Source organism: Mytilus galloprovincialis, chromosome 3 (genome assembly GCF_965363235.1).
Source record: "Mytilus galloprovincialis chromosome 3, xbMytGall1.hap1.1, whole genome shotgun sequence".
Classification (NCBI taxonomy): Eukaryota; Metazoa; Mollusca; class Bivalvia; order Mytilida; family Mytilidae; genus Mytilus; species Mytilus galloprovincialis.
Window position 1 is genome coordinate 103,889,424 of NC_134840.1, and position 142,360 is coordinate 104,031,783.

A 142,360-nucleotide genomic window follows, 5' to 3' on the forward strand; every position below is an offset into this window, starting at 1 on the left:
GACCCTTTGGTCCCCTTATTCCTAAACTGTTAGGACCAAAACTCCCAAAATCAATCCCAATCTTCCTTTTGTTGTCATAAACCTTGTTTGTAAATTTCGTAGATTTCTATTTACTTATACTAAAGTTATAGTGCGAAAACCAAATGTCTTCGGACGATTTACATAATACCAATATACGACCAAACAAGAATGTGTCCAAAGTACACGGATGCCCCACTCGCACTATCATTTTCCATGTTCAATGGACCGTGAAAATGGGTAAAAAATATAATTAGGCATTAAAATTAAAAAGATCATATCATAGGGAACATTTGTACTAAGTTTCAAGTTGATTGGACTTTAACTTCATCAAAAACTACCTTGACCAAAAACTTTAACCTGAAACTCGCACTTTCATTTTCTATGTTCAGTGGACCGTGAAATAGGGGTCAAAAGTTTAATTTGTCTTTAAAATTAGAAAGATCATATCATAAGGAACATATGTACTAAGTTTCAAGTTGATTGGACTTCAGCTTCATCAAAAACTACCTTGACCAAAAACTTAAACCTAAAACTCGCACTTTCATTTTCTATGTTCAGTGGACCGTGAAATAGGGGTCAAAAGTTTAATTTGTCTTTAAAATTAGAAAGATCATATCATAAGGAACATATGTACTAAGTTTCAAGTTGATTGGACTTCAGCTTCATCAAAAACTACCTTGACCAAAAACTTAAACCTAAAACTCGCACTTTCATTTTCTATGTTCAGTGGACCGTGAAATAGGGGTCAAAAGTTTAATTTGTCTTTAAAATTAGAAAGATCATATCATAAGGAACATATGTACTAAGTTTCAAGTTGATTGGACTTCAGCTTCATCAAAAACTACCTTGACCAAAAACTTTAACCTGAAGCGGGACAGACGGACGGACAGACGGACGAACGAACGGACGCACAGACCAGAAAACATAATGCCCCTCTACTATCGTAGGTGGGGCATAAAAATATTCAATTTTTGCGGCCATATAAAAAGTAGGTAACGGTCATCACCATGTGCTGTTATATATGTGTTTTGGCATTACCCACTTTTTTTCCATTACTTTTTCCCACTGATTCACATAATTTATATGGCTTTGTAAACTAAATCTCCAAGGGGGCTTTCATGTTTAGAGACTTCTGAGAGTTGTAGTTATTACCTGATATTAAAATCTCTTCAAACCACACTTGAAGTTGGCATAAAGGAAATTTTGAACGACTACAAATTTACAGTAAGAAGACACAAAGAACACGTCCTCGTTCCTTTTGCCAGGACTTAAGTATATTGATACTTGTTTTTCCGAGATACCATCAGAATCTGGAATGTACTGTCATACACTTAGTAAGCTGTACAACCCTTGAAGGTGTGCAAGTTGTCCAGCTACAATAAATGTCAAACCTTGTTTTAATAATATTTTAAAGAAGCAGTTTCACTGTAGATAATTCGCAACTACCCGTACATTTGTTATTCTCACATCAAACATGTAAAACATCAGAGACCTGTACTATAAAGGAAGAAGAAGAAGATTCTTTTATATTTTATATCAAGAACTGTAATGTACAATCACAATTGACTAACAGCCAATATTCAGTATAAACAATTTGTTGACTAAAAAAATCTCTATACAGACATTCTTTTAAAAACTGTGTTTGCACAACTTTAACAATACCATTCAAAGAAACATTAAATGTCCTTAGTTTTAGGAAAATTGTTAACAATCTAGTTGATGGTTTATGATTATACACAAACTTAAGGAGTATAAAATGTCCAATTGTCGTAAAATTAATTATATTTTTACATTTACAGTTGGTATAAAATATTATTTTTTCTTTAAAAAATATATCATGTTTTCACGTGAATAAAATGAATATTCCAGTTTTCCACTTAAATAAAGATGTTTTTATTATTCCTGCACATATAATTCATAAATTCATTTAACATTCAATAAACTGTTTTGATTTCATTACATGAAATAACATCACATTTTTAACCTCTCCACCAAAGAAAATATTCATTCAAAATCCAAAGAAAATGTTAACTTTCTTCAATTCCTGTTTGAGTGCTTGTTTCATTACGCTACTTCATATCAAATGAATATATCTGTTCATCTGCCAGTTATTCGTACCATTGCTAAATTCTGATTTTGACCTTGCTGTGATGATTGTGTCTGTGACTTCGATGAACGTGGCGTACTTGTGCCACGAGGTACGTTTGATGAAGCACCACGTTGATTAATCATTTGCTGCTGTTGTTGATATCCCTGTTGACCTCCTGCAGTGTTGTACGGACTTGGAACTGATGATGTGGGAGGATATTGACCTGGGTACTGTTGTTGCCCCTGCTGGTACTGCTGATAGTTGGCACCTTGTGGATAAACCTGCTGTTGACCAGGAACCTGTTGTGTTGTAGGATATGCTTGTTGTGGATATCCAGGATATTGGCCCTGGGCAGAATACTGTTGTTGAGCTGCCTGTGCATAATTTGCCTGTTGGTAGCCAGGAGGATATTGAGAGTAGTGGGCCATGCCCTGAGGTGTTTGTTGCCCTGGTGGATAATTCTCAGCAGAGCTTCCACCACCCCCACCCCCACCACTCATTAAATTCTGTATTGATTTACTACCCTCTCCTGACAAGAATGATGAACTGTACATGCTACGTGACATATAAGGATTATAGGATGAGAACTCTGTAGTTTGTGCAGCACCTACTGTCTGTATAGTTTGTATATTTGTGTCATCTGAGGAATGTGATTTAGATGCAGCGTTTACCATGGCAGTTTGTCTGAGATCAGAACTAGAATTAGATTCTTTTACTTTTGGTGTTGTTGTTCGACTATCTACTCTTGCTAATTTACTATCTGGTGCGCCATCTGCTGGAGTGGTCTGTAATTACAAAATTAAAAATACATTTATTTCGTTTTATAAATAGTGGAGATTCCGAGAAGGAAACTAATATTTCAATTATGCCTGAACCCCAGCTTAATTTTCAGTTAAAATCAGTTTATCAGTAGAAGTCAGTTTAACACATAATATACTATATAAAAGTCTGTAAAATTCAGTAAAATTCAGTTTTGTTACTTAAAAAAAAATCCTGTTTATACTTTTCTTCTACTCAAAAGTAGGTTTCCCAACATGAATAAAAGGAAATGAGAGGTACATGTAAATGTAAATGAGACAGAAACATAACCACCACCAAAGAACATCTAGACTTTAACACTGCCACATACTGAATGTTCCCAAGTGAAAAGCATTGTTTTTTGTTGCTGTATATAGTATTTGTGTTTTGTTCATTATTTTGTGAATAAATCATGCGGTTAGTTTTCTTGTTTGAATGGTATTACATTTGACATTTCAGGGCCTTTTACAGCTGACTATACAGTATAGGTTTTGCTCATTGTTGAAAGCTGTACAGTGATCTGTAGTTGTAAACTTTTATGTCATTATATCTTTAGTTGAGAGTTGTCTCATTGACATTGGCAATCATACCACATATTCTTATTTTTATATTTAACCATAGACAGGTGCACATACAATGTGTCTGTCATTTTTATACGCCCGCTAAAATTTTGACAGGACGTATTATGTTATACAAATGTCCTCTGTCCGTCTGTTTGTCCGGTGTAAACATGTCGCACCATAACTTGAGAACGACTTATTCAAATTTCATGAAACTTATTAAAGTTGTTTCCTATGATGGTCAAATGATCTGTATACTTTTTGGTGAAAATAAGATTAAAACTTTTTGAGTTACAGCACTTTATAACTAAAACAGGGGTGTGTTTTTTTCACATGTCGCACTGTATATCAAAAACGATTTTTGATTATTGCTTAAAACTTTACACACTTCTTTGTTATATTAATCTTAAGACCTGTATACTTTTTGGTGATGATTCAAAATTTTACTTTTGAATTATTGAGTATTTTGTAAAAAAGGGGGAAGGTTTTTTTACATGTCGCGCCATATCTCAAAAAGAGGGGAGGTAACTCTGAAATAGTGCATTTTCTGAAGAATCTACTTGGAATTTTTCTATTTTTTTTATTTTAGCTCGTAAAAAACGCAGGGTGACCCTATCTTTTCTTTTGATATTCTCAAAACATTTGCTAAAAGCTATCTTCTTGTATTTTATTTTACAATTCTATCATTTAGGTTAGCTTCTAATCACATAATGATGTTTTTTCCTGTATAATCCATACAAAATTTGTCATTTTGTCACAACCTGTAGCTTGAGAAAATGTGCTGTGACTTATCATTTTTATTATATTTTTGATCATATGGCAAAGTATGAACAAATTCTATCATTTTTAATTTAGACTCCCATACCACCTTAAATCAGGTTGGGTATGTATAATTTTCCACAGGGTCTGCATACCATACTTACACTACGTTTCTGTGGAGGTGGTGGTGGGGGTGTTTGTCTGTGTGATTTACTAGGTGTGACTGGAGGAGAATCTTCATGTTGCTGGGGATTTTTACTGTACAGATCTAACACCTTATGACATATATCTGAAAACAGAAGGTTAAGGTTTAATTAACATGGATAATATATATATATTTTCTAATTTTACAAATCTTTAAAATACAATTGATTTTTTTACCAAATTTTTTACCATAAATCTATTTTATTTTCAAGCAGAGTCATCTATATATACATTCATATAAGTTGGGTGGTTGTCTCTGTGGTGTATTCCTAATTTCCAATTTCATTTTTTAAGAATAAAAGAATGTGTGGGGTTTACATCAATCTGATGAGATTAATAACCAAAAGACATCAAGAGGACTCATGTATTTCATTACATGTACTTTTATTATGAGAGTATTCCAATAGCAATTAACCCTTTCCTCCATGGAATTTTTTTTTACATACTTGATTCGCATAGGATTTTTTCAGTGAAAAATAATCATCAGGTTTAAAGTATTAATGCATTGCGAAAACAAATTTTTCATCAATGAAATTCCAGTTAGATGTTCTCATGAATATCCTTTTTATATTAGATACATTTTTTTAAAGTCTGAAGAAGTTTTTTCCTAGTTAATACGTTTCAACTGAGGCACTGCACAGGCGTCGAAAGGCGTTATTATGGAGTAAAGGGGGTGGCATCAAAAGGCGTCATTATGGAGGAAAGGGTTAAACCAAAATTAAAATGATTCCATTTTTAAGACTCATAATGCTTAATTCTTCCAAGATTCCACAAATATTTATCTAGTTGATTTTGGTACAGTGAAAATACTTACTTTTCTGGACCTCTTCTATCATGTCTATAAATGATTTGTTTCTATAATTGTAAATCTAGCTATATCTTACCCTCCATTAATTCGACTGTGATATCTTCCACGATCCCTTCCCACCATTTTAATTTGCTTCCTGGTGGCTTGCCTTGCCAGTCAGATATCTCAAACTTTGCCAATCGTGTTGCCAGGTACATCAGTGATATCCCTATTACCTCTGGTTCCCATTGTAAACATAAGGTTGTGCATAAACTGAAATATATAATGTTTAATGTAAACACACAAGAGCGGGGAGCAATAAGGTTTGTATTAACCCAAAATTGGTACAAAATTAAAGTTACAATACATTACAATACATTACATGATCCTAATATAGCCTCAATTTAGGTACATGGTTTTCAGAAAATAAAATCAACAAAGTTTGACAAAGTTCATTTTGTAAAAAAAGGTATATTCTTGTCTTGTTCCAACCTTTGAATGCTCTGAATGGGTTTTATTCTCTATGACAATTATGTTGTCTCTTTTGTTGTAAACAATGTTTCAATAAATTAATTAGGATAAAAAAAATTCTGAACTCTTGTTTACAATTTACAAATGTGATAAATTATGGTGTCGTAACTTTGAAAATCTGGTCTTATTCATTAATATTTCTTAATTTTATGCATTTCTATATATTTTGTTCAAATATGAAGTAATCCTTAATGTGCTTACCCTTTAGTTAAGCGACTATAAATTCAAAGTATGGTGAATACTGTTGGATTATGTGATAATAGCTGTCTATAGAGACAAAAATAACATATCCCTTTAGGTTTTAACATCTTTTATTGTCCTAAAGAAATATATGTTTGGTAAATTTACCAACCTGTCATTTATAAACGTCCAAGCCATCTGTACAAGTTTCTGTGATTTCTCCTTTTCAACTGTAAAATAAAGTGATAATACAAATAAAACCAAGTAACAAAGTATAAATAGTTTCAGAAAAACAAGTGTGTGCATGTTCACAAGTGCTTACTTGAAAGCTTCAGAAATTTTCATTCACACCATTCATCTTATATCTTATGCACTTCTGAAATGTTTGCTTAAAGGTAATAACGTAGAAAATAAAACTTAAAATTCAATAATGTTTGAAAAGAATGCATGCTTTTCATATTCCGTCTCTGTTCTGAACTTCACTGCTGTCAAGTCAACGTATGGTATTAGAAAACAATTATTATTAAAAACGTTAGATTTTCTTATAAATGTATTTTTGCATCAATAAAAAGCATCATGTCGAGAATTTCAGACCGTTGATACACACTTCAAATGTAGTTACATGTATCTGTTTTCATATCAGCCTTTTTTTTATTACCTTTTGTTTCATAGCTAAAAAGATTTTAAAAAAATAAATTTTGGAAGTCTTGTGTAGAACAACTTACTTTTAACTTGTTTGGCAAACTTTAACAGGCAAGCATAAGGATGGTCAACTTGTAAATCAAATTTGATTGTCTGTAGAAGTATTCTTTCTAGTGTCATTATTTCTTCCTGAAATATAAAATATGAATATTGATAATAACTCCCAGCAATTATCATGATTATTCTGTTATATTTATAAAAGCAATGAAAACTATCCCAATGTTTTTTTTACATTTACAATATTGTTTGCAGGATTAGTCTTAATTTTAATTAACACAGTCTATTTAACTGTTTATAGTTATTGTGTCTACTTCGAAACAAATCATTAAAGGTTTTACTATAAAAATTGATTTCTGGCTTCTTTTTGTTTTAAACGTTTTCACAGAAAATGAAAAAAAAAATTAAACCAATCCTTTCTCCGCCAAAATTGTTAGAAATGGTAAGAGAACAATTGAGAAATTTTACGAAACATTGCAAATGGAAAAGTATAATGAGTCAACAACACCACCAACGAACAAACTAGATGCTCTGCAGGGTGCAGCTTTATACGACTGCAGAGGTTGAACCCTGAACAGTTGGGGCAAGTATGGACACAACATTCAAGCTGGATTCAGCTCTAAATTTGGATTGTGATTAAATAGTTGACACAGCATAGGTTTCTGACACAGAATGAATGTGGTCTATTCAACTTAAAATTTGTTTTTTGCCTTTGAGCAATTCACTATGATGTATTTAAATGAGTAGTTATTGTTGCAAACTCCATTAGTAATTTGAATTGAGATCAGCTTTGGAATAAGGGAAAGGGGGATGTGAAGAAAAAAAATTGGGGGGCAGCTGTTGAATATTAATCCTCTCAAAAAAATGTTTGAAGAAATTTTCTTTTTATTTATGAAATCTGAAATGAGAAAAATTGCCCCCCCCCCAATTTTTTTTTCTTCACATCCCCCTTTCCCTTATTCCAAAGCTGATCTCAATTCAAATTACTAATGGAGTTTGCAACAATAACTACTCATTTAAATACATCATAAACAAGAAGTAATTGTAACAGGATGCTGTTACGAAGTCTCCCAAACAAAGCTCCCATAACTCGCCATTCATATGTTCATTTGATTTGATTTTTTGTCCCATACAAGAATATATATGGCTTACGAGTAGGGATCTCCACCATTTACAAGTATTCAAATTGAATGGGGTGGGGCGACCCCCAGGAACTTCCCTTTAATTTCATTTCATTTGTTTTATTGTCCCCTACAAGAATATATATGGTTTAGGGGTAGGGATGTTGACCGTTCACAAGTTTTCAAACAAGAGGGGGTGGGGTGACCCCCTCCAGACTTCCCTTTTATTTCATTTCATTTGTTTTATTGTCCCCTACAAGAATATATATGGTTTAGGGGTAGGGATCTGGACCGCTTAAAAGATAATAGTACATTCTCAAATTGAACGGGCTGGGGGTGACCCCCAGGAACTTTCATTTAATTTCATGTGATTTATTGTATTGTCCCATACAAGAATATGTATGGTTTAGGGGTGGGGATGTTGACCGTTTACAAGTTTTCAAACAAGAGGGGGTGGGGTGACCCCCTAGGGACTTCCCTCTTATTTCATTTCATTTGTTTTATTGTCCCCTACAAGAATATATATGGTTTAGGGGTGGGGACGTTGACCGTTCACAAGTTTTCAAACAAGAGGGGGTGGGGTAACTCCTCCAGACTTCCCTTTTATTTCATTTCATTTGTTTTATTGTCCTCTACAAGAATATATATGGTTTAGGGGTGGGGATCTGGACCGCTTAAAACATAATAGTACATTCTCAAATTGAACGGGGTGGGGGTGACCCCAGGAACTTCCATTTAATTTCATGTGATTTGTTTTATTGTCCCATACAAGAATATATATGGTTTAGGGGTGGGGATGTTGACCGTTTACAAGTTTTAAACAAGAGGGGGTGGGGTGACCCCTATTGTGAAGGAAACAAAAGTTGTAAGCTGTATAATTGTATTGCAGTAGCCACATTCAGGTATAAAGTAACAACAACAAAAGAATGACGTTACAATGAAAGTTCCTTACCGACGTCCGCAGGACGTCACGTTAAAGTTCGTGGGTTTCTCAACATTCTCGGGGCCGCAGAAAGTGGCTCAAATATACTGAATAAATTAAATAAATTGTCCTAGAACTGAATGAAATTTTACAAATAAATGAAATGAAATATTTCTTTTAAAATTAATGTCTCATATAAATTAAAATAATTTAAATTCACTGTCACTTCACCTCAATATAATTGAAAAATGTCACTTTAAACACTTTCTGATTTTCTCTACGGCATCTGTCTTGGCTCTTCGCTGATATCTTTGCGTCTTGGTAATAATTGAATCGGATTCACAAATCTCCAAAGGATATAACTTTACAATTGGTCTGTTAAGTTTAGAGTTAGATGTTCGGACCGTCGCAGATCGCACAAGGTTATCGTTTCCATAGGTAAGTTCTTCAATAACACCAAGTTACCATGTCGTACGTGGAAAATTATCATCATATATCTGAACTACATCTCCTAGTTTTACACTTTGATTGTTATTTCCAGACACTCGGTGAAATTCTCGTAATGAAGTCAAATATTCATGTTTCCATCTTGTTAAAAATTGTTCAATAAGACGGAATCTCCTTTTTGCTTGATCATTCATAGTTTCATGATTGTTTGTTAAATCGGCACTATAACAGTCTGTTTCATCTGATTTAATTTGTCTTCCATACAATAGATGCGACGGGGTAAGCGGCTCTGGATCAGCAATGTTCGACGATATATAGGTAAGCGGTCTATTGTTAAGGTTAGCTTCAATTTCCACAACTAATGTCTGTAACACAGCTAAATCTATACATGCGCGTCCAAGAATCTTTTTAAGACAATTTTTAGTAAGTCCAACCAGTCTTTCCCAAAATCCGCCGTACCATGGGGCACGCTTTGGAATGAATTTCCATGTGGTTCCAAATTTGCTTAATTTGTCATGTAAAGATTTAGAGTCCGTTAACTTACGTATTTCCTCCGCGGCGGCAACAAATGTTGTAGCATTGTCGGATATCATAACTCTGGGTATCGATTTCCTGCCTATGAATCTACGAAAAGCTAGCATGAACGATTTTTCAGTCATATCTGGAACTATTTCAAGATGAATAGCTCGAGTATTGGCACATGTAAACAAACATATGTACATTTTACGAAATAGTCCATTGTCTCCTTTGATGTTAAGCGCACCACTGAAATCGACGCCTGATATAGTAAATGGTTCTTCGGACGATAATCTATCTTTTGGTAGAGGTGGAGGATCTGGTGCTTTGTATGCAACTCCTGTTACTTTTCGACAACTTACGCATTTTCGAATTACGCATCCAACTTCTTGTCGTGCTGAAGGTATCCAATATTTCTGCCTCAAATAAGTTACGGTAGCTCCTATGCCGGAATGTAAATTTTCAATGTGAATATCATATATAAGTAATTTTGTTAGTCTATGCTTTGTTGGTATTAAATACGGGAATTTTGCATTCTCTGGAAGTGGTGCGTTATTAATGCGTCCACCACATCGTATTAATCCGTCTTTGTCCAGATACAAACGTAATTGACGTATCAAACTATGTGTTGACTTTGAACATAAGCTTTCAAAAACATCACTGTATCTTTGGTGTTGCACAGCTTCAATTAACTTCATTGTTGCATTATGTATATCATTTGGTGTTAGATATGTTGTGGTCAGTCTACTAGTATTAGGAACTGTATTACAGCAGTTATTTAGAAATTTCTGTACGTAACCTAAGATACGCACAGTTTTGTTGAATGAATGGTATCTATCAACGTTGATTACGTTCAATACGTTGTTTTTTGTCCGTATAAAGTCATCTTGCGTTTCTGGAGTTTCATTGTCCCTACTAGTTGTGGTCATCACTTTATTGTCGATTTGAAATTCATTCGGCCATTGTTTCTCGTCTGTTAACCAGTCTGGACCATGCATCCATAGTTTGCTATTTTTCAATTGTTCATACGATAAGCCACGTGATAATAAATCAGCAGGGTTTTGTTCTGTAGGGCAATATTTCCAGCTATGTTCACATGTTAGCTCTTTGATTTCGATAACTCTGTTTGCTATAAAGGTTTTGAGTTGCTTCCTCGAAGATATCCAGTGTAAAATAATTTGACTGTCGCTCCATAGTACACACTTTTTAACGTTTCGTAAACTTGACATTATATGTGACGTTAACCGTCCTCCGACTAATGCTGCCATAAGTTCAAGTTGTGGTATAGTCAACTTTTTCAAAGGTGCCACTCTATTTTTAGCCATGACAAAGTTAGACTCTTCTCCTTTTACTAAGTACGCACAAGCGCCGTACGCTACTGCGCTTGCATCGGTGAATACATGTAAGGTAGATTCATCGGTAGTGTCCATATTTTCAAAATAACGTCTCGAAAATTCAATCTCTGTACATTTTTTCAAGTCTTGATCGATAGAATGCCACTGAGGTCTAATTTCATCAGGTATTTGTTCGTCCCACCCTAGTTTCTGTGTCCATAAATCTTGCAATAGTATCTTGCTACGCACTGTAACTGGGCTTAGAATTCCAAGTGGGTCGTAGATTTTTGACGATCTTCTTAGTATTTCTCGTTTCGTGATTTGATTATCTGGTAGCATAGACAATGGTTTGAATCCAAAACTAACACGGTCATCTTTGGTGTTCCATCGTAATCCTAAAACTTTAATACAGTTATCTCCATCGTTAACGTTTTGAGATGTAGCTAAATCGTTAAGTGCTGTACAATTCGATGCCCATGAGCGTAAGTTGAATCCACCTTTGGTCATCAGTGCTCTTGACTCTTCATAAAACTTCAATAGTTCAGTTGTGTGCGGCTTCCGTCTTCCGTGAGTACAAATATGTCAGCGGTTTTCAAATGGCGTACTGATTCGTTACCTCCTCCAAATCCAGAAATGGATATGGCTTCTGTTCCTTTTGGTTTTAATTCTAGTTGCTCCGCTAGACTATCTGTAATAAACGAGCGCTGAGCGCCTTCATCGAACAGTATGTTTGCGTCCATACTCACTTGCGTGTTCGAGTGTACCGTAGCTATCGCGGTCTTGAGAAGTACTTGTGAATATGTAGTACAATGCATTGCTGATGCGGTTTTGGCTATATCTTGCTGATCGGACGAAGCGGGTGTATTATCATTATTGTTATAATTCGGATTATTGTTGCTAGAAAACGAAGACTGACTCTTATTTAAACAAATACTGGTATGATGTTTTCGACCACATTGTTTACAAGTTCCTTTAGACTTACAATCTGTAACTCGGTGGTTGCCAAGACAATTAAAACAAGCTTTCTTTTGTTTAAGGATTTCTAGACGGGCTTTTTGGTCAACAATGTTCATACATGTATTAGGGCTATGAGACTCACCGCAATAAATACATGGTTTCCGCGTGTGGACGGCTAACTCACTTCTCTGTGGCTTTCTGTTATTGTTATTGTTGTATTTTTTGGTGTCAGTTTTAGCAAGGTATACTGTGCTATGCCATGTTTCATCTGATTCTAGATTAACTCTTTGTCCGGCTTCTAATATACTTATCTCATTAAATAAGTGTTGTCTGAGTTCATCAAGCGACCACTGTTTTAAACCATGTTCACGGGTAATATTCTCCTTAATTCTACTTGGTAATTTGTTGAGCATAATAGGTATAAGTAATGCACCATATGATTCCTGACTTTGACCTAGTGATTCTAGTCCTCTTATGAGCGTTTCTGACTTGTCATAAAATCTACAGCATGACTGTACTGTACTATCGGGTGCGGGTAGAGCTAACAAAGTCTGCATGTACGTGTGCGTGATTTTTTGAGTCTGTCCAAATCGCTGGTGTAATAAATCTATTGCTTTACTGTAGTTTAAATTTGTAAGTGTAAAACCCGAAACTGTAGTCAAAGCCTCGTTTTGAAGTAGTGTTTTCAAATAGTTGAATTTCTGGGCGTCTGTTAATGAGGGATTACTATGAATTGCTGTGTCGTAAGATTCCCTGTTCGTGGGTTTCTCAACAACCCCCTAGGGACTTCCCTTTAATTTCATTTCATTTGTTTTATTGTCCCCTACAAGAATATATATGGTTTAAGGGTGGGGATCTGGACCATTTACAAGATAATAGCACATTATGAAATGGAACAGGGTGGGGATGACCCCCGGGGACCTCCCTTTAATTGCATTTGATTTGTTTTATTGTCCCAATCAGGAATATATATGGTTTAGGGGTGGGGATCTGGATCGGTTACAAGATATAAGCATATTCTCAAATTGAAGGGGGTGGGGATGAACTCCCAGGGACTCCCCCTATATTTCATGTGATTTGTTTTATTGTCCTATAATCATTTCTGAAGACTGCATGTATCTATCACTTACAGTTTTCAAGTTATATTCATTTCAAAATTTTAGAAAATAAAATCCCATAGGGTTCTATAGTAAACCCCTCCCTTCTTTCTACCCCCCAAAATACCCCTTAATAGACACCAATGCACAAACGAAAGATTGATGGCTCACCTAGACATATTAGTCTACCATTTTATGAAATCCTAAGTCAATCTGACAAGCGGTTTTGAGAGAAACGCTGCAGACAAGTTCATTTTTTAAAGTGGCGGAAGAAGAAGAAGAAGAAGAATAATAAAAATAATAAGAACTGACCAAAAACAATAAGTCTCCAAACTTTGTTTGGGAGACTTAATAATAAAAATAATAAGAACTGACCAAAAACAATAAGTCTCCAAACTTTGTTTGGGAGACTTAATAAATCAAAAATTCAAAATTGATACTTTAAGCTGGAAGAATATGAGTAAAGGATCAAAATAAGCTAAAAATATTGATAGGTCATGGAGCTCCTTTTCGAGATATTTGACTTATAAAATAAGGCGGGAAAAGGCTGACTCTGTCTTTTACCTTATATTTGCATTGGTATTATTTGAGTCTCAAATTTAAAGAAAGAAAATCAAGAATCTGCCTTAATTTTGTCAAATGACCTTTTATTAGCTATAAAGTCTTATGATAAAAGATAAATAGGTGTTATGGGGCAATATATTTAACCTTGTCTTGTATGAAAAACACCAAGGAGTCCGAACATTTGACACTCATTCCAAAACCTCACCTAAGTACATCCTTAAGCAGCTAAATAAGTGTATATAGATTATGTGTTTTAAATTTAAATAATTTACAATCTCACCTTAGGGTCTTCTGAAAACACTGAAAATAATTGTGGAGACAGGATACTCTGTGTAATCTTAACAATGTCTTTACATTTCTTTGGTGTTTCCTCTACTTTACCAGCCAGAAATAAACAACCAGCAGCTGTTATCTGTAACAAAAATATAAAAAACTATAAGTCAGGATATTTTTTCGATGTTTGTAACTAGTAACAATAAAGATGATCTAGAGCAAGTCATCATTGCTTAAACTAGTGAAGAGATGTTTGTATTATGAAATTCACAAATAATTGCTAAGTAGTCTGACAATATCACATTCAATTTTGATAATATATTTTGACAAAAGCACAGTCTGCACTGTTAGCCACAAGTCTGATGCCCCAAACTATAGGCATATAGGGACCAATTCTAATATTTAGTTTTTTCAGATTATTAGATGAAAAAAGATTTTGGCATAGACTGAAAGCATAGAAGGTGGTGTCCAAAAAAAAAGAAAATCAAATACTTACATATCTGTGGAAATCTTTGAATGAATGGAAAAGATAAAATCTGTGAAAATATACTACACCAGTGGCACATGTATCATATCTCCTGAGGCTATGTTAAGGAAATAAGGATTTTTGTTTCCGATTTATACTGTATTCCTGTCAAGTAATGGTGTCATTTCAGTGTTATATTTAACATTGCCATAAAAGTGTGTGGTTTGGCTAGCCACAAAACCAGATTCAACTTACAATGTTTTCTTAAAAGAACCTGTACCATGTATCATAAAATTGAGAAAGGAAATGGGGAATGTGTCAAAGCGACAACAACCCGACCATAGAGCAGATATCCACCACATCAACCTAGAAAACAAAATGTTGTGTTTTGATTTTTTATAGTTCTAGTCTGCAGAAAATCTTACACTAATTTATTGCAAGATGCACTAGAACCTAGAACTACATGTACCAGTATGTTATAGAGACGAAAATTTTGTAGTCCTAATCACAAAGAAAACAAACAAACATAAAATTGTATGACTAAATTAAAATGTTTATATTTTATACAAGGATACAGTCCCATCTTTGTTCCTGCATCAATGATAAATCTTGCCCCTTCTCTTCTGTACCTGGCTTCTGTTGTTGGGTCAATCCCATCTCTGTGTGTTGGTGTGTTTCTTATCTCTTTCTTATCAAAGTACCAGCAAGGCATATCTATAATTATAATAATACAAGTTATGCTGAAATTAACTTTATATATCCTAATTAACATATAACTGCATCTTAATTTAGAAAAACGACATGAATGAATTGCTACTTAGTTTAATATCACATCTGATTTTGTCATATCAACAATGTACATGTATCATAATTTACATAAAGAAGAATTGAAAAAGAAAAAGAATAACTTTATTCTGTCCCTTTACCCAAAGGCTGACCTACGGACTTGGACTTAATACCAGTTTTTCCCTTAGCAACAAGATAAGTGTAACATGGTCTTAGGAGTTATTTAAGATCTGCTTCCCCTTCTGAAGCACATCAGATCACCCCCTGTTTTTAGATTTTAGTTTAGGCAGCTGGGCTTATGTTTCCGAGTCTTTGTTTTCCTATGTTGTGTTTTGTGAACTATAATTTGTCTGTTGGTCTTTTTATGTCACTTTGGTGTCAGTTTATTTTTGACCTATGACTTAGAATTCTTTTCCTCTGGTATATTTTCACACTAAAAAAATATTGTGTCTTTTTGGATAATTAGTTTTATGACTTGCTTACATCCAAAAATCTGTGTCGCTATTCGACCCAAATCTGTAAAAATCTGATAATGTACTTTACATACTGTTAGGTTTCAATGTATCATACCTGTTTGAAACGTAAATAATCTGTTTTTACTGAAATATATCTTGTTTCTAAAAAAATACCAAACGTAACGGCTTAGACTAGTCTTCGGAATGTCGTAAATATTTGTAATATTTCATGGCCCATATTTCATAGCAGTAATTTCAAATGATTTATAGATTTTGTTTTAATACTTTTTTTATCTTAAATAAAGTGCATTAGATTTTATTTGAATATAAAATGATCGGGAGATTTTCACGACATACGAAATGTGGTGACGTAGAACACAGCGGAAGTTGGAATTAGTGAGATACTGCTGAAATTTAATATCACATTGTCAGCTTGTGTTAAAACCGACTAGATCCTTTGCCAAAAACGGGTTGCATTTCAGTTGTCCAATTACAGCTATCATTCATTATTGCTTTACTGGTAGGTAAATTGTATGTGAAGTCTCTTTTTTTTTACCAAACACAGGAAAGGTATAAAATTGCCCATTTATGGTAAATTTTAAGATCATTTACTTTGACTACAATACACCTTATCACTATTTGTCCGCCATTACTGGATATCACACAGGTTCCAGTAAAATTTTTACATCATAAAACAAAATATCTGACGCCAGAATGGAAAAGTGATTGCTGTTTGCGTCAAAAGTTCAAGCGGCCAGGTCAGTCTGGAATAGCACTTAGGGGTATAACAGTACCAATGCTATTAAAAGAGATTTTGTCATTAAAAAGAATAAGCCTTAACACAAAATATGTTCTATTCATGTTAAATTGATACCTGTAAAAAATAACGAATTGAGGAATTTATTTTCAAGCAAAGCAATTTCACAGCAGGGGAAATGTAACACTTCAAGGTAAATTAAATGTACCATTTTGCCAAAATCTGTTTATTAAGGGTATACTTTAAACAAATGAACAATTGCATGATCCTAAGCAAAGATTTATTTCATGCATTTGTGACCACACCCTGCACACTCTGCTGCTCTGGGCATCAAATAATTGTTAATTTATCATCCACATCTTAGGGTTTTTTTTCTCGTTGAGCCTCAGTGTATGTGATGCGACAGCTAACAAATCTATAGAACAAATTATCTTCTTCCACAAGCTTATATCTAAAAAATTATTTACAGTGTCTGAAAAAAATATTTACAAACAATTAATGAAGAATCAAAATTACAGATAAACAACATTTTTTATTGTACATGTACATGTTACATAATCTGAACAAAATAAATCAACTAATAAATGGACATATAAATAAATAAAATGAGAATGGAAAAAGGGACAACAACCTGAACAAAAAGCAGCCCAAGACCACCTATGGGACCAATGAAGGAAAGAGTTTTATTATTCTGACAAAAAAAACAAAATAAAATCTAATGCAATTTATCACAGGCTTTAAAAAGGTCTTGCCCATTTATGGTAAATTTTAAGATCATTTACTTTGACTACAATAACAGTCAGGGGACTTACTGAAATAAGTGATTTTTAAATCACTTATTTGAGTAGCAAATTCGAGGCTTTGTCACAAATTGGAATTTTGTAGTTTTTTCAAAATTTTAAACACATAGGTTTAAATAATATCTTTTAATTAGTAAAATTTAAAAAAAATGAACTTTTTGCTTCTTTTAAGTAGCAAGGTTTATGCCTTTGATGCTAAAATTTAGCTGAAAATTCTATTTTAGTTGAAGAAATGCTATAATAATGGCTTTACATAATGAACTGATACTTTCTTAAAAGATTTTTCCCAGCAGTGGGAGTATTTTTCCTGTGAAGTTCAAGTTTCATCTTTCAGATTATGTAATAAAATTCTACTGTTCACGATAAAAATTTCGCTGTTCAGGGGTGTTGAAATTAGTGGGGGTTATTAAAAGAATGATACTTAAAGAAGTGATTTTTGGGAAGGAAATTGAGGTCTGATATTTAAACAAGTGATTTTTATGTCATTATCCTAGATTCAGTACAAGGTCATCACCTGAAATGACCTGGTCATCCTAGACAACACAGATGTTGGTTCTGATAAGTTTAGAACATAATTAGTCCCTGGATTATTAGTATTCTATATTTAAAGCTACAATAAAATTAAATAACTTCTTCTTGTGATTAATTTGTACTACTTAAATAGGTGATTATTAGAGAAAGACAACTCTAAATTCCAACCTTTATGGAAATAATGTTACTTAAATCAGTGATTTAGAAAATCACTTATTTAAGTAAGTCCCCCGACTGAATAACAGTACCTTGAAGTGTTACATTTCCCCTGCTGTGAAGTTGCTTTGCTTGAAAATAAATTCCTCAATTCATTATTTTTTACAGGCAATTATTTTAACATGAATAGAACATATTTTAACTCTGTTGAAAATTATTGACACATTATTGATCTAATCAAAATGTTCCCATGAAATTGTGTGTATAGCCTCTCCCAAAACACACCTAGATCTACAAATCTTACATTCTATTTTAGTAAATATCCCTTCAAGATTAAATTCCAGGGAGATCTCTGCTTTTAGTATCTTATGAAGTTACTCTGAGTTCTGAATCCCTCAAACTGATTTAGTCAAGATGAAACTTTATAGTTGGTAAACAGTGGCTGATCTGGAAGGGGGGGTCCTAGGGTTGGAACATCCTTTCTTTGGAGGATCAATGCATTTGAATGGGGACATGTGGTTGATTTTATGGATCAACCTTAAATGCCATAAATGATTATGCGAAATGGAAATAAATGTCCTTGTATGTATATATGTAATTGAATTTATTTGATTAAACTAAGTTTATATTTAGTTATATATATTGAACATATATCTATAGGTTTTAGAGAGACGTGAATAATAAACAATGGGAAAGAAAAGTAAAAAGAATAAAGAAAAGCCAGCTGCAGCTTCTGAGCATAAGGAATTATCAAAAGGTGGAAAGAAAGAAGTCTTGGATACAGTCAATCAACTGTTAGAAGGTAAATATCCTGTAACATCATGTCCAACATAATTTTATATATATATATATATATATATATATATAGGAAGATATGGTGTGAGTGCCAATGAGACAACTCTCCATATATATTCATATTCATATAAAGAGGTGATATGGTTGGGAGGTCTAGAGAACTGAACATGAGGCTAAAATGAGTGGTCCAAAGAGTTAGACATGAAGATAAGCAATAGGTGTTGTGGTGTATCAAAGGTGTGAGTTCAAATTCCATTTAGGAAAAAAAAAATTGTCAGCATAAAAATATAATTCTAATATTTTGGGTTTAATTTTCAGACTTATCTATATAAAATAGGGCAATTGTTTTTGGCCAGATTGATTGATGTCTAAAGCCATTTTCAGCACTGTTGGTTATTTCCTGATGGCAAGTTTTTATGAGAATGCAAGAGAGAACCACAACCTTTGGTAGAAAACTGACAATCCTAATCAATGAATATTGGATCAAAAAGCACCTGCAACCAAGTCACAACCTCAGTTTTTACAGGCTAGTGATACTAATTTGACTTCTTAGACCCCTTGGCCATCTTGACCTCTCAAATCAATGAAATCTGTTTACAAAAAAACAGAATTAATGTACATACATGTAAATCGACTAACTACTGACAAACGTGAAACTCAGGGATGATAGCAGGTTCTCAAGAAAGGTTGTATGACAAAGAATTCAAATTTGTCATCCATTTTGAAACTGAATTGATCAAATATTTGTATATAATCAGCAAGTTTTTCGCAACTATAACATGCATTTCAGTTTGTTCTAATCCTGTGAATGCAGCTGGTCCAAAAGAGTTGGAGGAGTATATGAAGATCAAGGCTCTAGTTGAAAAAGTTATAGATTTACAATCAGGTTTGTTTAAATCTCTTCTCTCATTGGTTATAAATTAATATTGGTCCCAAAATTAGTTTCCTTTCTCTAACTTCAGTTTGCCTGAACTAAATGTTTTGAAACTAATACACAATGCTTATAACAACAAAAAAAAGATCAAGTTTGAATTTAATAGGTTGCGTCATTTTTACCATTTTGAGTTATACCCTTTATAAATGAAAAAAAAATGCTTAAATTTTTCGTTTCCGTTCTTTGACTTTAATTTGCCTCAACCAAATGTTTCGAAACTCATACACAATTTTTATTACAAATGTACCACAAAACTCAGATCAAATTCAAAAAATGGAAAAATTGATTCTTTAATAGTGTCCTCTATAATGTTTTATGCAAGGTTTGGCATAATCTGTGTCCTATGGACACATTCTCCTTTTATGTTAATAGAGTTGTCTTTCATTTCTAGGTCTATGTACTCCTGCAGTAGACAGAGAGAAGAATTTCCCAGGATTTATAGAATGGTTACATAGTAATGGTGTAGAAACAAGTGTGGTAGATATAAAGAACTTTCCTGGTTGTGGATATGGCTTACAAGCCACCAAAGATCTCAAAGTAAGTAGTAAATTAATGAACATATAATAAAATTAAATTGATAGTTTTTAGAACTTTAATTTACACAATGGCAATATTTTAGCAATTGATGATAAATTTAATAAAATAATAAACAATTCATTATGAAAATGTAAAAGAGAGAGCAGTAGTCATGGTTGTAGCCATGGCAAATTGTGCTTTTCAGGTAAAAAAAAAAACTAACATGGAACTGAAATGGATCATGGTGTCCATGAAATATTGAATAGATTTTCTCAGCTATATTTTGCTTACAATCCTTTTTAAGTTTTGTGTGGATCTTTCTTTAATTTTTTGTGCTATTTTCACATTTCCTAACCCTTGTGAGAAAAATATTTCTCCTCACTACTGAAAAATCTGTTCTCGTCAAATGATTGGTTGAAATTTTATTGTGACGTTAAATTTTCTTGTTTTATTCTGAATTTTCTTATTGTGACGTCATGAAAAAAGGCGACCATGCTTGATAACGTCACATCAAAAGTACACAACTTTAAATCAAATCTTTAAAAGGAAGGATAAAAAATCATAAGAGAAACAGATTACACCACTATAACTCGTGTATAACGATATTTCTCCGCTCTCAACAGTTAAATTTTAATTATTTAAAACGCTCTGCAAGCCTCACGCTTTCAATATTAAAATTTAAATGTCTTGAGTGGAGAAATATTGTAATACGCTTGTTGAAGTTGTGGAATCTATATATAAATGTGTACATATTAGAAGATTTACAAACTTTATTTCTTTTTCCAGGAAGCTGATCCATTTTTAACCATACCTAGAAAAGTCATGATGACAACACAAACAGCCAGAGATTCAGTATTGGGTAATATATATATATATAGAGATTAGAGACTGTTCCATTTAAACAACATACCAGGAAGGCATAGAGGCTGTTCCATTTAAACATGGTACCCAGGAAGGCACTTTGAAAATGGAGTTACCTTCTGTAGATGCAAATTTAGAAGGTCTCTTACACTTTCACTGTACAAAACTTTGATTTATGATACATGTAGATCTGCCTCGCATTTTATGATAGAAATTTGATAACTAAAACATTCAATGGTTAAAAAAATGTTGTTAACAGTGCATATAAAAAAGAAGATGTGGTATGATTGCCAATGAGACAACTGTCCACAAGTGACAAAAATGACACAGAAATTAGCAAAGGCCATACCGCATAGTCAGCTATAAAAGGCTCTGAAATGACAATGTAAAACAGTGCATGTCAGCTTATTTTTGAGGAAATAAAATTGTTCTGATTTTAAATGAATGAATAGAAAGAGAAATATTAATGATGACACAATAAGCATAAACTTTTCTGATATTAACAATTATATTTTATATTTGTATTGATTAGTGTTTAATGTATTCAAATGATTTATTAATTAAAGAACAAAATACGATAAAAAAAAGTACATGTCTATATTTTTTTAATAGGACCATTAATTGGGCAAGATAAAATGTTACAAGCCATGCCAAGTATACTACTAGCCCTCCACCTACTCTGTGAGAAGAAGATGCTTGAATCATTCTGGAAACCTTACATTGATATCCTTTTACATATTTTTCACTCAGCTGAAACTTTCTTACTCATGGTAAATTATTCTTATAAGGCCAAAAAAAAATATATGTCTGTTTCCTGTTTCCCGACCAACCCTGACTCAAACCCCCCCGACCCTAGATCTTTTTATTCAAATCCGGAAAAAAATCGTTTCTGGTCCGGAAAAATTCATTTCCGGTCCGATCCAGATCCGTATTTTACTATGCCCAAACAATCAAAATGTCTGCTCCCAGCACAAATGTGCTACAATTAAGGTTTAAAAAATGTCAGCACTGGGAGGATTATTCAATTAAAGTTTCTTTAAAGGGATTAAATCATTTTGGGGTACAGGACCCTAACCAAACATAACATGTAACCGACAACCGACTGCAAATCTGACAGGGAGTGCAATAATAAAAAAAAAAATAAAAAAAAAAAAAATCCCGACCTACCGACCCTGATTTATTTGCCTTGGAAGCAGGAAACAGACATATATTTTATTTTGGCCTAAAGCATTATATCATGAACATACTCTTATTATATCGGGTAATATTTTGGAAGCTACATAATAAACAAAGCCTGTTTTTACTTTTATTTGACTTCTTTGATATAAAAACAATGACTTATCTCCCCTTTTCCATGCTAGGAAAATGTAAGATATAATTTATACAAAAAATGTCAGGTAATATTTCGGAAGCTACATAATAAACAAAGCCTGTTTTTACTTTTATTTGACTTTTTCGATATAAAAACAATGACTTATCTCCCCTTTTCCATGCTAGGAAAATGTAAGATATAATTTATATTACAAAAAATGTCAGGTAATATTTCGGAAGCTACATAATAAACAAAGCCTGTTTTTACTTTTATTTGATTTTTTCGATATAAAAACAATGACTAATCTCCCCTTTTCCATGCTAGGAAAATGTAAGATATAATTTATATTACAAAAAATATGTTGTATAGCATTTATCAAGGTTAACAATTCACATCAGTGACAGAATTACACTGCTTTGGCGTTAAAATTCAAGTTTTTCACCTTATATGCTTGCATATATTGTTTTGATTTTTGAGTACATTGTTGTTCAATTGAAAGTGTATCTCCCTCATGCAAAGCTCTGATTCCTTTCACGGATTTGGCTATACTTTTTGGACCTTTTGAATTATAGCTCTTCATCGTTTATATAAGCTTTGGATTTCAAATATTTTGGCCACGAGCATCACTGAAGAGACATGTATTGTTGAAATGCGCATCTGGTGCAGGAAAATTGGTACCGTTAATGTTATTATAGTAAAACCAAGAAATTTTAAGGTGAAATCATAGTAAACTTCAATCTCAAAAATTAAAAAAAAACTTTGGTCCTTACTTTCCATAGCTCTCGCCACAATATTACGATAAGGCAAACAACTGTCAATCCAGTGTCCCAATACAAGTTGTTTCCTCAAATATAAAAAACATGTACTTATAACCTTAACATATGATAAATGTATTACCAGATTCATATTGCACACCACTCTACTTTACAGAGGATGAAATTAAACTTCTAAAAGGCTCTCCTGTACAAAGTAAGTTATTATCTCCCTTTGCACAGGTAGGGTTATCTCTCATTAGTGCCAAGGTTCAGTTATCAGTAGCCAAGTTTTGTTTTTAGAATCGTGCTAACATTTTGTTAAGAGGTTATTCTAAAATATTTCTTACAGCCTTGATGTAACGTAGTCGTCTTTAAGACAACAATACATTGCTGTGTTCTGCTCTCATCGTCAGGTTGTGGAAAAAGATTTGTAAAAATTCTGATATGATTTTTAAAGAAACGCCCTGTGTCTTTTTAATAAACATGCTAAATATGCAATAACTCTTTGCACTACTTTGTATGCATGTTGACCAATTTAAGTGTCTATGTTCTGTGAATCCACACCTGCATACTGGATCATCATAAATAACTACCGGTATTTATATTTCAGGTCAGGTTGTCATTGTAAATATTTTGAAATATACAGACACTTGTTTTCATGCATGAAACAATAATGTTTCAGTGTTATGATGTTTTATTTTAGAAATAATTCATGGAAGCCATAGATTGTTGGAAATTTACACATGTCCTGGGTCATGATATTTGAATTTTGTCCTGAGCATGGGATAAAATTAACGAATATCACGGCTCAGGCCATGTGTGAATTTACAACAATCTATGACTTTCATGTATTATTTCGATTCTTATAGGACAATCCGACAAATATGGTCATTAAAATACTAAAGCGAGAGTTGGTTTGGTTTGTGTGTGGCTGATCTTTTTTACTCCCTGTTAGATAAAGCTCAAATATCTTAATGAATCCGTAGCTTGCATGGGTAATTTCGTGAATAACCGCTAGAAAAAAAAATCTGTTTAATTCTGCTAATTCTTAAACCCAACATTTGCCATTTTTAATTTACATGATTTTCTCGTAAGCTTCCGTCAAATCCAAAGTTGACATTTCGAAACTAAGGAGCCTTGCTGAAATCAGTAAATATGCAAATAATGCAATAGAATAGAAAATAAAACAAAACCTACATCAAAAATCATTTAAAGTTTTAATCATACTAATTTCGATGGTTCACGTAACAGAAAACTTTCAACTTTAGCAGTTTCATTTGTATGCATATATGACGTCATGTTTTGAAATCAGACTTAACTATGATGTGCCGAAAAAAAATAATTGACTTTCATGGAATTTTATTTTATTTTTATTTGATTATGCATACGAATAAGAGTAACAGTTATTTTGTCTTTTTTTAAATCAATAAAATCGGCAAAGGGTCTGCAAATAGGTTCCAATACATGTAGATTTACGTGGGAAGTATATTGTAAAAGCCATTATTATATATATATATCTCTGAGCCTGCGCTAAGTATAGATTATCGAGAATTTTATCACAGTGTTGTTTACAAAGCGAAAGAAGCACGTCATATTAGAATATACATTTATTTTCTAGGTGATTGTTATAATCAGTTGAAAAACATAGCCAGACAGTATGCCTACTTTTACAGATTATTTCAGGTAAGTAAATCCAGCACCTTTGAAAATGTTATTGTTTGTGGGGAAATCCTCTTTACAGGTACTCATTCTAACTCATATCTTGAAGTTTGATTCTCAGCTGTGTTTTGTATTGGTTTGTTAGTGAAGGGTGTACAACTACTACTTATAGTCAAATATTTGCCTCCTACTGGCTTGATATTGGGAATTTCAGTAGAAATTTTTAGGTTAAAAACTTAATGCGTTGAATTAATTATTTTAATTTCTTATTGAATTTGCATACATCAACTTGTCACAACAAAATTAAAAAGAACACATAGATATCACCAGTATTATCATAATTATGTTATATGGAGCTTCACTGAAAACAAGTTGAAAGTTTATAGATACAGTGTTATTCAAGTAAAGGAGAACTATTCCATAGAAGTTTTGAAAATGAATGTCTAGGCGAGTTACACTACCGTTATTTGTTGCACTTTTTATCATTCTTTCTTTTTGTATTGATTTATTGTAGAATTTGCCAGCAACATCAAAGCTGCCAATTAAAGATTGTTTTACCTTTGAAGATTACAGGTGAGACCCTTTTTTGTAGGTCAATTTTTTATGAACTTTTGAAAATTAAGTGTTATCAACTCAAGTTAATAGCTATTAGTATTTTATTTGTAAAAAAGTAAATCTTTGATGTTTACATAGGGGAGACAACTGGTCTGTTACAATAAATAAGATTGTGAGTTTGTCACAATAGAGAGGCAAAGATACCAGAGGGACAGTCAATAAAACCAGGTTCAAACCACCATTTTCTACATTTGAAAATGACTGTACCAAGTCAGGAATATGACAGTTCTTGTCCATTCGTTTTTGATGCGTTTTGTTATTTGATTTTGCCATGTGATTATGGACTTTCTGAATTGATTTTCCTCTGAGTTCAGTATTTTTGTGATTTTACTTTTTTCAAACTCCTATGTCAAAAATAAGTTGACAATGCAACAGCTAAAAAAGAAAAGGACATACAGACAAATAATAGTACACAAGACACAACATAAAAAACTAAATCTAAGCAAAATAAACCCCATCAAAGACTGGAGGTGATCTCAGGAGTTTCAGGAGCGTAAGCAGATCCTGCTTCACATGTGGCACCCATTGTGTTGCTTATGTTTTTAAAAAGTCTCATTCTGAACACAATGTGTTCATGGAGTTAAAAAAATATTAATTATGACAAGTTTCCAATGTGATTTATTTATGATTTCAACCGATGTTTTTTGCAGATGGGCAGTTTCTACAGTTATGACTAGACAAAATCAGATTCCAACACCAGATGGCAGTAAGATCACATTTGGTCTGATACCAATGTGGGATATGTGCAATCATTGTAATGGAACAGTAAGTTTGACTGAAAACTCTTATTTAAATAGCTGAACTTTTACACATCACAATTAAGTAATAACTAAGGCCTGAGCTCTTGAAAATCTCTTTGGACTCATCTTTTTCAAAACTGGTAACTTCAAAAATACAGTCGAACCTCGTTGTGTCGAAGTCGAAGGGACCAGACGAAAGTATTCGACTCATCCGAGGTCGAGTGTGACGTCATATGTTTGAAATGTTTAAAATACCGATATGTGATTTCTGTAAACTAGATACGTATTTATTGATCATTGTGCTTTTTTCGATATGATAATATATGATTGTGTATTTATTCCGTATTTTTTCTTTCTATTAATAAAAATGTAAACACAGTTAACGTAGTTTATTCTTTACTGAGAAAATAAAATCAATACACACATATTTACAAAGGTCAAACACTATAAATTATGGAATCACTCGCGAAACAAAGTAAAAATATTTTCATAACTTATCTTTAAAGAACGTGAACAGTGTTCATAGATTAAAAAGACCGACTCATAATAATAAATAAACTATTTTAATCCTTTTAATTATTGTTCTTATTCTAACGGTTAATTTAATCTCAGCTTGGGTCATTAAAATTTGTTTCGTTTTTACAGTGGCGTAGCTGGGTCATTTTAACGTGTACGCCCGAGCTTTGGCGAGGGTCTAAGGGGGTGCCAACCGCTCAGTGTCAAAGCACCTGCTGGTAGTGGTTTCGAGGGGACGAAGTCCCCGAAAGCTATCGAGTTATCGAGAATGAGATCTACCATTCCTGTCAGTAAAACTTGATTCATTAATAGCAACATACTTTTGAATCTAATTGGTTTATTTTTATGTTTAATTTTGAAATATGTTTAACTTATTCATCGTGTTAAACTGGAAGCTAGTGGTCATTGGTTTTAGAGAAAACGTCCAAACCAATATTACTTTCAAATATGTTTAAAGAGAGCCGTGAGTGAGCATACAATCGACAAAAGCACCCTTTAATGAACATGCAAATTTAATTCTAACAGGTGCAATATAAAAATTCCCTGGAACACCTTCCCACAAAAGGTGAATCAATTTATCAGTCCCTTAAATTGTTTTAAAAAAAAACTAAAATTCTCTTTTTATATTTTTTCTTGATCTAGAATATTAAAGTGTGCCAATATTTCATGACAATCTATGATGTTTTATAAATTGATCATGAAAAAACAATTAATTGCGTAAAGAAAGTCCGGCTATGCGTAAAGATCAGAAAATAAACGTAAAGAAATGCTTTCGAAATTTTAAAAACCTCTTTCAAACTTTTATCAAATTCGATAAAGGTTTGACAAAGTAGTAAAATGTTTAATTAAGAATAAACAAACTTTAAGCCCAAACTGTGACCACTTATTAATTGCAGAAAGAATACCTTTTATCCGTTAAATGCGGGAAAATTAAAGCATTATTATATTGCTCTGGATACTCTTTTGATCATAAACATTTTTCTTCCAACTTTCGTAAAATTTCACGGAGAGCCATTCAAAACACTTTATCAATTCGAAATCTTAATATTGACGCCGCCGACGACGCTTTGACTCGCTTTTTAGACATAAATCACAGGCTCGACAAAAAATGCAAACCGCATATCGAATCTCAGCAGATAATGAATTGTATAAATATAAGAAAAGTACGCAGAATTCAAAGTAGATTCAGACTTTTACAGAAAATTGGAAGAAATCTATAATAGGATCTAGTTGATTAAAGTAAATTCATTCCTTTTTTATTCACAATTACAATCCACTGCTAAAAGAATCACACGGCTGATGTGCTTTTAACCAGATTTTCTTATTTTATTTATTTTTTTTTCATTTTCAAAATTCAAGTGTACGCCCGGGCGTTTTGACGTAAACGTAGCTACGCGCATGTTTTATACCAAGTGAAATTGGTTCAGCACATTCAAGTTCTGCTTGGACGATCAACAAAGGTGTTGATTGGCGGTCATCATAAACATGTCATTTTAACTGTTATACAAACAAGTATGTTTACACAGCTTTAATCACTTATAGAAATGAATAGGTTAAACAAGAAAAACATCCGTAAATTAATTTTCAAAGTTTTTATTTCTTTCGATATTTTTTTTACTTTTGAACTTCGAGACATCGGGGTTAATTTACATCAATTTTACATTGACGGACTTAAGAATTACCTCGACTTAACCGAGAATTTGAATCATCCGAGTTCGACTCATCAGAGGTTAAAATGCATTGATCAAACAGGAATTATGCCGGGACCAAGAATTTACTTCCACTCATCTGAGTTTTCGACACAACCGAGTTCGACACAACGAGGTTCGACTGTATACATAAAGATTGTAAGATGTTGCACATTGTATCAACTGAGCATAAATATAAGCATTTTATGACTAAACATTATTTAACTAGATGTCATTGCTTTGCTCTATTTTGTCATGGGGACTGAAATAAGTAATGATATAGCAATAAAATTTCATTCTCTCACTGCAGGACTCACCATGATGAAAAATTATGAGTCCTTGAAATTGCAATAAAAAAATCCTTATTAAATGAGAATCCTGGCTTGATTAGGGATCAAACAATTTTATCAAGATTACAACTTTCTATGTTCTTTTAATGGGACAGCCCATACATATTGGTAAGATTAAATCAGCTCAAATTGAAAATAAAAAAGTCCTTGTTAGGGATAGGGTTTGGCAGGCCACCTTATAATTTTCAGTTTGTTTTGGATTACAATATTTCTACCCGGTAGTTGAATTTTGTTATTATTGTATACAATTGACCAAAGAAATCATTGTTTTCTGACAATCTATTTTTAGATAACAACAGATTATAACATGGAATCAGACTGCAGTGACTGTTTTGCCTTGAAGGAATTTAAACAAGGTGAACAGGTAAGTAAACTAATAATTTGGTAAGAAAAGATATAGGATGTCAGAACTGATATCATCTCTAAATGTTTTTCTGATAGGATGCATTGAAACATCTTTACAATTTTAAGGCTTTCTAGTTGCTTAGTCTTTATTGTTATGTTGTTTTTGTAGACTGTCGTTTGTCTTTTACTTCTAATTTTGCCATAGCATTATCAGTTTGTCTTCAACTTCTAAGTTTTTATACCCTTTTGTATCTTCAGCCTCCTTATTTATCATTTATAATGACATTGTGTACTTATTGATGACATGGTGTACTTATTCATGACATGGTGTACTTATTGATGACATGGTGTACTTATTCATGACATGGTGTACTTATTGATGACATAATGTACATTTTGATGACATAGTGTTCTTATTGATGTCAATAAACAAAAAATAGTATTATGAAATTCTGCCAAGGTTATGTTCAATGAAGCAAATTTTCAAATGAACAGAATCTGGTATTTTTAAGAACTATATTCCTCTTATGGCTTTTCAGATCAGTATATTTTACGGGGCCAGATCTAATGCAGAGTTATTGGTACATAATGGATTTGTTTACCCAGAGAATGATATGGATAGAACAGCTATTAAATTAGGTACAATTCATGGAATAACAAAGTTAAAAACTTCTACAATATTTTCTGCTTAGATAATACCTTACATTTTAGTTTCCTTTTCACAGAATGGATAACAAATTCTTAAGTTGACATAAACATTGAGGAGTAAAATAAACAATTTGTTTTAACTATTTTATATAGTCAATGATGCAGTTTGGATTATAAACCAGTCAGGGTAATAGTTTTAAATTTAACAATGAAATCTTCCAAAGTTTTCAACAACAAAAAATGTCCTTCTATCAATGAAAATTGGTATGCTCGAAAATAACTGAATACACAGTATTTGTTTTATCAAACGGTTTGATATTCATTTCTTCTTAATCATTTCTTACGAAAAATCATAAGACATCTTTTTCCGTGCCTAAAATGCTAATTTTTCCAATGCTTACACTTATTATTTACTTACCATAATTTTGAAGATGTAGACATTACATATTGAGAAATACTTAATTTTTGAAAATATTATTATTGTGAATTCAGCAGGTTACATCTTTAACATGTATGATCTTAATTAAATAAGGATTTTTTTCAGGGATTAGTAAAAGTGATAACCTTATTGACAAAAAGACCAAATTATTAACAGCTCTTGGTTTAGCTCCGTAAGTAAAGATTTATTTTTATAGATATAAAAAAAAATGACGAATATACTTTACACTATTAAACAGATTAAAACAACAGGAAAACAGGATCATCAATTTAGAAGGTTCATTTGTTCAATTGCCTAGGAAGGAGTAAACATAAAGAAAGTACCCCTGCAAAGAACTTTTCAAATCTACTATTTTTTGTACTTACAAAAAAAACGTCCTAGTTTATCAAGGCTTAACAGTTGCTTTTATGCTCTATTATAACTCCTCTTAAAACAAGACATGGTTTAAGTCAATCATGAAAAAATGATATAGTTTAGACATTTGTGACACAATATCAAAATTCCAAAAAACTCTTTATACTAACTATGTATACTGTTACAGAAATGACATTGTTATATGTATTGCAGGTCCAGAATGTTCTTTATTTACTCAGGGGAAATCCCTGTGGATCCACACCTTGTGTCTTTTCTTAGAGTATTTAATATGACAGAAGGTAAGTGCTTTTACAATCCATTAAATATGATTTGAAAATTGTTCTTTAATTGTAATATTATCAAATTAACAAATACAGCATCTTAAAAATACAAGCATTGTATTTTAGGCATCAAAAATACTGCATTAGATTTTGAGCATACTATCATGCATACAGACATCAGATTTTATGAAAGATATTTGTCCTGAAAACTTCAATATATATTTTTGTTTTCAATAATGCAGACTTTTTCAATACTTTTAAAACCACTATGGAATTTAATATATTTTTTTCCTAAAATAAAATGTTTAAAACATTAAACTGATACATTGTGTTTGACTAAATTTTAGATGAAATCTCCTGTTATGACTGTGAGAACATGTCAGAAGAGGATTTAGAAAAGATGGGAGATGTCAACACACCAATTAATGGGGAGAATGAGGAAAAATTGTGGAAATTCTTAGAGACAAGATTGGCATTGCTACTGAGGGCTTATGATACCACAGCAGAGGTATGATAGTTTTATTTTTCCCCCATCTTTTATTATTATAGAACAGAAGTATATATCAAGGAACTTCCTGTCTTCATTGACCAAATGTTTCTTAGATATTAGGATGTTGGTAAACATTTGATTATCTTCTAGTTTCATCTGAAAACTTTAGTGAAGAAATTATTTAATAATAATTTAATTGAAATATGATTTGTTATTGATGTCCAGCATTAAAGATTTTTTTTTATTATCAAATTTTTATTTTCTTTTGACCTTTTTTATATCTATATCAATCTCCTTGAGTAATATTTGAGTTTTTCTGACAACTGAGAGAACTTAAGGAAAATTGGACCCAATTTCCTGGAATGAGGATTAAACAAACAAAAAATGACAACCTGTGAAAGTTATCTGTACTGCTTTAGGAAGAGACTGATTTCATTGAGCCACATCTGGCCTTGCGGTCATAAAGCTTTCGAGCACGATTTCTGTACTCAGACTCAAGAATCAACCAATCAAAATGCTGGATTTAATGTTTCGAGCATGATTTTTGTGCTCCGAGCACTGAGCAAAGTTTTATGACTTCAACCCCTCTGAAACCAAACAAAGTTGGAAATATTTGTGATATGACCTATAAATGTAGTGTTTTATACACTTCTTTAATTTGTCTTTAAAACATTCTTAATAACCCAATTAGGTGACCATTATCCATTCGTGTCTTACCCGCTTGTAAACTTTCTCAGTTGACTAATGCCCACACAATTTAAAAAGTCTTTGTTTCAACACTTGATGCGATTTCATTGGCATCTTCTTGTAAATGTTTATGTTATCATATTGTTTCTTACACATTTTTAGCTCACCTGGCCCGAAGGGCCAAGTGAGCTTTTCTCATCACTTGGCGTCCGTCGTCCGTCGTCGTCCGTCGTCGTTAACTTTTACAAAAATCTTCTCCTCTGAAACTACTGGGCCAAATCAAACCAAACTTGGCCACAATCATCATTGGGGTATCTAGTTTAAAAAATGTGTGGCGTGACCCGGTCAACCAACCAAGATGGCCGCCACGGCTAAAATAGAACATAGGGGTAAAATGCAGTTTTTGGCTTATAACTCAAAAACCAAAGCATTTAGAGCAAATCTGACATGGGGTAAAAATGTTTATCAGGTCAAGATCTATCTGCCCTGAAATTTTCAGATGAATCGGTCAATCGGTTGTTGGGTTGCTGCCCCTGAATTGGTAATTTTGAGGAAATTTTGCTGTTTTTGGTTATTATCTTGAATATTATTATAGATAGAGATAAACTGTAAACAGCAATAATGTTCAGCAAAGTAAGATCTACAAATAAGTCAACATGACCAAAATGGTCAGTTGACCCGTTTAGGAGTTATTGCCCTTTATAGTCAATTTTTAACCATTTTTCGTTAATTAAAGTAATCTTTTACAAAAATCTTCTCCTCTGAAACTACTGGGCCAAATTAATCCAAACTTGGCCACAATCATCTTTGGGGTATCTAGTTTAAATAATGTGTAGTGTGACCTGGTCAACCAACCAAGATGGCCGCCACGGCTAAAAATAGAACAAAGGGGTAAAATGCAGTTTTTGGCTTATAACTCAAAAACCAAAGCATTTTGAGGAAATCTGACGGGATAAAAATGTTTATCAGGTCAAGATCTATCTGCCCTGAAATTTTCAGATGAATCAGTCAATCGGTTGTTGGGTTGCTGCCCCTGAATTGGTAATTTTGAGGAAATTTTGCTGTTTTTGGTTATTATCTTGAATATTATTATAGATAGAGATAAACTGTAAACAGCAATAATGTTCAGCAAAGAAAGATCTACAAATAAGTCAACATGACCAAAATGGTCAGTTGACCCGTTTAGGAGTTATTGCCCTTTATAGTCAATTTTAACCATTTTTCATAAATTAAATTAATCTTTTACAAAAATCTTCTCCTCTGAAACTACTGGGCCAAATTAATCCAAACTTGGCCACAATCATCTTTGGGGTATCTAGTTTAAAAAATGTGTGGCGTGACCTGGTCAACCAACCAAGATGGCCGCCACCGCTAAAAATAGAACATAGGGGTAAAATGCAGTTTTTGGCTTATAACTCAAAAACCAAAGCATTTTGAGGAAATCTGACATGGGATAAAAATGTTTATCAGGTCAAGATCTATCTGCCCTGAAATTTTCAGATGAATCGGTCAATCGGTTGTTGGGTTGCTGCCCCTGAATTGGTAATTTTGAGGAAATTTTGCTGTTTTTGGTTATTATCTTGAATATTATTATAGATAGAGATAAATTGTAAACAGCAATAATGTTCAGCAAAGTAAGATCTACAAATAAGTCAACATGACCAAAATGGTCAGTTGACCCCTTTAGGAGTTATTGCCCTTTATAGTCAATCTTTAACCATTTTTCATAAATCTAAGTAATCTTTTACAAAATCTCCACTGAAACTACTAGGCCACAATCATCTTTGGGGTATCTAGTTTGAAAAATGTGTCCGATGACCTGGCCATTCAACCAAGATGGCCGCCACGGCTAAAAATAGAACATAGGGGTAAAATGCAGTTTTTGGCTTATAACTATGAATTCAAAGCATCTAGAGCAAATCTGACAAGAAGTTAAATTGTTAATCAAGTCAATATCTATCTGCCCTGAATTTTTCAGATGAATTGGACAACTGGTTGTTGGGTTGCTGCCCTCCAGTTGGTAATTTTTAAAGAAATTTTGCCGTTTTTGGTTATCTTGAATACTATTATAGATAGCGATAAACTGTAAACAGCAATAATGTTCAGCAAAGTAAGATCTACAAATAAGTCAACATGACCTAAATGGTCAATTGACCCCTTAAGGAGTTATTGCCCTTTATAGTCAATTTTTAACAATTTTCATTAATTTGGTAAATATATGTAAATTTTTACCAAATATAGTTCTCTGTTACTAATGGGCAAAGTTCATTATAGATATAATTGTAAGAAGCAAAATCGTTCAGTAAAGTAAGAACTTCAAACACATCACCATCACCAAAATACAATTTTGTCATGAATCCATTTGTGTCCTTTGTTTAATATGCACACAGACCAAGGTGAGCGACACAGGCTCTTTAGAGCCTCTAGTTCTTTCTACTGTTTATGATATATTCTTTGTCAATTGCAGGAGGATGAAAATTTGTTAAAGGAAGCTGGTATAACAGACAATAAACTATTTATAATACAGTTAAGGAGATGTGAGAAACTTATTCTGCAACATGCTGTTCAATTTGCTACAGAGAAAAAAAGTGACAGTGTTCAAAATTCAAAGGACAACAAACAGACTGAATCTAAAGAAAAAGATGTGGAATCTTAAGATATTTTTTTTTAAAATGTACTGCATTTTAAAACATATCTAATATGGAAAGATTGGAAGATACAAATACTTTCAAAGTTCTTTAATTTGTTGATTCCAATTTCTCAATGAAAATAACTTGATTTCGAGAATTTTGAAAATTCATTTTTTCATATTTTGCAAATGCAAAAAATAAATTTAAAGGATAATATGCATTTTGATTGGAAACAAAATCTCTAATAAGATTTGTATCCCAAAAATTAAACCACTTACAGTGAAACCATTTACATGTATTAATTACTTAAAGGAACAAAATTACTTGAACAAAAACAAATTAATTTAAAACAGGTTTCTCCATATTTTGGTTATTTTTTTGTTGTTTTTTTTTTCATTTCGCATTAGGAGATGATGATTGTGTATATCTCCGTAAAAATGCTCTTTTTTAGTTGGCATTATAATCATGATAAAAAAAAATTATGTACAAATAGTGGGTTCTTTAGGATAAGAAATGTTGTATCCCAGAATATGAATAAAAAAGTATGTACTAGAAGATATGTTAAACAATATGTCCTCTTAAATATCTCATCCAATATCTTTGTCTTATTATTTTTTATTCAGGTTTGACCTTTTTGTCTGTTTATTCAAAATATTTCAATTAACCTAATTTTTTCCAATGTCCACAACTGTAAAATTAAACTTAAATTCAGTTAATTTTATACATAAACAAATGTCACTTTATATGCATTTAATAAAACTATACTGTATTTGAAGTTTAGGGAGGACTTCAAAATAAGGCATCTTTTGATCACACAAATTCTTTTGCATTCAAAAAAATCTGCAATATTTTATATCCAACAATGAGTAAATTTTCCATTTATTATTTTCAGGAAGAATTTGAAATAAGGGCTTTTTTCTCAAGTCATGAATTGCAACCATGAATAAAAGTATTTTAGAGTATTTTGATATTTGTGTCAAAGTGGATTGTTATAATGATTGTGCAATAATTTTAATGAAGGAATTGTATAATAAAATATTTGCTTCAATATCTGTGTTTAAAATTTGTTTTTCTTAACATTTACGTGAAGATACAACGAACTGACTTTGTGAAAGCACTTTTTTAAAAAGTTTTGATTGACAACATATTTGTTATGCCTGATGAACTTAAAACAATCCATCAATATACATCTAGTAATCAACTGTTCTCTTCTGATCATAACGGCCTCGGTGGCCAAGTGGTCTAAGTTGTTTTACTACTGTAATCACTAGCCAGTCAAAACTGAGATTTTGAGTTAGAACACCGCCCTTGCAGGTGCTGCGCATTCTACTCCAATCTGAATTGACTAGGATTGTTAGTTTTCCTATTTAAGGTCAGTGGTTTTCCCCAGCATCTCATGCTTCCTCCACCAATAAGAAATGTCCGCCACAAAATAGTTCAAAAATGGTGCATACAAGTGGCATTTAAAACATCAACAATCATTCATTCTTATGGTCATAACTTTAGACTTCATTCAGATGGACCAGTCTTTCCTCTTATGCTGTATGCTACTCCACTGCAACAAACCTACATGGGAATTTTGCTCTTAGACGTTTATATTGTATTTCAATTTATAATTTATAGAATATTTCGAAAACTTTAGCTGCAAACACAATGAATCATGACAGAGTAAGAAAAGGGATACCAAATTTTATGATTCTCCTTTGACTTACCATTGGTGTTTTTTCTTGAATTGACAATCACATAATGAAAGAGCTATGAAAAAAACATGACTCTTTCAACCACTTATTTTGGAGGAGGTTCATGCTAAAAGTAATCAAAAATAAAAATGAAGTAAATGACAAATTGCTTGTGCCTGATTGAAACCTCTGAGGGAACATGATACTCTCTAACACATCAATGTTTATTGGCTACAACTACAATCCAAATATCAAGCTTGTAATCCCAATGTCATTCTTAGAGGAAACAGCAAGCAAAACTCCCTATTGGTACCCCATACCCTGATATTTATATATCTTAATTCAGGTATACTGTAAATACAGATTTTGACTAGATCTTGCTGACAGCTATTTCAACCTTATTTACAACCCTCTCTCCTCTATTGCGATTGGTTTAGATATTATCAAGCACCACCATCAATATCATTGAAGGCATTAAAAATTCCAACTTGACTTTGTATGTATGAATGTTAGGATGTACAGTTCGATTAATTGTGTGATTGTGACCTTGCAGACAGACCTTCTACCCTTGATCGTGACAAAACCTCCGGTGGTGGTCAACTCTTATATCACATTTATCATATTAATTATAATATTTTATGGAATTCAACAGACTTGAGTTAGACATGACATTGATTGCATGGAAACCATTTATAACCTAGACATTGTAAACAGAAATTCTGACTTTTTTCACAACGTGCATCTTTGGAACTTTATTATTGTAATTTCAAACATATATAAAATTCAATATAAAAATAAGAAAATCAATTTTGTTTGCAACATGGGGTCGTCCAGCTATTCAGACATTCTTTTGGTCCAACACTGACCCAGAAGTCCGATACATAGTCTTACAGTGGTCGTACTTTTAAATCTACTTATAGAATCCGTAGACGTGGTATTTGAACTGCTATTAAAAATTGATTGCTAACGATCGCTCAGCTTTGCAAGGGTTTTACAAACAAACGGGACAAACCAAAAGTAAGCAAATGTCCATGACCCCACCATCAAATATACCAACATTTGTCAGGAGCATTCCCCTCTTTCTGGTCGACTAATATTACAGGATTTACCTTATGTATTTATACTAATTAGTTCTCCTCTTTAACATTCATGAAATATTTGCCGCTGGAATTATTTAAGTTCTTTCTTTAACTTCTCTACCTAGCTTCATATATTTTAAGAGTATTCGCAAGTTCCTGTGACATATTCAGCTATCAGAGTTATTAAAATTTGATTGTTGGTTAGGTTATGACGAATTTGTTTAAATCCAATAAACATACTGATTTTATACAAAACTCCAATAAACATTAAATACATTCTCATCGTTTGTCATTTCGAAAAAAATGAAATTATTTACAAGCATATGAATCGCCTGTTCCCACGAAGGACTCAGATTATGAGTTATCGGTGTTGCTTGTTTTCAAAAATGGTACATTAACATATAGTTTCTTATAATGAAGTTATTTGGACTAGGGTGATATGTATTAAATCTCACTGGCAATCACTACCACTTGGACTAGGGTGATATGTATTAAATCTCACTGGCAATCACTACCACTTGGACTAGGGTGATATGTATTAAATTTCACTGGCAATCAATACCACTTGGACTAGGGTGATATGTATTAAATCTCACTGGCAATCACTACCACTTGGACTAGGGTGATATGTATTAAATTTCACTGGCAATCACTACCACTTGGACTAGGGTGATATGTATTAAATCTCACTGGCAATCACTACCACTTGGACTAGGGTGATATGTATTAAATCTCACTGGCAATCACTACCACTTGGACTAGGGTGATATGTATTAAATCTCACTGGCAATCAATACCACTTGGACTAGGCTGATATGTATTAAATCTCGCTGGCAATCACTACCGCTTGGACTAGGGTGATATGTATTAAATCTCACTGGCAATCAATACCGCTTGGACTAGGGTGATATGTATTAAATCTCACTGGCAATCACTACCACTTGGACTAGGGTGATATGTATTAAATTTCACTGGCAATCACTACCACTTGGACTAGGGTGATATGTATTAAATCTCACTGGCAATCACTACCACTTGGACTAGGGTGATATGTATTAAATTTCACTGGCAATCACTACCACTTGGACTAGGGTGATATGTATTAAATTTCACTGGCAATCAATACCACTTGGACTAGGGTGATATGTATTAAATCTCACTGGCAATCACTACCACTTGGACTAGGGTGATATGTATTAAATCTCACTGGCAATCACTACCACTTGGACTAGGGTGATATGTATTAAATCTCACTGGCAATCACTACCGCTTGGACTAGGGTGATATGTATTAAATTTCACTGGCAATCAATACCGCTTGGACTAGGGTGATATGTATTAAATCTCACTGGCAATCACTACCACTTGGACTAGGGTGATATGTATTAAATTTCACTGGCAATCACTACCACTTGGACTAGGGTGATATGTATTAAATTTCACTGGCAATCAATACCACTTGGACTAGGGTGATATGTATTAAATTTCACTGGCAATTACTACCACTTGGACTAGGGTGATATGTATTAAATTTCACTGGCAATCACTACCACAGCCGTTTTGTGAATGGAGAACCTTTATTTTCTAAATTTTTTTTTTTTTTTAATATAAACCATCTTTATTTATTTTTTTTTACCTATTTTCACTAATTTTATGTTTTCTTGCTCCTATCCTTATGCTAATAAAATAACAGTACACACATGTAGTTTATTTATGATGCCTCTCTATTCCACTCTTATTTTCCATGGCCGAGAACACATTAAATAAGTGAACACATGTTAAAGTATCAAAGAAAGGTTACTTATGAAAAATAAAAACACAAACAAATATTTAGAAAAAAAAAAAAGGGGGGGTGATGTGGGTCTATTCCATATATATACCTCGAAAAGAAGCACATAGACTATTGTCTCTGCTGTTTCAGTTCCTTTATTTATGTACTATAAATTCATAACAGTGCTTTAAAAAAACTTTTTATTTTGAAACAGAGTAGAGAACTTTGTATTGTCCTTCAATGGAAAGTTTCGCGAATTAAAGCAATTTTGTATACCATGCCATGCATGTTGTTAACGGAATAAAAGATAGAGAAAACGCTGTGACTTGACATTCAGTCAAGTTTTAGGATATATTAAGAGAATTTACATGACAGATGGTTTCAGAAATTGTGAAGTATCAGGGTTTAATAAAAGACATTTACGAATCTGCTATTGCGTGATATCTATTCATTGCATGGATGTTACTCCTCGACGTGTTTTAACAGCACTTATACGAAGGATATCGCTATTGGAAGAGAGATTATTGACCCTTTCAATTGTTTGTCTTTTCGTTGTCTTTCTGTTTGGTTATAGTGCTGGTATTTTCGACTTTGAGTCCTTCAATAAGCGTCCGTCACATTGCTCCACTCAGCTCGAAAGCGTCCGTCACATTGCTTCTCTCAGTTCGGACGCGTCCGTCACATTTTTTCAATCAGTTTGGAAGCGTCACTAAAATTGCTGAACTCAGTTCGGAAACGTCACTCAAATTGCTGCACTCAGTTCTGAAGCGTCCGTCTCATTGCTACACTCAGTTCAGAAGCGTCCGTCATATTGCTTCACTCAAGTCGGAAGCGTCCGTCACTTTGCTTCAATTGGTTTGGAAACGTCACTCAAATTGCTGCACTCAGTTCGGAAGCGTCCGTCACATTGCTTCACTCAGTTTGAAAGCGTCACTCAAATTACTGCACTCAGTTCGGAAGCATCGGTCACATTGCTACCCTCAATTCAAAAGCGTCCGTCACATTGCTTCACTCAATTCGGACGCGTCCACCACATTGCTCCAGTCTGTTCGAAAGCGTCCGTCACATTGCTTCTCTCAGTTCGGACGCCTCCGTCTCATTGCTTCACTCAGTTCGGAAACGTCTGTCACATTGCTTCAATCAGTTTCGAAGCGTCACTCAAATTGCTGCACTGAGTTCGGAAGTGTCCGTCACATTGCTCCATTCAGTTTGAAAGTGTCCGTCACATTGCTTCACTCAGTTAGGACGCGTCAACCCAATGGTTCACTCAGTTCGGAAGCGTCCGTCACATTGCTACAATCAGTTTGGAAGCGTCACTCTAATTGCTGCACTCAGTTCGGAAGCTCCCGTCACATTGATCCACTCAGTTCGAAAGCGTCCGTCACATTGCTTCATTCAGTTCGAAAGCGTCCGTCACATTGCTTCATTCAGTTAGGACGCGTCCGTCATATTGTTTCACTCAGTTCGGAATCGTCCGTCATATTGTTTCAATTAGTTTGGAATCGTCATTTAAATTGCTGCACTCAGTTCGGAAGCGTCCGTCACATTGCTCCACTCAGTTCGAAAGCGTCCGTCACATTGCTTCACTCAGTTCGAAAGCGTCCGTCACATTGCTTCACTTAGTTCGGACGCGTCTGTCACATTGCTTCACTCAGTTAGGAAGTGTCCGTAACATTGCTTCAATCAGGTTGGAAGCGTCACTCAAATTGCTGCACATAGTTTTGAAGCGTCGGTCACATTTATACACTCATTTTGGAAGCGTAAAACACATTGCTCCACTCAGTTCGGAAAACGATGGCCGGCTTTGGAAACTGACCAAATGTCTGTTTTGAGTCGGTACTATCGAGCAGGGATCTATCTAATTCTTGACAGAATTGTATGCAAGATTTACAATGAGGTTATAAGCAGAATATAATGTGGTCTAAAACCGATATCTAGTTTGTTTAAGAGGTCTCTTTAGGAGTTTTTGCTTTCGTATTTTAACATTCTAGATGCGATAAAACTTTAAAATGTGGTGGCGTTTGGATTATTATTTAATTTTTTGGGGCATATTTACACTTTATTTCTTTTTCTCATTTGACACTTACAGTGATTGAAAATTTTACATAATCATTAAGAGACACAAAATCTACCATTATTTATAAATATTTCAAATCAATTTTTAGTCCAAATTAGGATTGCGTAATCAATTTCAGATCATCACATAGTGCTCTCATTATCTATGGTAACTTTATATATAGTCGTCACATGATTTTTCTGAAGTGTATATTTTTTCATTTTTTTTTCTCTCAATGATTTGAACAAGAAATATATAAATGTAAATACTATTAAAGAAGTATTGAAATTTAAATGCTTAAGTGGAACATGCAACTTCCGTGTTCTGCATGACCTGATTTTAATGGTAGTTTTATAGATTTCCAATCAAATTAAGTATTACGCATAAGGCCTTAAAATTAATGGAATATTTTCAAATGTGCAGATTCCATTATAATTTAAAAACTTGTAGGAAAAGTTAAATAGGACATGAATGTGTTCATCCAATGATACTCGTTGGTAGAACTAAAACACTGAAAATGATATCTCATAGAAATTATAAAAAGAAGATGTAGTCTGATTGCCAATGAGACTGTAGGTCACCGTCCACCGTCACCGTACGGCCTTCAACAGTTAGTAAAGCCCACACCGCACAGTCAGCTATAAAAGGCGCCGAAATCACAAATGTAAAACGAGAAAACTACATTTACCAAAAATCGGAACGGAAACAAAATATGTAACACAGCAACAAACGATAAACAATGAATTACAGGCTCCTCACTTGGGATAGGCACATACACGCAGAATGTGGCGGGTTTAAACATGTTAGCGAGATCCCGGTCCTTCCCCTAACCTGGGACATTTGTGTAACAGTAAAACGTTACATAAGAACGAATTATAACCGATCAGTTGCAAAAATACAAGTTATAACATGTACAAAAGTACCTCGTACATGTTATAACCTGTACAAAATATTGCTTAAAAATGGTTTTAACTTGTACAAAATCGAAAAATAAGGATATGTTTCTATCATTGCAACAGATGTTATTGATCTCAATACTATTTTCATAACGTTTTTATTATTCCTTCATGATAGTGTGTTTTGTCCTTTTTTTATACAGTTAATGTCCAGGGGTCGGCATTACGAAGCATTCCTAAGACTTGTCATAAGATGTATCTTAGGACATGTCTTATGATCCTCTTATGACTATCAATGGACATATCTTTATTTGATGAATTATAATTGTGAGTGTCCACTTTGAGGGCAATAGTAAAATACTTTCATTCTAGTTCACACTAAAAGACATAAGAGGATAGCCAGGACAGATGTGTCTACAAATAAAACTGGGAATGGAAATGGGGTATGTGTCTAAAAGACAACAACCAGACCATGGAGCAGACGACATCCAAAGGACACAAATACATGCTTTCAAAGTAGAGAATATATATTTAAAACATCAAAATGACATCCGCCTCATTCAATGATCTGATAGTTTATATAAAAAAATAATTATAAATTTACATTAGTCATGCTGAATGCCAAAAATGTTGACGAGTAGATCCAAAGATATTGATAATGAAGCGTGGTCAAATGAAAACTATTTCAGCTCTCTCTTGCTTTTACAGAGTAAGCATAGAAGACATTGTTTTAGTCTTTGCATGCTATAAAACGAGAGGGAGGAGTATTACCCAAAATTTTAAGGCACCGTTCTTAAAATTTTTGGAAGAATAAAATTACTAGTATCTAATGTAATTGTCATTGAGGAAATGCAAGCTTTTAGTAAATAGTGTCATACTTATTTAAGCCATGATGGACTACATAAAACATACAATTACATGAAAACACATTTGCCAACATAAGTCATAAAACATATATTTCTGAAACTTTGTGATCATTGTCCTCTACAGAAAAAGACACGTTCTGGCCTATTTATTGTTGTTCTTTATGCATTGGTGAATTCAAATGTATATTTTACTTCATTAAGATTTATCTTAAATTTTGTACAAGTTAAAGCCATTTTTAAGCAATATTTTGTACAGGTTATAACATGTATGAGGTACTTTTGTACAAGTTAAAGCCATTTTTAAGCAATATTTTGTACAGGTTATAACATGTATGACGTACTTTTGTACATGTTATAACTTGTATTTTTGCATTATACAATTTATAACATGTACAATATTTTTGTACATGTTATAACCTGTACAAAATCGCAACTTGTACACGACATGTATACCAGACTTTAAATAAATCGTTTATGCTTTATTTTTTATACTTAACTCTTAAATAGGTTTTAAAAAGTATTCCTGTCATGAATTTGTTTGTACCTTAACCTAATGAGCAAATATAGACTAGTTTCAGTCTTTTTTACAATTTAATAACAGTGAGTTTGATTTTAAATAGCTAACTAAAAAACAGCATGGCTATTGCTCGTTGTTAAAGTTCGATGACCTGTATTTTTTTAGTCCCTGGTCCGTTTGTCTTAGGTGGATTGCACTAATACCAAATCTTCTTTTTTAAAAAATTGTTTCTATAAAATATTTTCTTTTCATAAAAAAAAACAAAAAACGATGACATTTTGTCCATTTAAGCTTCTCGACACACCTTTAACTGAAGAAGACAAAATCTTATAAAGTAAAACTAGAAAGTGCAAACCTCTTACAAGTTGTTTTTTCCTGTAACCAGTTTAAAGACTATCTTGATGTACGACAACATATTTTAACTTTTTTTAACCCGTAATTGATCGGTCTACGAATAGTTGTAAAATTATTCATTTCTTCAAATACGTTACAAATCGTATTATCTTTCGTCAGAGAACATCATTACAAGTTCGACTGTGGGGAAATTGATATTTTCACAAATCACAGATTTTCATCATACTTATCATAACTTGATTTCGAAACTTCGGTTTGTTTTTCTCTCTGTCATTTGCATTCAATTTTAAGAGAGTATTGCTTGAATGATCTTTGCTGACATAAAGCAGAGCTTGTTCACTCAGTTGGCAATATTTCTATAATTTCTACAAATAAACTGTTATACAGCTTAATTGACAATACAAAAATGGTAATTGAAATATTCTGACTAGTCCTGCTGCGTTTTAGGGTTCTGTTGACTTTTAACATTCTGTCCCAGTTAAGATTGTTTTGTTTCAGTTTTTAATGTGTCCCGCTTTGGTTTCCATTCATGCAAATGATCAGAATTATTAAGAAAAAAAAATCTTTTGAATTTAACATGTTTAACCTCTGCATTTGGAATTCGCATGTTTATGCCTTTAAGTAGAAATTGTATTGCAATTTTATTCAAAATAACTTAAACGACAAATGCAAGAATGTGTCAAAAGAAGAGGTTATATCATTAAAGGAAATGTGACGTCAACTTTATGAGACAGCAACCCTACAGCACAGTTAAGCTTTTGAAAAATCAGGCCAGCATACAAATAAGGCAACTATACATATACGTCTACAACTATACATATTATACTTATTCCCACAATTTCAAATATACTTTTTTTCCATTCACCCTTGGACGATCTCTGTTGGTATAACGGATTGTAGAATTGTTTTGTTTCAAATTGTTGAACATAAACTTAAATAAAATTTATTTTACTGTAATTGTAAATTTTTTCTACATTTTCATAATTTAAAATTGTTTTAATTGTTCTTTTATTAAATAATTACAAAAATCATTGTTTTCATAGAAGACCATATGGGTGTTGTAGTTTTATCGGTATATGTGTCTTTGATCATTGTTAAATTAATTAAAGTGTTAAAGGTCAAATGTATACTACATACACCTTATGATAACACTGACCACGCTTACCAAATTTTGTGACAGATTGCTCCTTCTCAAACTTGAACGATTAAAAACAACAAATATAAAGAGATACAAAATTACAAAATTTTGCTTGAAAATTTTAAGGATGACCCTAACTTCTATTTTTGACCATTAAAGAAAGGATTGTCCCCTTAAGGTCATGGCATCGCTTTCATTAGACCCTCATCGAGGCTAATTACTCTGTAGTTACCTAATTGATAGTTGTGAAAGCTCATTACGTCCACTTCCCGGGGGCACAAGAGTGACCAGAGATATCTATGCAACTTTCTTCACTGCCATCTGGTCTCTTATTTTGTATAACATTTTTATTCTTGCTGTTTTGTTTAAAGAACAGATTTTAGGTTATATATTGTTACTAGTAAAAATATTGTAACTTGTAAGGTTGCTTTAAGCAATACCATAAAACTTATCATTATAAGTAGAAAAACCTAAGCAAAGAGAGAGAGAAAGGGAGCTTTCTGTATCACCACGAAACTTATAATTATATGTAGAAAGAAAGAAAGAAAGGGAGAGAGAGAGATTTATGGTATATTCAAAACGTAAAAGGCGAATTTAAAAAAATCGTCTTGGTAAACGCAAAATTATATATAGATTATGCGAAGAAGAAGCACAATGAATATGTCTAAACGAAATAAAATAAATTTAGCATCTTAATGAAATGCTGACTTTTCTATTCATTTTACTTCACTTATAGGACTAAGTATATTCAAGCAACATAATCCATAGGATAAAAAAAAGTGATGCATTTTATTTTGCAATACAAGACACATATACAACCATGGCTCTGGCAGTACCATCAGATACATTAATTATTACTGAGTACGTCATTGATTCTTAGCAGTGAAATCATGGTAGATTTCAATATTAAGCAACAGACAAATCTCGAAACAACATTATAAAGAACCCGTAAACTATTATTTTTATTAACATTGTAACTGTTTCTCTATCGATATGCAGCAGTTCTTTGGTTAAACGCGGCATGATTGATCTTTTTGACCAATCAGCGAACGTCTTGGCACGCGACTACATATGGTAGAAATAACTTAAGATAATACCAATCAAAAACACTTTTGATTGGTTAAGAAAATTCCGAAAACTTCTTTTGGCTTTGATATAAATGTAAACGAAAAGTAAATCTCATTATAGAGTTTTAATTTTTCTTAGAATCGGGCATATCTTTTTCCTTTTATTCCGATAAAAAATGGCTGATGAAAATAGGATTTCAGTTAGCGAAGAAAGAGTTGAAAAAAGAAAAGTGGATGATTTTGCAGCTTTATACAATCTCGACAGCAGCGCTAGAAACTTAACGGAAACTACCGGTAGGTCTCTAATTCACAAAATTCAATTTATTACGACGAATAATTCATTTTATTAATTAATCTCATTTCCAATTACCCAATAATTGAAGAATTGGAATAAAATTTATTAATTTATCAAGGTAGGGGAATGTAAAGGGATCGGAAATGTTATTACATACGGACAATAATTCTATTTTGTTTACAATGGTCGTAAATAACTAAATATATTATTCCTATTTATCTTCGACACGTATGGAATATGAAATAATGTTACCAACGCTAAATACAATTGTACTAATTTACTATTGATAATGATTCTATCAACTCCAGGTAATTTACACCAAGCGTAATTTTGTTTTCTGGTAACGAAATTTTGTACTCCGGGAAAATTTCATTTGTTATGTCTGCGGCAATAAAGTTAATATATATGATTAAAGGATGTTTCTATTAAATTACTCCAGTCTTAAACCTAATATAAAGGGAGAACGTTTTTATTTTATGCAACGCAGAGGCAATCATATAGAAGTGATCATAAACAATACGGGATTACATATATGGTAAGAATTATTAGTCAAAAAGTTCTAATGATATTTGTTTTCAGTTTACATCCGTACGATTACCAAAACATGTATGATGATATTCGAAGATGTTAACTAATTAGCAAAGATACAATTTCGTAAACTTTTAACTATTAGTTTAAGTTTCCTTGCTTCTTTATGTTAAAAATATTTCAGCATCGTTTTCAAGGACAGATAGAATTTAAATGCAAATCTTAAGGATCCTGTATTTTCAAGAATTGTTTTGGAATAAAATGAAAAAGATAAGTTTTTCTCTCCCTAAAAATTTTCAGCATCGTTTTAAGGATAAATAGAACTTAAATGCAAATCTATAGAATTTGTATTTTCAACAATTGTTTTGGGATTACATGAAAACGATATGTTTTTCTTTGCCTACAAACTTCTAGTTGAAATATATCTGGAATTAAATAAAATTGTTAAATCGTTTTAACTCTTTTTTGGAAGCAATTTTTTGTTTGGGTATTTAAAAGTAAAAAATCTTAATTTGCAAAAAGTAAAACTCAAGGATTTGTAAAAAATAAATGGTAAGATACTAGTCAAATTCTCTTTGATGATTTCAAGAAAAGAAAAGAAACAAAAAATAATTCTATTTGAAGCACTTTCAGCATCACCAATTCAATGGAAAAGGGCATTGTCTTATTACTGATATTTAATTATAGTATATCTAATTCGAAAATACTGTTTTTTGCATCTTGAATATCAATTCATCCGCAAATACAAAACAGATTTAAAGAAAGAAAAGAAAAAAGAATTTTCTGAAAAAAAGTTTATTTTTTCTTATTGTTTCAATTTTAAATGAAATTTTATATGAAGTTCTTATACATATCATATATTTCCAACTATACGCTCGTACCCTTTCTTGAACAAAAAACTAATTTCGTGACTCTAAACGATTAAAAAGGCGATAATTCGGATTGAAATTTTTGTTCGCGTGTTGGTTCTAAAATGTGTGTAAATATAGACGATAAGAAAATAGCAATCTTTTAACAAGCTTTCTGAAACGTCAAAGGTGGCAAAAGTAGGTGTCGAACAGAAATTCGGAATTGTTGTTATACCTGGCGTTAAAATGAAATTGTCCGGAGATGTGGCCGGAGTTGACCATCTGTTGACACCTTCTTGTTAACATGTGATTCTGTAAATAATTGATAAAATATAAGTTACGTATAAACATCATTGTTTGACTACCGATATTGACCACTGATTTGTTTTTCTTTAATTTTTCATCTACACGGGGGTGTTTTTATATATATATATAAAAAAAGTTTCTTTTAACTTTTGAAATATGGAGTACTATGCAATGGATTCAGATTTTTACGGTAAAAAAAATAAGCTTTTTTTCAGAGGAAAACGATCGAAACAAAAATGTACAATACATCTTATATGATGTAGAATTCATTATTGCCTGTTGATATGTAATAAATATATATTTTTTTCATTATTACATGTAAATATATATAATATTGTATTTACAGTACAAGAAGGAGCTTTCAAAAAGATAAAACCTGAGCCTGGCAATGGCGGCTCAAGTTCCCTGTTGAGCGGAGGATCTGGTAGTGGGAGTCACAACCCTAGTTCCTGCCCGACCCCCGCGCGGAGGAGACATCGGACAACATTTACACAAGAACAACTACAAGAATTAGAATCTGCTTTTGCCAAAAGTCACTACCCAGATATATATTGCCGGGAAGAACTAGCTAGGATTACTAAATTAAATGAAGCCAGGATACAGGTTAGTTTTGTTTGTTTGTTTGTTTGTTTGTTTATTTGAATATTTGATTATCTGCTTATTTTTCTTATTATTTTGGGTATTTGGATTTTTTTTGTTTTGTTAATGCGGAATGGAACCCAGCAGATGAAATTGTCGAATCAAATAGAATTACAAAACTGCTTTACCACGTCGGTAGGTTTTTGCCGTCTCAAGTTTCTGAAACGGATTTTTTTTTATTTTCGTGAAGTAAAACACACTTTTAAAACTCTGCTTATATAGTTATTGGGATCATTTTTATATATATATATATATATATATATATATATATAGAAAACAACAGTTTCATTTGAAAATACTGTGGGCAAATATATTTGTACTTGCTGACGATTTTTTATATATAAGAAAATAATAATGCAGTTTTTATTTATTTGTTTAGTTAAGCCGGAATAATTTTATAAAAGTTTGCTTCACTAAAGAAAGAATTTCATAAAATATAATATTCGCATATAATATAAATGTTCGCAGTTGAAATATTTGGAATGAAATTTAAGCACGGGAAGGGTTTTTAGATCAACCAGTTAACTTATAACGATGCGTGAGGTGTTTGTTGACTGTTAATTTTGTAAAATCTTAAATGTATATAAAATATAATTTTATATAGTTATGAAAATAAAGAAAATATAATACCAAATGATATTGAGATAAATGTTAAAAATAATTAATAAAAAACAAATACGCATGGCCCCGTGATCTGTTTAAATTGATAAAAAAAAAAAATAGCCGTAAATTGTGGTTTTAAAAAAGTACTTTTATTGGAAATTATATTTGAAATGAGAAAAATATAGTGGATATATATGCCGATTTTAAAAAGAAGGAAGAGAAGGGGGAAAAGGATGATACAAGCAAATTAACAATTGGAAATAAGTAAAAAGATAGAGTGGACGCTCGCGATGATCTCAAAAAGAACTGAAGAGAAAAAAAGAAAAATGTCTTTTAATGCAAACTAAGTCTGCCCTTGTTGCAAATTAACAATTCGAAATAAGTAAAAATGTATTGTATGGATGCGGATTTAAAAAGAAGGAAGAAAAGGAGGAAGAAAATATGCTCTCAATGCAAATTGACAATTCGACGTTAGTAATAAGTAAAAGATAGTAAATACACGTAATGATTTTAAAAAGAAAGGAAGACAAAACAGCATGCCCTTTATTCCAATTAACAATTCAAAATAAGTAAAAGTTGGTTGATACTCGCGATGATTTCAAAAATGAAAGGAAGAGAGAAAAAAAAAATCGGAAATATGCCCTCAATGTAATTACCAATTCGAAATAATTATTAAAAGGATAGTTGATGCATACGGTTGATTTTTAAAGAATGCATGCCCTCGATGCAAATTATTAATTCGAAATAAGTAAAAAAAAAAAAGATAATGGATGCATGCAATGATTTAAAAAAAAAGAGAAAAGGAAAGAAAAATATGCCCTCCGTGCAAATTATCAATTCAATTTAGAGATTTAAGGAACAGATGGAATATTAGCGATAGCAATGTCGCCGCGGGGGGCACCGACTAAATACACTAAACTGAACTATTGGAATCATTATATTCACTTGAACAAGTCCGTTAGAATTCCTCAAAAGAAAACAGAAAATGCTTGTAGTTTTAAACATGAAATGTCCATATGTCTCCTTGTTTTCAATGTCAATGAAAGATTCGTACAAACTGTCGCCATAGTCTTAAGCAGCAGAACCAAGAGAGAGTTAACAGCATCCTTTCATAAATGTTAAAATTTATTTATTTATCCTAATTAAGGTTATCTGATGGTGTTCTTTTTATAACAATTTTAATTATTACAATGGTTGTTTTTTTAATTATTATTCGCAAATATATGTGATAAAAAGTTTAAACGTATTAGACAGATTCTTTTTTTCAAATTGTGTTTAATTATTTTAAAACATAAAAGTAAAATAAAGCAAAAAGTTAAATTCCCCAAGTAGTTTCTCGAGTTCCAGGCTCTGACGAGTTCTTAAATTTTGTATAGTGTATAACCGTGAAAAGCTGTTTTATGTGACTATAGAAAGAAGAGTTAATGGTATAATTTCAAAATACAATTTTAGAAGATAGCTCTGATGAAATGTGGTCAACATACTAGTTGTCTTGCTACATGACAAATTAGATATATTTTTATAGCTTATTATCAACTGAGTTATCTCCCATTTTAAAGTAAAGAATTTAAAAATATCAACAATAAAATTGAGAATGGAAATGGGGAATGTGCCAAAGAGACAACAACCCGACCATAGAAAAAAAACAACAGCAGAAGGTCACCAACAGGTCTTCAATGCAGCGAGAAATTCCCGCACCCGGAGGCGTCCTTCAGCTGGCCCCTAAACAAATATATACTAGTTCAGTGATGATGAACGCCATACAAATCTGTATTTGTACAAAGAGAGACATTTCAACACTATTAAAGATGCATAAAATAGTCTTCTTATAAACGAAAAGTGTAACAGATTAATTGCATTTTCCGTCCAAATTTGCCAACTTAATTAAAAATCTAAACCAATCATTCGCGTTCGTTTCACTTTGCGTTCCAAAATCTCGGAATACCATCATGACTGCCCTAAATTCTAATACTTTTAATTTGAACTGAATTTAATCGTGGATTATTCGGTGTACCACATCATTATCGAGAAGCAATGCCAAGAGTACTGCAAATACTAATTAAATTCCATCATATATTCATATTCCTGTTTCAAGACAGGAGCCTCGTCAATGGTTCTCTTTAGTTATATTTGATTTTTGTTATCTTTTGTTCAATTCAAACCGAGGTGGACATTTTTTACTGAAATATAAAAAAGAAGACGTGGTATGATTGCCAATGAGACAACTATCCACAAAAGACCAAAATGACACAGGCATCAGTTAAGAACTATAGGTCACCGTACGGCCTTCAACAATAAGCAAAGCCCATACCGCATAGTGAGCTATAAAAGGCCCCGATAAGACAATGTAAAACAACTCAAACGAGAAAACTAACGGCCTTATTTATGTAAAAAAAAAAGAAAATGAACGAAAAACAAATATGTTACACATAAACAAACGACAACCACTGAATTACGGGCTCCTGAATTGGGACAGGCACATACATAAATAATGTGGCGGGGTTAAACATGTTAGCGGGATACCAACCCTCCCCCTAACCTGGGACAGTGGTATAACAGTACAACATAAGAACGAACTATAAAAATCAGTTGAAAAAGGCTTAACTCATCAGATAGACAAAAATACAAGTGGACGTGGCCCGGTACTTATACATCCCGATATACATCCCGACACAAAAAGACACAATGAACAGATCTGAGAGTACTCGCAGTTATCTGACAGCTAGTTCAAAGCCACTAACAACTAATAAAAAAATCATGCAAGTAAGAAAGTCGATTTATTCGACTCCTTTATATGTTTTTATTTCGAAACAAATACATGCCGTATGGAAGCAACCAATGTAGTATAAAAGCAACCCATGCCGTAAGCATGATGAGACCCAACTCTATAAAATTACTAGCACCGCCTATCTAATTACTTGTCACTATTTTCGCATAGCTCTTTTACTTCGTGAACACAATTATGTTTTTGAGTGAAAAAGAATAAATTTAATTAAAAATATAACAGTAAACTACAGTCCTATGATATACATGTACTGTAACAGTATATTGATTGATATTTCAAAATATTTTAAGATTTATTACAGCCATGATCTGTTAAAATAAATTACATGTTGAATGATTCGGCTTCCATCTCACGAGACAAGTTTTGCCAAAGTTTTGTGTTTATAGTTTTACTATCAAAGAACGTATATTTTATTTTAAAATCTAAGAATACAAGGACAATGCTGTTAAACGAAATGCAGCCAGTAAGAGGTCATCACATTTTTAGACAGTAGAGCTTCGTGCAAAAAGCGATGGTAACTTGTTTTCGTTTCGTATAAATAAATAAATAAATTTTAAAAAATGCATTCAATTCCATAGTAAACCTTGTATAGATGCAACATCTCTCATAGTTTCTTAGCTAAATTTACTCAGCTTTTGTAGACTTGAAATCATTTGGAGATTGTCATATTTTACTGAGACGTTTTAGTTGAGGACTGTGTTTTGGTCTCTATGTTTGATATGTCATTGGGTTGCTGTCTTATTGACCCATATCTTGTACATAATTTAATCTGAACTTGAAAACAAAACTATTCCAATGGGTATATAGTTCAGCATTAAAAGGAGTATGTTCAGTAAGACCCCTTTTTGTCCCCAAAATATAGAAGTTTTAGAAAATTGTGAAAAAAATGTAATCGTTACGATATTTATTGGAAGGTAAAATGCTTCCACTACAAAAATATGGGCTGTTTTTGACAAAACAATGCACATATATCGGGAAGTAGCATCATTAAGTCATGCTAAATTACCGAAATCTTCCCAATTTTAGCATTTTAGTTAAATTTTAGACGGTTTCCGTCTTAAATGAATGTGGCCGCATTTGTGTTCATTCATTATATTGAAATGTAAGTTGTGTTTGATGATAATACATAATATATATAAGGGTTGAGGATGAACACGGATGCGGCCACTTTCATTTTTGACAACAACCATCTGAAAAGTGACGATTTTTGGTATATTTGATAGATTTTTCATATTTAAGCTTGAATCGGAGCGTTTTTAAAGACTTAATCAGTTAAAATCTTTCACAGAAAATAATTGAATCATTTGAAATAGACACTTCTAGTTTAAAAAGTGTCTAAAATCTTTCGTTAGATGAACTTGAAAATTGAGGCCGCCATCGGCCCTTACCGGGCCTTCTCCTTTGCTCATGATATTTAAAGTTTTAGAATTTACTTTTTGTATCGTCTACCCTGTTCGTTTATTCTGCCCATCATCAAAAGATACTGACATACCTTCCCATTGACCTCGCTTGATAAATGTTACTCTTTAAAGTAAACCAAACACAAACTGGTACCTTATAGTTTTCTTTAAATAATAAAGATTATATTCTACACCTTAAAATTGAAAAAAAAGTCTTCAAATTTTCGTAAATAATGTGTCCTGTTGTTCCTTTAAGATCCCTTGGGTCATAAAGCTCTTTGTGCATTTACAGATCCTTGTTTTACAACGTTTTGGTTTTTAGTGTTCCCGATGAAGATAAAACCAAAACAGCCATTCGTATGCACAAATCATAAAGTACTATTGTCATATATCTGATAATTGGGAATATTGAATGTACTAGTTCATGTAGGTACTAGGTATATAAAATAAAACCAATCTTTCAGACCGCAGGTTAAATAAAAATCGGCAAAATAAATCCGCCTTTTATTTTGGATTCACGGGTTAGATTAATTCACAGTAGGTCAATAAGCCAATAGTTATCCAACAAAAGACTATAATAAGAAGAAAAAAGAATCACTGACTTATCTTTTTTTGTTTCGTAGTGTGTGAGAATGTTTCAGTATTTTATTAGAAGGGGATGATGTCCAAATAACTGTATTTCGCCTTTCCAAATATTCATAAATATTTTTAAATTATTTTCTTGATGGATATTTTGTACCATTACTAGAGCTTTATGACCCAAGGGACCTCAAAAGAACAACAGGACACATTATTTACGAAAATTTGAAGAATTTTTTTTCTTCAATTTTAAGGTGTAATATAATCCTTATTATTTGAAGAAAACTATAAGGTATCTTTTGAACTGTGTAGTGATGTCAAATTGATGTAAAGTCTTTTTGCATTGTGTCTGTAACTTCAGTCCCTTCTCTCCAATGCAATAAAAATAGTTGTTAGTAGATTTCAACGCTTTTTCATCTTACACAAATTTTGTAATGTTTCTATGGAAAATGACTGAAATATATATTTGATAATTTTATGATCAATCATTAATTCAGTGAAAGTACGGTCGCTAAAAATTAAAGCAACAGCATGGATTTCTTTAAATGGTTAACATACATGTGTACATATAAATAAATGATGATACAAATTATATCATAAAACCTTCGAATGAACAAAAACGAGAATGAATATGTCGTTTTCAGTCTTTTATGCCGCTCATCAATATTTTGCATTTGCCCCTTAATTTAGCCACACCGCTTTTAGGAAAATAAAATTAGAAAAATTAATTCTGATTTGCTCGATTTAATACGAACTATTTAGTTGTATTGTATTAATATTTAAAACATATTTTATTAAAAGAGTTCCAAGATTATTTTTTTTTAATTTTCAAGAATCCTCAAAATCTATAACTTGGCTTGACACCTTTCTTTTTATGTTTCTCCAGTGTTTGGGTTCCGTTTGTGATAAACCCAAGATTGTAAAACCCTCAGGCAACTTGACAAAAGGCGTATTCTTTATGTCCTTTTGGGGTGTGTTTGCAAAACGTTTTGAATTTTTGCCAACTAACTTTTCGAATCGAGTTTTGTTCATAGCTATGAATAATAGCATAAGAGTGTATTGTTTTAACTTTGTAAACTACAGTATTTCAAAACCAAAAGAGTACCCTCCAACTTAGAGCAGTAAGATTGTGTAGGACTTTAGTCTCCCCTTATATACTGTTGAAACAAATGAGATACTGTAAATTGAGGAAATTTTTTTACTAAAGAATTATGATTGTAGAAATATTGACAGAATGCGAGATAAACTTTCGCAAATTCTGCATACACATAGTAAAACTAAAATGTATATGTTAATTTTTGCGGAACATACCACGTCGCATTTTTGCAACAATCGTACACATTTCTGCATAACAATATTCGATTGCTATATAGGGTGATGAGATTGGGAAGATTCAAAAATTATTGTGCATACACGGTATTCAAAATTATGTAATAGAAAAAAATAAAAAAAATTCTTGCTACATTTTATTTCCAAGATTGAATATGTCCCCTTATGGTCCGTGTACAGAGTTTATTGAATCAACACGGAAAATCCTATTTACCACAGCTTAATATTTCTGGAACACTTTTCAAAGACTCGACCCTAATTACCTATCAGAACTAATTCTATAATGCTCAAATGACTACCATTCTAATACTGCAATGTTTCGGTGTGTTTTCTTAGGCTTACAAAGTAACGAAGTTGCCATTTTCCTCCATGAAAAACATTAAAACTTAGCACTGCTTAAGGGAAAATCAAAATTGAATTTAGCAAATGAGTGAAGAACGATCAATGGTATTCTAACATCGATGTTGATGAATTTTTGCCTGTCGCTAATGCGTCGAATGTAAAGATGCTAGAGACCTCTCCATTAAAAGATATGTCAATCCTGATTACTGGTACCATTCTCACGAGACAGAATAACTTCTCTTAAAAACCTCCTGACTATTCTCTCTTATACCACGTCTCTTAATATAAAAATTCATAAGATGTATAGTCACGGGACAGACGAGAATATAGCGAGCTTCTCTCAGGGTAGTGACCATTGTGTCCAAATATTCACATTTTATATTCATCAAATAGTTTTGCGTCTTTGGTTTGTCAAAAAAAGTGTAGAATTCTTACTTGTTATGTTAATAATATTCAAAAGGGATGGAGAAAACTATGTTTCCATTCCCTGGATATATTTGCCTTTTGTCCCTTGAACTGTCAAAGCTGTTTGTGTTACATTAAGATCGAAGCAGTAATTCCCTTTTAGCAAAATTGCTGTTTTTATATCCTGAACATGTGGGCTCATGTATTCAAATTCTTTTAAGAGAGATTTTTACAGGAATGAATACGTGTTTTTTTTTTAATTTACCTGTCGCCGGGCCTCGGAATGCCTATTCAAAACGTTGAAAATTTTAAGATAGAAAAGAAGATCTTTTGCCAAAAAGTTTAGCATAATCTTTATTATCATCTGTTTTTGTTGTTGCAATGTGTCGTCGTCCTAATCTAAACCTATTTGACCATGAGGGAACGTAGAATTTCGGAAGTTTTGTTGTTAAAATACATGTTCATTCTTTCTTTTTATTAGCGCGACTCATGCCAGGCTCAAATCAGATCTTTACTAAAGATTGTGTACATAAAAAGGGAACTCATTTCAATTGAATTAAAACAATGCTTGCACACCTTGAATACTCCGTTGCCTTTATTCACTTGATACGTCCAGTGGTTGTGTGTTACATTCACAGCATGGCATTATTTTCTTTATTTTTCAATCTAGAAAAATACTATTTATTAAGAAGATGTGGCCACATTGTTACAAATTATTTTGTAGAGAGAATTCAGGGTTTTACCTTTATGTCTAATTCCTAACCGCAATTAAGCAAGAAAAGATAAATTCTGCAAGACAGTCACAAATACACTTTATTTTCGTCTTTTTGTTGTAAGGTGTCGTCTCAATATATATTTTTCTGTTAATAGAAATGACCGGTCACAAGAGAAAACATCTCCATATTTAATAAAAGATACATGATATCAAATATATCTTTTTGTAACACAAATATACTTTTCTTCCTACGTTTTTAAGCGCAAATCAGTACTTTAAAATGTGTTGTCTAGCTTTCATAAAAACAAAATTCAAAAAAATCAAATTCAATTATCTCAACGGATTTTATGAATGAGCGAAAATTATTCAAAAACTTTCGACTGAATTTCAAATTGACAGTGGAGAAGAGAGTATAGACATTTTCTATTGGTATCGGAAACTGTTGGATTGTCATCACGATAGTCAACACAAAGACACTCTAATTGCTGTCCTCAAATTCGCATTCTTTATTCAAGACGCATTTTAAACCTTATTAAATTATAAGACCGCGGACTATGCTGATGAACACAAAATGGCATCTCTTTTGGTAGATTTTCTTCGATCAGGCGAGCACTATTATGTCACTACAAAGACTTTGTTTGTGCTCATGCGATCACTGAAACGGCCTCATCTTGCATGTAGAATAGAGAACCAAATTCTTTCAATTTTATACCAATGTTTAATGCATTGATCGGTGACGAGTTGTTCGTGCTAGATGCCGGTACTAATTGTAATCAATTCCGCTTCTTCGATTAAAATGCTACTTGGATTTTGTGCGGAGTAATTGACAAGGAACATTCTTGCTTCATTAGATGTTGTAAGAGTGTTTGCCCACTCGACTCATCAGGACCTATTTAATTTCAATTACATATTCACAATCAAGACTACCCAGCCCATACTTGAACGCACCGAAAGAGGACTTCCATTTTATTATTTTACAAATATTTTGTCGAAAAAGAAATTATTTCATTCGGTCAGTGAACATTAAAAGCATCCATTTGTTACAGTTAGGTTATTAAATAAAAGTAAGCATTACTCTTAATGGGTGATAAAATATATGAAACGAACGAAGATGACAACAATTTAACGACGATTTGAAAAACAAAAATACAAGAAAATGCTAATTCAAAATTGTTATATAGATAAAAAAGATAGTTTTCCAAAATGAAATTAGTTGTGAAATTTATTGAAAGGTTCTACTGAATTAAATATCGGTGAAAGTTGATAACGTACAAACAGTTAAACGATACTAGTAAACCTGATTGCAGTTGTGAATATTTGATATAGAAGACGGGGTTTTTTTTTTTTGGGGGGGGGGGTATGGGTGGGGTGGGTGGCGTATAGTGGCACTGTCAAATTCATAAAATGTATTAATTTGAAGGAACAATAGCATTTAAGCAGTTTAGTTGAGTGTTCTCTCATACTTTCACATGGTGCATATTTGGATGAAATATTTTAGAATCAGATCTTTCCCCATTCCTGCTGCATTGGTAAAAGGTTTTCAGTCTTAGTATGTACTCGACAACTTTTCCTTATAAGTTTATTTTTTATCACAAACAACCGTGGTTATTTTAGTGTGCCATTGGACGTTTAGCAAAATTCAACCAATGTATGTTTTTTTAATTATTGCATTTCTTTTTTTACAGGTTTGGTTCCAAAACAGAAGAGCAAAATACAGAAAACATGAAAAACAACTCGCCAAGTCTCTGTCTCCAGTAATGAACCCTGCCTGCAACGGAATGATGAGGAACTTGTATCCTACTACGTCTCGACCCTATGCTGCTTACTCGCCACACACCAATATGAATTCTATGGCGAGATATCCACAGATGAACTCATCGTACCCTTCAATGGCTCAGTTTTCAGGGATGTCCAGTATGGCTACTTCTAACATGGCCAGTATGCCAAGACAAGTTCAACAATTCCCAATGGCTTCAGACTATAGTTTGGTAAGTTTAGTCTCATATATTCAAGATTTATAACTCTTTGAGTTATAATGGTATTTCTTTCGTCTAATTTGTTATGTAAATAATGATAGACAAATTTTCGAGCTTAAAATCGATAAATTCATTTACATTAAGAATTTTAGTCATGCAAAGAGTTTGAAGAAATTGATCAAAATATGCAAATATATAAGATGAAATCCGAGATAGAGAATGTACCCGACTTTTTTTTTATATATATCTAACCAAGGATTTCTATACAAATCCTTGATCTAACTAGGATATGCCTGTGAGAAAATTCTCATATTTACTTTTGATTATTTTCCAGGACAACCACGAAGATGATTGGTATAACAAAAGTTTGACCGCACTGCGCATGAACAACAGCCACCACTTATCAAATCCTGTCCTACAGTACCAAGCATGACTAGAGTCAGAATCAGGAAAAATGGACCATTAAGGAGGGCAACCATTGCTTCATCATCATCAAAAGTGCTGACATTATAACTATGAAAGGAACATGATTATCGTCTAGTCTGGAAGATTTATCTTAATTATATAGATTCATCAATATCTGTAAGATATTCAAATCGATTTGGAAAATCCTGCATTGGAAGTACTGTTATCTTTGTATTCTGAGATCACTGTCCAATCTCTTTTTAAGCAGTCATCTGCCGAGAAATAATCCATAGCCAAGGACTCACACCTAGAAACCTACTTTGTCATATTTTGGAAAGGAAAACCAAGAAATTCCAAATAGAACATAAGATAGAATCTTTTATTTATTTGACACTCTTAACTTCAAGAGTATGTTTATTTAAACTTATTCTTTGGTTAAAATCAAAAAAAAATTTGAAACATTTTCTAAATTGATGCAGATTTCCTTGGATTTTTGTATAGATGCAAACTACAGGCTTTAAACTTGAAGCAGTGAAATTTGCAGAAGCTTTTTGAAAGCAACTTCGAAAAAATAGATATTAAGTAAATTTATGTTTACAGAAGAAGTAAATCCACAGAATGTTTTGAATAATTAGCCGTTTCAGAATCTAAAGCATCATGGGTAATTTCATTGTTCGTACCCCAAAGTGAAAATAACGTTACGTCATTGGTTGAATTTCCATTGTTTATAACGTTTTAAACCAATCAAAACGCTTTGGTGTACGCTTTTGAAAATATTACCCAGGATGCATTAGATTATGAAACGGCCAATAAGGGAGACAGTTTCTGCATGTTGTTTATAAATGAACACCATTTTGCCATATGACGCTGGTGAAAATGGCGTTGTGCCATATTAACGGATATTGTATATATAAATTATTGTAAATATTGATATTTATATTTCAGCTATTGGTAAAACCAAACTCAGTATTACTGTTGTGGTGCAGTCTGCACAACATAATAAAAAAATGTGAAAAGACTCAAATTATTTGTTTCATTTAGCCAACAATAGGATAGAATTGAAAAAAAAAAATATAAATATGTTTTTGGTTTCATGGTTAATGAACAATTATATGGAAAAGGATGTTTACATAATAGACAAAACATATCAAGATTAACTAAACCTACCACATTCTCTGTACAATTCTAAAGCCTTTAAGAAAGTGGTTGTCATTAATAAATAGTTGGTGTTTGCACTAAAGGTATCAACTAATATCAAGATGCAATAAATATTTGGTGTTCTTTGGAAGTCGATAAAATGTCTAATTTGTATTCTTTGGAAGTCGATAAAATGTCTAATTTGTATTCTTTGGAAGTCGATAAAACAAAATAGTCAATTGGTGTTCATGTTGAAAGGCATTAACAGGGTGCATTGTTTGCAGATCAATGAAATAGTTTATTGGTCCTCTTTGCAAATTGGCAAAAACAGTAGATTGGTGTTCTTTACAAGTCGAAATAGCGGTTGAAAAAATGCAAATCGTTTTTTTGATGTTTGGTGGTTATTACTATTCAATTAAATGGCTTAATTGTATTCTTGACATGTTAACTAAATGGCAAATTGGTGTTTTTGCAAGTCGATAAAAAAATATAAAATAATTGATGTTTTTAGTTTCTTGAAAGTCGATAGAACGGTTGATTGTTGCACTTTACAAGTCTTTGCTAGTTGGTCAAATGTCAAATTGATGCACATCGCAAGCCAATACAATGGCTAATTGGTGTTTATTGTAAGTTGATACACCAGCTGATTTTCGGATCCTTGATAGTCGATAAAATGGTTAATTTGTATGTTCTTTAAAAGTTGATAAAATGGTTAAATGGTGCTTTGGAAACTCCATAAAACGATTAAAAGGTGTTCTTTGGTTTTTTGGTCCTTTGCAAGTTGACAAAATGAATAATTGATGTTCAAAGCAAGTCAATAAAATGGCTAGAAATACCTTAATTGTGCTCTTGGCTATTCTTTGCAACTCAATGGCATACATTTATATGTGTTCTCTGCAATTCGATGGATCTGTTATGTGTTCTTTGAAATCAGGTAAAATGGTTGATTGGTATCCACAGTAGAACAAACCAAACGTTTTAATGTAAAATAAAACACATAAATGCAGGATTGTATTGGTGTGCTTTCTGTCTCAGGAATAGACTGTCTTAGCTGTATTTGGCAAAACTTGTAGGAATTTCGGTCCTCAATGCTCTTCAACTTTAATTTGATCTGTTATATTTTTTCCATATTCTGATCTTTTTTAGATCAATATGCAGCTTTACATATTGTCTATATTGATTGATTGATTGGTTGATTTTGTCTAGACATTTGTTTGTTGTTGAAGGGTGTTTTGTGCTATAGATGTTGTTGTTTTTTCACTCGATGGGGACTGCCTTTTTGATGTGCTTATCATAGTTTTTGTTATTGTCTGTTTTATTCATCATTTAGATTTAGCTTTATAGGTTTGGCAGTCCCATTGTTAGATTATCTCACCATGTTCCCTAAATGCCTAGATAAACCTATGGGTTTTGTCCATTGTTGAAGGACTAGTGACCTATAGCTGTTAATTTCTGTAACATTTTGGTCTCTTCTGGAGAGTCATCTCATTGGCAATCATACCACATCTTTTTTTTTATATCTATAGTCTCTTTTATAATGTGACCTACCAAAATAGACTGTGTTTGTTCTAACATTCATTAACATGACAGTTGCCACACATGGAGCAGAATCTGCTTACCTACTAAAGCCATTGAGATCATCTCTGGTTTTTTTTTTGGCTAGAATTCCTGATGCTTAGTTGCTTAATTTTGATAAGTTGTGTTCAGAGGACTGTTTTATTTGTTGTCAATTGTTGCCATGACATTGTCAGTCCACTTTCGAGTTATGAGTCGTCCTGAATATGCATGAAATATTTGCCACTGGACGTTAAGCAACCAACAATCAATCAATCAATCGAGTTATGAGTTTGACTATCCCTTTGTTTTCTGCTGCATATCTTGGTGATAAATACAAGATGAAAATAAGTTTACAAATATATCTCTCCATTTATTAAAAACTTTTACAATACCATACTTCCACCACATATATATCAATTGCACAATGATTTGGTATAATGAGCATAAAAAGAACAATAGCTAATAATTAGGTCAAACAATCAAAATAAATAAGGCTATGTCTAGGAAATGTAGTGAATATTCTTAATCAATAAGGCAATGTGAATTGTTCCTCATTAAGAACTCATCACAATGGTATTGCTAATATTTGGGAGACAGATATATAAAAAATTTTCCAAACTTGTTTCCGCATCCCATATTTGAACTTCAGTAACATTGTAATATTTTATTCTTGTAATTGTTCATTAATAAATACCGTTTTAACTTACATTTTAATTTTCATAGTAACAAATTGAAAATTTGTATCTTTAAAATCATCCAAAAATAAACCATAAATTATACATCTATTTCAAATATTGTTATAAAATCAGATTAAAATCAAATTCACTAAAGATTATATAATGAATGGAATTATGTAAAACAAAACAAAAATATAAATTTTCCTTTGGGTCTTTTGAGAAAGAAACTTCTGTCCAATTTTTGTGAAATTCCATTAGAAAAATTTATAGATGTCTCAAAGAAATTATGTCACATATGAAAATAACTGTTTGAGATATTTTCAAGGGAATGTAGGATCACTTTGTTTTTCTAAAACAACTTTTGTTACACACGATATAAAAATGGAATGTTTCTATAAAGATGAGCAAAAAATCAATCAATTGAAATATTTATTGATTTTATTTTATATAAAGATTGGAAAAGATATGAACAAGAATTGAACTTTTCATTATTTCAGTTGCACTTAGACATATTTTCAAATCTTTCGTCAGCATCATTATTAGGTATTTGATGCTGATCTATCAATATAGGCATGGAAAATTGAAAAATCTTCAAATAGGTCCATAATAACATTCTTTTATTTCTAAAGCCAAGATCATTTAGAATGTAAATTAGACCAATCAATTAATAATTTTTCATGTAAAGTTTGAGATTTTGTGCAACATTTTTGAAATAAAAATAAAATAATTTAACTTTGAGCTTTTGACTATAATATTTAAAAAAGACTTCTTAATAACTTATAAAAATAAGAAATCTACTGTTTTTAATCAACTGTGTATCTATGCTGCATTATAAAATCTATTACAGGACTATGTCCCTAAACTTCCTACATTCTAAAACAGATACTGTAAATCTGAATGCTACTGCAGTGTTTTTATAAATGCAAATAATGTGACTTGCAATAATAAGTAATCACATTCTCATATCTTATACATACATGACATAAATCTGTTTTCCAATAAACACAATTATTTATCTGCCATTTTTGTCAATTCTTCAAAAAATTGCAATAATAAATGCACGCAATGAATTAACAGTACCTCTACCTGAACTAAGATCACCGTATTGATTGATTTTGATTTTGCTATCAATATGATATTGTGCATCATTAAATTCATTAAAATATTAACAATTAGCATTTCACTGAAATTATCAACAAATCAAGCAAAAAAAATTATCGATGTTTTCTATATTTTTTCTAATTTTGTTTATAAATTTTATTAGGTATAACTGTTTGTTATAACTTGAGGTGAGTGTGTGAACCTTAAATATTATTTGTTAAGAGTCTTTATATAAATATGTACCAGTATATATTTTTCATCAAACATCCCTCTTTCAGGCAAGTGGGGCAAAAAAAGAGATTAAATTAATTGATTTGTTGATTTGTTGAATGTCTAGTGGCTATTATTGCATGCACATACACAATTAAAGCTTACAAAGTAAAGAACAAAATTCAGCACAAAATAGCACTTCATTTGTAAAATAAGAAATTTATAAAAATATCTTTATAATTGTTTTATTGGATTTCTTCAGATCACAAAACCAAAGATAATACTACAATATATATAATACCATAAAATTGCTTCATTTGGACAGACTTTTTCAATTGTCCAAATTACAATTATAACAAGAAATTTTCCAAACAATTCATTCATGCAGCTCACAAATAAATTACATCAATGAATATTTTTTTTTAATTGCACTAGATACAATTAAAATAAGAAATTATGCAAAAAAATTATATTTAAAAAAAAAACGAATTTCAGCTGAGAATTTATCTATGTGACTTGTGAGTCAAATATAATGCAAATACCTCAACAAAGTCAGAAAATTGTGAACAAAATCATCTTATGATGTGCTCTAAAAAGATCTAAGCATGAAAAAAAAATACATGTTCATGGAAAAAAGATTGGTTAACAGTACATACATTGTAAAGAATTTTCAGATCATGATAAAAAAAAAGTCAAAGAAAAATCAAAATGTAGATAAAAATTTACCAAACAGGTCTATGTATCAAATCAAAATGCATTTTTCTATAAACAAAAATCAATTATTGGTTTATGAGACCATCATAAAGATTTATATAAATTTAAGTCCATTTAAAGTATTATTTGTGAATTTAATACAAGTATCATTTGGTTTCTACCATAAACAGACATGAACAAACAACTTTTATTTTTCAATTCAAAATAACAAAAGGTTATTATAATTAAATTTTCTGTGACCTTTTAACAAGCAGTATAAAGAAAAATACTTTCCTGAAAACTACAATACTACATCCCTACGACCCTGTTAACAAATAGAAGAAAGGCCAGTGAAAAAAAAAATAATCAATTAAAGAAAGGCCAGTGAAATAAAGTGGTCTACCGGTATTAAATATAAGTAGCAGTTATACATTTCATTTTTAGTCTTTCTCATATTAAAGAATAGAAGATCAAAATAAACATTAAAAGGGGATGGATTTATAGGTGGCAGGTATCATATAACATTCATAATTTAAACACAAAAGAATTTCATTATAAAAAACAAACACAAATTATCCATTTCCCCATCCTTTAACTTTGCGTATTTTAGTTCACTAGTTTTAGAATAAAAATTCTCCATATCAGATCTGAAATGCCCAATAGGTCATAAATATGGGGCCTAAGTAACATAAACTTAATTAAGAACAGTTTTTAAGCTGGTGGCTTATTATCTCCCCCTTCTTTAGCTTTTCTCTGTGCCGTTACAAATTCAAAGTATTCTATATAGCCATCATCATTGAGATCATCTTCTTTCATCACCATGTCTATAATACTAGTCAATTCCTCGTCGGAGTAAACTTTAGGTGGTGTTTTCTGATGATTTTCTTTTCCTTCTCCGGCCCCATGTTCTCCTTCTCCCTTTCCTTCGTCTTCTGTAAATATACATTTATATAAAATTTAACTAAATTTGCATTGCTCTCTTACTACTACTATGCCATTCCAATTTGAATTCTTATTTCTTGAAAGCACAGGCTACCAGTAGGTGACTATAATGTTACTTTCTAATTAGATAATGTTACTTTTAGTTTTTTTTATGTCTTTTAATGTTACTTTTTGGCTTTTTAATTTTGATTGTTACTTTTTTATTTTTTATTTTTCAATGTTAAATTTTTTTATTTTTTTTTTCAAAGTTTTAATGTTACTTTTAGACTTTATAAATTTTTAAGTAACTTAATAATGTAACCATGTAATTTTGATTCTTTTTCAAATTATCAATGTTGCTGATCAGTTTACTTTTTGAAGTTATTTTTTTATTTTGTTTTATTTTACCTCTACATGTATTACATTTGTACCAAAATACTAATCATGAAGAAGGTGTCATATACATGTACTAAGGGTAAAGTTGCTTATAATTTTAAATTTTGTATTTTTGTTTAATTAATGTAAAATTTTTGAAGCATTTTGCATATTTGTTTAATTAGTATTTGATAAAAAAAAAAAAGAATAAAAAAAGAAGATGGAATCGTCAAATTGTTGTCTGCAACCTAAAGATTTTTTTTTAAAAATGTTTGATGAACACTTAATGAAATGCAGCCTGTCTAGGAATTTTACTTACATCAATCAAATAGATTATTGTTTAATGTGCTGCAATTTATCTTGCATACAGATGTACTTCTCCTATTCAACGCCTTTCTTTCTTATGAAAATCAGTGTCTTAAATGTCAATTGCAATTAAAGAGTAAATCATGAACAATATTTAAAATAACTATCAAATGATTTTGTAGTCTTTAACCAACTGTTATTAACCGAATATATCTAAGTTTGAGAAACATCTGTTCAAATGAATGTCTTCTCAAAATTATCTTAAAAATTTAAGATTGAAAGAATGACACAACTTCCAGATTTAATCAATTTTATTGTGAAGGAATAAAATACAAATTGATCAGAAACCAACAGAGTTTAATTTGAACCTTAAAAACAGAAGATAAGAATTTAAAACTTTATTTAAAGAACTTTAAAGAAGGGATGGCTTTTAAAAAATGTCTTACTTTTTTAAATATTATAATGAAAAAAATAGTACTGATATTTTATTCACAAACAAAATTCAAACAAAAAAAATAAAGCGGTACAACATTTTTGTTGTTGCTATTTAAATGAAATCAAAAACAAAAATTACCAACAATATTTTTTTATGTGGTTTTATATAAAATAAACATGTAAAGTCAAAAATACTTGAGACTACTATAACACATAGTATACATGGTATATGGAGTAGTCTCAGAAAATACCAAATAACCCATTTCCATACATTTTTACATTGTACCTGTAGAAACACAGGAAAATCAAAAGAAAATACTGTACACCTTGCACTACCATAAAAGCAATTAATGGGATAAAATGGGATAAAATGAAAAAGGCTTAGGGCAGTATAAGCAATACACACCAATAACATTTAACGGTAGGATTATATTGTAAAAGTTGACAGTAATCCCGGATGATAATTACCCCTTCTCTCGAGAATTATTCATGCATAACACGCTTTAAACAGCCATCCCATCAGGCCTGTAAGATTGCTGGCATTTACTCAACGAGCTCGCGATCGTCAATAATTAAAGAGTTACCACCTGGCTGTTTCAACGAGGAAGGCGGAGATTTTACACCTCTAGGGTCTTCTCAAGACAGTGACGGGTTAGAACAACATCAAAGTTTTCTATCCCAGAGGTTTTAATGAATTGTGTTAAAATCGATGGCTTACACGGAACTTAATGCAACGAAATATGTTCCTAAATTTTGATTGACTTTTATAAGGTCAAAATTTCCAATATGGCCATACAATATGACAATTAAGATAACAAATTGTAATTAATGAGTACACCACAATGTATAAATTTAAAGGAGAATTTGCATTCAACATATTTTTACTGTGTAATTATTCATTTTAGACAAATTGTCAGAAATTTCAGTTTTTATTTAACGACATGAAAATTTTTAAACAGATACAGATTGATTATTGGAATAAGAAAACAATCTCTCATTTATATATAAGTGTCTCAAAAAGAATACAATAAAATTGGATTCCTAAAAAAAAACTCTTGACTAAAGTAAATGCAAATAAAACTCAACGTTTTTTGTACCAAGAAGTGAAAGACTGAAAATTGAGAAAATAGCAAAATTGTAAAGGTTCACAAGAAAAAAAAACGAAATAAAACTTATTGAAACTCCAATATAGAATTGAGATTCAAAATAAAATGGACCATTTACCAACATAAAATTTCCAAAACCAATCATAAATAATAGAAAATAAAAATATAAAGAATTAACAATTGTAGGTCACTTACTCTCTGTGTTGTTATCATGTTTATGATTTTTGTCTACAGAATAGTAATCATATATAATAATGTGACACATATATTGTTTTGGCGAAAGAGGTGGCGAAAAAAATAATTGACCCAGGGGAAACCCTGTAATATGTGTTACATTAGTGGCAGATCTAAGGGGCGAGGGGTGGTTTCTGGGGGTTCAAAGTCCCCTTTTTTGAACATCAATGCATTTGAATGGGAAAATATTGTTAGGACACCACCCCCCTCTTTTGAAAAAGCTTATTCATAAAATTGTTATCACAAGAAAATTATGTTCTCTTTTATTTATTAATATTCATACTAAATGATCCATTTTTCAGTCCTTCATTTTAATTCAAATTTTAAGCTGAAAGAGATGTAACCTAACTGTTCTTATAACTTCTAACAGTTTTCTCCCAGGTACTTTTTATAGCGCCATGATAAAGAGTGTGAGATAATACTGTGTTGCAAAGTGATGTTCAGTTGTCAGTAAATTGCATACTGTATGTTGTGATAGATAATTTCATCTTTTCTTCTTTACCTAACACAAGGTGATTCAGTTGAAAATAAATAGTGGTGATTGAATGTTGATGATTTCGTGTAAAATTTCTCTCAATATATTCAACAACAAGAATGTGTCCCAAGTACACGGATGCCCCATCTGCACTATCATTTTCTATGTTCAGTGATCCATGAAAATGAGATAAAATCTCTAATTTGGCATTTAAATTAGAAAGATAGCATAGGGAACATGTTTACTAAGTTTCAAATTGATTGGACTTCAACTTCATCAAAAACTACCTCGACCAAAAACTTTAACCTGAAGTTGGGCGAACGGACGGAAGGACGCACAGACCAGAAAACATAATGCCCATAAATGGGGCATAAAAATATTAACAAATAGCTAGGGTCTTAAGTTTTGATGAAATACCTCGAAATCAAATATTATCTTGTTTTGCACACATTTTGTTATGCTCTACTGTGAATATTAATGACATTTCATTGCAATATGCACTTTTTCATTTATTTATTTTTTAACTTCCCACTGCAATGAATTGGCATCAATGAAGTTATCTATTTTTGCACAGTTTTATAAAATGTTAAAATACAAAAATCTTTCTTTTTCCCCCTGAATTTAAAATATAAACACAGAATATAATGAAATTCATGTTCATTTTACCATTTCATGGGACGATAAATAACATACAATAATTTTCGTGATGTAAAGTTTCGAATAAAAAAAATATCCCCCATTCGTATCAATTTTATTTATACATTTTTTTTTCTGAAGTATTACTTTAAACTATCACACTTTTGGAAATTATTTGGAAATTAAATGAAAAATTGACTATGTAGAATTTATCTGTATGAATGAAAAATTATGTCACATACGGAAGTCTTTAAATTTCTGGGGCGTAGCTGGGTCCTTTTGAAGTGCACGCCAACCAGGGGCGTTATGGGGAATCCCCCCCCCCCAAGATTTGTTTTTTTGGCTAGACGCAAAAGGTGCGTTCTGAGGGACTAAAATTGGTTTGAATAGCAAATTATTAGGACTGTATTTGATCATTTTTATTTAGAAACATCCTGAATAATTTTCAAAAATCTGCCCTTCGCATTTATAGCTGCAACAAAAACGTCCATGGTCCTGTCTAAATTGACCTCAAAATCACGGTGGATGTGCATAAAACCCAAAGCAGATAATCTGTCATTTCTCAACAGGTATTGTATCAATAGACAGATACAATGCGGGGTTAACTATATCAAGCGTTTGACACAGTGTTGTCGGCACTTTATCACTAGGTAGGATTCGACAGCGAGCTCTCCAGCGTTCAACCTCTCTCTTGTAGTCTTCTAAAGACAACCCGATATCTATTAGGTATGTCTGATAAATTGTGACAATTTGGTCATTATTTATTTGTCAGACTATACACACGGAAGAAGATACTGTGCATGAAAATGGTTTTCTGAATTCAGAAGTCGAGAATCAAGTTCCGTCATCATATGATTCAGAAACGGATAGTAGAGTAGAGAGAAATTCGCCAGTAATCCTTAGGTGTTTCGGCTGGATGGCTAGCTCTCGAGATTTGTCTTCAACACCACCTAGGAACATTTTCAACTATATCAAAAGCCTCTGCTATATCTAGAGCGATTTGGTATAGCTCGTTCCAAACACTCATTATCATCATTTCGCTCGGAACGCAACATTTCAGTAACGACTAGTACTGCGGAATCGGATGAAGTCTTGAAAGGCTATTTCATTTTATTAACCGGATTTTTGTGACAAAAATGTCGGTTATTGATTTGGGGATGTACGGCGGGCGGCCGGGCGGCCGGGCGGTCGGGCGGTCGGGCGGGCGGGCGGGCGGCAATCAAATGTTGTCCGTGCATTAACTCATGAACCGTTCAACCAAAGCTTTTAAAATTTTAATATGTTATTACTGACAACTATACGAAGGTCAAGTTCAATAATGGCGATTTTGACTTTTACCGTTCAGGAGTTATGGTTCTTGAAAGGCGGCAATCAAATGTTGTCCGTGCATTAACTCATGAACCGTTCAACCAAAGCTTTTAAAATTTTAATATGTTATTACTGACAACTATACGGAGGTCAAGTTCAATAATTGCGATTTTGACTTTTACCGTTCAGGAGTTATGGTTCTTGAAAGATTGAAAAATGGAGTTTTCAGTCGTGTCCGTGCATTTACTCATGAACTGTTCTACCAAAGCTTCCCAAATTTTAATATGTTGTTACTGATGACAGAATGGAGGTCAAGTTAAATAATGACGATTTTGACTTTTACCGTTCAGGAGTTATGGTTCTTGAAAGATTGAAAAATGGAGTTTCCAGTCGTGTCCGTGCATTTATGCATGAACTGTTCTACCAAAGCTTCCGAAATTTTAATATGCTGTTACTGATGACAAAATGGAGGTCAAGTTCAATAATGACGATTTTGACTTTTACCGTTCAGGAGTTATGGTTCTTGAAAGATTGAAAAATGGTGTTTCCCGTCGTGTCCATGCATTTTCTCATGAACCATTCAACCAAAGCTTTTGAAATTTTAATATGTTGTTACTGATGACAAAATAGAGGTCAAGTTCCATAATGACGATTTTGACTTTTACTGTTCAGGAGTTATGGTTCTTGAAAGATCGTAAAATGGCGTTTCCATTCACGTTGTTGCATTTACTCATGAACCATTCAATCTAAGCTTTTCAAATATTATTATTTCAAAATGTTGATACTGATGACAAAATAGAGGTCAAATTTGATATTGATGATTTTCACTTTCACCATTCATCAGTAATGAAATCATCTGATATTGCCAGGACACAAATAAATGTAAATAAATCCGGTTTGCTGTCGTTGTGACAGCCTCTTGTTTTTAATGCATTGAGGCTTTATTTCGACAGGAAGGTGTCAAAACAGAACAATATGAAGTAGCTTTAATTAATTTAATTTGGATATTGATATTCAACTTAAAGTACAGTTAAAGCAATATTTTTTTACTTTCATCTGGATTAAAACTAGTTTGAAAGATCAGTTTAAATAATAAAACTTATAAAAACATTCGTACTTTTGTCTAAGCTTTCCTTAAAATCCCGTATAAAATTCAAGTAATTCAACTTTATTTTTATTAAGTTCACAAAAAAAAACAACATAAAACATTCATGTTTTTTAATATATTTTTAATGGTACGACTTCCCAGTGGTACGAGTTTACGTTGGTACGAGTTAACTTTTTTGGTACGAGTTAACGTGGTACGAGTTTTCCGTGGTACGAGTTGACTTGCTTCCGTAATGTACATATAAAAGAGGGGCGAAATATACCAAAAGGACAGTCAAACTCATATAAAGATTATTGTAATTCGTTAAATTGTTCAGGGTTGGATCCAAAGTTGAGAGATAAAAATGAAACAAACGTCAATAGGTCATTTTTTGCCAAAATTATGTACGAAATTTACAACCCTCATCCAAATAAAAACGTGGATTTACAACCCCTGCAGTGCTGTTAGTTCAACGACGTGAATTACATTTTTTTTTATTGAATATACCTTGTCGGAAATTTGAAGGTGTGGACATCTTTCCATTTGTCAGTCAAAAGTTGTAACTTTACATTTTTTCCTAATGATTTCGAATCTTTCAACAAAGAAATATCTGGATAAGATGGTCCCAGATTTTTTTGTACTGGCTTTGACATGGACACTGATGTGGCGCTTATGCTACCGGTTCATCGTAAACCTTTGACGTTTCAGAGTCTATATTGTCCTGATTTGTTGCTGGTTGTGTTTCTGCATGCCTATCACCGTTGGTACTGTTAGTAGGCATTTTGGTGAAAAAATTGTCTAAAGTTTGCCCTTTCGGCTGGTCACGCTTTGAACTGCTCATGTTTACGCTGCTTTTTTACTTTGAGTACCAGAAAAAAAATTCTCACGAATAAATTAAAAAGTATTTCGGTCAGGGTTGATATATACGGAAATATTATTGTGACAAAATTAAAATATTTATACTGTATCGTTATCTTTGTTTCTTGTTTAAGTTAAATTTTATATTTTTTACTCGTTTGTATTTTTATTTTATTTTCGGCGTAAATTATTTTTTTAGACCCCGCGATGTGCACGCCATGGCGTGACAGCGTATATGGAGCTACGCCCCAGAATTTGGAATTCAAATGCACATACACTTGTATACTATCAGTAATAAGTTTTCAATAAAGTTATAGAAATTTTATCCAATTAAACACCTACACTCAAGTTTTCAAACAAGTGCATCATAAATTGAACCCTAAAATGGGTATGGCTCAAACAAATCCAGAAATGAGCAAATGCTCAAGTTCAGAAAAATAAACTATTTCATATAATGATATGAAATTCTAATAATAAAAAAAAATATTCCAATAGTGAATACTAATGTTTCACTCAAAGAAATTGAGTAGGGATTTTATATGTAATGTCCTCTTATACTGTTAACCAAATCAGTTTTGCATGAAATAAATTTTGCAACTTTTGAACAATTACCTGATATGTGAAAAATAATTTGTTGCAACACAAGTAAAGGTTTTTTTCCCTTCATATAAATGTATCAAGAAAAAAATAATTTCTAAAAAAAGATATGCAATATTGGACAAAAAGATCTAAATGCAAAATATGAGCCAAAATAAGTTGGTTTACAATTAAAAGTTGTGTATGCCATGCTGACTTGTGTTATACTAACTTCTTGACAGAAACCCAACATGTTTCAAAAGTTCCCTCATATCTTTCTTACCTCCCTCTGATTCTGCAAGTTCTAATTATTTTCAGAAAAGCATTTTATAAATAAAGAATTGATTTCCACTTTACAAATGCAGCATAAAGTTTTCAATAATATTCAATCAAGAATAAGAAAAATTTCAGAGTTTACAAAGGCGCTGAATGATTTACTTGTCAACAATCAGTAATTATAAAATGTAAATTCAGAAAGTTTTGCAGTGTTTTTATCATTTGGAAAATAAGATTTGAAAAGTTTCCCCAATACAAAAAAAATTTCATTTGAAATTTTGAAAACATTTCCTAAACTCATAATAATTAATCTTATATTTTGTCCATAGTGCAACTATTGTCAGCAGCAATTTAAAAATTTACAGAAAATTCAAATTTTTCATTAGAAAATTTATTGGTCAATTTAAAATCTCAACCTCAACCATTTTACTGATGTTGAACAAGGGTTTAAGCTTTGGTTGATAGATATTTAACAGACAATGAAAGGGCTTAATTTGAAAGATAACTTAAATACACCTTTATATCACTATTTGTCCGCAATTACTGAACATCACAAAGGTTCTTGTAAAAAATGATGCCATAGCACAAAATATTTGATCCCACAAGTAGCACAGATTCTCAGATCAACCAGGGCAGATTTTCAAATTGCAATAAGGTGTATCTATCAATACCACAATTGTATGGCAGGGGATAGACTGTTTGTACTCAAACAACTTGTCAATAAGACAGAGACCAAGCTACAGGAAAAAAAAAGAGCTCAACATACAAATGTTTCAGTAAGTTTATCAAATATCTCAAGCTAAGCTTACAAGTTATACAACAGTCATTTATCCAAAAATTTTAAGATATCATACAAATAAAGGGAAGTAACTCAAAATGAAAAATAACATTTTCAGCATAAGAAATTTATCCAATACATTTTGAAACAAGGATTAAAACATTAAGGCATGTTTACAGGTAAAAACAATACACATTAACTTTTGATGAGATTTAAATAATTATCAAATTATATCTGGTACTGATTTTCCTCGTAGTATGAAACTTTTAAGAAAATCACTCCTTAATTTTGTGGAAATTTAATGGATAAAGGATTTTAGTGTTTAATGATCCAGTCAGGTCTGAGTCCTTACAGCTGAAAAGATGTGCTGGATCAGCTCCTATAAACTATCTGCTAAATACACAATATAAGCTGACGATATGGTTCAAAGACACACTTATCCATGTTGTCAGCAAACTAGCCTAATGCCCCTTTATTCCAGATACCCTAAGGATCATTAAGATTAAGTTTGGTTGGAATTACTTCAGTAGTTTCAGGGCAGAAGATGTTTGAAATAGTTTACACTGGATGGATGACGAAGGAGGCCAAGTGACGTGCTGACAATAGCTCACATTTCCTATGGCAAGGTGTGCTAAAAACGTGGTTAGCAGAAACAGTTTAATGTGTACAAATGCCGCAGGGCATAGAGCTGACCATGCAAGGGCTTCACAGCCAGTCAAGGTCGTTAAAAAGTAGATGTGTTGAAATCACAATAAAAAAAATATACATTATAAATGAAAACAAAAATTATGAATTTCAATCTCTTGGTATGGTTCAACTTTGTGGCAGCTAGCAGTGTGCAAATAGACACAAATATCTAACTACTAAAGATGATATCAACTTTAAAATAAATACAGGAACTATTCTACAATATATACTACTGATTAACATTGGTGACTGTAGTAACTTACCATCATGAAAGTGAGTGATAGCTTTGGTTACTTCTACCCCATCAAGTTTATTGTTACCATCATAATCATGTAACTATTCTACCTACATTACTGGTGACTGGATAGACTTACCATCATGAAAGTGAGTGATAGCTTTGGTTACTTCTACCCCATCAAGTTTATTGTTACCATCATAATCATGTAACTATTCTACCTACATTACTGGTGACTGGATAGACTTACCATCATGAAAGTGAGTGATAGCTTTGGTTACTTCTACCCCATCAAGTTTATTGTTACCATCATAATCATGTAACTATTCTACCTACATTACTGGTGACTGGATAGACTTACCATCATGAAAGTGAGTGATAGCTTTGGTTACTTCTACCCCATCAAGTTTATTGTTACCATCATAATCATGTAACTATTCTACCTACATTACTGGTGACTGGATAGACTTACCATCATGAAAGTGAGTGATAGCTTTGGTTACTTCTACCCCATCAAGTTTATTGTTACCATCATAATCATGTAACTATTCTACCTACATTACTGGTGACTGGATAGACTTACCATCATGAAAGTGAGTGATAGCTTTGGTTACTTCTACCCCATCAAGTTTATTGTTACCATCATAATCATGTAACTATTCTACCTACATTACTGGTGACTGGATAGACTTACCATCATGAAAGTGAGTGATAGCTTTGGTTACTTCTACCCCATCAAGTTTATTGTTACCATCATAATCATGTAACTATTCTACCTACATTACTGGTGACTGGATAGACTTACCATCATGAAAGTGAGTGATAGCTTTGGTTACTTCTACCCCATCAAGTTTATTGTTACCATCATAATCATGTAACTATTCTACCTACATTACTGGTGACTGGATAGACTTACCATCATGAAAGTGAGTGATAGCTTTGGTTACTTCTACCCCATCAAGTTTATTGTTACCATCATAATCATGTAACTATTCTACCTACATTACTGGTGACTGGATAGACTTACCATCATGAAAGTGAGTGATAGCTTTGGTAACTTCTACCCCATCAAGTTTATTGTTACCATCATAATCATGTAACTATTCTACCTACATTACTGGTGACTGGATAGACTTACCATCATGAAAGTGAGTGATAGCTTTGGTAACCTCTACCCCATCAAGTTTATTGTTACCATCATAATCATGTAATTTAAAGTAATGGAATTCTAATTCATCATCAGTCATTTCTTTCTCTGGTTTGTCCACGACTTCTTTTAAATGCTCTTTTATATGTCTGTAAAAAAGATAAATTGTTCTATTGGAACTTGCTTCATATTCATTTAATAAATACATATATCTTATAAACATGGTATATTAAACTTCAACAAAAATATTCAGAGCAAACCATTCCAAAAAGTGAAATATTCTATATTTCAAAAGGACAAACATCTATTTCTGCCAGAGCTTTAATTGACACAGATTATATAATCCTTTTAATTCTAATTAAGATATGAAAGATTGTTCACGTACTTGTAATGTGATATCTAAAAAATATATGAATAGGTCATCATTTGTCATGAAATATATACAGGAGTCTGTTGTTCAGTGGTTGAACTTAAACTGATTTTCAATGCATAATTTATCATAATGTATATATTTTTATCCTCCTCAGATAGAGATTTTCTAAAAATAATTGTAATTCATCATAATCTACTGAACTTTTAATTAAAATTCACTTTCTGCGTTCAAAAACATTGCAAAGCTTATAAACAAACTTACTCTTGATTATGTACATTTTCCCTCTGATTGAAGGTATGATGACCTCCAGAGTGACCCTGATGACCTCCTTGACCTTGATTTTGATTTGGTGGTGGCTGCTGTTGGAATTGCTGTGTATTTTGTTGTCCTTGAGGTGGTTGTTGATACTGTTGTTGTTGCTGACCTTGACCCTGTTGATACTGTAAATTTTGTTGTTGCTGGCCTTGACCTTGTTGATACTGTTGATTTTGCTGGCCTTGACCTTGTTGATACTGTTGATTTTGTTGTTGTTGACCTTGATACTGTTGATTTTGACCTTGATATTGCTGTTGATTTCCAGGTGGTTGATGCATGTGTTGTTGCTGTGGAGGGACTCCGGGAGGGAAAGCTTGATTCTGATGTTGTGTTGTTATTGTAACACACAAAAAGAGAATGGACAATGATTGGAGAATCATCTTTGATATCTGTAATGTAAACAAAATTGTATGTTTCAAGGACTACATGGTATACAGGTATATGGCAAAATCTAATAAGACAATGTATGTTTCAAGGACTACATGGTATACAGGTATGTAGCACAATCTAAGAAGACACAATGTATAACAATTCTTTTTTTAAAATACACATAATAGTAACCTATATTATTTTAAATAAAAATATCTTAAATGTAAAATAAATCCTGTGTTTATAATTTAATTATGTTGATTAAGATAGGTTCAAAGTATATCACTATAAAATTCATGCTTGTAACAAAACCAGATTTCTCAAAATGTGTTTTTCCCTAATGGTCATTGAAGTTAATGTGCTGGTCCTCACTATTATTTCTTTCCAAATTGTGTCAATCATTTGCATAATTTTCGTGATCAAAAATTTTGATTTTTAAGCACTTTTTGAAATATAATTGTTTTCAGTTTTGATAAAACTACTGATCACTATAGATAAACTACTAATAGATATAGGAAGATGTGGTGTGAGTGCCTATGAGACAACTCTCCATCCAAATAACAGTTTATAAAAGTAAACCATTATAGGGCAATGTACGGCCTTCAACCACTTGCCAGTCTAGGCCACTAAGATCCCAAAATGTGTTGAAATATGTATTGTCAATATTTCTAAGACATTACAGGATATATATCAGTGAAGATCTATGGAGAAAATACAATTCTAATATGACATGCTTCTTTCATTTTGTGAACAAACCCATGCTCTAAATCCAATAAAAAATTTTTGCACATGCGTATATTAACTTCTTCAAAATAATGAATTTTATCAAATTATCATGCACTTAATTTATTTCCTTAACTTTAAAACACTTTCAAACTCTTAAATGGTGCACATGATGTTACGAATTCATTTATTATGACTGATATGTGTTGCATTCTGAAATTGAGATATTTGATCTAGATACGACAACCTTTCATGCTGGCTGTTCAAACTCCTCCCTCAAAAAATCACAGTGCCAGCCTTTTGCTTCTTTACAAACGAAATGGGAGGTTACACAAACGCTTTTACACATATACTTAACGGACATAGAAATTACTTTAATTAACCTAATCAGAATCGAAATAATTGATGCAAGCTATACTTTATTTTAGTTAAAACATGGGTAGGCAATATATTCGTGTTACTTTAGCCCTCACTTTCGCTTGGGCAAAAATAATCACAAATATAATACCTACCCATGTTAAAACTACAATAAAGTATAGCCTGCATCAATTATTTCCTATTTCATCTTTAAAGATGTGTGAAGAATTTCAGATAACCTCTTCAAAAATACTTCCAAGTTATATATATATATATATATGTATTTTTCATACATGTATGATGTCATCATGATGTTCTACTATTATTTGTTTGAATTTCAGGAATCCTATTATCATTATACATACAATGTATATATCATACTGTAAATTGTAAATCGGTTGGTTTTCAAGTACATGTACATGTAGTTAACTTTAATTTAAAGGTATAAATACAATTGCTGGCAAGAGAAATCAATGTTTCTTAAGTCAAAGGGTTAAATACTTTCAAAGTAAATAGAAATCTTGGCAGACTATAGGTATGGTGAGGAAAATTAAAACAAGCAAAAAAGGTTTCTGTAGACCGTTTTTAATTTTTTTTATTAAAACTATTGTACCAGAAACAAGAACTTTTGGCCAAGGAGCTGGCTTTGGCGATGTACCATTTTGGCTATGTAACAAAAATTGTTTGGACCATACAATCATTTTTTATCATGGTGTTAATACTTTTTTTGAAGATTGATGAAACAAATACCGTCATGACAGTATGACAGTTTTCTGCAAGCATACTGAATAAAATTCATAAATAGGGTTTTCATTGGACATTGTCCGTACACTGCATCATACATGTAGTTATATTTATCAATAAAACTATCATATTCCACCAACCTACATGCATAAAATTTTTATTCTAACATTGATAAGCACAGACATCATGGACATAAAGAAAAATGTATAATGGTATTAATGGACCCAAAGGACCAGGACAGAACTAGTGTATGGACACAACGACAAACGGCTGAACTGGTTCATGGCCAAAACGTCAGGAAAGCATCCAACGTTGCAGCTAGCCGATGCTGTAATCAATCTTTTTTTTCCAGCCTTTACCATGTTTACTGTGAATGGTATCCGGTCGTTCCGGCCCCAAATCGATCAGGCCCCAAGTCAATCTGGCCCAAAGTCGATCCAGTCCAAGTCGATCCGGCCCACGTCGATCCGTCCCCAAGTCGATCTGGCCCCATAATAAAATATGAATTAACTAGATTTTGGAGGAATTTGTCACAAACTTTAACAGTATAAATGGAATTTGAAAAAAGTGTCCGACCAATGATGGATGATAACAGGTCAGTGAAGTATTGGAGTACCAGTTAACGGACTATTTTAAATCCATACGAAAATTAGTGTTATTGTGTCTGTTTGTATCGCAGTTTCTACTTTTTTAAATTATGAAGTTATTTTCCATGATAACTTTTACTTTGAATTTCATGGCGATTTTTATTTTATTCAGTTCACACACAGAATAGCTAAATAAATATTTACAGTCCAATGGAAATCATTAGTCTATAATCGGTTTGTTTATTCAACAGTTGTCTGATGATTGTGAACTAAGGTAATGCCACTCGTAATCACTTAATTCAATCCAATGCTGATTAATTAAAGTTAGGTAATCTGTTTTTCAACAAGGTCTTTATAGTTTGATCTTCTGGTTGGTGTATATTATAATAATTTTTTGTATTTTTTTTTCAGGTTACATCATAGGCTTCTATAACATATAAAAATATTCTATTCTATAACACTTTTTTTTTTGTAACATCAGATATAGTCAATATATTTTTCTTATTTTGACAATATTTTGAATAGTGTAGATAAAAAAAAAGTCATATGAGTATCCATTATTCTTTATTGCAAGAAAACAACAAAACAATGACATTGAATGCACGTTTTCACTCTCTAAAATATAATATCAGCACTCTTTTATAGAAAGGATCTGGTAAATCAAACAACATTTCTCAATTTTAGAAATTTTAAGAACTTAAAAAGAAAAACAAAGTTTATATGTATCAGCTTGGGGATCGGCTTGTACCGTTCATGTATGTAACTATTTGTTATTATATGTTACACAAGATGAAAGACTTGTTAGGATCACAGTCAATTAAAAGAAAATGCTAATTACTGCTGATTAATGTTGATGTCTGAATTCTTTTAACGTGACGGTACCCAAATTGCACCTATTTTGACAGTTTTTTCACCTACGTTTTTTTATGATCAAGAAAAAAATGTCCATACCGTGTTTATTTTGTAGCCCTATCCTTCTTAATGGTATAGGTACACCAATTTAATTTTGAAAAATATATTGAGTCATAAAAAAATGGGTTTGAATCAACCTCCAAACTATCCATGATTCTGTAATGAGGAGTACCCAAATTGCATCCATGCTTAAATTCGAGATTTACTTTTAGTCGAGTAGCAAGTATCAAGTTGCAAAAAGCGAGTATCAAGTTATGAAAGGTGAGTATCGAGTTATAAAAAGTGAGTAGTGAGTAACAAAAAGCGAGTATCGAGTTATAAAAAGTGAGGAGCAAGTAACAAAAAGTGAGTAGCGAGTTATAAAAAGCGAGTATCGAGTTATAAAAGTGAGTAGTGAGTAACAAAAAGCAAGTATCGAGTTATAAAAAGTGAGTATCAAGTTATAAAAAGCGAGTAGCGAGTTATAAAAAGTGAGTAGCGAGTAACAAAAAGCGAGTATCGAGTTATAAAAAGTGAGTATCGAGTAACAAAAGCTACCATTTATATTTTTGGTTTTTCAACGAATGATCATCTCATGGTTTGTTTCCCTTTTCATTACTTACTAATTCTGAAGGCTTTCAATACAATTTGATACCTTGCTATTTTATATGAATTCATTGCAAAGGATAGTCGTTTTACTTTATTTATAAATTACTCTAAATCAGGATAAATGTTTTTATTTCGTCATCTAACCTGATTATTTGTTTATAGTTTGCTTAGTATCGACCCGATGAGTTAAAACTTAAAAGCTGTTCTCTTCAGAGTTTTACTTGGTTGTTCTTATGTTGTGCTGTACCGGTAATGCCACTGTCCTATGTTAGAGGAAAGGGACAGATCCTGCACATACTTTTAACCTCCCTAAATATATATACGGTTTCCTAACTTACCTGTTCCAAGTAAGAAATCTATGATTTTTGTTGTCTCTTGTTACTGTAATTCATATATACATGTTTTAACATTGATGATTTCGTATTTAAATCTGGGTGTTGTTTAATCTCATCTGAATTGTTTTACATGTGAAGTTGGGGGGTTACAGCTTACTTTGCGGCACAAGCCAATGCTCCATGTTGAAGGCTGTACTGTGACCTATAATTGCTTACATTGAAGAGATTTTGTCATGGATGGAGATATGTCTCATTGGCAACCAAAGAGGGGAGCAAGGGGTTTAACTGTTATGCTGTTATGGGCCAAATTGATTCTTTGTTATCTGTTATTCTGAAAATATATTTGCTGTTAGCTGTTATTGTCTTATTCATTGTTAGCTGTTATTGGACTATTAGGGTTTTTGTTATCTGTTTTTGTGATAATATATTTGCTGTTAACTGTTATTGAAAATTGGAATGTTAGCATTTTTTTTTGACAGCCCATATTTGGTAGAAATTGAAGACTGTTGAACATTGGGGTCTACCACTAGTAATATTGTGGTCCCGTATTCGGTGAAGGATTTCATTAACATATATACCCATCACAGATCAACACATAAACATATTAATATCAGTGAGGTCAAAGGACAATTCCAGTATAATTCATGATGATTATCCTTTGTAATAAAATTCATCTTTTATGAACGTGTAGCTTGTTGTTCGGTGTGAACCAAGGCTCCGTGTTGAAGGCTGTTTTTTTTTACCTACAATGATTTACCTCTATAAATTGTTACTTGGATGGAGAGTCTGTCTCATTGCACTCATATACCACATTTTCCTATATCTATGTATTTAGAATCATTTTTTTTTGTCTGGGGATAATGTTCCTTGTTTCCCGTACGTACATATTAAATTCGAGCATTTCTTTATATGACAAAAAGGAAAATATATGGCCAGGGATATCTGATGAGGATCTCAATTAAGAACTACATGTAGGTCCTTACTACCAATATTAATATGCATTTTTTAACAAAACTAATACAGGTATAGTGTATGTTTCCTGGATTATTGCTTAACGTTTTGATAAATATTCCCATAATTAGCTAATTTGTAAATTTATTCATAAAAATACAAAGTGTAATTATGAAAAATCTTTTATTCAAACACCAATATACAAATTGAAATTATAGCCTCAGTCCTCCCCGGAGTTATGTTGTTTCGTTTTCCAATTCAAAGCACTAGCATGTCAAGAAGAATACTAATTAGACTTGCATTATTTTTAATTTTTGTTTCTTGTGTACAATTAGGAGTTGAGTATGGTGTTCATTAGCAATGAACTAGTTCATGTAGTATAGATATTTGTTTATGGGCCAGCTGAAGGACGCCTCCTGGTCTGGGAATTTCGCTCTGCATTGAAGACCTGTTTGTGACCTTCTGCTGTTGTCTGTTCTTTGGTCGGGTTGTTGTCTCTTTGACACATTCCCCATTTCCATTCTCAATTTTAATTCATCTCCAAACAAGCGTTATGGTATGGTTATAAAAGTATTCTTTCACAATGGAACAAGTAATGAAATTCATCACCTATATCATTTCTAGAGCAAAAATTACAGTCATAGGTTTTGAATCCAAAAATTACTATTTAAAGTTCCAATTGAGGATAACATATTATAAACTTTGTCATAAGTTTACAAATTCAAAATTTGATTTAAAAAGTAAAATTCTTTCCTTGTACATGTATCTATTTTCAGTTCCTTAATTGTAAAGAAAAGGTGTATTTTACAGATAGGTTTTCATTATTATTTTCATTATTTTTTTAAACTAATTGGAAATTTCAAGCTGACGTACTATTTTAATAAAGATGTCTCTGTTTATAGTTTAATATAGACACATGATCATCTAGGGGTAAGGTAGTTGGCTGTGACACAACGAAATGGGCGTAAGCAAACTTAAACACACATGGGGGTCTTGCACAGTCGTACTGCATTTATAAGAATGATATGTATTTTAGTATATTACTTTAACATTAGTTCTTTCAAAATGGCAAACAAAATATATCAATTTAAATTAATGAATTAAAATGAATATCCTTTGCAATGAACTATGATGCGCTGATATAAAAATGATAAGTACCTTTTGTTACTCGCTACTCACTTTTTATAACTCGATACTCACTTTTTATAACTCGATACTCGCTTTTTGTTACTCGCTACTCACTTTTTATAACTCGATACTCGGTTTTTGTTACTCGCTACTCACTTTTTATAACTCGCTACTCACTTTTTGTTACTCGCTTCTCACTGTTTATAACTCGCTACTCACTTTTTATAACTCGCTACTCACTTTTTGTTACTCACTACTCACTTTTTATAACTCGATACTCACTTTTTATAACTCGCTTCTCACTTTTTGTTACTCACTACTCGCTTTTTGTAACTCGATACTCACTTTTTATAGTTCGATACTCACTTTTTGTTACTCGATACTTGATACTCGACAAAAAGAAATCCTCCTTAAATTCACATCGTCAAAAGTCTAATAACCGAGCTTTTGTTTAATTTCTTCAAATATTTTGAACAATTGGATATTAGTCCATGCTTATTCTTCATATTTTACGAAATGGATACTTAAAATATATTGTATTTGCTAATTTTAAAAAAGATGACGTTTTGATGACGTCGCATGGTGACGTTTTCGTACATTTTGCTTTTTCAGTAAACAGTCCATCTGTTGATAAATACTGTGAACGTTTTGTGTATATCTAAATATGTTCACCTATGTTGAAAGACGTGCATAGTATCAAATCATAAAAATACAAATTGTTTAGTCTCTAGGAAATCTTGCAAGATTTCTGTTGCTATTTTTTCTAAATAGGTGCAATTTAGGTACTCGTGGCAATTTGGGTACCCTTACGTTATATACGTTTTAATATAATTATACCCAATAATCTTGAAAACTTGTAATAAAGACATAATCAACCTAGTTGTTTTATACTCATCTAAAGAAAATATTTTTCAAAGGCCTTTTTTACTTTTTTTACCGTACACCTTTAACATTATAATAAAAATAATAAACTGTGATGGGATTGCTTCCCTTAGAACATTTGGTAGATACTTAGTCAGCCGTAAGCGGTTGAGCTAAGGAAGTACTTCTTTAGCTCAGTCGGTTAGCACGCTGCCTTGTAACACATAGGTCCCGGGTTCGAGTCCCGGTGGAGACAAGCAATTTTGTAATGAAATTCGTGCTCTCCGGTTACAAAACATTTATGAATTACAATTAATATATATGTATTTTTATTCCTTAAAAATAATTTTTTTATTGGGGCTGGATCGACTTCACATATGGGCCGGATCGATGTGGGGCCGGATCGACCCGAAAGCCTGTGAATGACAGGTGTCTCCATAAAATTTCTGAGTGTCTGATGTCACAGTATGTTTGTCAATCTATCAAGTATTACAGAATCGGAAATAACATTTTTTAGCATTATATATTTTTTGTAACATATGTTGGGAGTGAAAAATGAACATACATTTGTAAAGAAGGTATTTATGTATTGCATTATTTAACAAAAGTTTATAAGCTGTCTCTGAAAAGATTGAATAAACCTGTACTGAGTTTGAAAGCAGTGCATACCTAAATATTATAATAGACAAACGCTGTGGTGTTTATTGATGAGTTGGCCAAAGCCGAATGGAGATTAAATTTTTTCTTCAATGTCAATATTTACTTTGCTTCGGATCTAATTTTTACTAAGGATAAAACGTTTCAACGATTTTGCTGTTCAGAACACCTTTGTCTCAGTGCAGATGTTTAAAGAAGAGGATAGAAAAGCTCGAAAAAATGTAAACAAGAAGTTGCACGTGTTTACGTGTTTAATTTCAAAATGCAGACCACAGAACCTAACCCTCTAATAGAGACATTGGTATTGGATGTTTTAATTAGAATGTTTAAATCAATTGTGTTATTAATATTGTAGGAAACCAGTGTTTCATGTGGAAGAGGATGTAAGACAACTCGCCCCACTTTTCTGTTTTCACTTTTTAAATAAAATTTCAGTCTTTTGAAATCCAACTTACCCCTCTATTCAGGAGGAGAAAGTTTCGAATAATTTAGTCCTACCAACTAGCCACACTTCGTCACTTGGGAAAAGTAGTCCCAAATTTAGCGGGATTTTACTCTTTTAATTATTAGCGGCTTAAATTTATTTGGATTCAAAACCCTTTTCATCATTGAGGAGACTTGGTTAACAAGATTTGGGCTCATGCATTGGTATGGACAGGAACATATATCATGTATATTTTGACAGGACTTGACACTACCTAATACGCATTATCGCTATTTCCGGCTGACCCGAGAATCTGTCCAACTTGAACTATTGACGTCATACAACAATCACCTTTCCATTGTGGCTTCAGATATTTTGTATTATGATGTCAAATTTTTACAGGAACCTTTGTGATGTCCAATAATGGTGGTCAAATAAATATAATATAATGTAATATAATGTAAAATATGGTAAACGGACAGAAAGTCACAGGACAAAAAGTCACAGGACATAAAGTCACAGGACATAAAGTCACAAATTTGGTAGGACAGAAAGTCACAGGACAAAAAGTCACAAATAATATGTTGACAATTGTTTGAATATATAAGAGAAATATCTTGAAATATTTACTTTTTAATACATATATACATATTAAAGTTTAGGAAATGTGTCATTTTACTTGAAAAATGAAGATTTATTTAATTTTAATCATGCAAAAGAAAGATTTCTTGGCATTATGAAGCTATTTAAGTGCTGAGCCACTTTGACATTTTGTTTTCTTAACAATTATTTGATTTACTTTGATATTTTTTGGATAAATTCTGTTTACAAAGTTAGATTTTATACAAAAGTTCAAGAGATATAAAAAAATATTTTTTATAAATAAGCATTTTTTATTCAAAGAAAAAAATGAATTGTGACTTTTTGTCCTGTGACTTTTTGTCCGTGACTTTTTGTCTGTGACTTTTTGTCCTGTGACTTTCTGTCCTACATTCTAAAATATATGTACATTTGTACTTTCAATTATCTAAATAATTTAATAATATATCATTCAAACTAGTAATAAGCATTGATAAGTGATGCCAATGTATCGTGCTTGTAATTTAGAATCCACTTAAAATCCACAATTTAAATTTGTTTGATTTCAACTGAAATTAACTTTTTTTTTTTTTTTTTTATCAAATGTTGAATTTAACCATGTTGTTAGATTTTGGATATCATATATCTCATACATGCATATATGTAGTAAAATGTAAATAAATTCCAGTTTTTAAGATCATTGATTACATTTATTTTATGTCAGAAACCTAAATTATGTCCAAAATATGATCACAATCCATATTCAGACATATTTTTTGCCAACCGTAGCCTGATAAGATCTCCCAGGTCTTACCCTGAAAATTTGGACACAGTAGACAGTATCAATCTTGAATATTGTGTCCAAATTTCCACAATTGTTCAGGGTTCAACCTCTGAGGTCTTATCATAATCAGACTGTGCTCAGCGAAGCATTTTATTTATAGTATCTCACAAATATTCTCAGAACTGTTTTAGAACTTAGGGAAAAGCACATGAATTGCCATGGCTCATTATACGACCCCAAAATTTGAAAATTTTTTGGTCGTATATTGGTATCATGTTGGCGTCGTCGTTGTCGTCATTGTCATCGTCGTCCAAAGACATTTGGTTTTCACACTCACACTTTAGTAAAAGTATATAGAAATCTATGAAATTTAAACACAAGGTTTATGACCATAAAAGGAGGGTTGGGATTGATTTTGGGTGTTTTTGTCCCAACAGTTTAGGAATTAGGGGCCAAAAAGGGTCCAAATAAGCATTTTTCTTGGTTTTCGCACAATAACTTTAGTATAAGTAAACAGAAATCTATGAAATTTTAACATTAGGTCTATGATCACAAAAGGAAGGTTGGGATTGATTTTGGGAGTTTTAGTCCCAACAGTTAAAGTTTAGGAATTAGGGGCCAAAAACAGGTCCCAAATAAGCATTTATCTTGGTTTTTGCACAATAACTTTAGTATAAGTTAATAGAAATCTATGAACTTTTAACACAAGATTTATGACCACAAAAGGAAGGTTTGGATTGATTTTGGGAGTTTTGGTACCAATTAATTAGGGACCAAAAAGGTCCAAAATTAAACTTTGTTTGATTTCATAAAATTATTGGTGTTCTTTGATATGCTAAATCTAACCGTGTATTCAGATTCCTAATTATTAATCCTGTTTTCAAATTGGTCTACATTAAGGTCCAAAGGGTCCAAAATTAAAATTAGCTTGATTTTAACAAAAATTAAATTCTTGGGGTTCTTTGATATACTGAATCTAACATGTACTTAGATTTTTGATAATGGGCCAAGTTTTCAAGTTGGTCCAAATTGGGGTCCAAAATTATTATATTAAGTATTGTGCAATAGCAAGAAATTTTCAATTGCACAGTATTCCGCAATAGCAAGAAATCTTCAATTGCACAGTATTGTGCAATAGCAAGAAATTTTCAATTGCACAGTATTGTGCAATGCAAGAAGTCTTCAATTAATAGCAAGAAATATCTAATTGCACAATATTGCGCAATAGCAAGAAATTTTCAATTGCACAGTTTTGCGCAATAGCAAGAAATATTCAATTGCCCAGTATTGTCCCGTTTTCAAATTGGTCTACATGTACATTAAGGTCCAAAGGGTCAAAAATTAAACTTTGTTTGCTTTCAACAAAAATTGAATATATGGGGTTTTTCAATATGCTGAATCTAACCATTTATTTAGATTTTAATATTTGGGCCCTGTTATATACATTTTTGTAATTGGTCCACATTGAGGTCTATAAAAAGGTCTAAAATTTAACGTTATTTGATTTCATCAAAAATTGAATTCTTGGGTTCTATGATGTGCTGAATATAACCATGTATTTAGATTTTGGATATTGGACCATAATAGGTAAATGTCCAATTTAAAATTTTTAAGCTTTTAAGTTTAAGTTCTTAGACCACATTCATTCTGTGTCAGAAACCTATGTTTGGTCAACTATTTAATCACAATTAAATTCAGAGCTGTATGAAGCTTAAATGTTGTGTCCATACTTGCCCCAACTTTTCAGGGTTCGACCTCTGCGGTCATATAAAGCTGCACCCTGCGGAGCATTTTGTTTGTTTATTTATTTTACATATATACAGATATATTTGTATGTCAGATCATCTGATGTATTTACAAGTTCTAATATTTTATTTTTGCAGAGGGACATTTGTGAAATTTTGTTTGATTCATCACCAGAAGATCCAAGTGCACCACTGATTTGGTTAAATAAGTTGAACACAGAACTGAAAACAGGTAAATACCATAAACTGATAATAATACATGTATAGATATATATATAAACAATATGAGTCATTATATCTCCCTTGACCATTTATTGTGGCGTAAATGATATACATGTGTAAGTATATCATATACACTTATTGGAGGATGTTTAACACAACACAAATACTGTAAATTCAGAAGTTATTGCGATGTTTTTAATATTGCAAAATATGCGAAAGGGTTAAAACAGCAATAAGTTTAACTCACATTTTGAAACTTTTTCTGTGAATTAAACAAGATTTCTCTCAATATTGCTAAAATTAAAATCTCATTTTAGTTTAAAATGACAAAATCTAAGTAATAAATACACACAATAATCTCTGAATAAATACACACAATAATCTCCGAATTTACAGTAGTCATCTTATCATACTCCTGATGAGAGGTGAACTGATTTTTATTAGATGACACATCAGAGTTAATCTATAAGGCAAAAAAGACAACCACTGACTTAGGGTATTTAGCGTTATAGATTAAGTACTTTTGCACTCTGATTGGTGTACAGTATTTGTTTTTCATGCTTTAATAGAGTGAGATATATTAACACTTTTAGTATATAGCTGAATTATGACTAAGATGACTAGATCAGTCTCCTGATAAACTTCTGACATCAAAGTGAAACAACAAATCACTTTTTAATTATGATGTCAAATTTGTGTGATGCAACATTTTAAGGGAACTTGTTTGACTTTACATCATAGCCAACAAATTTGCATATAGCAGTGTTAATTTGTCTGTTTTTATCCAGATAATTCAATTATTCATACAACTTAAATCATTGTTGCTAATCTTGAATGTTGTAAGAATTATTATTTTTGACGCAGATGATCCATTGTGTACCAAGGGAGATAATAATGTTGATATGGTCATACCCAAACTACTGGATGTACTCAGAGAATGTTTGTCCTCCCATAGATGGTCTCAAGTGGTACCAGTCATAAAACAGATATCTAAACATGAACTTACAACATTCTGGAAGGTACAGTATTATAATTTATCAATTATTTGGTGGCTTTTTGTCGAGTGAGTGCAGCAAAAAAAATTTCATATTGTGTAGAGCAGCTGATATTTTACATATTTTGCAGATAATCGATCTATATGTATGTACTTGCGCCTTTCGAAGTATACTCTTATTTTCAACAGCAACTGGAAGTCTACTTGATAAGTTTGTGTCAAACTTATCAATGTCGGTTCAAACATTATGATGTTGTTGCTGATATGTCCACGGTAATTCCCATGGGACAACTCTTCGCAAGAGACAAAATGACACAGAAATTAACATCTATAAGTCACTGTACTGCAGTCAGTAATGAGTAAAGTTTGGTTTGAACAAAACTTTCTCTAATTTGTGTGCTATTTTCACATTTCCTGACTGGTGTGAGAAAACTGTTTCTCTTCACTAGAAAATATCTGTTCTCAGCAAATGATTACCGCGGTAGTCGAAATTTGATTATGATGTTAAAATAGTTTGTTTTCTTCTGAGTTTTCCTATTGTGAGGTCATGAAAAAGGGCCACCTTACCTGATGACGTCGCATATAAAGAACACAAGTTTCTGAAAATCTTTGAAAAAGAATGATAAAAATCATCAGAGAAACAGATTCTTACACTATAAGTCGTGTATTACGATATTTCTCTACTCTCGACAGTTAAATTTTAATTATTTAAAAAGCTTGTCAAGCCTTGCGCTTTAAATAATAAAATTTAACTGTCTCAAGTGGAAAAATATCGTAATACACTTGTTGCAGTGTAGGAATCTATATGTTTTACATGGTCTGTAGAATTCATTGTACTATGGTTTATTGTATTTCCAGACAAGTATGGAAGCTCTGTATGTATCTGAGTCTTCAGTCCCATTGGTGCAGCAACTTGTCAAGTAAGTTAGAATGATTTACCGTATCCTAGACAATATTTGCGGAATTTAAAACTGTTAGAATTGTTCTTCATAAACATACATTGTAATATTTAATTAGAACAGTTTTAGGTTTTTTAATAATTACCCATTAGCTATTTGAACTGAACGTAGGACAAAGTTTATATATATTTTCTGATCTGACAGGAATAGTTGGACTTAGCTCATACTAGCCTTTGATTTTTTAGAAAAAAATATAATATAAAAAAGAAGATGTGGTATGATTGCCAATGAGACAACTATCCACAAAAGACCAAAATGACACAGACATTAACAACTATAGGTCACCGTACAGCCTTCAACAATGAGCAAAGTATATACGTATACTTGTAATCAAGCAAGAGGAAAGAAACAATATTTGATGTGTGAAACAAGTCATGTTGCATATGATAAACAAATAATAAAGGTTGAACAATTTGCACCTATCATTTTTCTTCCCAGCTGCTAGCGCAAATGTTTTTAACTTTTTTAATTTAAAATTTTTTAAATATATATTGCGTATAAAATAAAATGAACATTAAAGTGTGCGACTGTTTGATGTTAAATGCTGTTTTTTGTGTTGCTTTGATAAAAATCCCAATAATAACTCATATAATAACCTCTATTATCAATCTTGTGTATGATAACTGCTGACTTAAATTGGGGACCATTCGCATTCAATATAATTCAAACCTAATAAAGACTTTTCATTTTATTTTTGATGAACTCTTTGTAAAGCTTGATTGCGTAATGCGTATCTATAAGCTGTTTAATTGATATGTATTTGATTTGTAGGGAATTGAAGACTGTACGTCATCTCAGTTGTCAAGAAGTTTTGTTGGAGTACCTCATGTTTTTACTTCATCATGGTAAAATTGATGATGCAAAGCAGATTTCACAGGTCAGAATGATATTTATTGTGATAATATTTTTCCACATGCATATCTTTATGTATACATTTATAAAACATCAATGTACCAAAGTAATGTAAAAATATTAAAATTGAGTAATTTTTGCCTACTATCTACGTTGAACACTTGAATAACAGAATAAGGGGAGACAACTAAAACTTAAGAGCTGTGCATTCAGAAAATAGTGGGATGTTTTAATGAATGAAAAATGTGTGAAAGGATAGGCCGGCCGGATATACCATCAAAAAATAATCAAACAATTGCAGAAATCATTATTTTTAACCAAATGATTGGATTAAAGAGATTTGCATAAAATCTCTTTCATTAAGAACTTATAAGTTATGAAGGATTTTACTTTAAAGATTTTTTTCATAGATAGCAGACAGTCAAATTTTCTTTTAACTGTGGGATTTTTTTAATAGATAATGTAGGTACAGTTGTATTTTCTTTTAACTGTATTATGTTCTTTTTGTTTGTAATCATCTTATCTGAAGGATTGTATAAGAGAGAGATCTTGATTGCCACAAGCTAATCCAGTGGTAGCAGCAGACATAGCAGTGGACATTTCTGTGTTTCCACTCATGATTTAAGATAATTTACTCATCAAAAATGCCTCGATTCTAACTTAAATATGAAAAATCTATCAAATTTGCCAAAAATTGTCACTTATCAGATGGTTTTTGTCAAAAATGAAAGTGGCCACATCTGTGTTCCTCCTCAACCTTTATATATGTTATGTATTATCATCAAATACGACTTACATTTCAATATTAAGAAAGAACACGAATGCGGCCACTTTCGTTTAAGACAGAAACCGTCTAAAATATAACTAAACAGTGCGTGAACCGGTGACAAAATATTATCGCCCCTGTAAACAGTGGGCTCTTCTGACTAGAGGTAATCGGTAAAGAACAGCGGAAAATGGTGTACATTGTTTACGAGCTTGAAATGAGCTAACACAGACGAACTGAGACGTGTCAACGTAATGTGAATATGATAATGCACCAGGTAAATTATTAATTGTTAAGTTTATCACATCAACGTATCTTCATATGATAGGTAAATAAGTGAATTTTCGATTTTAAGTGTCGTCAGGGTTCAAACCTGGAATCATGCCAACCTTTCATTATTTTTTTTTAATACTAACCTATAGTCGGAACATCTTGATTTTCTCCCAATTTGTAAAGTTAATTATGCTGCTTGACATATATTTTTTTTGGAAAAAAAATTGATATGCAGTCAAATGTGGCAGTTTTTAATATTTGTTGCTATGTGAAATAAAGGGAAGTAAATTAAAGTAAAAGAAGGCACGCTTTTTCAAATAGTAAACAATTTAATTCAGATGCATAGTATTTTGACAAATGATAAAGAATATCGTAGAAACTTGCTAGAAATTCATCTAATTTATAAAAGATATACAACATGACATACTGAAATCTGAAAAGGGGTAAAACCACCATACCTTGAACAAATTCAGTTAAAAAAGGGGGGGGGGGGGTAAAATGCTACGAAATTTAGATTTTATTTATTTTTTGTCGACAGCCAAAAGATGATTTGACATGTAACTAACTACTTTTTCAATTTCATTGTAAAGTAAAATTGCCTTTTTTTGGGGTCTCTGTTTATTGTGGTCTGATGTTTTCAGGTTCTCTTTGGATTGCCAAATAATATTATAATCATCTAATTGAATGTTCAAATTATTTTGCAGCGATGGTGTGTATGGAAGGAAGACTGTCATAAAACCCAACAGTTCCGGATGGCCCTTTAAATAATTGCTTAACATCAATAGCGATGTAAGATTCAAGTGTTTGATTTAGCACAAGTTTAGCCAGGTTTTCCTTGTAATTGTGGCAGAAAAACCACTAGACAGTGTCATGCATTGAAAGGATATCAAACGGATATTTTATGGAATGATTCTCGTACATCGAAAATCATATGCATAGGAATGTGGAGCTAGTGTCTTTCATGCAGCAATTTTTAATTTCCAATATAAACTCTGAAAAGACAAGAGCATAGAAATGTATACCAATGAGAAACATTCTTTGTGAATAAAATCATTCCAAAACTTAAATGTGTCATTAGTGTTGCATTATTTATCAGTAGAGATAATCAGATTCCAGTAAGATTGTCCAACTGATGGTTTTTGTTTGTAATCGTTTTTGTAAATCTTAGTTGTTTTGACAATCCGGGCTGTGCATGTTGCCCGGCTGACCCTTTCAGTGTGAGACAATATTTTGTTTATGATAAACAAAATCACTGATTCAAGACTGGAGCAGACCCCTTTTAGGCAGTTAGTGCGAATCCTTTAGGTTTAAACCATTACATGCAATACGGGGGGAGGGGGAAGATTTTTTTTTACCGAGTCAAACATTTTTCCTAATTATAATACATTGAGATTTAATATATACTTTGCTATATGTAGTGTGTATATTAAAGAATTGCCAACAAAATTCATCAAATTTGGGATCATAATATTGTTTAAGAAAAACCCTTACCCCCTGTACATCATAAAAGTTCATAATCTTCTGTAGCACACGTGCATGGTTAATTCGGATCACATATTTTCTATTCCGATGTTATAAGAATTCGAAGGTTCATATCATTTACAATATCATTCAAAAAATTTCTGGGATTTTTTTTTACTATCAACGTTGAACCTCGAGGTTACATTGTAGTAAAAAAAAATCCAATAAAAACGTTGAATGTAAATGATATGCACCTTTAAATCTTATATTGTAGGACTCATGTTGTTCAAACATAATGTGTTGATCAATTATGTTATGATGATTTTGATAAACTTCACATTAGGTAATCTTTCACGTATATTGATTACATTATATCGAGTTGTCCCAACGATATACTTGTCGGTGTGCTCGATCATACGAATTTACCGACATTCATATAGACAAAATGACACAACTTTGAAAAATTCTTGTGACGAAACTACATTTCGGAACACGTTAAAAATTGGATACCCAGAAAGCTACATTATTAAGGTTTGATATATATTTTTTTCAAAAAAAAAGAAAAATGTGCAGTCAAATCTGGCAGTTTTTTACACACCCCTATGTTGAACAGTAGGTTGTTCAATTAACAGCATGTTTGGCAATTAAAAAATCATATATTAACACATTTAGCTTTAACATATACTTTATTTATAGTGGTTGTATAAAAGTTATATAATGGTTTTGTGTTTTAAGAGATATTCATCCCTATGCATATCGGGTTTTATGCGTAAATTGTCTCTCCTGTTCTTAGACCTTTTCTATCTCTTTCATAAGAAGAGTGACTTTTCTATCGTTCTAGTGTCACTGGAAATCCCACTGTAAAATGCTAAAATTGTGAAGATTTCAGTAATTAAGCATGACTTAATGATGCTAGTACCCGATATATGTGTATTGTATTGTCAAACACAATATATTTATTTAGCAGAAGCATTCTACTGTCCAATAAATAACTAAAAGTATACATTTTAACAATTTTGTAAAACTGCTATATTTTGAGGCCAAAAAGGGGTCGTACTGAACCTACTCCTTTGTTTTTATTTTTGACAAATTAAAATCTAAAATTAACATCCAATTACAGTTTTGACACCTTATATTGTATTGTTTTCACTATATAATGTTTATACTCAATAATGAATGGAGAGTTGACCATTTTGTTTTTTTTTTCTTAGGAAAAAATAAAACCGATAAGATTCCAAAAGAGTACTCGAGATTATCACACAGAGGTTTTATACAAATCGTATTTAGGTTTGGTATGGTATGTAGAATGGAAGTTTCTCAAGATGAAAATTAAAGATTTGGATGAAAATAGTAAGTCAACAATTTAATAATGTTTATTGTCGCTATTTTGTGCATTTTTCCTTTGATCTTTTTTTGTGATAATTTTTCATATCATGCTTCTTGCTTGATATGGAACATTATCGCTAGAAACTATGAAGGCATGTGGCGTTGCTAATGAAATAGACATGAAATTGACAACGTCGTCATAGGTAAAATAGCTATAAACAGTTTATCATCAGTCATCTCAACATGATTGCTTTTCTCACTTTCCCAGTACCGGCTCAAGTGAGAAAATCAATCTTGTTGAGATGATCAAGCATAATCTATAAACATACAAAATTATTTACCTGTTCTAGGTTGCAGTCTTGTAATTGACTGCTCCATAGGCTTACATGGAAAACAGCTGATCTTTGAAAATAATAAAATAGAAAAAGCTACTTGGAAAAAAAATTCATGTTCATATCATGTATGTACTAATGTGAAATTGTGATTTAATTGAAAAAAAAGTGGGTCATGCAACAAAGAATAAAAAGTTACGTAACCCTGAAGTCAAAACAATTTTTTCTACTTTCTGTTTGCTGTTTTTACTAGGCCGCACCACTTCCAGTAAACAAAATATCCTCCCACTTTCCTGGATTGATATCCCCAAAAGATGCAAGATTTTTTTTAAATCTATATTTATGTTTCAATTCAGCATAAACTTTCAATCAAACAGAAAAAATTGGGTCCAGAATTTATTTTAGAAAAAAATGGACAATTTTATTTCCCTCCATGCTTTGACATGCATCAGAAACTGGAGTTGTAATACAACACTGGTACCTCTATAACTGTCACATGCATATCAAGTTAAGTGTCTCTCCTTACCATGATCTAGCCTGTTTTTATTTTGAACTATAACTTAAGTTTACATTTACTAATAACACTTTCACTTTTTGTGACTAAGACTTAGGTCTGACAGATATAGGTATGTAACAAGGACTATCAGACAGTACCGTAATTCTACCCGTAATTTATAGGTGACCTTGTATCTAACTATGAAGAAATAATGGCTGTTTATGCACAGAAAGCTATGATTGGTTTTCAGCAAGTCTCTGGAGAGATTGGAGTTTGGGATATATTTGTTACTAAACATGTAGAGGTATTTATACAAATTTACTCAAAAGCTAACAAATTCTTCATGTCAGTCCTGGTAGAGAATGTTTTGGAATGGGTATCAGGATATAATGTTTTATGTTAAGAATTCTTGTTTGTGATAGTAAACAAAAGATACTCTTGAGGTGTGAATATGCCAATTGATGTCAAATGGATTTCAAAAGTCAATTCCTAGTAATTCAGTTTTTATGTCCCTGCAATCACTAGAGGGGACATTAAGTGTCAGCCTGTCCATCTGTGTAAATCCCAAAAATTGTAATTATAACTTTAATTTGGTTCAACCATTTGCTTCAACAAAATGTTATGAAATTTTTCTTTCATTTTTGTGCTATTTTCACATTTCGTGATCGGTGAGAAAAAATCTTTCTCTATTTGATAAAAAAAATAATAAACAAAAAGTAAAAATTATTTTTCTGTTTCAGATTTTAGAACACTATGACAAAATAGATGAAGCAAAAGATATTCTGACAGAGTACAGAGACAGAAACACAGAGAATCTAAATGCTCACAAATATGTCTACTATTTCTGTGTAAGAAATGGTTTCTCTGCAAATGAGGAGATTCTATTATTAAAGGTAATATTTTTCAATTCATGTTAAATTTATTTGATTCATATTTAATGATGCGTACATGTTGATTGGAATAAGGTTTAGGTCAATATCTTTTGTACTCTCCACCTAAGATATGGGAAAGGGTAGGGGGAGCTTTTTATTGGCAAACCTAATAGAGAGATTATTTAATGCTTTAATTGAAATTTTACCAATGAAAATAAAACAAGCAAACCCAATTGATTGTCAAAAATATGCAACCAGATACAAAAAGATTATTGAGCTACGAAACAGAGAAATAACTGTACTTGGTATCGTAGCATTTAATTTTTTTTTGGAATAGTATCAATTTTTAACCATTATTTCAACCTAAATTGATTTGATTGATTCACCATTAATGTCAGATTCAATGTAATTTATATTTCAGAATGTAGCAGAAAAATGTCCTTCAGATTCTTTGGTTTTACAGTTATGTAACAAACTGGTTGAAGGTTGGTATTTATTTTAACAAATTTACAGAAATGTAAAACCTGTATAGGGAACTGTTACTTTTTAAACATCCTCAATTTTAAGAAAAAGTTAAAAAATAAAGAGATAAACAGATGGAATAAATCAATAATGAATGAAAAATAGATAAATTTATTACATTGGATGTAATGAAGAACCTAACACATAGATTCATGTATTTTCGTGGGTACCAAATTTTGATGGATGAAGAAAAACTGACATGTTCGTGGATATTTGATTTTGGGTTTTGCGACAGTCTTCATACAAGCTGATAGAAAATTTGTCATTTGGTTGAACATTTAATTTTAGATTCACCTTTACCAAATCCACGAAAAATTAGTATCCAACGAATAATAACGAATCTAGAGTAACTTGATCTCCAAGTTGAATAAAAACAGACAATTTTACATGTAAGATGACTGTTTGTACTGACATGAATTATCATTGATATTGTTATGTTTATAAATTAACTGTTGACAAAAGTTTGAATTTTTTTGAAATACTAAGGCTACCTCAAGCATAGATTACCTTAGCTGTATTTGGCAAAACTTTTAGGAATTTTGGTCCTCAATGCTCTTCAACTTCGTACTTTATTTGGCCTTTTTAACTTTTTTGAATTCGAGCGTCACTGATGAGTCTTTTGAAGATGAAACGCACGTCTGGCGTATATATAAAATTTAGTCCTGGTATCTATGATGAGTTTATTCACTCATCGAACATCATGAAATAATGGGATTTTGTTCAGTCTCTCTTACTCATTTTTTATCAAAACAAATTGGAAACATGTAGAAAATGATATAGATCTTTGTATTTTATACTTCATTTCCATTTAAAATGGTCAATGCAATAAAAAAGAACAACTAATAAAAAAATATTCAACTTGTGACCAAAAACCACAGATAATTCACTTGCGGCCTACTCACATTTGTGAATTAATCTGTTGTTCAGTCATTTTCTTAATATTCTTTGTTTAGTTTATATTCTAAGAATAATTTTTCTGTTACAGATAATAAGATAGCAGACGCCTTGAATTTCCTGTTTGATTTGCTGGATTACAGTTGTTGGCAGCAAGAATTAGAACCTTGGAAACTACTGGTAGATTTGATTGATACAAGAAACAAAAGGTTGGTAAGAATGATTGATGCACATACTTAAAAAAAGATTGTTTTGAAAGAATAAAATGTTTGTTCAATTTATAACCTAAGCCCAAAACCAAATTGTTGTCAAAAAAATGTGTGTTAAAGCAAAACAACATTTCAATAAACTCATCATAGATACCAGGACTAAATTTAGTATATATGCCAGATGTGCGTTTCGTCTACAAAAGACTCATCAGTGACGCTCGAATCCAAAAAAGTTCAAAAGGACAAATAAAGTAAGAAGTTGAAGAGCATTGAGGACCAAAATTCCTAAAAGTTTAGCCAAATACAGCTAAGGTAATCCATGCCTAAGATAGAAAAGCCTTAGTATTTCAAAAATTAAAAAATTTGTAAACATTAAAATTGGAAGAAATAAAATGAAACAAAATGTATTTATGTTTCGTGGTACAACACCTTATGTATCATTTGTAGTTTGATGACTGATGACTTAAGGTGGTAGACCTTGGTTCAGGGAGATTACCCTTTAAATCAGTTATGTGTTTGTAAAAGTAAAGTTTCATCATTTTTGTATTTTAAGCATTTACCTGAAACAGATTGAAAATAATCTATGTTACCTAGAAGCTTAGAATATATTTATGAAAATGGTTGACACAAACATACTAATGATTTAAAGAGTTATTTCCCTTAACCTAGGTCTACCTCCTTAAATTCTTTGTAAATAAATTACTAGGAAAGTGAGGTATTTTAAAAAAAAGTCTCCAGCAATGTTGACATTAGATGTATTTAACTTCAATTAGATCCCTTTTATTCACATAGCTCCTTATATTTCTACATATTTACACATCTCTGTTTTTTTAATGTTTTGATTTGAGCCTTCTTAATGATAGTCCAAATAATCATGACATCTTGAAAGGCTATTTTATATTTTTGCTTTGACGTCTTACCTCAACTAAGAAAAAAATAAAATAACCTTGCAAGACCTCATAATTACTTGGGTTATCCTGATAAAAGTATATCCAGGAAAACGCCCAGAAGACATGCAAATTTATAAAGTATTATTCTCATTTATAATAGATTCTGTCGCAATGGTTATAAATTTTCATTTCAGTTTAGAGGCGATTCATACTTTAGAAGAAATTTGGAAGTTAAGGCAATCGTGGTGGCCTCAGTATCATTTTACCAGCTATGACTGTCCAGAAAAAGAGGAAGAATGTGAATTATGTTTATGTAAAGCTAGATATGCAGTATTTGTTTTAGGTCAAGGTCAGTGTCACTTACAAATTTGTTTATTCTATATGCATACTCATGTATGTTCTATTTTATTCACATTACTATAAGACGTGTCACGGTACTTTTCTATCCCAAATTCATGTATTTGGTTTTGATGTTATATTGGTTATTCTCATCGGATTTTGTCTAATGCTTAGTCCGTTGCTATGTGTGTTACATTTGAATGTTGTGTCGTTGTTCTCCTCTTACATTTAATGCGTTTCCCTCAGTTTTAGTTTGTTACCCCGATTTTGTTTTTTGTCCATAGATTTACGATTTTTGAACAGCGGTATACTACTGTTGCCTTTATTAAGCTTTCAAATGTTTTGGTGTCAGGAATCTTGACGAAGAAAAATCCAGGAAAGGATGTTTTTATTTGCAACTATCCCAAGTCAACAGCCTCTAACCTTTGTTAGTCTTGTATGGTTTTTAATATTAGTTCATTTATATGTTTTAAAGTTTAGTATAACATCCATTTTCACTGAACTAGTTTCACATTTTGGTTTAGAGACCATCTGAAGCCCCCCCCCCACCCCTTTCCAGTGCAGGAATTTTTCAGATGTATTGAAGACTCATTGGTGGCCTTCAGCTGTTTTCCTCTTTTTGGTCGGGGTTGTTGTCTCATTGTTGTTATTGTTCAACTTATGTAAACCGGCCAAAGAAACAGTCAACCAAAGCCATAAAATATCAGCAAGCATTCATATCAACATAAAGTTATGTAAACCAGCCAAGGAAACAGTCATTCAAAGCCATAAAATATCAGCAAGCATTCATATCAACATAAAGTCATGTAAACCAGCCAAGGAAACAGTCATTCAAAGCCATAAAATATCAGCAAGCATTCATATCAATATAAAGTTATGTAAACCAGCCAAGGAAACAGTCATTCAAAGCCATAAAATATCAGCAAGCATTCATATCAACATAAAGTCATGTAAACCAGCCAAAGAAACAGTCAACCAAAGCCATAAAATATCAGCAAGCATTCATATCAACATAAAGTTATGTAAACCAGCCAAGGAAACAGTCATTCAAAGCCATAAAATATCAGCAACCATTCATATCCACATAAAGTCATCTGCAATCAACAGGGTTTCCTTCAATATATCAAGCTCTTATTCTATAAAAGTTATGATTAAGGTGGTACCTAACACTACAGGGAGATAACTCTGTAAAATCAGCTAAACGTTTTAATTATGTTGTCGTTGTTAAGGGAATATTAAGCTTCTCAATAATCAAAATCAGTGTTTGTCAAACTGCTATATAACCAGTGTAATTTTTCTAATAAATTGGTTTGTTCAATTTTTTTGAAATGTTTATATTATGGTCAAAGGGTCAAAGTAAATATTTTGTCAAAATTTTATGCAAATTAGATGAGCCAAATAAATTTTAGTGAAGGTGTTGGGTACCACCTTAAGTTTAACAGAGACGACTAATGATTCACTTATTTTCGTGGGTACCAATTTTTATGGATTGAGAAAAACTTACATTTTCATGGATATTTGATGTCATGATGTTTGCCAATGTGCCTTACAACTGTATAAAGAATTTGTAATTCGTTTTACATTAAATTTCCTGGTTTATCTGTACCCACAAAAATTACAAAAATTGGTACTTCTCAAAATAATAATGAATCCACAGTATATAAGAATGATTATCGAATCCAAATTCTCTAAATAAAAAAATGACAACCATTTTGGTAGCAATTAGTATTTGTGATAATGAGGTTCAAATGAAAATAAATGATCCAATTTTTTTGTTTTTTTATTTATTTTGTTTATTTTTCAGATTTTCAAAATATACATAAAGACTTTCAACATTTGAGTAAGACACAAGTACAAATGTTAATGTCCTCAGTGACTTGATTATAAAAGTAAGGCCTTCCTGAATGGTGCCATACTGATGGAATGATGAAATCTACCGAAGAGATTTCAAAACAGATACCTGTTCCCATGACTACAGGTAAAAGGATTGAATTTTGGACTCCCTCGAAAGACCAAAACAGAAAGAAGTTGTTTTGTGAACAAAAAAGTTCTGATTGAACAAAGTGTGTTTAATTTTTACCTGGAGTGTTATACTGGTACCTGACCAATTTAACACTAGTTTGATACAGTATAATAAATTATACATGAAGTGAACCAATTTGTTTATATTTTTTTGTTTTTAATGCCACTTTTAAGCACTGCTTTTTTGCCTGACTTGTTTGTTGTCAAGTACCCCTGCACAGGTGGGATTTGAACTCGTAATTACAGTGTTTGTTGGCTAGTATTTAAAGTAATGTAGTAACTATTTAGACCACTCAGCAACTGGAGCCCCTGAATTGAAACAAGGGCATATACAGGTATTGAAAAAGATTGCCAAAATAACATGATCAAAGTGTTAATATTATTGGGTGGGGTATAAAAATTACTATTTATTTTTTAAGTGATGAGCACTGACAAAACAGCAATAAGTGACATTTTCATAAAGCTTGCAACTTGTGGATGAACCATTGATTGTTATCAAAACCCATAATAGTCTAATTTTGTAGGTCACATTCATGAAAAGGGAAGGGGATTGTAGTTCGACTAAAGAATTCCGATATCATCTGTGAAACAGTTATTCCATAACGGTCAATAAACTCATGATCGATTCCATAAAATTTATGAAGGGATGATTTCAACTTCACCATTTGGAACTCTTGGTTGAATACAACCCCAATTGGGAGATATATACTCTGTATGCAGGCTCTGCTGGAATGTTGCTACATAGAAATGGAAAGTTCACAATTGGGAAGCTGAAATCATCTCTTATGTTGTAAAGTTTTGTTTTCTACAGACCCCCATCGTCAATTTCTAGATTAAGTCAAGATATGATCTGTTGCATCCTTTATCTCTAGTTCGATGGGATAGATGCGTTCAACATAGTCACCAAAGATTGAATTATTTAGTGAGAGAAAATAATCTATGTAGCGGAAAGTAAAGTTTAAGAATATTGCTAACTTCTTATCTTTCTTCCTAAGAAGATCCTTTATGAAGTCAGCCCCATAATAATAAAGAAAAAAGTCTGCCAGAAGAGGTGCACAATTTGTTCCCATTGAAATGTCGACATTCTGTTGAAAAACACATCCTCCAAACGTAACAAAAATCAAGAAATCAAGCATCTTGATAATGTTAGTTTCAGAGAATTTTTTGTTTGAATTAAAGGAATTACAAAGTAGTATTTGATACTTGTATCTACGTTGGTCATTCTTTTTTATGAAACAAAGCAAAACCAACTTTTTCAATTTGTCTTTTTACCTTGGAATGGGAAATACCTGTGTGAAGTGTAGAAAGTCAAATGTTTTAATACTATTGCAAGATGAAAGAGTCTTAGAAGATTGGAGTCTTCAAATCATGTGTATTTAAATTTGCAGGAAGCAGATATAGCAAGGTGTAAAATATCAGCAGAAAAGAACAAGCCATGGTAAAATAATATAAATTCACGTTCTGATGATTGATTACTATTCTAATTGGACAAAGCAGCCATTCTGTTGTTTCAAAGTCATAAATCGATTGAGAGAAAGCAAACCCGTGTTACAAACTAAAACCGATGGAAACACATCATCTATAAGAGGAAAACAACAAAACAACAGAAACATAAAAGTGCAACAACCAAAACGCCAATGTAACACACACAGAAATGAACTATAAGATAACAACTGTCATACGCTATTAATGTCTGGGATACCATATGTCATATTTTGTTATTAATGAACAAAAAGGTATAACATGCTACACAGAGAAACAAGTTACAAGTTTGCTAGAGTTACTGATGGACAACTTATTTGTTGAATTTGGAGGTCGAATTTTCACCATATCATCGGCATTCCTATATGAACGAACTTTGCGCATCCCCTTGTGGACCTCTTATTTTGAAACGAATTGGAGTCCCTTCACAGAGGCGGATTTAGAGGGGGGGGCCCGGGGGGCCCGGGCCCCCCCTTTTTGGGAAAAAATTTGGTTGCTTATATAGGGAATCACTGAAGCGTGACTGAAGCGGGCCCCCTCTTAGGTCAGTTAGTGGGCCCCCACTTATGAAAATTTCTGGATCCGCCACTGCTTCAGACAGCTTCCTGACATTTTACCTCGAATTTGATATAAGCAATCACTCGGTACCAAAATCTTTGACAAACTAAACCAATTTTTATTTTGAAAAGATCATTTTCTCCCACTTTAGTATCAATATACTAATTTCACCTGCATATGCGATATACATTTCTCAACTCATTTAGTATTCAAGATCTTGCAGTTGCTACGCAGACTTTAGAACACGACAATTAGCAGAAAGTCGATGAACCAATCTTTTTTCAAAGAACGTCTCGACTTTATCTGTAAAAATAAGGTTCATCGGAAGATACCAGTACCTCGTTGATAAATATTCCCTATCGACTTCACAAATAATACATAGCTGTCTTAACCATTAGATTCTAGGTACTGACACGTTTCATCATCTAAATTACGTATTATAGTTTCTTTTATTTGTATTTGTAAATTATTACGTTTCCTGGTTTGTGCTTATTTTGGTAATATACCTTTAGTGTTGCTCGGTACTTATACATCCGGTCATTCTGTTATTCTGAATTCTTGTCTTTTATTTTTGTTTATGGACTATGTCTTTATCCCTCTATGTTTTTCTTTGTTGACATATTGATGATTAAGATTATAACACAATACTGACTGCTGCACCCTTATGACATTTGTCCCTGCTATAGATATAAGAAGATGTGGTATGAGTGACAATGAGACATCTCTCCATCCAAGTCTCAATTTTTAAAAGTAAACCATGATATGACAAGTTCAGTCTTCGACACGGAGCATTGGCTCACCCGAACAGCAAACTATAAACTTTTATGTCTGTTGGTTTTGTTCACACATTGTTGTTAATATAAATGAGTTTTATGTGGCTGTCGTACAAGTTAGAATCGTCCGTAATTGATCAGTTCCCAACCCAATTAATTAGTTGGGGGAAGACCTTTTGAAAATTTTTTTTTTGGGGGGGGGGGGGGAGGATTTTGAAAATAAATAAATGGTTTGTTCAGTGGTAGGTTGAAAATAAATTACCTGACTTGCAATTGCAAATAACTCAACAGGTGTAATTGAAAGTATGAGATGGCACCAGAAAAATCGGGAATAAAAGTATAAATATTATTTAAATATGCTTCAAATGTCTTAAAATTGGTTTCATTTACCTCTTCTCAGGAACCCTTACCTCACTTTTATTACAGAGCCGTATTAACTACATTGATGCAAATGTCTCATGTAGAAAGTTCAAAACAAAACGCTTGTCTCCGTATCAAATTGTGTTCACAGCGAGTGACTTGCAAGAAGCAAGTTCTGTTCTCCCTCTTACGTAGCTCCTGTTTTTATCGGGATCCTTAATGTTTCTTATTTATCTGTCTTTTATTCATTGATTGTCCTTCTGTATTCTGTTAGTGTTGCATTCCTTTTGTAGTTTAGTAATTTTGTTCGTAACTTGATCATGAGTTTGAAAAAACCCAGCAGCCACAGACTTAACTATGTGAATTACATTTTTGCTTTATCATGTATATTTGTCTTTTGATGTTGTCCCTAGAAACGTAAGTCTTACACTGAATCTATACATTTTGCTTTCAGACCAAAATATTGTCAATAGATTATTTGAAGAAAACTTGCATTTTCAGATTAAGAAAGGGTCTGGGGAACACACATAAATCATGATTTTGCATCATTTGGTCTATAGCTTCTTCGGTCTTCAATGGCTCCAAAACCATTAAAAAAACATTTGACGAACTCCGCTCGGCAAAAACATATTTGCCATTACTTTTAAAAAAGGCTAGATACAAATCAAACTTTAATACCCTGTCTGTATGCAATACATGTATATGCAGTTAGGAATATAGAAGATTCATTTCTGCAGAGGATGATGAATAATTCTGATTAAATGGTACATAATGACTTGACAATACATATATTATTTATAATAAACAAATAATTAATCAGTCCTTTGCTTGAATGAAAATGAAAAATCTTACTGCAATAGTGCAGAAAATAGATAACCTGTCCTCTTAGTTTACAAAAATAAATAGCCGATCCAAAACAAATCCTCCTCCCGTGCCCCCTCCCAGATTATCAAATGGTCGTCCCCTTATAACGTAACACTAATTTTTCGTTTGTTACATTTTCAATGTAGTCCGAGCTCTTGCCCATCTTGTTCTGTTATCTCTTCATTTACATTTTGTTAAAAATTCAAATTACAACAATAAAAGATTATATTCTTTCAAGATAATATTCACTTGAATATTTAATTCTTTATTCTTTTAATGTTCTGAAAATGGAGACAAGCTATTTTTTTATAAAACCTCTTGTAATAATGAGGCTTTCTCAAATATCGACCTGGTAATTTATGCGAGGCAGTTGTTAGGTGGTATGCAAAAGCTTTTAATCCTTTCATTATTTCTACGCTTGTAGGAGTAATTTCTGATGCAGGTAGAAAGAATGTGTTATCTCCTTCATCTCTAAGTTCAACTGTATATGAGTACTTAATTCTCGCTCCACCTCTTGCATAATCATCTGATGCTCCGGCAATTGATCTAAATTCGGATATAAGGGAATTTTGGTCCACTCTGTATTTCGTTTGATGCTAAGTAAATATCGCAGCTGCTGCAACTTTACCGATTGTCACCTTATAGTAAACAAATAACAAAAAGCATGGGTATTGAGCACGTGTTTAACATGTACACTCAGATAATATAATATGAGTACTTAATTCTCGCTCCACCTCTTGCATAATCATCTGACGCTCCGGTAATTGATCCAAATTCGGGTATAAGGGAATTTTGGTCCACTCTGTATTCCGTTTGATGCTTAGTAAATATCGCAGCTGCTGCAACTTTACCAGCGTCTTGTTAATCTTGTTTATCTGCTAATTCATTCAATGAGTAACCTATAGGATATGACATTTTATTTCCGTTAGGCCGTTAGTTTTCACATTTGTCATTTCGAGGCCTTTTATAGCTTAATATGCGGTATGGGCTTTGCTAATTATTGAAGACTGTACGGTGACCTATAGATGTTAATGTCTGTGTCATTTGGACTCTTGTGGAAAGTTGTCTCATTGGCAATCATACCACATTTTCTTTATTATATATACAATACATAAGCTAAAACACGATCTTCAAAGGTGCTATGGTTTGCTGCGACTCGTAAACCTTTGGTTTGGAAGCGAACTTTAAGAGAACATTAGAAATGCAATCCAAAAATTCACGTGAACGAAATTTCTTGTCACTTGACGAGCCAAATTTTAAAGAAAGGTAGAAAAAAACAGAGATAGAAAAAAGTCAAGACAGTCGCATTCTTGAAATAACGTTCGAAATGACTATACAGTAGAAGATAAATATGGCGATGTTCCAAACAGGCACAAACAGTGATGATAAATGTATAAGGCGATTGATGTTAGCCGAATGTCAAATTTTGTTGTGATGTATTTTGAAATGATCGACGACGATAAATGCTTATTCTCGTAAAGGAACTTTAGCCATCGCGAAAAGACCATATGGTTATGAAAACATTCATTCTTCTTTGAAACCACTGTATGATGACATTAACAGGCTATATAATCATTAGAGACCGAACGAATGAAATCGAGGCTTTTTTTGGCATTGACTGAAAGTCGTACAATTATGTCTGGGTTTCAGTAGTGTATAGTCAAGTGTGTAAATAACATTGATAAATAAAGGCAACAGTAGTATACCGCTGTTCAAAACTCACAAATCTATGGACAAAAAACAAAATCGGGGTAACAAACTAAAACTGAGGGAAACGCATTAGATATTAGAGGAGAACAACGACAAAACATTAAAATGTAACACACACAGCAACAGACTAAGCATTAGACAAAATCCGATGAGAATAACCAATATAACATCAAAACCAAATACATGAATTTAGGATAGAAAAGTAACGTGACACGTATTATAGTAATGTGAATTCACACTCAAATATAGGAGAAAAGAAACGACACAACGGAAACACAACGTAAAAATGTTACACACACAGCAACGAACTATGGCCATTTTCCTGACTTGGTACTTTAATTTTCCAGTCCTGTAATTATAATCATTTACACGAACACCGTCGAAAGATTTCAGAAATTAAAGAAATATACATTAAAGTTAGTACAAAAATGTACAGCAAATAACACTTTGGCGTAAATAACCCAACTATTACACATTCGTTGAGGCAAATTATATTTTACGATTATAGTTTCCGAAATGGGATAGGTGATGCTGCAGGTATGATTATATAGTTATCAAAGGTTACCAGGATTATAATTTATTACGCCAGACGCGCGTTTCGTCTACATAAGACTCCTCAGCTCAGATCAAAATAGTTATAAAGCTAAACAAGCACTAAGCTGAAGGGCATTGAGGACCAAAAATTCAAAAACAATTGTGCTAAATAAGGCTAAGTTAGTCTTTACCATGGATAAGAATAACCTTAGTTTTTCGAAAAAAATAATAGTTTTGTAAACAGGAAATTTATAAAAATTACCATAATGAATGATGGAACCGCAGGAGTAGTTATAACACCATACTATTTGGTCAAAGTATAACATTTGGATAACAAAAACTTCCTCAAAGGGGAGATGAAACGAAGAATATTAAAAAAAGATTGACAGAAAGGTCATTTTTCGGTATAAAAAACAATATCCACAATCAAATGTTGAGATTCTATATATATATTATTAAACGAGCAGACTTCATTTTGTGTGTCGCTTCTCTTCTTTCCACAATAAACTGATCATCATTCCTCCGTGTCCTATAGGTACAGTGCATAGTCTCATTTGTCACCCATTCATATGAGTATTCAGATTCAGTTATTTTGGTAGAAAAACGAGAAAAACCAAAAGGTGTCAGACCACCAATTACTCCCTCCAATTTAGAAAGTATGTAAAAGGAAGAATATCACTTTTCACCGGTCACTTGTTTCTTATGACTTTAAGAAAAGATAAAGAAAAAATAGTGTCACAGAACATGTTTTCTTGCTACAAGTGAAAATTAAAAAAATCCCTATCATTACAGTATAAAATTTTCGCTAAATGAGTTATCTCCCCTTAAATGGCTTATTTTAATAAATTGATTGTTATACTCAAATGTTTGGTATTTGATAAAATATTTTGAAGAAAATCAATAAATCAGCGAGTTTTCTTTATATTAAAAAAAAACATTAACAAATAAAATTGCACTCTGTCTACTAATTTGCAGATTTGGGCAAAATAACTAGACTGATTGTGTACTACAATAGTTCAGTCTAAGATGGTGGTATACCATGAATCTATCTTACCGACCGTGCAAGGTCTGTAGAACCAGTTAAGTCTTAAAACTTTGCATTTGTAATCTACCTTAAGTATGTGGAAAAAGAAGTCAACTGACATTTTTGTAATCTTGAATGAATGCCATTTGTGTTTCTCTGTTGAAATAGTAATTTGTTTTTATAGTGATTAAGATTGTAATACAATGTTGTCTGCTTTACCCCGATTGTAGACGTTTTTTTTTACCTATTATGTCTTTTTGTTTTTATTACACATTTTTTTCAATTTATTGAATTCTATGCAACTGTCATACAATTGAGATGTATAACTAGCTATTGTGATTTTCTTCATCCTCAAAACTCTCTAATTTGCATTAAGTTTATTGAGAATACTTTATATTCGTAAATGTAGAAAAGAATGTAAGAACACAGTACAATTTTTTTTCTTTATCTTTGAATTTTCTAAATGCTATGTTAAGCAATTATTTGAATTTCCTTTAAACAAACGTGGCTTTACCACTTATTATAATAATAGTATTTTCTTCGAGGCTTGTAGATGTAGTTTGCAAAAGCTTTTACTCCCTCCAGCATTTCTTCGCCATTAGGAGTGATTTCTGATGCAGGTAGAAAGAATTTTTTCTCTCCTGTATCCCTGAGTGCAATTGTATACGAGTATTTGATGTTTGCTCCACCTCTTGCATAATCATCTGAAGCTCCAGCAATTAGTCCAAATTCTGGAATACGGGCAGATTGGTTCACTCTGTATATCATTTTGCTCTTAGCAAATATTGCATCTGCTCCTACTTGAGCAGCCTTCCTGAGGTCTTTTGCGTCTGGTAGTGCTTCCTTTTTGTATCCCCAAGGATATGCCCATATTTGACTATAACTTTGGAAAGAAAAGTAAGCAACGAAGTTTACACCCTTTCTGTTCATCACTTTCATCACGGCTTTAGTTTCCTCCTCAGTAAATGGACCGGTACCAGCATAACCGTTATAATTACAAGGATCTGTTGATCCACCAACAGAAGGATCCCACGTTTTGTCATCGTAACCAAAATTTCTATTTAAATCAACACCAAAACAAACGGGGTCTGACGAAGTCTGTCGTCGATTTTTCCTCCAGCAAGGATCTGTTGTATAAGTATAAACGTAGCCATCAGGATTGGCTACAGGGATGAAATACCAGTCATACATGTCGACTAATTTTTCTATGGCAGGATCCTGTTGAGGATTATTCTTAAGTTGGTTAATGAAATACAGCACTACCGCTAGTGAGATCCATTCACGTGCCTTTAATGTACCATCTATCAAAATTGCAGGTTTCCTCATACGTTTTGAATATCTGGTTCGTTTATGCATATCTTTTTTGAATATCTTTACTAAATATATTTTTCGATTTTCTACAGTTGTGCCTATTACTTCGTCATGAGCAAAGATTTCCTGTCCTGATGGCCCAATCGATGGTTCATTATCTAGTGACTTAAGAAAGTTTTCTATTGCTGGATATTTGTTATATTTCTTAAAGTTTATTCTTGCAGAGTTTGAAAGGCCTTTGTGTCGTTCTATTATATATTCCTTTAGTTTCGGATTGTCTTCAAATTGCGCAACGAGGCCTGGACTCATACATTCTGGGACGTCTCGTGGTTTCCATTTTGAATATCTGTAATAGCGGTAGCGGTATGCGAAGGCTTCGACTATCATAAGAGACAAAACAAGAAAAACCCTCATTCTCATTTTTTTTCTGCAAATAAAAAGGATTATAAATGTTTAATCTAATTTAAGCCGATTATTCAATGAATATTAGGAGACGCGCTTCGGGACTGCTATTTAATTGTTTATCAGATAACTTCAAGTTGATGAATATTATAATAATAAAATGTACGTCACTCTAAACAATTTTGTCGATAAGGTTCCAATATCCTCGATATTCGGCCCATCTCAAATCTCGTGTTACATTGTCAATGTAAAATAGAAACCAACCAAATATAATGATACCTCTAGGGTAGTTATTTATGATGTTTTAGATAATGATACCTCTAGGGTAGTTATCTATGATGTTTTAGATAATGATACCTCTAGGGTAGTTATCTATGATGTTTTAGATAATGATACCTCTAGGGTAGTTATCTATGATGTTTTAGATAATGATACCTCTAGGGTAGTTATCTATGATGTTTTAGATAATGATACCTCTAGGGTAGTTATCTATACCCACTCCTTTTAACATCATGGACAATGGCCTTTCCGATTCTTTAAAGTTTGTGGAACTTTACTAGCAGATGAAATGTAAATTTGGAAAGCTGGCTCATCATTAAACTTTTGACTATTTACAATCCTAGGTTACTAAAATGGTATAGATAAATAGTGTTTAATTTGGGTTCTGTAGTCCGATCTTTGAAAGCAGTAACACTTACTTTTTCCTTGAAAATTGAGTTGCAGTTATAATGTATTTAAATAGGGAAATCATAATTGAAAAGTATTTAAAGAAGTCAAGGTTTCTCGGATTTTTTATGATATAAAACTAATGCTAAATATACTGGTGCAGGATTACGCAAGATTCAAATTATATGAAATCTTTATCTGGTATAAAGTAGCGAGCAAATATTTATTCATTAGGATTAGTATTACGGTGAAGTATACAAACCGGCCATTGTAACTATATAGAACGAACAGCTGTAACATTTGTTTCTGTGAATGAAGATATTCAATAAAAATGAGGTGTAAAACGCGGGGTATATAAAAAGTCTAGTACACCACATATTTTTAAAATTATTTCGAATAGATAGACACAAATACAGTTATTCATAATATTTGAATTCCAAACTCTATTTTTAAGGATTAAATCATTTTAAAAAAGTTTATGACGTCACGGTCACATGTAAAGCTGTTAATTGTAAAATATGTGTTTAGTTCATCAGGATTGAAAATAAAGTTGAAAGTGATGAATTATTTCAAATGCACAAAATACATTATTTCTAACGCCTTCACCTTATTGAATTCATTAGTAAAGGATGTAAGAAAATTATGACTTTAAAACAAAATAGAAACGCTTTGATTTTGAATTTGGATATAAAATATGAGTGACCTTGGTTTTCAAATCCCCCTTCATGTTTCCGATATTATAATGACAATTATTCCTTAAGTCACCAATACTGAAACAGTATAAATTATGCTAGAATAATATATGAACACCTATATTCCTTAGAGTGTCTTCGGTAATGAGAGAAAAAAAACTAAATTGAAAAGTACTAAATAAAATTTAAAATTAAAAAAAAACAGCTTATGAAAATTAAATCTGTTTGTTGTTAAAAATGAAGTTTCTGACTGAATGGCTTCATCAAAAAATTTCCGGAACTCTAAAAATCTTTTTATCAAAAACAAACATTGATGTACTATTGTCAAAATTTGTCTAAAAAATGAGAAAAAAATAAAAGTATTACTTGAAAATACACATACACTTCTTTGCCAGAATCTCATCAAAGTTACTTGGAGCGCGTTTTGTCTACTCAAAGATCGAGCAGTGACGCTCGAATCAAATCCCTTAGAAAACCAAATCAAATTGGGATTAAAAACCAAAATGTTCAAAAAATTTTACCAAAAAAAACAACAACCGGGAAATAACAAATATACCGAATTCCGTGGATATATGACTAAGTCAATCTGTGACTTAGCTAGATTCGTTCTGAGTAATTGCGCATTTGATTAAGAATAAATGTACAGAAAATGAACACATCGATTGTATTAAAAAAGTGCTGACTGTATATGCCATAAGGAAATTATGATAGTAAAACATACCTTTGTTAAGAGTGTCTTTAGTAAAGAAAGAAATTTGACTCTATTTATATATACTGAAATTATGCAAATTAAGAAACAGCTTGTGAAAAGTTGCTAATTGCATAATCACTTATGTTAATTTTGTAAACGTGTTAAAATTAATTTGAATTGGCGCTAGACACAAACAATTTCATACTTTAAAGATTAGAAAATAATCAACGTAATTTTTTTTCTGCGAAATTCTGATGTCGTTTTTATTGCAATAACGAATCTTTGGACAATATCTGTAGTTTCTTTATATCAAACAACGGGAAATTTAACATTATCTACAAAGATGAAGAATGATACCCTTGAGAACAAAAAATAGTATCGACAAAGTTTAAGAAAAAATAAATAATAAAACAGCTCACTATCAATAAAAGAGACATTTAAAAAAATATTACTATACTTATAAACTGCAAGCATTTGAGAAACATTTTTCACGGAGCAACAACCTTAAAGATACTTAAGCTATAAATAAAATAGAACATGATTTTTTATTAGGTTTTATCATTAATGAAATAGTGAAATAATAATTTGTTTTTAACAACCATTTTGGTTCCGTTTTGTCAAAATAAGCAAATGAACCTCCCTAATGAATTATTCACTTGCATGTGAATAATTTGACATCAAGGAATCCATATTCATGTGAATATTAATTGACTTCTATAGATAGGGATAGATTACGCGGGAACTAGGCTTGTTTGGTCATTAAATCGAAAAGAATGTAACATTGGAAGTTAAACAAGGTAAAACCCATTTAGATTACAGTTTAAAACGATTATTAAGATAATTTCAATCTAAGATATTAATCAAACAGACATAGAAAAATTTAATTGCACGAGTTCGCAATCTATTTATATTTTTGCTAAACTTATATGGGGTTATATGACCGTAATTGGATGGCGTCTAGATTTAATAGTTTGTTACATGTCGAATGTAAGAATTTTAGACAAATCGGTGAACACGAATTTCATATGCATTTACAATGCCTTGAACCTTGTTAGTTGCTGTCTTATGTCAGATGATCTAATATGTGTAATGATTTGAACAGTTTGGTGTTGTTGACAGATCCATGCTGTTTTCTACCTTAAATAATTTATAACTCGGTTAATTGTATATGGACGATTAAAAACTTGACGTATGGTTCAACAAATGTCGATTGTTATGCCTCCGACGTAGGCAACCAGGACACTAAGTGTTTTCCTTTACCGTCCTTCCGTCCCTTTGTCCGTCCAATTTTCGTTTTCGCATTTTAACTTTCCTCATCTAAATTTTATGGAGCTCATGCACATTGATAGGAACCAGCACTAGAAGACAGGGTTCGAATGTTAGCAGTGGTTCACATACCGTTCTAGAGTTATGCCCCTTTTTAACATTCAAAATTGCAAAGCTTGGGCAGGAGCATTCGTGTCCTCAAACATATTTTACTTTTATTTACTGTCTACTGTCCGCTAGATATCGTTTCACGCGTTGTGTTGTTGTCTCCATTGACGTTTATACCACAGCCCCCTTTTATTTTTTAAAAGAAAACATAATTTTAACAAAAACACTTTGTTGATTATTATACATCTAATAATATTCAAACATCATAGCAGATGTTTCTCATGTTCTTTACTTCCTTTAAAATCTAAACACTTTTTTCAATAAAGATGTTTAACCACGCAATTACCGATTTAATAAAAATAGATTTGAATATGAATAATTTTTAGTTTTTTTCAGTATCTAAGTACATACCTGTTCTCAAATAATTAATTGTAAGTACTCTTTAAGTCTTTGGCAGTTATTATAAATTTCATGCTTGATACATTATCTAGATTCAATGAGGTACATAGAGCAAAGTTAGAAAAGTTATTTCAGTTTAATTTACTTTCAAATTAAAAACGAATGAATTGGGTTTCATAGCTAATTCTATTATCATTGATATTGTCACTTCCACTGTCTTTTGAAGGGGCATACTGAGAAAAAAAATATAATAAGAGATTCAAACTCTCTTACAAAACCGAGCTAGGTTTATTTGCTGGTCATATAACTCCCTAGTCTATGTATATATGCATCGAAGGTTTATATTTTTTGTTTGTTTGAGTGTTGAATGTATACCAGGAAAAAAACCATCAATTTTTTTTAGATTCAACATGGAATTTGACCGGGATTACTATCTTAATTTTTTCTTACCATCTGTAAAGAATTATAACAATTGATGTTTACTCTTTTCCCTAAAGTCGCCTCATTATAACCTTTATAGTATCTGACGACTTTAACATGTTTAACATTCAAAGAAAAAGACACATTTTAGGAAACAACCATTTTTTTATCTGGGGTGGGGGGCGTATATTTTGATGGCCTAGCTGACAGAAAAAAAAATATTTTGCACTGTAGCTAAAAAACATTTATGCTGTCACCTGCTTGAAAAAAAAATTGCACTGCTAAATAAAATTTGAGAATGGTGAAACTAACAACAGTTGAAACAGCAGAGTATAAACATCTGTCCAGTCTACAGATTAAGCTAAGATTTCTATTTATACATTGTACCTTATCACTCTTTGTATGTTCCTGTAATAGTGTTTGATCCATAAATATTTAAGCATTCCAAATCTCCCGCATATATGTGACTACATTAAGACCATACTTAAAACTGCAACTATTATAAACATGAAATGGCCATTTTATAACAGGAATAGATATTGTATCATAAGCAGTCTTTTAAGGTAGACCTGATTGTGTATGACTCAGACTTGTATACCCGTAGTATTTTCCGTTTGTATCATTCTTTATACCTCTTAAATTTTCAATGGAATGTTAATTATCATAATTAGAAACAGTGGATGTTTATAATTTGGAGCTACTCACTCTTTGCCATTACATATGGCAATGGTGGCCACTTCAATTGCAGTATTAAAATTTAAGGACTCTGGTACCTGTATGACGGACTCAGAGAATATCATAATGTAGCATTGGAGTCGACCCAGTGGTGTAAATAGCTATTAACCGTTATTCATTCTGCATGAAACGAAGCGACATTTGCAGATATCTTATGAAACTACATACACAAATTCAAATTATACTTTAAATTAGAAATTAATCAACTTATTTTTTTAGCGAAATTCTAATGTTATTTCATTGCAAAAACAAATCATTGAACAATAACCGTAATTTGTTTATATTTAACTATGGAGAATTTAACACGATCTGCAAAGATGAAGATACACTTGGAAACAAACAGTGGTATCGACAAAGTTTAAGAAAAAATAAATGATAATAAAGCTCACTGTCATATTAAAAAAGAGATATTTAAAATCAAATTATACACTTATATACTGCAAGTGTTTGAGACACATTTTACACTGAGCAACAACCTTAAAGATGCTTTAGCAACGAGTTATAAATACAATACAATATGATTTTTTTCTTGGTTCATGCATTTATGAAAGTTAAATATTGAAATATCCTATAATAATTCGTTTTTAACAACCAATTTGGTTCAGTTTTGTCAAAAGCAATGTAAATGTGAATTTTAATTGACTTCTATAGATACAGATGGATTACGCATGAACTAGGCTTGTTTAGTTATTAAATGGGAAAGAATGTAATATTGGAAATTATACAAGGTAACAACCACTTGGTTGACTGATCAGATCTGGAAAACACATTCTTATACAGTTAATAACGATTATTAACATATTTTCAACCTAAGATATCAAATCAAACAGGCATAAAAAAATCAAATTGCACGAGTTCGCATTCTATTTACATCTATATTAAACTTATTTGGAGTAATATGACCGTCGACAGTCTTCGGCGGTCACCTCAATCATTAAATGGATGGCGTCTAGATTTGATACACACAAAGAACTGATAGATGCCGTCGAGTCTATATATCGTAAATTGATTATTTTAAACTTTTTATAATTAGGATATGCATTTTAGTGTGTTACAAGTCGAATGTAAAATTTAACTTTCAAAATTGCAAAGCTTCAGCAGAAGCATTCGTGTCCTCGGACACAATTTTCTTTAATATACACTGTCTACTGTTCGCTATATATCGTTTCACGCGTTGTGTTGTTGTCTCATTGACGTTTATACTACAGCCCCTTTTATTTCTTTTCAAAAGAAAACATAATTCTAACAAAAAAAAACTTTGTTGATTATTATACAACAAATTGCCATAATATTTAAACATCATGGCAGATGTTACTCATGTTTATTACTTCCTTTAAACTTTAAACACTTTTTACTATAAATATGTTTAACAACGCAATTGCTGATTTTATAAAAATAGATTTGAATATGTACTATGTTCTGTTTTTGTTAGTTTCTAAGTACATACATGTTCTCAAATAATTGTAAGTACTCTTTAAGTCTTTGGAAGTAATTATAAATTTCATGCTTTATACATTATCTAGATTCAATGAGGTTCATAGAGCATCGGTGTGTTATGCTCGGCAGCAAAGTTTGGGAGTAATTTCAATTTACTTTCAAACTAAACATGAATGAATTGGGTTTCATAGCTAATTCTATTATCATTGATATTAGTCAATTTTAACTGTCTTTTGAATGGGCATACCAAAAAAAAAAAGATTCAAACTCTCAAATAAAACCGAGCTATGTATATACGCATCGGCGGTTTTCAAGTTTTATGGTTAGAGCGTTGTATGTATACTTGCAAAAAAACACCAGTCGCTTATAAATGAGAAATTGATATACATTAACACATTTTGCTTTAGATACAACATGGAATTTGACCGGGATTACTATCTTTATTTTTTCTTAAATCTGTAAAGAATTATCACAATTGATGTTTACTCTTTCCCCTAAAGTCGCCTCATTATATCCTTTATAGTATCTGACCTAAAGTCGCCTCATTATATCCTTTAAAGTATCCGACGTCTTAACCATGCTTAACCATCAAAGAAATAGACACATTTTATATGTATCTGGTCAGTTGTAAGGTACATAAATATAAAAGTACGTATTCGGTGTTATCTCCCTTTCAAAGAAAAGATGATTCACTTGTGGCACCCGTTGTATTGCTCATGTATTAAAACTCGCTGATAAATCCTATTCAAAATGCCTATTCCAGGGCAGTTGTGTTATAGTGTGTAAAACGTTGTCCATAAAATGATCAGTGCTTTTAGAGATGTGCTGGCTTAAATGCTAATTTTTGGAGCTAGCTTCATATGGAATGATTCATCAACAAACATTAAGAAAGCAAAACAAAAATCCTTTATCTCTAGTTCGATTGGATAGATGCGTTCAACATAATCACCACATTTTCAATTATTTAGTGAGAGAACAAATTCAATAGAGCGGAAAGTAAAGTTGAAGGATATGGTTTACTTCTTTAGTTTCTTCCTCAGAAGTTCCTGTATGACGTTAGCCTCATAAAAACAAAGGAACAAGTCGGCAAGAAGAGGGGCACAATTGGTTCCAATGAGAATACCGATAGCTTGTAGAAATACACGTCCTCCAAACGTAACAAATGTGTTGTCAATAAAGAAATCAAGCATCTTGATAATTTTTTGTTTGAATCAGAGTGATTCTTTAGAAGGATTTATCTCCCCTAAGACAAGATAATCGATTTGTCTCTTTTTGGAACAATAAAATATGTTTAAACTAAACTTGTATCTACATTTGCCGGTTTTTTTATGAAAAAAATCAATACCAACTCTTTCAATATTTTTTTTTAGTAAAATTGCTCTTGCATTGACCATGATGACGTATCTTCCTCAATCCCTTTATTCATTCGAAAAGAAAACATATCATTATAACAAAATTATCTCTGTTGAACTCCTTGTTGATTAATATTCCATTTCAACTTCACAAATAAAACATGATGGTCTTGGTGTATAGATTCTGCGTACTGACGTTGTTTATCATCTTAATAACGTGTTATATTGTTCTTTTATTTGTTGTTGTTCTATTATTAATATTACTTTTACTGTTTGGTCTTTTTTAATGATATTCATTTGATGTGGCTCGGTACTTATGTATTCCGTCAATGTGTTGTTTGTATTATCTTTAATTTTTTCTGGTGTTATTTGTACGTTTGTCGTTTTGTGTTTCTTTGGTACATATGACGTGGCTATGTACTTTTCAACATCCCACCATTATGTTATTGTTCTATTATAATGCCATTATGTTATTTTCTATTTTAATTTGAAAAATATTTGAACGACAAAAATCATTTAATATCTCTACCTGTGTGACGTTTACATTCTGACGTCAAATCCGCGATATTTGAAGTCCTGTGACTGAATGACTAGGTTCACAGAGTTGATGTGAACCTAGCCATTCAGTCACAGGACTTCAAATATTTCAATCCTGTATGGGTTGATTTAAAAAACAAAAATAAGTAAGCAATGAACGTGCATGTTAAATTTGAAATATGTCTTTTTGTGCTTCTTTGTTAAATATTGGTTTGTTTTTATTAGATTGAGATTGTGACACGGTGATGACTGCTGTACCCCTATTTTAACAATTTTACCTATTATTTCCTTTTTGTTCATGCATCGTTGTAAATATAGTGGAATTTGATGCGACTGTCATACAAGTTAGAGGTTTAGCGCTATAAAACCAGGTTCAATCCACCATTTTCTACATTTGAAAATGCCTGTACTAAGTCAAAATATGACAGTTGTTGTCCATTTGTTTAATGTGTTTTATAATTTCATTTTATCATTTGATTAGGGACTTTCCGTTTTGAATTTTCCTCGGAGTTCAGTATTTTTTAAATTATACTTTTTGATTTATAACATCTCGTCATAACTTTCCAACATAATGACATTTAAGCAGATGTTTCATATGTTCATTTAATTCCTGTTTACTTCTAAAACTTTCTTATAAAGACATATTCAATTACGCAATTGCAAATGTTACAAAAGCACTTTTGAACATGTTTAAGTACTTAAATTTTTATGTACTTTCACAGTACTATTAGATTACATAATTTACGTGGCTCGTACTACATTAACGTATTACAAACGTACTGTAAATAATGTTAGTTATATAGTACAATTGTAAAAATGAAAGTATTTAATCATTGTAACGTTTTTTAATTATACTTACAATATTAAAAAAACACATATGAGGAAGTAGCTGAGCAAATTAAGCTGACGCCTGTTGGCCAATGAAGATAGTGTGTAAAATTAAGCAGACATCAATTCAACAATAAAATGGCTATCTAAATAAAGGAAACCCCAATTCAACAATCCAGAAAGCTTTAAAAATGAGGAAATCCGAATTTAAGAATGCAGAAAGCTTTAAGAATAAAGGGAACCCAAATTTAATAATGCAGAAAGCTTTTAGAAATAAAGGAAACCCCAATTCAACATTGCAGAATGTTTTAGAATTAAGGAAAACCCATTTCAACAACGCAGAAGGCTTTAAGAATTGAAAAAAAAATCAATGCAGAAAGTTTTTAGAATAAAAAGTAATCCCATTCAATAATGCAGAAAGCTTTTAGAGTAAAGGGAACCCCAATTCAATAATGAAGAAAGTTTTTAGAATAAAAGGTAATCCCATTCAATAATGCAGAAAGCTTTTAGAAATAATGGAAACCCCAATTCAACATTGCAGAATGTTTTAGAATTAAGGAAAACCCATTTCAACAACGCAGAAGGCTTTAAGAATTGAAAAAAAAATCAATGCAGAAAGTTTTTAGAATAAAAAGTAATCCCATTCAATAATGCAGAAAGCTTTTAGAGTAAAGGGAACCCCAATTCAATAATGAAGAAAGTTTTTAGAATAAAAGGTAATCCCATTCAATAATGCAGAAAGCTTTTAGAAATAATGGAAACCCCAATTCAACATTGCAGAATGTTTTAGAATTAAGGAAAACACATTTCAACAACGCAGAAGGCTTTAAGAATTAAAAAAAAAATCAATGCAGAAAGTTTTTAGAATAAAAGGTAATCCCATTCAATAATGCAGAAAGCTTTTAGAGTAAAGGGAACCCCAATTCAATAATGAAGAAAGTTTTTAGAATAAAAGGTAATCCCATTCAATAATGCAGAAAGCTTTTAGAGTAAAGGGAACCCCAATTCAATAATGAAGAAAGTTTTTAGAATAAAGGCAATCCCTGAATTCAACAGTGCAGAATGTTTAAGAATTAGGAAAAGCCAATTCAACAATGCAGATGGCTTTAAAAATTAAGGAAAAGCCAATTCAACAATACAGAAGGCTTTAAGAATAAAAGTCAACACAATCCAACATCCCAGTGTTTTTTTTTTTTGGAACAATGACATATGAATTCAACGATATTCACATATCTGAAGAAACAATTATTCGCAATAAATGAACACATAGGATAACACGCACTTGAAACAGAGCTCCAGTCACTGATTGAATCTAAACGTTAAGGATAAAAATAAAAAAATAAGAGTCTTATATAAACAAATGAAAAAACATACAAGATGCAATATATTAATTTGTCTTAAACATCTAATTACACTCTACTATTTCATTTTAAAAGTGCGTGTACCGAGTCACTACTGACAACATTTTCCAGTTCTAATGACAATTAAAAGGCGATTTTTGTTACCGGAAGTGGGAGGTTGTGTGTAAGAAACCAATATTAAGTATGACCGTTGGTTAGTGTAAACATATTTTATTAATTAAATTCAGGTAAAGTAATGTACATAATTTTGCATGTACATATTAATACAAGTGAATAATTTATAGAATCCAGAAACAAGCTATTGGTTAATCAAGGTACATGAGCAGGATGTAATACATATTTCTTGAGGTTATCGTCTCCATCTGACCAAAATTTTAGAAATCCCCCCCCCCCCCCCAAAAAAAACTTTTTTTGTAAGTAGAATCAGTTAAAAATATAAAAAAGTTCTTTTTTTACCCTGCCAAAACTGTGCTTATCTAAATATCTAAATCGATTTTTTTATTGGGATATCTTTTTTTCTTTATGATACTGGTTGAATTTTGCACATTTGTAGCATTTTCTATACAAGCGTAAAAAAGTCAAAAAAACGAAATTACTGAACTCCGAGGAAAATTCACATCGGAAAGTCCCTAATCAAATGGCAAAATGGTAAACAGTACTAGGGATGTTGAAAACAATTAACACACACGTATCATGGAAAACAATTGACACACAAATATCATAGAAAACAATTGTCACACACGTATCATAGAAAACAATTGACAAACACGTATCATAGAAAACAATTGACACACACGTATCATAGAAAACAATTGACACACACGTATCATACTCAGAAGTTAAAAACTCTCCAACTCTCTCAGGCAAAGTTGAACATAGATGAATTTGGATATTCTTTAATGTCTCATTTATTTCTATAGATGATGTGTCCGTGTTCATTTCTTATACATCATTGAGAAGAAGTGGGAGATGTTAAAGGGATATTTTAACTCGAGCGTTGACAGCAAACTGAGCCAAAGCTTAGTGTTGAATATCGCTCTTTGACCTATAATATTTTACATTTTACACATTATGAACAACCATAAATTATCGCCGCAACTATTCGCATAGAAATATTGTTTTAAAAATTTAAATACAATGTTAGATTCAAATGTATCTAAACAAAAACAAATTCGTCTCATAAATAAAAGGAAAGGGTTCAAAACCTCTATTAATTTTTCGTTATTTAAATTTTTTATAAGTTTGTCGCCAATACATTTCTCAAACTCCAAAACAGATATGATGTTGCTTCGCTAAACTATCATCACGTGGTTAAAGTCAACATTGCGAAGCAAGAATGACGTAACTAATTTTTCTGTCTCATAGTTGGCATAATTTTTTGTGTATTCTTTATTTAACGTCGATCGTGACATGACCAAATGAGACTCATCGCTGTATTTGCACTCACCATGAACAACACCACGTTAATGCCATTTGTAGAGCATGATCTATTTACCCTGCCAGAACGCATGCAATCATCAATTCTTGGTGATATGCATGTAGAAAGTAAAACAATCAAAATATCGAACTGCGAGTAAATTCAAAACGGAAAGTCTTTTGTAAAATGGCGAAATCAAAAGCTTGAACATATCAAATGGATGGAAAACAACTGTCATATTCTGAACTTGGCACAGTCATTTCAGTTTCCTATTTAGAAAATGGCGTATTAAACCTATTTGAAAAGACAACAAAAATTCTTACTCGTATGAAAGTTGCATTTGGTAGCCCAGTCTTTTGTTTTTGGTGTAGTTTAATGAAAAATCATCAAAAGAACAAGGTTCATAATATGGTCCGCCAGACGGCGTTTCGTCTTCTTTAAATCATCAGTGGCGCTCGAATAAAAATATACAAAGGCCTAATCATATAAAAGTTGAAGAGCATTAATACAGAAACTAAAACGTAATTTACAATGTGCCAAAAAAAGGCTCACATCTAAAAATTGACATTAAAGGTGACTTGACAAAAAATAAATGTGACAAAAAAGAGGATACAGTCTTCTCATTGTTAACTTGCAATCAATATGTACATGTCAAACACTTAAAATAGCTTGGTCATACTATAATACTGTATAATTTCAGCTGACAGCCCTTAAACAAATCTTAGGATTGATACGTTAAGACTAATTGTTGATACACACGAAGACTTTCTTAATAGTCAGCTTGTACGTTAAGGCCTACTTTACCATGTATACTACAAATAGAGACTATTATTATGACGAATCAAATTTATTATTTTACAACAAAGTTTTATATATTCAAACCTGATGACATTCAGGCAATGTTACAAAACACTTTGGTATATGACAATGTTACACAACAGTTTGTTATACGGCAATGTTACACAACACTTTGATATACGGCAATGTTACACAACACTTTAATATACGGCAATGTTCCACAACACTTTGATATACGGCAATGTTACACAACACTTTGATATACTGCAATGTTCCACAACACTTTATTATACGGCAATGTTCCACAACAATTTGAGATACGGCAATGTTACACAACACTTGAATGTACGGCAATGTTCCACAACACTTTGATATACGGCGATGTTACACAACACTTAGATGTACGGTAATGTTACACAACACTTTGATATACGGCAATGTTATACAACACTTTGATATACGGCAATTTTATAAAACACTTTGATATACGCAATGTTATACAACACTTTAATATACGGCAATGTTATACAACACTTTGATATACGGCAATGTTACACAACACTTTAATATACGGCAATGTTATACAACACTTTGATATACGGCAATGTAACACAACACTTTGAGATACGGCAATGTAACACAATACTTGGATGTAAGGCAATATTACACAACATTTTGATATACGGCAATTTTGCACAACACTATGAAATACGGCAATGTTACACAACACTTTGATGTACAGCGATGGTACACAACACTTTAATAAACGGCATGGTTACACAACACTTCGATATACGGTAATTTTACACAACACTTTGATAAACGACAATGTTACACAACACTTTTATATACGGCAATGTTACACACCACTTTGATGTACGGTAATGTAACACAACACTTTGATGTACGGCAATGTTGCACAACACTTTGATGTACAGGAATGTTACACAACACATTGATATACGGCAATGTTACACAACACTTGTATGTACAGGAATGTTACACAACACATTGATATACGGCAATGTTACACAACACTTGTATGTACGGCAATGTTACACAACAGTTTGATATACGGCAGTGTTGCACAACACTTTAAAGTACGGCAATGTTACACAACACTATGATGTACGGAGATGTTACACAACACTTTGATATACGGCAATGTTATAAAACACTTTGATATACGGCGAGGTTACACAACAATTTGATATACGGCAATGCTATAAAACACTATGATGTACGGCAATGTTACACAACACTTTGATATACGGCAATGCTATACAACACTTTCATATACGGCAATGTTACACACCACTTTGATATACGGCAATGTTACACAACACTTTGATAAACCAGTACAAAAAATATCAAACATATATTAAATCAGATATAAAAATAAAAAATCAAAATTAACAACAGTAAGGGACGACATGAAAAAAAATCAATGAAGGATACAAAAACTTAATTCAAATAGTTTTGGGGTGGGGGCTCAAAATTGTTGCAAGTTTTGTTTAATTGACATCGATTTTATATATATCCTTATTGGTCAATAAATTTTTCCCAAATGAAGTTAAAAGGGGGTAGGGGGTCAGTGAAAACACTATATGAATTAAGTTTTTTTTTTAATCCTAAATTGAACTTTTAATGTTATCCCTAAGCAATGAAGATATCGATGGAAATAACAATATATACAAATCTGAACAAGCAATAATTCACAGTAACTCGCCACAGACTCGCATACAACTTTTAAAACTTTTATTCAGTTTGGTAAACAGAGTAGTTGTGCTGCCAAATGATTAACAGATTTAGGTTACTCAGCGAATTTTATAACTTTTCAAAAGTTAAATTAAGAAGTAAATTAATCCGGATCTTTGAGAAATCTGAATATTTACTTCCAGACTGGTAAAGTTATAAATGAAGGTTTTCTTTAACAAGCAACTTACAACTAAAGGCATATTATACTACAAAAAGACAATATTATTGTGTTCCTTTCATAAATTTACTGCAAACTTCCATGCTTTTAAAACATTCAGATATTGGTTTTCAACACAGTTATTGAAGAAATCGCACACATAATCAGATTTAAAAGTCGAATTAATAAAGATAGCATCAATATGCCGGACAGGATGCCTTCTGGGTAATTCATTGAACCCGGTAGGCTTTAGATTCTAAAATGGTAAATTGAGCCATGTTGATAATGTAATTGACCAGATACTATCCCAACAATTTACTTATAAGTTGAAAGGAGCAACGTATCAACAATGCAAACAAAAATTGAAATAAAGCAAACTCATATTAGACCATTAAGTTACCTATTGGAATTTTGACATATGGACTGACAGAAATACAAATCAAAAACCTAAACCAACAAGCATTTATTCACGATAAATTTAAACCAGAAAACAATATCATTTATTTACAAGCAACCATTCCCTGGTTTGAATGGAGCAAACAAAACTCAACAGAGAGTTTTGTTCTACAAAAAAGAGTAATCTTAGCATTTCATTTTTTCTCATGCCAGGACTTTCTTACTCTATCAATTCAAATTGTAGGACGATGCCGGAGTTCTTCTAAATGTAGATTTTAGATTACCATACATATATCTTGTTGTCAAGTTAGCTATAGAAAAGAATAAGCCTTGCAGTCCACACAGTAATATGAATATGTATTCTAGCCATTCAGACTTCAAAATACCAGATAAAAAGCCCGTCACCCAAAAGATTCCAGATAAAAGGACAAGTCGCATAAACAGTTTTGCATGCTGAAAATTTGAAGATTGGATGATATGTTTGGTTTTAATATGCCGCAAGCAAATCTTGACTATAACTCTCATCAGAATAGCGTAACTAATCACTGCGCAAAAAACAACTGGTCCACTGAAGAAAATAATATTTGCTGGATACCTGTTTGGGAAGCAACCTGGGTTTCCATATCCTGCAGATAAATTCTCAACATCAAATTGATCCAGTATGACAGCAGGAACAACAAATACAACTGGAATCAACAAGGCGCTAACCATCAAAACTCTCCTTGTGAAGGTACCTGTCTGTTTAATTGTTTTGTTGCCGGACTTCATTGATGTAAGATTCTTGGCTATATATAGAACTGATATCCACATGAACGAAAACACAGACAGCCACAAGTAATGAAGAAATATGCCAACAGTGTAACACAGGATGGTTGGTTTGGTGATAAAACTTCCAATCATGAACAAAATGTTTGCACAAATTAGTGAAATGGAAATGTTTTCCATGTTGGAACCTGCAATACTTGAAGAGATGTTAAACTGTCTGCTCAAAATTAAAGAGAAAACTAATGCCACAACTGAGACTGAAAAGCAAAAATATGTCAGGATAGCTTTTATAGAGGAGGTAAAGTCTCCGCTTTTATTGGAGTCTTGTTGTCCAAAGTATTCGTGACAGACTATATCCATAACTTGTATTTTGAACAACTCAATTTGACCAGCAAGCACTGAAATCCTCTTACAACCAATATGTTCAGATTTTGATAAGTTTACACTATTTCTTGAAAGATCCTTAACTATATTCTTTATTTCCAAACCCCTGAATATCCTACCAAACGATTCGTTTTGCATTGACAATGGTAAATTCTGCTCTTTAATTATTTCAATAGTGTTATTGTCATAAGTCAAGAACATATTCCACATTGAATTACTTAGATTCTGCTCCATTGACTTTATTTCATGAATGAAAGATGGTTTGGTGATCGTAACATCCAGTCTGACTTCTACAACGTTACTTGTATCTCCCTGCGGAAGAAAAACCGAGGTTCGAGTTACTTTAACAAATTCAATCATCTTGGTCAAAGTCCATTGGAAACACGCAGTAGCTGATGAAATATGTTCTTTTGTCAGCGTAACACTCGATACAAGGTAAAAACTCCATGTTTGCATAGCAAAATTTGTAAAGATTTCTAAATCACATGGATTGCTCGCATTTATCTGAAAGTAAAATGTGAGTACCATTTACAAATATATTTACAAATCAAACTATTACAAGTCGTAACCTTGTTTTTATTTGAAATAACTATTTAATCATCTGCTTACCTTTACAGTTTTTGTAGGATTGGTTTTGTTGATAAGTCTTTAGTTTAATATGTTGATTTTTGTGTACTTTTGATTGTCTGATGGTCTTTTTACTTTTTCAGCAATGGCGTTATCAGTTTCATTTCGACTTATTAGTTTAAATGCCCCTCTGGTAACTTTCGCCTCTTTTACCTCAGCTATATGTATTAGCAGTGATATAGCATATCAAATGAGATTGACTTTATTTAAAAGACATTTAAGATTCACGTGTATTTTGTGTTTGTTTGAACATATCTTAAAGACGTTCAATCGTAAAGTTGATAAATAATTGACCACTGGAAAAAAAAAATTTGTGTGACAATTAATTAACGGTTCTTAAAGTTTTTTTATGCTTTCAAACTTTGTCTTTTGTACATTAATTCATGTTTATAGTTAATGTATTTGTGTTAAATCATATTTAGTTTTGTTTGCAGACATTGACAAAAAACGATATCAAATACTTACAAAAATGCAAGCTTTCCTCAATACACTACAATTGATACTCACGAAAAAATGGATCCACATTACTTTAAATTAATTCGGTATCATAACTTTTGGGGCTCATGCTATTCACTTTCGCTTTATTTTTTTTTTTTATCACAGACTTAATGATATTTAAATATCTGTAAACTATTTTCACGCTTGTTTCACTCATGGTTTAATATTTCGGCTTACGAAACACTAACATATATTTGAAAGGTTACAGTAAAAGAAAAAGACAAATAGACAAACAAAAGTGCACAAAATGCAACATGGGAACTAAAAACGAGCAACAAGAACCCCACCGAAAACTGGGGATGATCTCAAGTTCCGAAAGTGTAAGCAGATCTTGCTCTACATATGGTACCCGTTGTGTTGATCATGTTTGTCAATTTTTATATAATAGATAAATTTCAAGTTACCTGGTAATTCAAATTGGTACAATACGCTGTATGTTGTTTCCTTTCTTCAAATGAAAATAATATGGTCATTGGGTAAATTTTAAATCGATCAAAATTATCATACAGTGGACCAAGGCATTTGACTAAGTCACGTGATGGTACTGGAACACAGAACCGATTTCTGTATATCTGTAACTCTCTGTGGATAAATTGGTAAACTGGATTGATGAACATTTGGCAAAGTGTGTCATTGTTGTCTTCTAGTTTCAGCATACATGGACGGATGGTTATACCATTTGGTGCCAATAATCGAAAGCCTTTTCCGTTTTGTAAACAATAATCCATTCTTTCCAAACTCGATATGTTTTCCTGAAGTATTGATGGGTCTACCCCAACAAGTTGAATTCTAAGATCAAATGTATCATACAAAGTGATATTATGACAAAAAGCACAGTACTTATTTTTAAATATAATATTGTTATTAACAACACATGGTCCTACATTCAGCAAATCATTACTTTGACAAAGAAGTGCAACAGTGGTATTCACTTCCGTATCCGGGCATTCAGCCACAGCAACCAGTCCAGTATATTCGGTACTGGAATATTTGTAGCATTGGTAATATGGTGTGTATACAGAGTTTTGATTTTCGTTATACTTAATACCATGACAACAGTCTTTAAATTGATGACATTGTTCATCACAATTACAGTACTGTTTTTCCATTGCCTGTGTAAACTCGCAGGTCTCATATAGATAACATGGTTCGGATAGAATTAAAGCGCCTTCTGGGGAAATACTCGTTTGGTAGCTAAACCGGTGACTTTCGGACAAACTAGTTGTTTGTCTAAGTATAGAATTTTCTTCCACCCGAGTAAAATCAGTTGTTCGATAGTTCTGGCTTGTGTTATTACCAGAGTCAACATCTCTTCGTTCCTCCGATCTTACTTTGATTTCCGATGTGTGAACAAAATCGTGTTTGAAAACAATGAAAAGCAAAAACATTATTATAACAGTATATAAAATCCTGATAGACATGTTTCAGTGTTTAAGCTATACTGTGTGCTTTGCATCTTATATTAATCATTATATATAGTCATTCAATCTCTAATTAATTTTGAAAAGATATATTTACTTATAAATAAGCAGTAAATTATTAACATCTCTGTTGATGTATTAACTATTGACCGGTGCTAATTGTTAGTATGCAATAAGATTGAATTAATTTCTGTGTAAGTATCAGATTAAAAAACAAATTGTTAAGGCTGAAGATCAGGATCCTTTGAAAACAATATTTATTTCTGTACTATTTCCGATAATTGAAGAAAACGATTATACTTAAAAAGTCATCTGTGGTCATTTGAAAACTGGGAGTGAAGGCCAGAACATACAATACAAATTATATTTAATGATAAAAGTCATAAGATTTTTTTTTTAAATAACGTTCGTATAATGTTATCATCGTGTCGTCGTCGTCGTTGGATAATCGTCGTTCGAAGACACAAGTCATTTGGTTTTCTGACAATAACGTTAGTTTAAGTGAATTGATTTCTATGAAATTCCACCAGAAGGTTAAATACCGCAAAAGAAGGTTAGGGTTGATTTTGGAGGTTTTGGTATCTACAGTTTAGGAATTCGGGGCAGAAAGGGAAGAAGAAAAATCTTTTTTTAGTTCCTTACAATAACTCGTATGTAAGTTTATGGATCTCTCTGAAATTGTAGTACACGGTACAAAAGGAAGGCTGTGATTATGTTTGAGAGAAAAAAATGGCCAAACACAAGCATTAAACAAGATTATGTTTTTCTCTAAATGTTTTTGACGTCTTTATACTAAATCCATTGGATGTTGGATGTGTATTGATTAATAATTTAGTGGTATGCATGTACAGGTACCCAGTCACGTCCACGTGTTTTTGTTGTATGTATTTCTATTTGTATCAATCTGAAGAGTATCTAGCCTTTTTCATGATTTTTATAGTTCGTTCAATTGTTGTACTATTACACCACTGTCTCATATAAGGGGAGGGTTAGGATCCTGCTAACATGTTTAACCCCGCCACATTATGTATGTATATTCCAGGAGCTTGTAATTCAGTGGTTTGTTGCTGTGTAACATATTTCGTTCACTTTTTTGTGTATTAATAAGGCCGTTAGTTTTCCCGTTTGTGTTGTTTTACATATGTGATTTCTGGACCTTTTATACTGACTATGCGGTATGAGTTTTGCTTATCCGTACGGTGACCTAAAGCTATTGATTCCTTAGTCGTTTAGTCTCTTGTGGAGAGTTTTCTCATTCGCATTTTTTTGTCATTTAGAGCTCTATTTATTAGTTCATATTAAGGGTTGAAGGGTCCAAAATTAAATTTTGCTTGATTTCAACAAAAATATTTTTTTGTGATTTTTGATATGCATATGCTGAAATTAACCATATTGTTAGAATTTTGGAAAACAGATCATACTAGGTATATTAAATGTCCTATTTCAAAGTTTTATGATCTTTGACTACATTTATTTTATGTCAGAAACATATATAATGTTCAATATTTTATTATAATTCCAATTCAAACAGTATCCAGCTTGACTATTGTTTCCAAACTTGCCCAACTGTTCTGAGTTCGAACTCTGCGGTCATGTCAGGCTGCGCTAGACAAAGTATTTAATTGTCTTATAAAACTCTCTTGCACAAAGACATAGATTAATCTTGCAAGATTGTGAACAAAAAATAAACCTTTTTTGTTAATTGTCCATATGAGGATAAATCATATCTAGTAGTCTCATTTTTTTCTGTTATGATGTTTTTGTGAAAAAATAAGGGAAAGTTAGAAAAAAAACAAGGGAAAGCTAGAAAAAATAAAGGAAAAGCTCAAAGTAAATATTGGACAAGAAATTTTATGAAATGGATTAATACAATATTTTTCTTAATGATATCGTATACAATAAGTTGAAAAGGAAGATCAAAGTAGTTGTCAATCGTTTTACGGTAATTTGTGCCATCTTCCCCCAAACAAAGTTTTATAATATTCAAACCTGATGACATTCAGGCAATGTTACAAAACACTTTGGTATATATGGCAATGTTACACAACAGTTTGTTATACGGCAATGTTACACAACACTTTGATATACGGCAATGTTACACAACACTGTGATATACGGCAATGTTCCACAACACTTTAATATACGGCAATGTTCCACAACACTTTGATATACGGCAATGTTACACAACACTTTGATATACGGCAATGTTCCACAACACTTTAATATACGGCAATGTTCCACAACACTTTGATATACGGCAATGTTACACAACACTTTGATATACTGCAATGTTCAACAACACTTTGATATACGGCAATGTTCCACAACACTTTGAGATACGGCAATGTTACACAACACTTGATGTACGGCAATGTTCCACAACACTTTGATTAACGGCGATCTTACACAACACTTAGATATACGGCAATGTTATACAACACTTTGATATACGGCAATTTTATACAACACTTTGATATACGCAATGTTATACAACACTTTGATATACGGCAATGTTACACAACACTTTGATATACGGCAATGTTATACAACACTTTGATATACGGCAATGTTCCACAACACTTTAATATACGGCAATGTTACACAACACTTTGATATACGGCAATGTTCCACAACACTTTAATATACGGCAATGTTCCACAACACTTTGATATACGGCAATGTTACACAACACTTTGATATACTGCAATGTTCAACAACACTTTGATATACGGCAATGTTCCACAACAATTTGAGATACGGCAATGTTACACAACACTTGATGTACGGCAATGTTCCACAACACTTTGATTTACGGCGATCTTACACAACACTTAGATATACGGCAATGTTATACAACACTTTGATATACGGCAATTTTATACAACACTTTGATATACGCAATGTTATACAACACTTTGATATACGGCAATGTTACACAACACTTTGATATACGGCAATGTTATACAACATTTTGATATACGGCAATGTAACACAAGACTTTGAGATACGGCAATGTTATACAACATTTTGATATACGGCAATGTAACAGAAGACTTTGAGATACGGCAATGTTGCACAACACTTTGAAATACGGCAATGTTACACAACACTTTGATATACGGCAATGTTGCACAACACTTTGAAATACGGCAATGTTACACAACACTTTGATGTACAGCGATGTTACACAACACTTTGATAAACGGCATGGTTACACAACACTTCGATATACGGTAATTTTACACAAAACTTTGATAAACAGCAATGTTGCACAACACTTTGATATACGGCAATGTTACACAACACTTTGATGTACGGCAATGTTACACAACATTTTGATGTACGGCAATGTTACAGAACACTTTGATGTACAGCAATGTTACACAACACATTGATATACGGCAATGTTACACAACACTTGTATGTACGGCAATGTTACACAACAGTTTGATATACGGCAGTGTTGAACAACACTTTAAAATACGGCAAAGTTATACAACACTATGATGTACGACGATGTTACGCAACACTTTGATAAACGGCAATGCTATAAAACACTTTGATATACGGCGAGGTTACACAACACTTTGATATACGGCAATGCTATAAAACACTATGATGTACGGCAATGTTACACAACACTTTGATAACGGCAATGTTACACACCACTTTGATATACGGCAATGTTACACAACACTTTGATATACGGCAATGTTACACACCACTTTGATATACGGCAATGTTACACAACACTTTGATATACGGCATTGTTACACACCACTTTGATATACGGCAATGTTACACAACACTTTGATAAACCAGTACAAAAAATATCAAACATATATTAAATCAGATATAAAAATAAAAAATCAAAATTAACAACAGTAAGGGACGACATGAAAAAAAATCAATGAAGGATACAAAAACTTAATTCAAATAGTTTTGGGGTGGGGGCTCAAAATTGTTGCAAGTTTTGTTTAATTGACATCGATTTTATATATATCCTTATTGGTCAATAAATTTTCCCCAAATTAAGTTAAGAGGGGGTAGGGTGTCAGTGCAAACACTATATGAATTAAGTTTTTTTTTTTATCCTAAATTGAACTTTTAATGTTATCCCTAAGCAATGAAGATATCGATGGAAATAACAATATATACAAATCTAAACAAGCAATAATTCACAATAACTCAACACAGACTCGCATACAACTTTTAAAACTTTTATTCAGTTAGGTAAACAGAGTAGTTATGCTGCCAAATGATTAACAGATTTAGGTTACTCAGCGAATTTTAACTTTTCAAAAGGTAAATTAAGAAGTAAATTAATCCGGATCTTTGAGAAATCTGAATATTTACTTCCAGACTGGTAAAGTTATAAATGAAGGTTTTCCTTAACAAGCAACTTACAACTAAAGGCATATTATACTACAAAAAGACAATATTATTGTTTTCCTTTCATAAATTTACTGCAAACTTCATGCTTTTAAAACATTCAGACATTGGTTTTCAACACCGTTATTCAAGAAATCACACACATAATCAGATTTAAAAATCGAATTAATAAAGATAGCATCAATATGCCGGACAGGATGCCTTCTGTGTAATTCATTGAACCCGGTAGGCTTAGATTCTGGAATGGTAAATTGAGTCATGTTGATAATGTAATTGACCAGATACTATCCCAACAATTTACTTATAGTTGAATGTTTGGTTTTAATATGCGGTTTATATGATAAGTTTACACTATTTCTTGAAAGATCCTTAACTATATCATTTATTTTCAAACCACTTAATATCCTACCAAACGATTTGTTTTGCATTGTCAATGGTAAATTCTGCTCTTTAATAATTTCAATAGTGTTATTGTCATAAGTCAAGAACATATTCCACATTAAATTACTTAGATTCTGCTCCATTGAATTTATTTCATGAATGAAAGATGGTTTGGTGATCGTAACATCCAGTCTGACTTCTGCAACGTTACTTGTATCTCCCTGTGGAAGACGAGCCGCAGTTCGAGTTACTTTAACAAATTCAATCATCTTGGTCAAAGTCCATTGGAAACACGCAGTAGCTGTTTGCATAGCAAAATTTGTAAAGATTTCTAAATCACATGGATTGCTCGCATTTATCTGAAAGTAAAATGTGAGTACCATTTACAAATATATTTACATATCAAACTATTGCAAGTCGTAAATTATTCGAAATAACTATTTAATCATCTGCTTACCTTTACAGTTTTTGTAGGATTGTTTTTGTTGCTCAGTCTTTAGTTTAATATGTTGATTTTTGTGTACTTTTGTTTGTCTGGTGGTCTTTTATTTTTTCAGCAATAGCAATTTTACTTCAGCTATATGTATTAGCGGTGATATAGCATATCAAATGAGCTTGACTTTATTTAAGATGTATTTAAGATCCACGTGTAATTTGTGTTTGTTTGAACATATTTTAAAGAGTACTTAGATGTTCAATCGAAAAGTTGATATATAATTGACCACTGAAAAAAAATATTTGTGTGACATTTTTTTAACGGTTCTTAAAGTTTTTTTGTGCTTTTAAACTTTGTTTTTAGTACTTTAATTCATGTTTATAGTTATAGTATTTGTGTTAAATCATATTAAGGTTCTTTTGCAGACATTGGCAAAAAACGAAATCAAATACTTACGAAAATGCAAGCTTTCCTCAATACACGAAAATTGATTCGTACGAAAAAATGAATCCACACATTGATTAACTCGGTATCTTAACTTTTTGAGCTCATGCTATTCACTTTCGATCCTTTTTTTTATCACAGACTTCATGATATTTAAATATCTGTAAACTATTCCACTCTTGTTACACTCATGTTTTCATACTCAGGCTTACGAAATACTAAAATATATTTGAAAGGGTTAAAGTAAAAGAAAAAGACAAATAGACAAACAAAAGTGCACAAAATGCAACATTGAAACTAAAAACGAGCAACAAAAACCCCACCGAAAACTGGGGATGATCTCAAGTTCCGAAAGTGTAAGCAGATCTTGCTCTTCATATGGTACCCGTTGTGTTGCTCATGTTTGTCAATTTTTATATAATAAATAAATTAGTACACTACTCTGTATTTTGTTTCATTTCTTCAAATGAAAATAATATGGTCATTGGGTAAATTTTATATCGATCAAAATTATCATACAGTGGACCAATCGTTTGACTAAGTCACGTGATGGTACTGGAACACAGAACCGATTTCTGTATAGTTGAAATTGTCGGCTTATATATTGGTAAACTGGATTTATGAACATTTGGCAAAGTGTGTCATTGTTGTCATCTAGTTCAAGCATACATGGACAAATAGTAATACCATTTGGTGCCAATAATCGCAAGCCTTTTCCGTTTTGTAAAAAATAATCCATTCTTTCCGAACTCGATCTGTTTTCCTGAAGTATTGATGGGTCTACCCCAACAAGTTGAATTTGAAGATCAAATGTATCATACAAAGTAATATTATGACAAAAAGCACAGTACTTATTTTTAAATATAATATTGTTATTAACAACACATGGTCCTATATTCAGCAAATCATTACTTTGACAAAGAAGTGCAACAGTGGTATTCACTTCCGTATCCGGGCATTCGGCCACAGCAACTAGTCCTGTATATTTGGCACTGGAATATTTGTAGCATTGGTAATATGGTGTGTATACAGAGTTTTGATTTTCGTTATACTTGATACCATGACAACAATCTTTAAATTGATGACATTGTTTATCACAATTACAGTATTGTTTCTTCATTGCCTGTGTAAACTCGCAGGTCCCATATAGATAACATGGTTCTGATAAGATTAAAGCGCCTTCTGGGGAAATACTCGTTTGGTAGCTAAACCGGTGACTTTCGGACAAAATAGTTGTTTGGCTAATCCTGGAATTTTCTTCTACCCGAGTGAAATCAGTTGTTCGGTAGTTCTGGCTTGCGTTATTACCAGAGTCAACATCTCTTCGTTCCTCGGATCTTACTTTGATGTCAGATGCGTGACCAAAATCGTGTTTGAAAACAATGAAAAGCAAAATCATTATTATAACAGTATTATAAATCCTGATAGACATGTTTCATTGTTTAAGCTATACTGTGTGTTTTGCATCGTATATTATTCGTTATATATAGTCATTTAATCTCTAATTAATTTTGAAAAGACAAATTAACTGATGAATAAGCAGTAAGTTATTTAAAACTATTTACCGTTGCTAATTATAATTATGCATTAAGATTTAATTAATTTCCGTGTAAGTATCACATTAACAGTCAGCTAATGTTACCATAAAAACAAATTGTAAAGGCTGCAGATCAAGATCTTTTGAATACAATATTTATTGCTGTAAAATTTGCGATGAAGAAAATGATTACTTACGGTGGTATAAAAAGTCATCCATTTTAAAACTGGGAGTGAAGGACGAAACATGCAATACAAATTATATTTAATGATAAGAGTTGAGACATAAGATTTTTTTTAGAAATTTGCGTTCGTATAATGTTATCATCTTCGTCGTGGTCGGATAATCGTTGTCCGAAGACACAAGTCATTTGGTTTTCTAACAATAACGATATTTTAAGTAAATGGATCTCTATCAAATTCCACCAGAAGGTTCAATACCGCAAATGAAGGGTAGGGTAGAATTTGGAGGTTTAACTTTTGGTATCCACAGTTAAGGAATTACGGGCAGAAAGAGAAGCAGAAAAATATTTTTTGTAGTTCCTGACAATAACTCGTATGTAAGTTTACGGATCTCTCTGAAATTGTAGTACACGGTTCTATATCACAAAGGGAAGGCTGAGATTATGTTTGAGAGTAATTATCCCAAATGTTCAGGAATTCAGGGCTAACGAAAGGGCCAAAAACAAGCATTGCACAAGATCATGTTTTTCTCTGAATGTCTATGACGTCTTTACACTAAATCCATTAGATGTTGGGTGTGTATTGGTTGATAATTTAGTGGTTGGCATGTACAGGTACCCAGTCACGTCCACGTGTTTTCGTTGTATGTAATTCTATTTGTATCCATCTGGAGGTTTTTTATAGTTCGTACTTATGTTGTACTGTTACACCACTGTCTCAGATTAGGGGATGGTTAGGATCCTGCTAACAAATTTAATCCCGCCACATTCTTTAAGTTTGTTGCAGGAACCTGTAATTTGGTGGTTTGTTGATGTGTAACATAATTTTTTTTTCTTTCATTTTTCTGTATATTAATAAGGCCGTTACAGTTTTCCCGTTTGGATTGGTTTACATATGCTGTATGGGCTTTGCTAATCGTTGAACGCCGTACGGTGACCTAAAGCTGTTAATTTCCTGTGTCTTTGCATTCATACCACTTCTTGTTTTCTTTTCTTTTTCAGTATAGAGACAATGGCTTGTATTTAAGTTTACTCTCTGAAATTGTACATTTTTCCTGAAAGAAAATTAATCTCGAAATTTTAAAAAATAATTGAGAAGAGGGGGGTCATAAAAGTTTGGGGTGTTGTTTTCTGAGAGGGTCATTTTTTTCTTTAAGCTGAAATTTCTAAATTGTTTAATTTTCATTTCAATTTTCTTTTTTGAGAAGGGGGATTTTTTCTTATTTTTTTGTGTGATTGCGGTTTTATGATATACTGATTATTGTGCATTTATTTATTTTTTATTATGAGCCCTGTTTACAAATTAGTCGATATTAAAGGGGCATTAGCTACCAGATACATAAAAAATATGAAATATGATTCTTTTTGTTCAAACATTAATGAAAGTGAAATAGTGGAATAATAATTATGGTTCTATTTAGTCAAAATAAACTAAGAAACACTGATGATGAATTATTCACAAGCAAGTGAACAATTCGACCTCATTTAATCCGTATTCATGTGAACTTCTATTTAACCCAATAGCTAGAGATATATAAAGCATGAATTGTGTGCGTGTTTTATTATTTAAAAGAAAAGAATGTTAAAATTGAAAGTGAAACAAAGGTAAATCATTTGATTGACTGATTCGATCCTCAAAAATAACATTCTTATACAGGTAAAAATGATGATTAACATATATTTTTAATACATAAATGAAATTAAATAGACCTAGAAGAATCCAATCTTCACGAATTCCGCTATCAATCTATATCTATATTTATGTTAATGTCGCTTATATGGGCATCGGTTGTATTCGGGAGGTCAACTCGACAGTTAATAAGTTGGCGTCTAGACTAAAATACACTCGAAACGACGCTACATATTGTCATGCCCATGTCCTGTAAACTGTTTATTTTAGACTTGCTATAATTCGGATAATTTTGAACATTGATATAACACAAATATGGGAATTTTAGTCAAATCGGAGAACATGAATTTGACAGCTAGTGCCCCTGTAAGGGTTCAAGGGTCCAAAATTAAACTTTTCTTGAGTTCAGCAAAAATATTTTTTTGTAATTTTTGTATATGGATATGCTGAATCTTACAATATTGTTAGAATTTGGAAATGAGATCATACTAGGTAAATTAAATGTCCTATAAGTTTTATGATCAATGACTACATTTTTTTAAAATTCAGAAACATATATTATGTCCATAATTTTATCATAATTCAAATTTGAAGAGTTTCAAGCTTGAATATTGTGTCCAAACTTGCCCAACTTTTCAAGGATCGATCACTGTGGTCGTGTCAGGCTGCGCTAGGCGAAGCAATTTTTTTGTCTTATAAGACCCTAATGATATGAAATATTGAGATGGAAGATCAAAGTATCTGTTTATTGTTTTGATGTAATTTGAGCTTTCTTTTCACCCTCCAAAAACTAAGTTATTCAACATATCTGTTTGTGAAGTCCGCATATTTTGAAATGTCATTTCAGACGGCCTAAACATTTTATAATTTGTTGTTAAATTATTTTCAAATACAACAGGGTCAATCGATCAGATATTGCAACGGTGCTGACTGCTGTACCTCCTTTTTTTTACATTTTTACCTATTATGTCTGTTTGTTTTGTTCGCACACCGTTGTCAATATAATGGAATTTGATGCGACTGTCGTACAAGTGAGAGGTTTAACAACCTATAAAACCAGTTTAATCTACCATTTTCTACCAAGTAAGGATTATGACAGTTGATATCCATTCGTTTGATGTGTTTGAACTTTTGATTTTGCCATTTGATAAGGGACTTTCCGTTTTGAATTTTCCTCGGAGTTCAGTATTTTTGTGATTTTATTTTACATTACTTTCACTAAGAATTCAAAGGAGTTTGAATAAATGTATTAATTTTATAAATTCTGTTCATTGATTTTTGTTTGAACACCAATTTACCAAAACCCCGTCCTCGATTAAACAAAAGGAAATATTTTACATTCATTATTTTCGGTGTATAAGAAGCCCTAGACGTTGTTTGACTGTTGATTGTATATTTTTTACGAGGTTATAGTGTTTTTTGAGTATATGCTACCTTTCTGTTATTGCGTTTGCTTGATTGTTTTTTTTTCTTTCTTTCTTTGGCGGGGGAAGGTTATTGCTCTTATCTAAATTTAGTTGTAGAATAGGAAAATGAACAAACTGCAGTCGAGAGAAGACTAATAGCAGATATGTAATACAATATCCAATATGTTATTATATTCTATTTGATAGGAGGTATATGTCATGCAAACACCAGTTATAGATGTTATTTGAACATTTAAACTATCTCATTGAGTCAATAATAAGAATGTTATATGGTTATATTTATAAATTTACTGTTTACACATTTTTGAATTTTTTGAAATACTAAGGCTTTTCTACCTCAGGCATAGATTACCTTAGCTGTATTTGGCCAAACTTTTATGAATTTTGGTCCTCAATGCTCTTTAACTTCGTACTTTATTTGACCTTTTTAACTTTTTTGGATTCGAGCGTCACTGATGAGTCTTTTGTAGACGAAACGCGCGTCTGGCGTATATACTAAATTTAGTCCAGGTATCTATGATGAGTTTATTTACAGTTGTTACCAAATACTCATGTAAGTTTGAGTTTCTTTTTGTTGCAGTTCAGTGTTTCCGTTGTGCCGTTGTTTTCATCTTATATTTGAGGTGTTTTCCTCGGTTTGAGTTTGTAAATACCTAAGGTCAATAGTTCTTTACCGCTTTCCAATAGTAACTAATCGATTGGACTGAAACAAATCTGGATCACAAACCTTAACCGAGGGAAACACATAAACTATAAGAGAAACAAAAGGAGCAACAAAAACACTTAACTTCTATAAAAACAAACGCCAACATGCGTTGAAACGGATTTGTTTTCTCAAAATCGATATATGACTTTTGAATAGCGGTGTACTATTACTATTACTGTCTTTGATTAAATTCAAAATGAAGGCTTTATAGCTTCTCCTTTAAATCTATATGTTTTGTTCAAATTTGTGTAGTACTTTTGTGTGATTTTGAGTTCGTTTTATTCATAGAAAAGGTTACTATTTATCAGATTTAGTGTATATTCGTTAATGAAGGAGTGGTGAAAGATACAAAGGGATTCAAACGAATAAGTCGAAAATAAACTGACAACGCCATGGCTAAAAAAAGAGCAAAATCAACACAAATACAACAGTACACAAAACGCAACATAAAAGGACATAATCAAAACGATTCTTACTATAAACCGCGGGTGTTATGAGGTGTCATGAACGGGTAATCAGATCCTGATGATCCTGTTCCACATATGTGTCACTCGTCGTGTTGCTCATGCTAGTACCAAAATTTCGGTAAGTTACATTCGAGAAAAGTAGACACATTGTAGTTAATACAATTGCAACATATCTGTTATCATCTGCAGGGCCGTAAATTACATGGATGCATGTAGGCAGTTGTCTCCTATTGCGGGCTGACCCCCCCCCCAAAAAAAAAAAAAACGAAAAAAAAAACAGAAAATAAAATAAATGGTTAAAATCATGCATTCTTTAAATAGCACCGGTTATTAATTTGACCAACAAGGTGATTAATAATCATAATTGTAGGGTGTGTTCGATATTTAAATCTGGTGAATAACTTTGAAATATTAGTAGTAACGGTAGTAACCCAGTTCCTACTAGGATACCTAAGACCCTTGTCCATAGAGCTTCAATCTGAAAACTGTGATATTGTGGAAGCACACGTTCAAGTCCGTTCACTAGCTGCATCTTTCCTCGAGATACGGGAACACACCGAAGAAGCTTTTGATGGGTTTTTTAAAAGAGCATCTACAATCGCAAATAAGAACGACATTACGATCAACAAACCGCGACATCTGGACGCCAACGCCATAGGGCAAATGCAGCAGCTGAAACTGTAGAACAGCATTATCGGATCAACATTGTTATACCTCTGATTGATCACATCATTAAAAATCCCAATGACAGATTTCCGGACGATATTAAGCCAATGCTTTACGGATTTTACTTGCTACCACGGTACTTTTGTAAGTTGACGGAAGACATTATAGGCTCTATTGCTAATGAGTATATAAATGATATTCCATACGATGGCTTGCCACAAGAAGTTCATAGATGGAAAACTGTTACGTCGGTTAAGGAGATTGGGTCAAAATGTACAATAGAGTAAACAATCAAACACACGCAGTTTTACCCAAATATAAGGCAAATACTTCTGCTTTTGTTAGCCTTGCCAGTTGGGTCTTGCAGTTGTGAAAGGTCGTGTTCTGCGCTACGGCGCCTCAAAACATGGAATAGGTCAATAATGACGGAAACAGATTGTGTGGTCTTGCTATGCTACACATACATAGAAGTGACAATGTTGGCAATATTGAAGGTATAGAAGTGCTCAAGAGATGGGATTCATCCGGTCACAGAAAAATCGCCTTGGCATTTGATAAAGCTTAACCAAATAAAACTTTCAGTATAAACAAACAGTGTTACTTTATATTAATTTGAATTTTATGATCAAAATTATGAGTAATAAATTACATGTGAATTTTCAGTTTAAGGTTTGTAAATTGTGT

The 142,360-nt window shown here is 32.1% G+C and overlaps 6 protein-coding genes and 1 long non-coding RNA gene across 13 annotated transcripts; 4 read left to right on the top strand and 3 right to left on the bottom strand.

Moving 5' to 3' along the window:
* Positions 1-1,539: 1,539 nt before the first annotated feature.
* On the bottom strand, positions 1,540-15,763 carry LOC143069615 (uncharacterized). Of its 2 annotated transcripts, none has more exons than XM_076244337.1 (9): positions 15,682-15,763; positions 14,901-15,039; positions 14,356-14,437; positions 13,867-13,998; positions 6,655-6,760; positions 6,102-6,159; positions 5,316-5,491; positions 4,392-4,516; positions 1,540-2,895 (listed from the first exon to the last, which is right to left on the bottom strand). In XM_076244337.1, exons 2-9 carry the CDS (start codon positions 15,035-15,037, stop codon positions 2,119-2,121), a joined length of 1,593 nt encoding a protein of 530 aa, XP_076100452.1. In that variant the 5' UTR covers positions 15,038-15,039; positions 15,682-15,763; the 3' UTR covers positions 1,540-2,118. The 2 variants fall into 2 exon arrangements, with proteins under 2 accessions (XP_076100452.1, XP_076100453.1); XM_076244338.1 differs by lacking the exon at positions 15,682-15,763 and adding an exon at positions 15,596-15,670.
* Positions 15,764-15,928: 165 nt separating this feature from the next.
* On the top strand, positions 15,929-35,473 carry LOC143069616 (actin-histidine N-methyltransferase-like). Its single transcript, XM_076244339.1, has 16 exons — positions 15,929-16,086; positions 18,471-18,612; positions 19,396-19,491; positions 19,931-20,076; positions 20,842-20,914; positions 21,529-21,639; positions 23,117-23,197; positions 24,602-24,666; positions 25,157-25,215; positions 25,908-26,022; positions 28,841-28,915; positions 29,436-29,535; positions 30,089-30,155; positions 30,551-30,636; positions 30,966-31,126; positions 34,263-35,473. The coding sequence occupies exons 2-16, from the start codon at positions 18,498-18,500 to the stop codon at positions 34,449-34,451; spliced, it is 1,539 nt and encodes a 512-aa protein (XP_076100454.1). The 5' UTR covers positions 15,929-16,086; positions 18,471-18,497; the 3' UTR covers positions 34,452-35,473.
* A 10,508-nt stretch (positions 35,474-45,981) lies between these two features.
* On the top strand, positions 45,982-60,020 carry LOC143069617 (homeobox protein unc-42-like). The gene is made up of 4 exons (XM_076244340.1): positions 45,982-46,141; positions 48,171-48,427; positions 58,307-58,609; positions 58,932-60,020. Exons 1-4 carry the CDS (start codon positions 46,024-46,026, stop codon positions 59,028-59,030), a joined length of 777 nt encoding a protein of 258 aa, XP_076100455.1. The 5' UTR covers positions 45,982-46,023; the 3' UTR covers positions 59,031-60,020.
* A 2,025-nt stretch (positions 60,021-62,045) lies between these two features.
* LOC143069620 (uncharacterized) lies at positions 62,046-84,836 on the bottom strand. 2 transcript variants are annotated; one of them, XM_076244348.1, is made up of 5 exons: positions 84,730-84,836; positions 76,693-76,894; positions 76,452-76,659; positions 75,809-75,966; positions 62,046-65,309 (listed from the first exon to the last, which is right to left on the bottom strand). In XM_076244348.1, exons 2-5 carry the CDS (start codon positions 76,883-76,885, stop codon positions 65,089-65,091), a joined length of 780 nt encoding a protein of 259 aa, XP_076100463.1. In that variant the 5' UTR covers positions 76,886-76,894; positions 84,730-84,836; the 3' UTR covers positions 62,046-65,088. The 2 variants fall into 2 exon arrangements, with proteins under 2 accessions (XP_076100463.1, XP_076100460.1); XM_076244345.1 differs by having other exon boundaries at positions 76,452-76,894.
* On the top strand, positions 84,585-103,314 carry LOC143069618 (TATA box-binding protein-associated factor RNA polymerase I subunit A-like). Of its 5 annotated transcripts, XR_012976448.1 has the most exons (13): positions 84,905-85,018; positions 88,388-88,481; positions 89,336-89,490; positions 90,324-90,385; positions 91,196-91,301; positions 94,988-95,126; positions 96,113-96,234; positions 96,671-96,823; positions 97,224-97,287; positions 98,310-98,427; positions 99,512-99,666; positions 101,461-101,634; positions 103,067-103,314. XR_012976448.1 is itself a non-coding variant. In XM_076244342.1 (12 exons), the coding sequence occupies exons 1-12, from the start codon at positions 84,600-84,602 to the stop codon at positions 101,535-101,537; spliced, it is 1,284 nt and encodes a 427-aa protein (XP_076100457.1). In that variant the 5' UTR covers positions 84,585-84,599; the 3' UTR covers positions 101,538-101,810. The 5 variants fall into 5 exon arrangements, 4 of the variants coding, with proteins under 4 accessions (XP_076100457.1, XP_076100456.1, XP_076100459.1 ...); XM_076244342.1 differs by lacking the exons at positions 84,905-85,018; positions 103,067-103,314 and adding an exon at positions 84,585-84,638 and having other exon boundaries at positions 101,461-101,810; XM_076244341.1 differs by lacking the exon at positions 103,067-103,314 and having other exon boundaries at positions 101,461-101,810.
* LOC143069621 (uncharacterized) lies at positions 91,447-93,382 on the top strand. Its single transcript, XR_012976449.1, has 2 exons — positions 91,447-92,319; positions 93,020-93,382. It is a non-coding gene; the product is annotated as an uncharacterized LOC143069621 (long non-coding RNA).
* Positions 103,315-109,357: 6,043 nt separating the features above from the next.
* On the bottom strand, positions 109,358-110,769 carry LOC143066679 (carboxypeptidase B-like). Its single transcript, XM_076239515.1, has one exon. The coding sequence runs from the start codon at positions 110,712-110,714 to the stop codon at positions 109,494-109,496; it is 1,221 nt and encodes a 406-aa protein (XP_076095630.1). The 5' UTR covers positions 110,715-110,769; the 3' UTR covers positions 109,358-109,493.
* Positions 110,770-142,360: the final 31,591 nt, after the last annotated feature.

Coding starts and splice junctions, on each gene's coding strand:
- LOC143069615 (XM_076244337.1), bottom strand. CDS start 15,037: ATGCCTTGCTGGTACTTTGATAAGAAAGAGATAAGAAACACACCAACA. Junction 6,160..6,654: donor GTTTGCCAAACAAGTTAAAA/GTAAGTTGTTCT, acceptor TTTATTTTACAG/TTGAAAAGGAGAAATCACAG. Junction 2,896..4,391: donor CACCTCCACAGAAACGTAGT/GTAAGTATGGTA, acceptor TTGTAATTACAG/ACCACTCCAGCAGATGGCGC.
- LOC143069616 (XM_076244339.1), top strand. CDS start 18,498: ATGGGAAAGAAAAGTAAAAAGAATAAAGAAAAGCCAGCTGCAGCTTCT. Junction 25,216..25,907: donor TTTACCTTTGAAGATTACAG/GTGAGACCCTTT, acceptor TGTTTTTTGCAG/ATGGGCAGTTTCTACAGTTA. Junction 28,916..29,435: donor AATTTAAACAAGGTGAACAG/GTAAGTAAACTA, acceptor ATGGCTTTTCAG/ATCAGTATATTTTACGGGGC.
- LOC143069617 (XM_076244340.1), top strand. CDS start 46,024: ATGGCTGATGAAAATAGGATTTCAGTTAGCGAAGAAAGAGTTGAAAAA. Junction 48,428..58,306: donor TAAATGAAGCCAGGATACAG/GTTAGTTTTGTT, acceptor CTTTTTTTACAG/GTTTGGTTCCAAAACAGAAG. Junction 58,610..58,931: donor TGGCTTCAGACTATAGTTTG/GTAAGTTTAGTC, acceptor ATTATTTTCCAG/GACAACCACGAAGATGATTG.
- LOC143069620 (XM_076244345.1), bottom strand. CDS start 76,885: ATGATTCTCCAATCATTGTCCATTCTCTTTTTGTGTGTTACAATAACA. Junction 75,967..76,451: donor GAAAATGTACATAATCAAGA/GTAAGTTTGTTT, acceptor TCTTTTTTACAG/ACATATAAAAGAGCATTTAA. Junction 65,310..75,808: donor TATCACTCACTTTCATGATG/GTAAGTCTATCC, acceptor GTATATTTACAG/AAGACGAAGGAAAGGGAGAA.
- LOC143069618 (XM_076244342.1), top strand. CDS start 84,600: ATGTTGGGAGTGAAAAATGAACATACATTTGTAAAGAAG. Junction 96,235..96,670: donor TTGTTACTAAACATGTAGAG/GTATTTATACAA, acceptor TTTCTGTTTCAG/ATTTTAGAACACTATGACAA. Junction 96,824..97,223: donor AGGAGATTCTATTATTAAAG/GTAATATTTTTC, acceptor TTTATATTTCAG/AATGTAGCAGAAAAATGTCC.
- LOC143066679 (XM_076239515.1), bottom strand. CDS start 110,714: ATGAGAATGAGGGTTTTTCTTGTTTTGTCTCTTATGATAGTCGAAGCC.